This window comes from Hirundo rustica, chromosome 10 (assembly GCF_015227805.2).
Source record: "Hirundo rustica isolate bHirRus1 chromosome 10, bHirRus1.pri.v3, whole genome shotgun sequence".
NCBI classification, from domain to species: domain Eukaryota; kingdom Metazoa; phylum Chordata; class Aves; order Passeriformes; family Hirundinidae; genus Hirundo; species Hirundo rustica.
The window spans coordinates 24,064,379-24,203,125 of NC_053459.1; the positions used below are offsets into that span (position 1 = coordinate 24,064,379).

General features: G+C 46.2%; 8 protein-coding genes and 1 non-coding gene across 17 annotated transcripts in view; 7 read left to right on the plus strand and 2 right to left on the minus strand.

The window, feature by feature from the left end:
- Positions 1–801, plus strand: part of PPM1L (protein phosphatase, Mg2+/Mn2+ dependent 1L) — a 61,408-nt gene extending 60,607 nt beyond the window's left edge. Inside the window, exon 3 of the mRNA XM_040074430.2 lies at positions 794–801. Coding sequence (XP_039930364.1) covers positions 794–801 — 8 coding nt within the window. The remainder of the gene's footprint in view (positions 1–793) is intronic.
- A 74-nt stretch (positions 802–875) lies between these two features.
- Positions 876–5,492, minus strand: B3GALNT1 (beta-1,3-N-acetylgalactosaminyltransferase 1 (globoside blood group)). The gene is made up of 2 exons (XM_040074192.1): positions 5,384–5,492; positions 876–2,748 (listed from the first exon to the last, which is right to left on the minus strand). The coding sequence occupies exon 2, from the start codon at positions 2,686–2,688 to the stop codon at positions 1,702–1,704; it is 987 nt and encodes a 328-aa protein (XP_039930126.1). The 5' UTR covers positions 2,689–2,748; positions 5,384–5,492; the 3' UTR covers positions 876–1,701.
- Positions 5,493–7,862: 2,370 nt separating this feature from the next.
- ARL14 (ADP ribosylation factor like GTPase 14) lies at positions 7,863–8,681 on the plus strand. Its single transcript, XM_040074531.2, has one exon. It carries the CDS (start codon positions 8,064–8,066, stop codon positions 8,673–8,675), a length of 612 nt encoding a protein of 203 aa, XP_039930465.1. The 5' UTR covers positions 7,863–8,063; the 3' UTR covers positions 8,676–8,681.
- A 12,086-nt stretch (positions 8,682–20,767) lies between these two features.
- Positions 20,768–41,769, plus strand: KPNA4 (karyopherin subunit alpha 4). The gene is made up of 17 exons (XM_040073990.2): positions 20,768–20,914; positions 27,709–27,753; positions 28,419–28,508; positions 28,597–28,626; positions 28,707–28,759; positions 29,526–29,621; positions 29,725–29,810; positions 30,787–30,873; positions 31,995–32,164; positions 32,255–32,299; positions 33,216–33,347; positions 33,804–33,932; positions 35,228–35,332; positions 37,178–37,249; positions 37,803–37,965; positions 38,765–38,859; positions 39,720–41,769. The coding sequence occupies exons 1-17, from the start codon at positions 20,846–20,848 to the stop codon at positions 39,816–39,818; spliced, it is 1,566 nt and encodes a 521-aa protein (XP_039929924.1). The 5' UTR covers positions 20,768–20,845; the 3' UTR covers positions 39,819–41,769.
- On the plus strand, positions 34,302–34,506 carry LOC120757534 (small Cajal body-specific RNA 7). Its single transcript, XR_005702577.1, has one exon. It is a non-coding gene; the product is annotated as a small Cajal body-specific RNA 7 (non-coding RNA).
- Positions 41,770–45,545: 3,776 nt separating the features above from the next.
- On the plus strand, positions 45,546–49,313 carry LOC120757269 (uncharacterized). Of its 3 annotated transcripts, none has more exons than XR_005702440.2 (5): positions 45,546–45,813; positions 46,151–46,207; positions 46,354–46,524; positions 47,335–48,143; positions 49,207–49,313. XR_005702440.2 is itself a non-coding variant. In XM_040074492.2 (5 exons), the coding sequence occupies exons 1-4, from the start codon at positions 45,733–45,735 to the stop codon at positions 48,108–48,110; spliced, it is 447 nt and encodes a 148-aa protein (XP_039930426.1). In that variant the 5' UTR covers positions 45,546–45,732; the 3' UTR covers positions 48,111–48,143; positions 49,207–49,313. The 3 variants fall into 3 exon arrangements, 1 of the variants encoding a protein (XP_039930426.1); XM_040074492.2 differs by lacking the exon at positions 46,354–46,524 and having other exon boundaries at positions 47,335–47,632; positions 48,100–48,143; XR_005702439.2 differs by lacking the exon at positions 46,354–46,524.
- SMC4 (structural maintenance of chromosomes 4) lies at positions 48,379–75,759 on the minus strand. Of its 4 annotated transcripts, none has more exons than XM_040074486.2 (24): positions 75,619–75,759; positions 73,228–73,423; positions 71,939–72,117; positions 71,218–71,409; positions 69,466–69,642; positions 59,542–59,706; positions 59,038–59,165; positions 58,679–58,819; positions 57,830–57,980; positions 57,359–57,523; positions 56,408–56,641; positions 55,665–55,850; positions 55,098–55,259; positions 54,726–54,951; positions 54,549–54,628; positions 53,756–53,908; positions 53,533–53,659; positions 52,524–52,713; positions 51,890–52,034; positions 51,150–51,323; positions 50,545–50,727; positions 49,674–49,906; positions 49,063–49,246; positions 48,379–48,705 (listed from the first exon to the last, which is right to left on the minus strand). In XM_040074486.2, the coding sequence occupies exons 2-24, from the start codon at positions 73,382–73,384 to the stop codon at positions 48,517–48,519; spliced, it is 3,921 nt and encodes a 1,306-aa protein (XP_039930420.1). In that variant the 5' UTR covers positions 73,385–73,423; positions 75,619–75,759; the 3' UTR covers positions 48,379–48,516. The 4 variants fall into 4 exon arrangements, with proteins under 4 accessions (XP_039930420.1, XP_039930423.1, XP_039930422.1 ...); XM_040074489.2 differs by having other exon boundaries at positions 48,472–48,705; positions 71,939–72,114; XM_040074488.1 differs by having other exon boundaries at positions 48,472–48,705; positions 73,228–73,418; positions 75,619–75,716.
- A 94-nt stretch (positions 75,760–75,853) lies between these two features.
- Positions 75,854–108,239, plus strand: IFT80 (intraflagellar transport 80). 4 transcript variants are annotated; one of them, XM_058421952.1, is made up of 21 exons: positions 75,854–75,971; positions 77,541–77,613; positions 78,164–78,389; positions 80,895–81,005; positions 82,800–82,868; positions 86,437–86,546; positions 86,836–86,925; positions 89,677–89,814; positions 94,647–94,826; positions 96,092–96,210; positions 96,673–96,747; positions 97,187–97,350; positions 97,913–97,977; positions 98,384–98,519; positions 98,910–99,057; positions 99,423–99,594; positions 100,985–101,002; positions 102,140–102,229; positions 102,318–102,490; positions 103,562–103,685; positions 105,951–108,237. In XM_058421952.1, exons 2-21 carry the CDS (start codon positions 77,581–77,583, stop codon positions 106,062–106,064), a joined length of 2,355 nt encoding a protein of 784 aa, XP_058277935.1. In that variant the 5' UTR covers positions 75,854–75,971; positions 77,541–77,580; the 3' UTR covers positions 106,065–108,237. The 4 variants fall into 4 exon arrangements, with proteins under 4 accessions (XP_058277935.1, XP_058277934.1, XP_058277937.1 ...); XM_058421951.1 differs by lacking the exon at positions 75,854–75,971 and adding an exon at positions 76,302–76,446; XM_058421954.1 differs by lacking the exons at positions 75,854–75,971; positions 89,677–89,814 and adding an exon at positions 76,302–76,446 and having other exon boundaries at positions 105,951–108,239.
- Positions 108,240–122,753: 14,514 nt separating this feature from the next.
- Positions 122,754–133,699, plus strand: CARD8 (caspase recruitment domain family member 8). Its single transcript, XM_040074799.1, has 16 exons — positions 122,754–122,832; positions 124,774–124,805; positions 125,247–125,318; positions 125,825–125,875; positions 126,332–126,361; positions 127,103–127,150; positions 127,241–127,284; positions 127,400–127,449; positions 128,071–128,291; positions 128,369–128,619; positions 129,641–129,775; positions 130,009–130,147; positions 130,811–130,864; positions 130,953–131,036; positions 131,652–131,921; positions 132,749–133,699. Exons 1-16 carry the CDS (start codon positions 122,804–122,806, stop codon positions 132,766–132,768), a joined length of 1,530 nt encoding a protein of 509 aa, XP_039930733.1. The 5' UTR covers positions 122,754–122,803; the 3' UTR covers positions 132,769–133,699.
- The last annotated feature ends 5,048 nt before the right edge of the window (positions 133,700–138,747 follow it).

A 138,747-nucleotide genomic window follows, 5' to 3' on the forward strand; every position in this document is an offset into this window, starting at 1 on the left:
GACTCTCATTCCTCCCTCACCACGAGCACTCTCTGCTTCATCCATTTTCTGAAGGCAGCAGAGTCATAATTACTTTTCTTTTTTTTTTTTTTTTTTTTTTTTTTTTTTTTTTTTTTTTTTTTTTTTTTTTTTTTTGGAAAAAGCAATACAAGCTGTGCTGTAGTACCGGTGTTCTTGTGGTAAATAATTTATTTCTAAGCATTTCACATGGCGGGCTTAGAGGAAAACGGAGCGGGTTGGGGTTTCAGATGTGTAAACAATCCCAGAACAAGGCAGTTCTCCCAGCACCTGCTCAGAGAACAATCAAATCCCAGCTCCTAAACCCACGGCACAGCTGCAATTTCACCTGGATCTAGGAACACAAGCCCATCGTTCCCTCAGTTATGCAATACTCTATGAAAAAAAACCTAAAAAAAAAAAAGCCTTTATTTTTTAAAAGCTTCGACCTCACCATCAGAACGCTGACATCTGAGATGCCTGTCTGGAGAGTGTTGTCCCCAAGACCTTTTTATCCCTAAAAATAAAGAAACCCCACAAGCCCATCCTCAGATTCCAGCCCGGCCGCAGGCGCGGTTGCGGAGCAGAGCCGAGCCCGGCGTGCCGGAGGCAGTGCTGAGCCCTCGGCCTGCTCCTGGAGGTGTGGGCAGCGCCTGGGCTTCGTGGGGCAGTGCCAGCCCGAGGGGAACCCCCGGGAGCGCGGCCAGGACGCCTCCGTCGCCTCTCCCCCGCCTCGTGGGCGTGTCCGGGTCAATTCCGTTCACGCAATTGCGAACTCTGTACCGTTGTCCATTAGAAGTGTAAACTACTGAAAACTGGGCCTTGCTGATATGAATAAAGTGATTAAAAACCGGTCTTTACACACAGGGCAGAGCTGGTTCTTCTTTAAAATATCAACAGAGGAATTTTTTCCTTTTTGCGTTTTGAAATCGGAACAACAACAAAAAAAACCCTCATTTAGAAACAAGACGTAAATCACAACAGAAATGATTTTTCACCTTCCCCGCAGGGTTTGGAAACTCTGGGATACATCACACACAGAGGGGTGGGGGGATTGATGATCCCAATGTTTTTAGGATGCCCAGATTGCTCGTGGGCTCCACTTCATCTCCCTGGTCTGGGAACACCAAAAGCAGAGACACCAAAGCCATTCTGTTTAGGATGGACACGCAAAGTGCAGCACACTGCCAGCATTTCTCACCAGCTCCTGCAGATCCCACAGGATCCCCAGGCTGGGAGCGCTCCTGGAAGCCTTGTGGAGGTGACACATTCAAATACCAAGGTGTGACACTCTCAGGAGGGTTCCACAGGAAAAAAAAGGGTTGGGTTGGGTTAAATTTCGTGCTGGGCAGAGAACAAATAATGGGAAGTGGCAATAAAACAATAAAAAAACCAATCCAGGCAGGAATTTGGGAAGCGTCCTCAAAGCTGCTTTCTTGGCGTAAACATCTTTCCATTTTGGACATTCCAGAAGATTCCCGGGGGGAAATCCCGGGGCTGCTCTGAGCACACGGAGAGACAGCAGAGGCAGACAGGACAGAGGATTCCCACTCTGGCTTTGGGACACACACATGGAAAAGTGCCATGTGAATCCCTGCTTTTATTGGAGCGTTGGGATGCCCTAGAGAAACGCTGCCCCAGCAGTCGGAGTCGTCTCTAGAGGCCACTCTTACACCAGACTGAAATTTCTCCGTAAAGCCACAATCAAAGGCAAGATTTGGAAGTGTCGGATGACAAATCCTGCCAAAACTGGACCAGTTCACTTGGTGTTAGGCCATGAACCGCAATCAGATGTCTGTACTTACAGACATCGAAGTCGATTTTATAGAGAAAGAATTGTTCTGCATCTTCTGGGACGGTGATGTTGACTTTGAGTATGTTCAAGCAAATGCCCACGTAAACGTCCTCAAATTTCAGAGGTTTGACGTGGCCCATCAGCTCGTAAGTCCTGAGAGCCAGTTTTCCATCCAGCACGTATCCCAGCCCGCTGCAGTAGGGAGGATACAGCCTGAAGGGATATTCCTCGTAGGAGATGAATCTTTTCCTGTCCAAGCCTCGGAAGGCGATGTTATCGATGAGGGGATAGCCGGTGAAAACGTTCTCCGAGGAATTCAGCTGCAGCAGGAACTTCACCAGGTTGGGAGTGTTGATGAACACGTCGACGTCGGTCTTCATGAAGAACCTGGCGTTGGAGCAGAACTCGGAGAGCCACTGGAACGCCATGATGGTCTTCAGGGTGAGGTTGTCGTAAGTGTCCACAAAATCCTGGCGGATGATGTCCCCGTAGAGGATGCTCTCGTCCTCCACCGACAGCGCTGCCGCCCCGTCCTCCCTCTGCGCGTCCCGCCCCAGCAGGAACAGCGTCAGGATGCGCTGGCCCCACCAGGAGTCCCGGGAGCCCCACGTGATCCTGATGGCCTGCCTGGCTCTCACGTCCCCGGGTCTGGAAGCCACCAGGATGACCAGGAAGGGGCGGAGGTCGGCGCACCTGGGGCGCTCGCGCAGCGTGAACGGGCGCTGCTGCCGGTACACGGGCTCGTACTCGTAGAAGTAGAGCAGGTTCACGTTCTCCAGGCCAGCGTCGGAGGACAAGGTGATGTACCACATGGTTACCAGGGAAAACACCAGCAGCAACAGGAAAATCCATTTCAAGGGTCTCACGTACAGGGCGCTGACCGGAGCCGGTGTCATGGTCGGGATCTGCTGGTGCCCCTCAGAATCTGTTCCACGAGTCCTGGAGCGTCATTCTTGCTGGAAGAGAAAAGGGAAAGTGGCATTCGGGGTGCTGTTGGTCAGACATTACCTTTTCCTTGTGCTGGCTGAAGTGCCAGCTGGAATTGTGCTGTGCTCTCAGCCAATCCAAGCATTCCCCACGCAGCTGTCACGCCCCTCGTGCCACGGACGGCGGCAGGACACGGAGCCAGCGCCCAACAGGGTTTGCAGGCTTTGCTGAGCGGGGTTTGCACCGACAGCTCGTGGGTTCCAGCCTGGAAACGCCCCCTGCACAGACCTGACCCCCTCCCCAGGATCCTGCTCCAAGCGCTGTGATCCCAGGGATCGCCACGCCGCGTCTCTGATTCAACTGCGCCTCAGGGACTGTGCACAAAATGCAGCAAAAGCTCCGGGAAATGGATGCTCAGAGGCCTCAGAATTTTGTCGTTTCTGGTAAAGACAGGAAGTCTGATTGATTGGCATGAGCCGGAGCACGTGGGACAAGAAAGCAGAAGTACGAGCAAATATTTCATCTTCAATCAGCACCCGAGCAGCTGTTTATTCTTAGGGGTAAGGTAAAAATCAACTTCCCTAAATCGAGCGATGTGCTGAAGCCATTTTTGACCAAAACCGTGACCGGTTTTACCAATCAGCCGGGTAATTTTTGGATTTGAGGCACACAGGTCCACAGCAGGGCCTCCCAAACCCCTGTGGAATCCGTGCTGAAGCTGCTGTTCCGATGGCAGGATTAGAGATTCCAGTGGATAAATCTTGACAAAACTCAGTTTAAAACCAGACCCCCAGGCCTGTACCCTCCAATGTTTGCTTTCACTGTATTTCAGTAAAACCACACGTGCTCCATCATATATTTTAGACATCTTTAAGCCAAAATAATTCCAGTGCCTAGCTGTGGGAATTCTGAATGGTTTCTGATGTTTGCAGTAATAATATTTATCCTGCACGAACACACACAAAGCCACAGTCAGGATGATTGAAGGTTTGACTTTACAGCACAGTTAATTACTCTTTATCTTCAAAAATATCACCACAGGGCTCATAAATGTTTTACATTTGACAAATAAATCCAGCCCCCAGAACAGCACTCTGGAATCCAGAGGAATTTGATTTTCCAGAGCCCACCTGCCTCATGTTTCTCTGTAGGATCTGATTTTAAATGAATCATCCTTTAAAGGAAGCATTTGGAGAACATTTCACCTACAATGGCCTTAAAATGGATTTTAAAAAATTTTACATAAAGCATTTAAATAGAAGAATTTTGGACTGATTCCTCTCAAAATCAGTAATTAACTCATAGGAATCTTCTCTCTTTATGCATCAACCTGACTTTTTCAGTGGACAGCAGGAAAACACATACTGGAAGAAAATAACCTCAGTTATGTACCAGTGGTTATTATTTTAGATCAGTAACATTAATTTTGATGATCAACTTTAAAGCATATCAGCGAAAACCGATTCGTTTGATCAGTTCTTGGCCATCTAATGGAAAAAATATTACAAATGCTTTGATCCTTTAAAGGAAGAAAAGCCTGATTTCATGACGCTGTCAAGGATAAAATTGGAGACAAACCCTGAACTGCTACATAAGGAAAAATCTGGGAAAATACACAGATTCAGGCCCTTCGGAAGCCCCAGCCACACAGGGAAATAAATCCCCACCCTCTCCTCTTAAAGCAGAGCGGGGAACTTGAGGCAGCGAGGTCTGAGCGCTTGTGCTGGGTCATGGTGCAGGCTCCAGACCTTTTGCTGGCGGCTTTTCCCTTCCAGTTGTGCACGGCAGCTCCTTCCAGGGCATTACTTTCATTTTCCTCCAAGGTGAGATTGTGCCAGCAGATAAAGCTGCCGAACTTTGAGATAAATGTGAGGCAGCACAAGGCTCAGAGTGCTCCACGGGGATTTAGATCCATCTCCCACGCAGGCAGGGGATCGTGGAGTTCATTTTCATTGAAGATTACTAATTACAATAACCAACAGTCCAAGGTAATGATTTTAAAATACCATCATGACAGGTGTATAGGAAAATAAATCCTTTTTAAAGCTAGAAATAATTTGGAAATCTATTATTTAAAGCTGGCTTTAAGGCCGGCTTGCTCGGGGCCTGGAGCAGCCAGCTCTGTGAGCGGTGTTCCTGCACACGGGATAACATTTAATGTCCCTCCAGCCCAAACCTGCCACCGGTTGGACGTTTTTAACCTTAAAACCAGTCGAAACTAGAGGCAAATTTTGCACGATGCCGGGGCGCGATGCTCCAGCACAACAAAACTTGAAGCTATTTTATTTCAAAATAGCTTACCGGCGGCTCGCTCTGACCCGAGCCTGCCCCAGAAAGGTGCCGGGCACCTTTTCCCGTCGCGGGGCAGAGCTGGGAGGCGGCAGCCGAGCGGGAAGGGATGGCTGCGAGGGGATGTGCCGAGGGCAGGGAGCCGCTCCCGGCCATTTCTCGCGTTCCTGTTCCAAGCCCGCAGCCCAGCGGCGCTCGGGGCTGGCTCAGCTTCCCCCCGCACGCAGCTCGCTGCGCCCTGGGGCCGCGCCCCGGCTCTCCGCTCCCCGTGCCCATCCCATTCCCCGCGCCCATCCCCGTGCCCATTACCGTCCCCATCCCCGTTCCCATTACCGTGCCCATCCCCGTTCCCATTCCCATCCCCGTGCCCATTACCGTGGCCCCGGACCGGGCGCAGCGGGAAGGAGCCGCCTCCTCTTCCGCCTCGCCGAGCGCCCGCAGCGAGCGGCCCCGGCTGCTCCGCCGGCTCCTCGGCTTCCCTGCGGCGGCGAGCGGGAGCAAAGGCCGGGCACGGGCGGAGGAACCTCCTCCCCTTCCTGCCTCGGCCGCCGCCAGGGCTCCCAGTGGGGATTCGCTGCCTAATTAGCGCATCCATCGCAGCCCGTGACTGGAATATCCCGCCCGGACGGCTCGGGAGCCAGCGGGGCTCGCCTTCAGCTGCCCGGTTTACGGAGGGCTCGCAGTGCGGAGCTGGAGCTCGGGTTAGTTAGTGGGTGTGAAATCGGCTCTCCCGGGTTCGTGGCCGTGGTTGTGCAGGTGAGCCGAAAGGCGAAGTGGACGCGGACAGCGGGAGCCTGGCAGAGCAAAGAGCTCTGGACGAGGAGAGCTGGAGATTCCGTCCGTGCCAGCCCTCAGGTGCAGTGTGGGGTCACAACACACCGGGAGGGGCAGCGGGAACGGTCCTGAGGTGTGGGATCACCGGGAGCGCTGCGGGGAATCCTCAGTGGGAGCAGCTCCGGAATCCTCAGTGGGAGCAGCTCTGGAATCCCCACTGGAAGCAGCTCTGGGATCCTCAGTGGGAGCAGCTCTGGAATCCTCACTGGAAGCAGCTCTGGAATCCTCACTGGAAGCAGCTCTGGAATCCTCACTGGGAGCAGCTCTGGGATCCTCAGTGGGAGCAGCTCTGGGATCCTCACCAGGAACAGCTCCAGGAATCCCCACTGGGAGCAGCTCTGGAATCCTCACCAGGAACAGCTCTGGATCCTCACTGGGAGCAGCTCTGGGAATCCTCACTAGGAACAGCTCCAGGAATCCCCACTGGGAGCAGCTCTGGAATCCTCAGTGGGAGCAGCTCTGGATCCTCTCTGGGAGCAGCTCTGAATCACAAGATCTGGCCCTGGACTGTCGCAGTCAGAAACCTGCACTGGCTCACACGAATTGTCTCTGCTACAAAGTGAGGCTCTGCTGGATCCCTGCCTTGAAGTGACAGCTGATGGAGGAAGTTACAGCTGTGATCATGAACATCCCGTACACGTGGAGCACACACAGAGCAGAGGGAACTGTGAGAGAACTTCAAATCACACCTGGGGACAGATCATCCGACCCTGCCTTGGCCAGGACGTCCGTATTTTATTGGAATTGCAGGGAGTTCTGACCCATTTGATGTATTATCCCTGTGTTATGCAGTTTGCTGCCTGCCCATCTTTCAATTCAGTCCTGCCCATTTATTTATAAAGAAATGCAAACACTTTCTTCCCTGGTTTAACACATCCTGACCTGCTCCTGAAAAAACCCTACACATAATCCATCCGTGTTATTAACTACAAAAACTTCCAGCAGGGAGTGCGTCACTGCCATCTCTTGTTGCCCCCAATTAGTCCTGGCCTAACCCTTTTAGCCTCAAGTGAAATCAGATTATAACTTGTCTGTCAGGGCTGAGGTGGATTTTACACAACCAGTGTCATAATTATCAAAATGATTGCTCTATCAGTCGACAGCTTGTTTGACCACAAGACCTTTGCATCTTTTTTGCTGATTCTGGGCTTTCTGAAGCAAAGAGAAATGGTTTCCTGGGTGTAAGGGCAACTCCCGCAGCGCTCAGGATGTGTCAGAGCTGCCCAGCCTGCGTCCACTATCAGAAAAATGAGCAGTCGATAGGAATTCATTAATAGCTGACTGCATTTTCTATCTCCTCTTGCTTTATTCTGCTACATGGAATGGTGGCCAAAAAAAAAAAAAAAAAAAAAAAAAAAAAAAAAAAAAAAAAAAATCAAGTCTTGGTTATTTCCTCACTTCTTGACCCTTTCTTGAAGGAAATCTTCATTGGGCAACCACAGAGTAGGGCAAAGAGAAGATAACAGGAATTTCTAATTGGAGGAAGCGGGATCTCAATGATGACCAGACCATAAGGTCTGTATTTAGCCTCCACCCTGCGGGGTGCAGTTAAACTGGTTCACAAACAACCTAAACAAACTCCCTGAGTTTACAGCCCTGGCAGGAGTGCCTGAGGCAGCTGCTTACAGCAGAGCCCAGTTTTAGTGGAGCTCTCTGAGGGCTTGATTGAGTCCATGGGCTGGAACTCACGTTAGAGACCACCTAAGATCAGTTTGAGATGAGATGCACCAATAAATCAGCTACCTGGTCATTTTGTGGCTTGCTAAGTTTGGACAGACCTTAAATCTTAAATCTTAAATCTTATATCTCCCCTCCTCACTGCTTGTGTTCATATCTCAGTTTTTTTCCCCGGATGGCTGCGGATGCTCAGGGGGATTCTCTCAGCTCAGGGAATCCATGGATCAGGCTGCAGGTGCCGGGACTGTGGCTGTTCAAACACGCTGGCAGCCCGTAACCTTTGTGCCTGTGCCACCGGGGCCGTTGTTACTCATCCCAGTCCCACCCAGAGGCTTGGCACGGAGCTCCGCGCCTCCCGAAGCCTCCCGCTCCTTATCGCGGCGATAAAAGCCGCGTGTGTTTGCACAGAGGTTTGAGCGCTCCGGAGCTCACCGCTGCCTCTTCTCCCTCACTGGCTGTGCTTCACGGCAGGAGGGGGGAAACCAGCCACACAAACTGTGGGAAGAGGGGGAATATCCCCGGAAGAGAGAAGTCCCCGGGATAGATGGGCCTCCAGAACGCCAAGTCAGTGAAGAGAGCCAACATCGTGATGCTGGGGCTGGACTCTGCGGGGAAATCCACGCTGCTCTACAAGTTCAGGTATAAAGACGCTTTCCTAACGGTGCCGACGATTGGCTTTAATGTGGATATGATTGAAGCGGGGAAAGATTTCACGCTGACACTTTGGGATGTTGGAGGACAGAAGAAAATGAGGGAGCTCTGGAGCAATTTCCTGGAAGACACCGACGGGCTGCTGTACGTGGTGGACAGCTCTGACAAGCGCCGGCTGGAGGAATCCAGGAGGGAATTGGAGCTCATTTTAAAGAATAAATCGATAAAGAACGTGCCGGTGGTCGTGCTGGCGAACAAGCAGGATCTGCCTGGAGCTCTGAACGCCGAGGAGATCACCAGGAGGTTCAAGATGAAGAAGTACTGCAGCGACAGGAACTGGTACGTGCAGCCCTGCTGTGCCACCACGGGAGAAGGGCTGGCAGAGGCTCTCCAGAGAGTGGCCACGTTTGCCAGGCAGTACAGCAAGTCAAAGGAGACTTTCACCACCCTGAAGGAGCTCAACACCTGTCAAGGATTGCTGTCATCCGCTTCTGGTGACTCTTGACGTATTTTGTTGGTCAGATTACATCTGGAAATACTGGATTCCGAAGAACTTTTATACAGAAAATCCATTCAAGGATTTCTGTCATCTGCTTCTGGTGACTCTTGACATATTTTGTTGGTCAGATTAAATCTGGGACTATTGGATTCTGAAGAACTTTTATACATAAATATTTATAAAGGACTTTGACAATATTAAATTCTACTCTTATACCTGCAGATACTTGATATACCTGACGGGACGTCTCATACCTGAGATAGGACTCTGTAGCATTTTATTACTATTTTTTTATTTACTTGGGGTTATTCAAGTTGAATGATGAGAAAGGGGACAGCCGAGCACGCGGAAATAAAGTAGGTGAGCAGTGTCTGAGTGGCTTAAACCAAATGAAGATTCAAATCTATTTTTTTCAAGACGCAAACCAGCCACGTCATTTGGTCAGCGGCGATCAAATGCTGTTTTGTAACAGATGCTCCATGGATGCGTTCCTCATTTGAAAACGGAGTGGGGTGAGGGCTTCAACTCTCGCTTACGTACGAGAGAACCCGGCTGGTCCTGCACTCTGGAAACAATTCCCGTGCCGAGCAGGATGAGCTCCTCAGCCAGCCCCAGCCAGAGGCGGGCTCCAGCGCTGTCTGCGAGGTGCAGCCGTGACGTTCCGCTGTCCCAGATCCGCGCGTGCTGCTCCCCTCGTTCCTGCGCTGCTGGCCCGCCCTGCTCGCAGGGTCTGTCACGGGACAGCTCAACCCCACCGCTTTCGTGGTGACTTCCCAGTCCTGGGACCTGGGAATGTTGTGGCAGGGCTCCTCTTGTGGGTTTGGTTTTTTTTTTTGTTTCAGGATTCCAGCAAGGAAGCAGGTGGGAAATAGGAAGTTTACGTTTCATTCTTACTAATAAACAGACAGGAATGTCAAGTTATAAAAGGGTGAAGCAGCAGTAAAATCACCCAGACATACCCTGTTGTCTCATGCACGGGTTATTCAAAGACAAAAAAAAATCATCGGGTGGGTTTGATGAAATAGTAAATAAAGGGAAGTTTCTCAATAGAAGCTGTTATTAATGCTGAGACTAATTAATTACCAGGGGCTAAATCCTGACTCATGCTGAGACTCTTGCTAAAAGCAGAGCAAGTGTCTGGATTTCTCATTGCCTGCTCTGATGATTTGGGCTCAATAGAAATTACTGCTGCCCCTAAAAATATCTTTAAAAGTCATTAACGTTGGTTTTCCAAGCCGAACACAATTCAATGTTTAAAAATGTGATATTTGATATCAACGCGTTTATAAACGTTTGCATGTGCCGGCTATAGGGTGAATTCTCTTAATCTAATCACGTGTCTGTTATAAAGCAGAATTTAATTCTGTGGCCTCAGGACTTCCTCAGGGAGAAACACTCCTGAGAGATTTAATGAGGGTGCACCAGGGTCTCTAATTAGCCAAGAAGCAAGTTCTGAAGGGAGAAATAAAGTTGTAAAATAGACCGGCTCATACAGCTAAAAATGACAATAAGCTCTCAGGCACACAGGCCCTTCTGCAGGTTATCAAATTACACTAAATGACACATCAGCTTGAAGAAGTGTTTTGCAATTGTGCTTCAAAGGAAAGGAATAAACTCAATTCCATTCATTTTATAGAATATCAAGTATTTAAAAATTGCATTTTCTACCAGCTTGATTTCCCAGAGAAGTGAAGGCGGGCCTGTTACATCCGCCTAAGGAGACCCCAACCTTTTGGAATCATTTTAAAGGATTAAAATAAATATCAGTCACGCTGGCTCGGAGGCGCAGGAGGAATTCTCGGAGGAATTAGATGCCTGAGAGTTTCATTAAAAAACTCAGTGAGACAGAGAAAAGTGACCACACGGGTGCCCCCTTAGAGGCGAGGCTGCTGAGGTACAAAAGTCTGATCCCCACCGAGATAAATGTTCCATGGAGCCCACAAGGAGCATCAATCCAGAGCCAGGGCTTAAGGAGATCCCCTGCTCCGGGAGCTGCCGGGGCTTTTCCATCGTGCTTGGATCAGCAGAGCACTTGGGAGCTTCCTCAGGATGAGGCAGAGATGGAATGCTCGGCTGCAAAACCGCCGGGAGCCAGGAGCACTCGGCAGGTTTGGGGAGGGTGTTTGGGAAGTTGCGTGGGCAGGGAGGCGCACAGGGAGGGAGCTGTGGCTCAGCCCTGAGCACAGGCTCACCCCAGGGCGCTGCGTGCTCCCAGGGCAGCCCTGGGGATTGTTGGATATCTGAGCCCATCACCTGTTCCCTGGTGAAATCAATACCCAGGGAGTTCCAAAGGTGTTTTCCAGCTCCGTCCCGCTTGGAGAGTTCAAAGTGCTTGGCTGAACACCATGAGCTGAGTCGTCCTGGTGTTTCAGGAATTCTACCGGTGCTAAAATCCTAAAATCCAACCCACAGCACCGGGATAATTTATTTCTGGATAAATTTGGCTTATTTTATTATTTAGAATTTTTACAGGCTACTCACTAAAAAACTTTTAGGATTTTTGAAGGTTTTGGGATGCTTTGAGATGGTGAGAAAGCAGAATCTGAAGAGCCCTGAGGCAGTGGAGCTGAAGTCTGGGAGCTGAAAGCTTTCCTTGGGATGAAAGGCCTTGAAGAGTTGGGGTCAGATGTTCGTTGGGGTCAGCTGTTAATTTTGCTTCAAACCTGGGGATTTTTTCCCTCAGCTCACCCTGCTGTTTTGCATGTTTTTATTGCTGCATTCTGGCAGTCTTGTGCAGAAGCACTGCAGGTGTTTTGTAGCTGAAGGGCTCAAATCCTTCAGTGTTTGCCCATATTCCTTAAAGAGTTTGCTGTCCCTGTTCCTTTGTGCTGACAGAAGAGTCAGCACGAGTGGGGCACAAAAAGAGAAGGATCTGAACCCCAAGGCCTGCAGGACCCTCTCAAGGATGTTTGGATGGGGCCATTTAAAAGCTGACAGAGCCAGAGCACGGGCACCTGTCCTTGGCCATTCCTTGATAAGATCCCTGTGGTTTAAAGTCACATTGAGGGCTCTGAGTTGAGGAATAACTCAGGGAGCTCATTGAACACGGGCGCAGTGGGGTGAAATGGGGATGAAATGCCATTTTAAAGGAAGGTGCAGTGCAGCAGCAGAAACCACTGCAAATCTGGATAGCAGCACGCCCTCCTGCTTCGCCTGGGAGACAACTGTCCAATAATGTAGAACCCAGGAGAAGTGGAGTGTCTAAGGAATGCAGGACAAGGCTTTTCCAGTATCAGGTAACCGGTGTCACCCAAAATGCCTCTGTGCCTTCTCATTTTGGACAAGGAAAGACTTTCCTGTGTCAGACAAGTTCTAAGCACTGCAAAGGAGACAGCACCACTTTGAAGTGCTGTGTGCACATTAAACAGGGTTTTTTCCCCAAGTTAACGGGCCCTGCTGGGTTCTGTGCTGCTACAGTCAGGCTCCCTCCACTTTCATGAGCTCTAGGATCCTGTCTGGGTTCTGGACATCCATCTCCTCACATCCCACGGCCTGGATTTGCCAACCCGCCGTCATTTGGGCTGTAAATTCCGGAGGGTTGGGGCCCTCAGCACACACCACAGCGCAGGGACCATCTGCAGATGGCAATTCACGGACAGTGAGGAGTGCAGGCAGGGAGGGGAGGGGATCTGAGCGGGATTTTCGGGGGTTTGAGCGAGCTGAGCGTTCCTGGCGTTTCAGTTCCTCCAGCATCGTGTTCCACAGCTGCGCTCGGTGCTCCTGCGCTGCTCCTGCTCGTCCCCGCTGTGTTGGTGGCTCTTGGACCGAGACACGTCCCCTCAGCCCTGGCACCTGCGTGTCCCCTCCCTGTCTCCACCCAGCAGAGCTGTCCCCTGTCCTGGTCCTTCCCCACGAGTCCCGGGGGCAGTGCCAGCTCCCCCGCTCTCGTCGCCAGGTTTCCCCAGGGCTTTTGGGTTTGCTCTCAGCCACTCCTCAGGCTTGGAGTGACCTCAAGACGTTTACAGCCCCATTTCATTGTTTTCTCTCAGGTCCTTCCTCAAAGCTCTCCTTTCCCCGTGATGTATGCAAACCTCCTGACAATGCTTTATGAGCCATGGCTTTTGATGAATATTTTTTATTATTTCCTTGTTCTCCCCGTGTTTGTCATCCGCTCCCTTTTAGTCTCACAAGGCGCTTTCATTGGTGCCAAGATCATCTTTTTGTTCTGGGTTTTTCCTTTTTTTTTTTTTTTTTTTTTTTAATCTTGTGCTGACTCGTTTTTACTTTGTTTTTATTTATTCCTTTTTATTTGCCTGGCCCATTAGAAGTTTCTAGGCCTCGTATTACCCCGATTCTGGCAAAATAATCTGCAAAAAGAACTACTTTCGTGAGTTTAATAAACCGCCTGGCTCTGAAACCCGAGCCAGGCACATTGTTTGGTTTCAGCAATTATAGCTGGGAACAGCAGCAACGATTTTATCGATCCAGACAAAGGCCAATCTCCTGTGAAATTCTGCTTGGCTGTTAAAGGGTAACTGCGCCCTGGTCAATAGTTTTCAGTTACTTTATCTAAAGCACACACGTTTATCGCTGAAGAATGTGAGTCTCTCAAGCTGCCCCCAAGAAGTCAGTTTTATTTCTTCCAGGGCCGCCCCAGATTGCTGTGAACATCCCTGGTATCGTTTGGAGGTAACACAAAACATAAAGGCATTCTGCAAGCAGCTTAATTAACAGATAATAAATTAACGTCTGGCTCCTCCTGGGGTGGCTCAGGGCTGGATGCCTTTCCCAGCACAAGGGAGTAATTTTGGACTGAAGTCACACGGATTTTCCTTTGTTGAGGATTAACAATAAAGGTTTAATTTACCTAAAATGTCTATAGGAGGTCGTACAATTTTTATGTGCCCATCACAGCTTGAATTCTCTGAAAAGGTAAAAAAAAAAAAAAAAAAAGGAGTTTAAGGAGTTGATCGGGAGGGGCAGTGGGGGAAGATAAATGACAGCAAACGAAAGCAACAACCGTGAAAGAGAGAAGAAAAAAAAAAAAAAAAAGTGGGAAAACTCTCTGGCCAAAGTACTGAGTGTTGTAGATACACAAAGCAATAGAAAGCAAAAAAAGAAAAATAAAAAAAATCCCTTCCCAGCCATTAACTTTGCACTCTGGTGCAAAAGCTGGAGCTGCTCTTTTAAAATCAACATTTCTGTGTGCAAACCCTCCCGGAACTTCCCTGTGCTCTCCCTGAAGGCAGCGGTTTCACAGATGAAGTCATATCAGCCCCCCAAAATGACACAACTTTGGAGAAAATGCTCTGCAAAGAACTGTCCCCTCACAGCAGCTCTAAACAGGATTAATCCTGAGTACGAAGAGTTCAAAATATTTAACATATTAAAGTCAAACGTTGCAGAAATTAATTATAGTTTCAAAGAACTCTTCCATTTAACCTACAGGGGAAAATTTAAAACTTCTTAGCTGTCACCTACGTCGAGCCTTTCCTTTTTGAAGCTTAAGGTTTTCCACTGAGTCATTTGGATCATTGATTATTTAAAATACCCATTTATTGCCCACGCTAACGGGTAAATTTGTACAAGCTTTTATATTTTTTTCTTTTTTTTTTGCTTCTCGGCGTGCTGCTGAAAAGCCCCTGTCAAGCGCTAAGGAAAACCCGAGGCAAACACCAGAAAATTGAGTAGCGTTATTAAAACACACTTGTGCAAAATGTGTTTCCTCGCTGAGACATCTTGTGGTGTGTGAGGCTTCCTGCAGCTCCTCAAAACGAAACTCTCGGGTCGCAAATTCAAACCGGGACCAGAGGAGCCCGAGAACTCGCAGAGAGGCTTAAACCACCCAGCTAAAAATCGCTTTTCCTTTTTTTTTTTTTAAACAAAAGCTGCCTCGTTACAGCACTGATGGGCTTATTTTCAGAGATTATTTTCCATTTATTAAATATAAATAGATATAACGATAACAATAACGATAACGATAACGATAACTATAACTATAACTATAACTATAACTATAACTATAACTATAACTATAACTATAACTACAACTATAACTAAATATATAGATAGATATAGATGATGATAGATATAGATATAGATATAGATATAGATATAGATATAGATATAGATATAGATATAGATATAGATATAAATTGCTGCTCTTTAGGCAAAGCCCCCATTCATTTTCAGCATGCATTAAGATGAAGTTTCACTTTGTGGCACTGATAATTCCTAACAACGAGTGGTGTCCAAACTGCCCAAACAAGCAGGTTCCTAAACTGGAATTCCTGTTTTTCCCATGTTCAGTTGGTTGTGGTTTAGAAGGGCCCTGGCCAGCAGTCCATATCTAAAGTGAGATTTGAATATAAAGAGGAATAATGAGGATTCAAAGAAAGGGTCGATCTCAGTGATCTGACAGAGGCACAGATTCCTGAAGCTGCTGAAATGCTGCGAAATTCAGGAAAATGGTGTGCCCGTAATTCCCCCTCGGACGAAAAGCTGAACAGAAATATTAGCATTTATCAGACATGAGGAAATCAAGGAAAGCTCAGTCCTGAGCCTGGGGAGAATGGGCCTCGTTAGTGCCGCTGCTCAGAGCGCTCATTTTCTCCATTACAGCGGGACAAAGAGAGAGGCAAACTTGGAGTATTTTCATTTCTCTGCTCGATACCAAGCCCTGAGCCTTTCAAAATTCCTTGTTCAGTCACGTATTCGAGCTTCCTTTCAAAATGAGCCTGAGACACAGCGCTGACAATAGCAATCTGCATCTGGACATTTACATTTTTGTTGCGTCTTGGGTTTGATGCTGTTCTACGAGCTAAACTCTGCTCCCTCTAAGTGTTAACAGCCAGAAATAAGAGTTTAAATCTGAGATGCTCCCAAAAATGTCTCTGTTTTCATGATGCTGGCAGGATTTCTGTGTACAGCACGAAACACGTCACCTAACACCTCACACCATTTAATCATCTGAGCATGCTGTGTAAATTTAAATTTAAATTTAATTTAAATTAAATTTTCAAATGCAGCTCCAAAGATCAGCCTTCCATTTGGAAAGCTGAGGAAGTAAGGATGGAAAAGCATCTTCCCTTCCTGCCATCAAGTGGAACAGGATCCAGAATGCTGGAGTTCCCAGACCTGGGAGGAAAAGTTTTCCTTTCCTTTTAGGAATGTTACTGAACTCACCCCAAACCGGCAGGGACAGAAGCATTTTTTGTCACTGTCCCACCATCAGCAGTGCCACAAGGATTTGTTCTAACACGGAAAAACCATCTCCTTGGATCTCCCAGGGCACATTGACATGGCTCATTTCAATGGCCATTGCTTCGCTTTTTATCTCAAAAAAATTTTTTCCCTTTCCTTTAATAGGAAATTGTGCTGGAAAGGCAAAGCAGCTGGGACTCCAGCAGGGAAGTGCAGCTCCACAATCTGCTGATTGAGGATTGATTCCTCTTCTACTTGGGCTATTTTGCAGCTGATGGATTTTTGGGATCTGCTCCAGCTCCGGTACCAAGGAACATTTTTGCCAATGGTCACGTCATGACCTATAAATTTGTCTGCAAAAGCTCTGATTTTTTTGCATTAAAACCCAAACATTTACAGGCTGAATTTTCGCAAACGTAGCAATGTAAATTGAAGGCAACCCCCCATTCGAATGTTGTGCAAAATAAGAAGTGATTTAAAGCGGAGTGGCTGAGATCAGAGCAGGCTGTGCCTTTGCAGAGGCAGCTCTGGAGCTCTGCTCGCGCATTTGAAGCTGCCTGGCTCCGGCTCGGTGTCATGTGCGAGCCCTGGGCTGATTCCCTGATGGCAGGAGCAGATGTTGGGCTGATGTGGATCATCCAAGGGCCACTGGAGCCAGGGGAGCTCCCCGAGTCTGCAGCCTCTGGGAGCTGTGCTGCAGCCTCTCCTCTGGAAGGCACGGAATATCGGGAGCGATGGCAGAGCTAATCCCACGGCAGCTTCCAAAACAAGGAGAATAAAAACATCTAGAGGCCTTTAGCTTGGAAAGAAGCGCTCATGAGAGGGTGTTACACATTCAGAGAGGCCTTGGGGGAGAGTTCAGGCTGGGAGGGACTCAGCAGAGCGCAGGGACAGAGGGAACGGGGGAGAAATCCCAAACCAAACCAGTGCCATCAGCCGGCCCTCGGCTGTCGTAACATCTGAGAGGGCTCCCAGTGTCCCACACAGCTGGGCTAAAGGGTCAGAAATGGAAAAAAATGGAACAAAATTGGGAACATCTGAAGCTGATTTTCCTGTTCAAGCCTGTGCAGCCCATCTCTTCAAGAAACTGATTTTGAAAAGTGAGTTTTTAAAAGTACCACCCTGATTGAAGAGTATTTTTCTCAGAGTGTAAAGACTTCTTTTTTCCTAAATAGGAAAAAAAAAACCAAAAAACCCACACAGTGTAACCAGTGATTTTAAATGAACAAACCCAAAGGGAAACATGCACAGGATCTCTACAGCTTTTGAATAAAAAAGCTGCACAAGGGAGGGAACCCTGAGTGAGTGTGAGCACAGCCCCGAGACAGCAGAGCCGCTCAAGTGTCCGTGGGCCAAATCTCTGATTCCTGCTCCCATCCAAAGCACTTCAGCCAACTCCCAACAAAAATCCCCTTCAAACGTGTCCCTTGCAAAAGTCTGGGTGTGCACACCAGCTGAAAGATTAATATAAAATATCCTTCCAGCAGTGGGCTGCTTCCTAGTTAATACCAGCTATTCCATTTGTAAAAACCCCGGGATTAATGGGTGTTTTTCTGTGTGCAACACAAATCTTTGCAGCTTTACATTTTGGGTTCTTGTAGGAGGGAGATAGGGTTATGAAAAGCAGGAGTTTCTTCCACCTAAGTGTACATTCAGTAAATATATTTTATAAGTCTTTTACTAATATATTAGAAAAAGCATTCAGATCAATTCACATTATTACTCAGAATAGGTGTCTAAGATAAGCTGCAAATTAAGCATTTTCTAATTGCATAATGAGGTGCAAAATTCACAAATTGTGACTTTTAAACAAAATGTAAACCCTTTGTAAAACAAATCTATCTGTTGCTTGAAGGATAGGAAGGTGAACAGAGCCTAATTCCCACCTTTATATTTGCATTATTATTTCCCAAGCTAAAAAATTTGCAAAAAATATCAAAGAAGCAGAGCTTTGTTCTGTAGCATCACATGAAGCCTGAACAGCATCATACCATGAGAATTTGTGGTTTATGCATAATTTATTATGTTGTAGACACCTACATTTAGTAAAAAAAAACCTCATTCAGAATCTAAATATCCAATTTTTTGGGTTGGTTTTTGTTTTTTTTTAAAGACAGCCCAGTGACACTGGATCAAGGATTCGGAGGGGAACTGGTCTATCCTTCAAAACTGGTCTTCTGAGTGTTTTTGCACTGTGGACCTGAGGCAAAATCAAACAAAAAAATAATGTGGTAATTGTTCCTCTGAGAGCCAAGCAGCTTAATTAGATTACAGCGGCACAAGATGCACTTGCTTCATCTCTGATTATGCCTACAATGAAGTCGCAATACAAATTATTCTTTGGGTGATACCAGATGAAGAGACCACCGAAGGATTGTCTTCCTTCATAATTTAGCAAGAGCAAAGCGTGTTTTGGATATTATTATGTGGAGTTAAACAGAAAGGAAATGGGGTGTTAGACCCGGTGGTGCGGGAGTGTGATTTTCAGACAGGTCTGGGTTTGGAGGAAGATTCTCCAGGGTGATTCTCAGTTATTTTCAAGTGGTTACTCACAAAGGAGCAGGGCTGTCGCTCAGCCCTTTGACTCGGTCAGTCTTTTTCCAAGAGCACAGAGGGAAGGGCAGCAGAGGGGTGATTTCCCTGCGAGGTCACTGGCACTGCTTTGGGCGCTGAGTCAGGCCAGGACGTGCTGCCGTTCCAATTCCATCCTTCCCAGAGCACACCGAGGTGACACCGGGAGGTGGTAGAGGTGGGATGAGCACGTCCTGGGTAACAAAGATGTGGAAAAGGCCATGAGAAGGGCAGTGATGGAATAAAAGGGTTTTCTTTCATGAAATTCCTGGCTGGGTCTTACACACCAGGCATTTTTTACCACTGTATTCTGACTAGCTCTGAACACTGGGCAGGGATGGAATACAAAGTACCAGAGTCCAATTTCATTATTCATCGTAGAATTTCTGCCTAATATCTAATCTAAACCTACACCCTTTCAGTTTAAAGCCATGCCCTGTGTCCTGTCCCTCCATCCCTTGTCCAAAGTCCCTCTCCAGCTCTCCTGAAGCCCCTTTAGGCACTGACAGGGGCTCTGAGCTCTCCCTGGAGCCTTCTCTTCTCCAGGCTGAACAATCTTAACTCTCTCAGCCTGTAAATGAAACAGAGCACTAACTAAATATATTGTTTATTTATTTATTTATTTTTAATTTTATCTCCATGTAGTCTTCTACAACATCACTACATGGAAAATCTGCATTACATTTTAAAAATTAAATAGCTGTATCAAGAAAATGTCATTTTTTGTCCATGCAGACAGGGATGTGACAGGGCTGCCGTCCCTACAGCAGGTTTGGACAAATACTGTTAGACAACCCATGCTGATGTGGAATACCACCAGCACTAATTAACCCCAACTAATTTACTGTCTTCATATCGCCTTGACATCGCTGCTACATTTATGCAACAGCTGGGGCTGTGGTGACTCAGCTCCTGTCACTTTTAGGGGTTTTTTGGGGTTGTTTTTTTTTTTTTAGAGAACTATCTAGAGCCAAGCCTCATCCTCTGGAAAGCGTCCAGAGGTAAAACATTGTCTTTGCATTTTCCCAAGGAGTTAAACCAAGTTCTCTTTCCTGATACTCCTTGGTCTCTGAGGGACTCGGTGACTTCATTTTCACCCTTGGGAAGCTGCATCTCCTGTCAGAACTTCAACTTTTCTCCACAAGTATAATGGAAAACTGCAATGAGCTCTATCAACATGGAAGACTTTACGGAGCTTGTTTCCAATCATTAAAAATGAGTAGACTACATGCAGGATCAGGGCAGTACATATATATATATATATACACATACATATAAATATATGTATGTGTATATATATACTCACACACACACCCCCTAGAGAATTCTTCTAGTTGTGGGCCAAAGGTGTTAACTTCTAGGTAAAATTTCAGAAGTAGGAACAAAATAACCATCCCCTCTGCTCTGCAAGTGTATCTCTCTTTGCTTTCAATACTGTTTAGCTAATTTCAATGAAAATTTAAAAGTTTCTGTAGCGGCTTTTTTTTTTTTTTTTTTTTCTCCCTCTAAAAGTCTGGAAGACTGGAGGGAATGGGGATTATCCTTAGCGAATGCAAAGTGCAGTGAGGGGAAAGACTGAAGTGTTAATTTTCGGCTCCACGGTGCAAACAATTGCAAAGTGTAATGAGGGGAAGGATTAAATTTGATTTTTGACGCCACGATGGAGACAAATGCAAGCCTTAGTGAGGGGAAGGGTAAACTGTTAACTTTCGGCTCCATGAGGGGACTGAACGTAAAGCGCAGTGGGGAGAGTGATTAAATGTTAACTTCCGGCCCCATGACGGGAGCGAATGCCAAGCGTAACAAGCGGAAGGATTAAACTGTTAACTGTCGGCTCCATAAGGGGAGCGAAGGAAAAGTCTAATGGAGGGAAGGATTAAAATGTTAACTTTCGCTTCCGAAGCCGAGCACGGAACGGATTAAACCGTCCCTTCCCCGGCGGGCCGGGAGCAGCGCAGGCGCGGGGAGCGCCCGTCCCGCCTCCCGCGCCCTCAGCCCCCAACACCCAAGATGGCGGCGGCGCTGAGGCGGCCCCTCCTTCCTCCCCCTTCCCGCGCTGCGTCACCGCTCCCGCCCTCTCCCTCCCGGCCGCCATTGGCCGCGGGGCGCGCGCGGCGCAGCCAATGGGCGGCGGCGCCCAGAGCGAGGCTGCCCCTGTTTCCCCCTCCCTCCCTCCCTCGCTCGCCCCGTCCCTTCCCTTCCCCCGCTCGGCGGCACCGGCGCGTTCGGGCCGCCGGGACCGGCCCGGCCCCGCTCCGAACCGCCCCGCTCCGGGCCTCGCTCCCGCTCGCCTCGCCTCGCCCGGCCCCGCTCCGGGCCCCGCCACCCGGCCCCGCGGCGGTTCCCCCTTCGCCCCGGCCCTTCCCGGCTCGCCGAGGCCGAGAGCGGGCCCGCCGGGCCCCCGGCGCGCTCGGGCCCGGGCGGAGGCGGAGGGGCCGCGCTCCTCCCTGGCCGCCCCCGCCATGGCCGACAACGAGAAGCTGGACAACCAGCGCCTCAAGAACTTCAAGAACAAAGGCCGCGACCTGGAGGTGAGCGCGGCGGGGCCCGGCCGCGCCGCCCGCCCGCCCTGGGCCGCGGGGAGGCGGGAGCGGCGCTGCCGGGAGGGGAGGGAGGGCAGGCCGGGGAAGGAGGGAGGAAGGAGCCGCCGAGGCCGCGCTGAGGGCCGGGCGCGGCCGGGCCCGCGGGCGCCCGGCGAGGGGCAGCGGCCGCGCCCGCCCGGCGCCGCTCCGGGGGCTCCGCGGCCCCTCGGGCCCGGCGGCGGCCGCGGCTCCTCCCGGGCGGCTGCGCCCTCAGGGGCTCGGCCCGGCCCGGCCCTGCCCCGGCGGCCCCGCTTCGGGGTGGGTTCGCCGGAATTCCTGCGGGGAACAATCTCTCCGAGCAGCCCCGAAAAGCCTGAGTCAGGATTAGGGCCCGGTTTGGGTGTTGTGCTGCGTGTGTCCAGGAGAGCTAATTAAATAAATAACGCGCTAACCTTCAGAGCGAGATTATTTAAAAAAAAAAAAAACTCTTTTCTCTCTCTCTCTCTTTTTAATTTTTTTATTTTTTTATATATTTCTGTTTTCTGCTCCGATAGTTGAAAAGGAGTTCTGGCTTGTAGCACGGAGCCCCCGAACTTTTTGGTGACTCAGTTACTTGAGCTGTGAAAGTGCTTCCTAAACGCAGCAGGATACATAATTTATTTGGGGTTTCCTTAGGAAATGGGCAAATTTTAAAACTAAGTATCAATCGTCACCTTTAAATACTCGGCCAGGAGTGCTGGTTGGGGCTTAAAAGCAATTGTCTGTACGAGGTTCTGGACGAGAATTTTGGCATTCTCATGGCTGTTTTTTTACTGTGTCCATTGTGTTTTCCATAATATTCCAGTCTTTTACATTGAGACATTGCAACGTTTCAAAAGTAGAAACTCCTTTATGTCGCCTGTATTAATTAAAGCATCAGCCAACTTTCCTAGAAGTCTGTAAAATCTGGGTTTTTAACCTGTCCAATCAGATTAATAAAACGTTTTTTCTTATTCAGTTCTGTCCAAACTTTTGGCAAAGAACATTGTGGGAATAATGAATTGCTCTGTTTGCTGACAGGGTTGTGAGGTTGGTTGGTAACCCCTTGCCTTAGATATTAATTTGTTCCTATACAAATCTTGTTAGCACTGAAGACACAATTATAGGAGAGCATCTTTAGGAATGCACATAGAATGTGCTGTTACAGTGAAAAATGGGATTTGTGAGAAGACAGAGGTTGGAATTCATGTGCTTTGGTGCAGAATTTTAAGGGAAGAGGGCTGAAGTAGGGAGGGTTCAAGATGGACACACGCAGGTAACACCACGTGTGAGCATGTCAGGAGGCAGGGAAGCCTCTTCAATCATTTTTTTTTTTATTTGCTGCAGCACTTAAACGCCTTTTCCACAGTCCAAACCCACTGCTGGGCCGTGTTAAATTTTAGAGAGTGACATTTATCCAGCAAATCCCGGAGCACACGCCTGCTCCCTAAAATAACCACGGTGCAGGGCTATTTTTCATACAATAGCTCAGGCTTCTGGCTGTCCTTGCTGCTCATTAACTGCTTACACATCACACTGGGCATCAGGCTGAGGGAATTGCTGCTGCCCACTCTCAGCCAAGCTCCTGGGGCAGGACATCTCCAAAATCCAGCTTGCAGGGCTGTTTGGGCAGAAAGTTGTGTGTTTATTTCGCAGAGGAAGCCAACGTTCGATCTTTATCTCCTTCACTCCTCCCCCCTTCTTATCTCCCCTGAAATTCTGGTTGGCCCCTGGGTTGTTTTTTACAAAAACACAATTTAAAAAAAAAAGTTTTCGCTGACTGTTCACCCCTAGAGAAATAAGAAATCTCCCCTAATTTTGGTGAATGCCAAATGAAGAGATTTCTGGAGCTTATGAAAAGTTGCCATGTCGTGAATTGCAAACTTCCTAAAAATGTTATCTCTTAATTCCATGTGCTCAGATCAGTCCATTGACAATTACAGTGCCAGCAGTTCCTGTCACATTGTCCTTGCCTTCCAGGTTTTACATATTCACAGGAAGTTCATGTATTTCTCACCAAAATTACGTGATTTCCTACATTTTCTCCCTTAAAGTACCAAACGTTCATTCACCCTTTTGGATAAGCTAAAGTCGGACTTGGATTTTTATTTTTTCCCCTCAGTGTTCTTCTAAAAAGACAAGAAAAAGTAAAAAGAAAGCAAACCCCAGCACAAGGTGCTTTACATAAGGTGTTTTAACAAAATTCCTTCGTATGCTGAAGTCCTGGGTAAACATTTCCTGCACGGGCACGTTGTAAATAATCTGTATTTGGGGATGACAGATTGGTGGTGACACTGGGAATAGAGGGATTCACTGGGACCAGAAATCTCCAGGAATTCCTTGTCCTTTCCCTGATTTCTGCTCCTGCTCAAAGGAATACACGGTGTAATAAAGTTTTTAATAGCGGGAGAGTTGGTGCTGGGGGAGCAGTAATTTGGAGCTGAGGCAGCATCTCAGGCGGGCATTGAAGATTTCTGGTCAGTGCTTGCAACATTTTTTTTTTTTTAGGGTCTTCAAGATTTTAGTGCTGTGGGGGAGAAATAGAATTGGTTCAGCACAAAGAGGAGCCTTAAAAAGTGCAGAAGTGGCCACGGTTTTTCTCTTTAACCTCCAACCCCAAAATCTGACTTGAGGAAGGGCTTATCTGGACTCTGATATTAAATTATGCAAATACTTATCCATTAGGGAGCGGGGTAAAGTGACTTTTTTCATCTTGTGTCTTCAGTGAGGAACAGGTTTTACTTGGGTTGGGTTTTTTTTCCCCCTTGGATGAAGAAGGTTGAGCTGTTTTTTAGTGTTTATTGTGGGCATGGCTGTGCTGACACCCATCCAACCTTTATTTTTAATGGTAACACCACAGATCTTGGGATTAAACACCAGATCTTTACTGCACAAAGGCCAGATAAGTGCAGATTGATTGTTGTGTCTGTGCTGGAGTTTTATGGACAATTGGAGTTTAAATAATGCCTTTTCAGTTCTGTATTTAGGGGTCTTGATTTGGGAAGGTTTGCAGAGCTTTGGGGTGTTTTATTTGCTTCATTTTCTTTCATCTGGTGATTCAACATTTCATTTTCTCTTGGTGATTGTTGCCTGCTGCAGCATTGTAATCTGACTGACATTAAAGGGCCTTTTTTTAAATGAAATAAAAAATGCTTCCTGCATTTGATTTCTCTGGAAATCCTGGAAGAATCTGCTGAATCTTTTCTCCCCATCCTCACCTGTGTTGCTGGGCAGGAGATTAAGGATTGCTTGAACAGTGCCAGCACAGGAGAGGTGTTAAACAGAGATTTCTGCTCTGCAATTGAGAGATGCATGAAGGGAAATGATGATAGTTCCGTAATGCAGAGCACTTCAAAACTAATTTTGGAGCAGCCATTGCATCAAGATGCTCGAACATCAGTAATGTCAGGATTTTAAAGAGTTGCCAGCATCATTCACTGGACTTTAAAAATACCAATATATTTGAGAACACCAAGGAAGCTCCAGGGGAGTGAAGGAAAGGTAGTGGTGTGAAATATATTGAATATTGGAGGTACTTTGAAGCTTTTCAACCCTTTCTGTATCCCACACAAAATAGTCTGCTTGGGATTAAATTTGGAAGAACTGAAAGAGAGCAGGAATTTCACTCACTGGGATAAAAATAGGTTCCTTTAAGCTGACTTGGAGTTCTGTGGTGAAGCTCATCCATCTTGTCGCTTTCAAATGATACCGAGATATTTGTTTAAGGCATTTTCTCTGCCATGCACGGCTTCTCCAGGAGAAATGGGGCTGGTGGCACCTGTAATGTCATATTGATTTTTATTTTTTCATCTGGAACTCAGACTCCCATTTTCATTCTGAAGGGGGAAGAGCTGCTGAGAGGTGATTTCTGGAGGTATCTTGGGTTGGCTTTCTGATCCCAAAGCATTTTTAGCAGTGATCCTGAGAGCAGGTCTCATTGCTCCAGTTTGGAGTTGAGGTGGGATTTGTATAGGAGGGGAATGGTGGATGGAGTAGGGCCTGAATAACGGGCTATAACTGAGGAAAACCAGTCTGTTTTCACGTGTCTGTACCCTGTGGGGTGTTCTTTGTTTTTATTTGGAATCCCAGACCACACTGGTGCTGGTAGCAACTTCCTGGTAGGAAGGAAGGAAGGATGGCACAACCAACTCATTTTTTATTTACAGTAACCGTTGGCTTTGCAGTTCCCCAACAGAAACAATGTGCCTTTGGAAACCATTCCCTGGCATGAGAGGAGCAGCCAGAGTTCTCCAGTTACTCCTGTGCTGTCACAGCTTCCTGGTGGAGGTGTATAAATGGAGGAGAATGTTTTATAACAGCAAAAAAAAAAAAATCCCACTTTACCCAGGAGTGACCACAGGCTGAGCTCGTGGTCCCTTCAGGGAAGGAACAAGGCAGGATCCCATTCCAGGTGTATTTAGGAAAGGCTGGTGGATCCCAGCTGCTTGGAATGTTCCTCATGTTGTGAAAACCCCCAGAACGTCTCAGGATCCTGCAGGCATCAGTAGCACGAGATTTTAATGATAAGCTGCAGGGCTCAGTCATGACTAACAGTCAGAAATAGCCCTTATGATAAATCTGAAGCTAAATATAATTGAAAAAAAGGAGGATGGAGGGGTGGCCATCACAGGCCGACAGAAATAGATCGGATCATTTGATTTTTTGATGTAGCAAATGACAAACAGGATCCAGGGACTGAGAGAGCCACGTGAACTCCTGACAGTGGCGCGTGTTTTTCAACTGGAGCCTTTCCCAGGGCCATTCCCAACTCTGCTTTAAAACCCTGTCTGGACAGAGCAGTTCCCTGCTCGCAGCTGTGTGGTGTGAGCTGGGAGCTGATTCACAGAGCTCAGGGCTCCCCCAGAACAGAAGGAATCGTTCCCCACGTGCCAAGACTCCACCATCCCTCGTCTCTGCCCTTTGAGCTGTTCTCCAAAAGGCAGCACAAGTTGGTCTGGACTCTGCTGGGCGTTTTGCTGTCTCCAGACTGGGATGATGCTGGGAAATCCCGTGGCAGAGCTGACCTCAGTTCTCATCTCTTGAGCTTTTCCTCCTCCTCAGAGGATGAGCGGTGCCAGCTTGACCTGTGACTGTTCTGTCAACAGGCTCTGTTTGCGCAGAGAGTGATTTTAGTGGAGCCAGGTTTTGGTAAATGGTGCTTAAGAGCGACTTCACTGGTGGCTTGTCCTTCACGTGAAGGTTTTTGTGATTCCAAGGTGTGCAAGCAGGAATTCAGGCAAGGACCTGTCAGCTTGTGGCAGGAGAGAGAACATTCTTCTTGTCCCAGCAGAGGATCTTTCAAAGTCTGACCAACTGCAGTTAGGATTTTTCAAGTAAAGAATTTTCCAAATGACACATCTGAGGCTTTTTGTTGTTGTGATTTTTGTTTTGGTCCCACTCAGTTGTCCCTGTGTCAGCAGCAGCTTTGCTGTGACCAGCAGCATCATCCCTGGGGTCTGGGAAGAGCCGTCCCTCTCCCAGGGCAGCTTTTGGGTGGGAATGCTGATTTGTCTTGTGCTTTGGGAAGGTGTTAAAAGTCCTGTGAGATCATCAGGGGTGTGGTACAGTTCTGATTATCAGAGCCTTTCCTCCCATTATTTCCATCCTGGACACGCCAGATTAGAGGAGTTTGGAGAAACTCCACTGAGATTTGGGAGCAGCAGCCTGGAGTACCTCAAGCAGGTGTAAAGCTGCAGCATCTTTGCAAAGCCTGGAAGTGCCGGGTGGGATCCAGCGGTGGATCCCTGGAGCCCAGAGAAATATCCCTGGAGTGATTGCTGCCTTCGCTCTGCTCTTCAGAGCTGCGTCCATTCCGGGGGAATGCCGGGCTGTGGGATGCTGCCCTGCTCGTGGAGTGCCCTGGGAGGAATTTTGGTGGGCACTTCGCCTTTTCCAGAGCAGGGAGCTGTCTTTGGGGGAATGTGGATTTTCCCCTCAGACCATGCCAAGTTCTGTCCCCAAAGCAGCAGGGAACTCTCCCTTCCTTTCCTCTTTTTTCCTCTCCCAAACATTTTTCTTGTAGCTCCTTCCTTTGAGGAGCTGCAGTGCTCAGCTGAAATTTGATCTGATGAACTGCACGTTCTTTTTGATAAAAATAATGATGCTTTGAAAGGGAGCTTTGAATGCTTATCTTCAGATCTCCGTGCTGTTCAGGAGGTTCCTTCTCCTTCTGGCCTGCGCTCAGGGTCTCCCAGCTTTCCCTGTCACCATAAAAATGGAATTGTTTGCAATTTTGTTGCTCTCATTCACTGTAGAGTTCAAAGTGTGGAATAAAATCACTCCAGACTGATTTATTTCTCTGTTTTCACTGCAGTAGGACAAGCAGCAATAAACCAATTTATGTATATTTACAATTGATTTTTTTTTTCCTGAATGCTGTCAATGGCAGCTGTAGAGAAAATGACATTAAAAATTTGCTCTTAGAATGTCAAAGGTTTTAATTTATAAATAATAATTCTGGAACTCAGCTTTACCTGCAGGGTCTCTTAATTTGAGCTTGTTTATAAAGTCACTTTACTGTTAGACTGCCGTGGTGTTTTTAATGCTTTTGGTGCTGTTTTATGCACAACTCCTTTCCATTTTAAAAGACATGAGTGTTTTACTCTGAAATAACAGAAATATTGTAATTATTTCCATTTCCTGTAGGATCTCTACTTTTACAATGAAAATTAAACCCCGTGTGTAGAAGTTCTGTTTAAAGTGCATGAACTGGAATAGTTGTACAAGAACTTTTTAAATTGGTCTGAGTTCTGCTGATGAAGTTTATTGATCTTGATTCTTTCCAGACTATGAGAAGACAAAGAAATGAAGTTGTTGTGGAGTTGAGAAAGGTGAGATGACCCAGCATTATTATTGATTTTTATATTATCATTCTTACCAAGTGGGATTTGACTTTGTCATTACTCCAGTAAAATAGGAGTTTTTAGAGACTCAAAAAATTCTAAAATGATGGGAGTTCCATAACTTTTGTCCTGAAAACCAGGAGTTTATTTGTTACCTAATTAAAAGAAATAATCCTTGCACTTCCAGAGGTTTTTTTAAAGATTTATAAAAAGCTTGGTTTGAAAATCAGCTGTTCCTGCCCATCTGCAGGCAGAAAGTTATTTCCTTACAAGTGTGGAAGAGTGTGAAGGTGTAAAACTGGAATTATTGGGGAAAAGGAATCACAACTGGAATGATTTTTCTCCTGAGCCAAACAGAAAACCTCTGGGAATTGCTGCGTCCCGTTAGAAATGATGACAAATAAACTGGAATATCGATGGATTTGTGCATTGTGCACATCAGACTTCCAGCACAAGCTGGATGCTGGATTTTTTTGGAAGAATTCCCAAAATGTGCTTCTCTGCGCAGTCCTTCCCAACTTTTTTTGGAAAATTTGAGTGTCAGTGATGGTGATTTATGATTGTTTGAAACAGAAGCTTCCTCTTCCCTTCTTAACACCCCCACCCCCCCCAAATCCAAGTTTTGAAGGTATTCCATCGTTTTTGTCTTTAAGAACAAAAGAGATGAGCATCTCCTAAAGAGAAGGAATGTTCCCCATGAAGATATCTGTGAAGATTCCGATATAGATGGGGACTTCAGAGTGGTAAGAATTAACTCACAATAATTTCTTCTCTTTGCATACTCAAAGGACATTTGGAATTTTCTAACTGCTTTTTGTCTCTGTTTTCTAGCAAAACACTTCTTTGGAGGCAATAGTACAGGTAAAAACAATTAAATTGTTTGAATGTTCTTCGTGGCACGATGACAGATGTGTGAAAAATCTTAATTTTTCTTATTTTAGAACGCTTCAAGTGACAACCAGGGTATTCAGTTAAGTGCTGTGCAGGCAGCAAGGTAAGAACACACTTTGCTCAAATATCCTGATTTTGTTCTTATTTTATCGTGCTCTTAAGGTCAGAAAATGTGTTCTAGCTTAACTGAAATTGTATTAATTGATTTTTAAAAGGAAAATAGAACCTTAGAGAAATCAGAACACACAGACCTTTTAAGCAGATTCATTTACATGTGGATCTTTAAGTGGATTTTCTTTACGTGTAAATACCTGGAGTTGTTTGGTGCAAACTTGGTGCTTCTCACAGAGTAAAATACACACTTTAAAGGATTGGAAAAGCTTTAAGAGCAGAAAGAGCTGAGTGTCTCCTTTGCTGGGTGGAGAAGGAGGAAGCTGTAGGAACTGAACTGAATAACTCTGATCTTGTATTTTCCTGACTGTGATAAACTTCCCAAGGGGAGAAAACATGGAATGCACTGGTCAATGGATGTAATGGCTTTGCTTTTCCAGTGGCTCAGTAATTTGATAAATTGAAAGAACGAATCCATTTTGAGGGATTATTTTCACTTAAAGAGGAGGAAAGAAATAAATCCTGTGGGTCTTTGGGAGGAGGAGAGGAGGGAAGGAATTCCCAGCCCAGCAGGAGCAGTTTGGTTGTTGGGGCTCCGTTGGAGATTCCCAAACTCCACCACAGGAATCCTTTACTGACCTGCTCCAGTGTCAGCACTGATCCCTTTTGGAGGGGAAGGTTGGATTAAACAACTCCCTGCTCCTTTGCAGGCAGGATTTGTCTGTAATTTGGGTTTTATGTCCCATTTCCCTGCACAGGAAGCTGCTGTCCAGTGACCGCAATCCACCCATCGATGACCTAATAAAATCAGGAATATTACCTATCTTAGTGCACTGTCTTGAAAGAGATGACAAGTGAGTATTGCCAAAACTCAACGTGTTCCACCAATCCTTGCTGATGTGATCTGAACAATAAGTATAATAATAATAATTATTGTGGTTTTTCTCTTCTCTGCAGTCCTTCCCTACAGTTTGAAGCTGCGTGGGCTTTGACGAACATCGCCTCTGGAACCTCGGAACAAACCCAGGCTGTAGTTCAATCCAGTGAGTGCTGCAGGGCGCATTTGGTTCCATCCACATCTGGGATTTAGTTGGGATCAGGTTGTGAGTCCTGAAGGAGCTGCTGCCGGGTTTTGGCTTCATCTTCTCAGGGTTTAAACTCACTGGGGTTTCCTGATGGTGAGCAACAGCTGGAAACTCAAAATACCTTAGTAGAGTTGTTATCTGCTGGTTTCCCGTTTTCAAACTTAAAAAAAACCTCACCAGAAGTCACCAAAAAACTTGAAATAGAACCAAACAACCCCTCTGAAATATTAATATTCTTCCCTCTTCCCCTGGTGTGAAGAGGGAATAATACTCATGCCTTGACACTGGATTCTTCCAAAATCTAGTTGAATTTAAAACCTTGTCCTTCCTATTTTGAGGCGTCTGAAACATGGGAAGGGATTGTTGTTGGAATCTGAGCTGCCAGGCAAAGCAAACTTTGTTCTGGACTCCAATCATGTCCTGAAGCAGAGCTTTTTTGGGCAGGGTTTTTAATTGAGTGAACAAACCAGAGCTTCAAAGATATTCTGAAATGAGTTTTTACTAAAATTTAAGGAAAAAAAAGACACCCACAAAACTTACACTGGCTGCAGGATCAGTTTCTTGTACTTTTGCAAAGTCAGTGTTAAGAACCTGTGAACTTTGATATAATTTGGTTTTCACCCTTCTAGGATGTACCTGAATTCAGTAAATTGAACTAAATTTGGATCCTGACAAGCCTCAGTAAACTTGAGACTTGCAAACAAATTAAATGTCAGGGGTTTAATATTCTCGAGTGCAGGCTTTGTAAGAATATGCAGCCAAGGAAGAATTACTGCAGTGTTTTATTTTAGCACCACCTGGGAAATTAGTGAAGCTTTGACCACTTCTTAACAGGAGAAAAATGTCTCACGTGAGAGTTAATCCTGTGGATTATTTGCTCTTTTGAGGTGCATTTTTTTTCACCATTTCCCTGGGTTGTTTTTGTGCCTTGCAGATGCTGTGCCGCTTTTCCTGAGACTGCTGCATTCACCTCATCAAAATGTTTGTGAGCAAGCGGTGTGGGCTTTAGGAAATATCATAGGTGGGTGTTCCTCCTGCCTCCACCGACCCCTGGGGATGTTTTGTTGTTATTATTGTTACTCCTACCTCCACCACTTTCTGGGGATGCTCTGTTATTGTTTGGAAAATTTGTCAAGGAATCTTCAGGAGTTTGTTGGGCTCTCGCTGTTCTCAGTGATCGGGTGTTGTCTGCCACCCCTTTCCCTTACCCACCCCCAGAAATCTCTGAATGCTGGGCTGTGTTCTGGTGGAATCTGGGAATGCTGGGCTGTGTTCTGGTGGAATCTCTGAGTGTTGGGCTGTGTTCTGGTGAAATCTGGGAATGCTGGGCTGTGTTCTGGTGGAATCTGGGAATGCTGGGCTGTGTTCTGGTGGAATCTGGGAATGCTGGGCTGTGTTCTGGTGGAATCTCTGAATGCTGGGCTGTGTTCTGGTGAAATCTGGGAATGCTGGGCTGTGTTCTGGTGAAATCTGGGAATGCTGGGCTGTGTTCTGGTGAAATCTGGGAATGTTGGGCTGTGTTCTGGTGGAATCTGGGAATGTTGGGCTGTGTTCTGGTGAAATCTGGGAATGCTGGGCTGTGTTCTGGGGAAATCTGGGAATGTTGGGCTGTGTTCTGGTGGAATCTCTGAGTGTTGGGCTGTGTTCTGGTGAAATCTGGGAATGCTGGGCTGTGTTCTGGTGGAATCTGGGAATGCTGGGCTGTGTTCTGGTGGAATCTGGGAATGCTGGGCTGTGTTCTGGTGGAATCTCTGAATGCTGGGCTGTGTCCTGGTGGAATCTGGGAATGTTGGGCTGTGTTCTGGTGGAATCTCTCAATGCTGGGCTGTGTTCTGGTGAAATCTGGGAATGTTGGGCTGTGTTCTGGTGAAATCTGGGAATGTTGGGCTGTGTTCTGGTGGAATCTGGGAATGTTGGGCTGTGTTCTGGTGAAATCTGGGAATGCTGGGCTGTGTTCTGGGGAAATCTGGGAATGTTGGGCTGTGTTCTGGTGGAATCTGGGAATGTTGGGCTGTGTTCTGGTGAAATCTGGGAATGCTGGGCTGTGTTCTGGGGAAATCTGGGAATGTTGGGCTGTGTTCTGGTGGAATCTCTGAATGCTGGGCTGTGTTCTATTCAATCCCCTCTGACTGTCTCCCCCAGGTGATGGACCACAGTGCAGGGATTATGTCATTAGCCTGGGCGTGGTGAAGCCGCTGCTGTCCTTCATCAGCCCCTCCATCCCCATCACCTTCCTCAGGAACGTCACCTGGGTCATGGTCAACCTGTGCCGCCACAAAGACCCCCCTCCACCCATGGAGACCATCCAGGAGGTGATGGCCTTGCTCTGGGGTGGGATTGGGCTCCAGCTGGGGCTTTGGCTGCTTTAAAAATGACGCTCAGGTGTTTTGTTCCCCGCTCAGATCCTGCCGGCGCTCTGCGTTCTGATCCACCACACGGATGTAAATGTGAGTGAGCCCTCTGAAAGCCCCCTGCAGCTTCTGCTGTGGTTTTGTAGCTGAAATATAAAATCAGTTTGGAATCTGTAACGTTCCCTTCCACTAGAACGAGCTTCTTTGGTTATCTGTTAACTGCCCATTTCAAAATATGGGTGTTGTTTTTAAATAGTGATTTTTTTTTTCCCCTGGTATTTCTGTCTTTGCAAGTGTTTATTTGCATGTGCTTTCCCTGCACTTACAGCTGAAACTGCATTTTATTTTTATTTCTGTGAGCATTCATTCATTCACAGAGAAATACAGGAATTTTTTTTGCCTAGCACTTAAATTTGTAACGAAAATCAGAGTGAACGGAAGAAAAATCAGTGTCTGCTGCATGTGTCACATGTCAGGGTTAGCTGTAACTTCTGAGGTGTCAAATATGGACAATTAAATAGTTAAATATTGTTACGTAAAAGCAAAGTAAATGAGCAAAACTTTATTGAAATTATGGATTAAGGCAGCTTTTTGTCTGAACAAAAATCAGAATTTCAGATTAATTCTTTGCTTCCTAAAGAAGTTGTAGCTGAGTTAATGGCAACAGTGCTGTGCAAAAAATACATCTATATTAATTTTACTATTGCTGTAGTAATTATGATTTAATTTTTGTCTCTGAGGAGGGGAAACTCAGTTTATTTGAATTTCTGAAACGCCTGTATTGGTGAGCCAGTCAAGAGCTGTCAGCTGAAACAACACTCACTCAATACTTTTGCAAGCTGTCGGCTGAAATCTCACATTTCCTGCTGTTTAAACCGGCGTTTCTGCCTGTGGACTCAGGCACACATTAATTCAGATTAACTGCAAACCTGACAAACGTTGCACCCCTGGATGTGCATTATTTGGGGGCCGTTCCTGTGCTGCTGACAGAGCTGTTGTTCGCTCCTCGCAGATTTTGGTAGATACAGTCTGGGCGCTCTCCTATCTCACGGACGCTGGCAATGAGCAGATCCAGATGGTGATAGACTCTGGAATCGTCCCTCACTTGGTTCCTCTCCTCAGCCACCAGGAAGTCAAAGTCCAGGTGAGTTGGGATCTCCAGGTGACTTTTTGACCCCTCTAAAACCTACTACAGAAAATACTTTCTTTTATGCATTTTTTTTTTTAATTTAAAAACGACCCCTCTAAAATCTACTACAGAAAATACTTTCTTATATGCATTTTTTTTTTAAATTTAAAAACAACCCCTCTAAAATCTACTACAGAAAATACATTCTTTTATTCTTTTTTTTTTTTAATTTAAAAATGACCCCTCTAAAATCTACTACAGAAAATACTTTCTTTTATTCTTTTTTTTTTTTTTTTAATTTAAAAACAACCCATCTAAAATCTACTACAGAAAATACTTTATTCAATTTTTTTTTTAATTTAAAAACCCATTTTTTTTTCCCCTGCGTGCTGCAGCATTTGCATAAACCCTTTTCTTGTGCTCAGCTCTGCTGGCAGAGCTCTGTTCTGAGAGGAGATATTTTGTTTTCAGACGGCTGCACTGAGAGCTGTGGGGAACATCGTCACTGGCACCGATGAGCAGACACAGGTAGTCCTCAACTGTGAAGCTCTCTCGCATTTCCCAGCACTTCTGACACATCCCAAAGAAAAAATTAATAAGGTGAGCAACACCAGGGATTTCACCTGATGGACAGCTTTTCTATTTGGGTCCTAAAGACGGGAATAATTGACCCCTTCCACCAGTTTGGGGCAAATTCCAGCAAATACTGATTTTTTTTTTTTCTGGAAATCAATATCCACAGGGAAGTCTCTTAGGAGCTGCAGAGCTGTGCTTGACAGCAGTGTCAGTGTCTGTAGGAAATCAAAGCTTTCTCTTGTAAATCTGCCTGTTGGAGCTCTGAGTGCGTGCAGTGTCACCGCGGTTAACTGCCCCTCTTGGAGGTGATGACGCGGAGACGGCTGGGCGTGCGTGGATGGAGCGTGTGTGTGAGAGGGGGGATCGAGCCCGAGCTGGGCTGGGGGCTGGGGGGTGTGTGTGGGGTGTGTGTGCGGTGTGAGGGGCTCTCCTGGGGGCACTGATGGCAGTGCTGAGCCAGGAGTGCATCTGAGGCGTGTTGGGCGCCTCGGGGGCCCCTCTGCAACACCGCCCGTGATTAAAGCCCCAGAAAAGCTCCCCAGGAGAGCCCCGGGCAGCCCAGAGCTCTCCCAGGGTCACCTGTGACCCTGTGATCTGATCCCAGAGGCTCAGGGACTGAAGGGTGAACACTGCTGAAGCTGTTCTTGGGATTCTCAGCTCTCAGGGAGGTCGAGGAGGGAATTGAATGATGGAGAATTTATTTCTAGGAGGGGAGAAATCAGCTGCAGGATTTCAAAAGGTTGCTACCTTGAATATACTTAAAATTATATTTAAAACTTCTTGATTTAAGTTTAGATTCCTAGTCTAAAAGTGAGGTGAGGGCTCTGAATTTAATTCAGTTGCTGGGGATGAGATCTGTTCTTGCTTCCTGGGCTGGTGGACAGAATTAGCACGAACTTCAGAGTGTTGTTAAAAATCGAGTGTTTCATTAATAGTGCTGCGTTTTCCTGAAGCTAAGAAGAGACATCAGGAAGGAGGTAAAGAGCTGTGTCTGCAGTAAAGGATTCTCAGGCATTTTGGCCACCAGCTGGAACCTGCTTTTTATTGGCACTGCTCATTTGGCATTTCCTGTCTCCAAATAATTTTTCCTTTTAATTTGAAGTATTTGGTTGAAGCTGGTAACAGTGAAAGGCTGAGGAGTCTTGTGGAGTCTCCCAAGGTGAGATTGTCCCTTTGGTTTGTGCAAGAATTCAGCTCTGCACAATCAAGCTGATGGAGTGCTTGCTTGCGTTTAAGGTTGGCCAGATATAAAAATAAAGAGTGGACATAAATGAGACAGAATCCTTCTGTGAATTAATTCCTGATCTTTTATTTTGCAGGAAGCAGTGTGGTTCCTATCTAACATCACTGCAGGAAACCAGCAGCAAGTCCAGGCAGTAATAGATGCAAACCTTGTTCCAATGATAATCCATCTTCTAGATAAGGTCAGATCCCAAGGATTGGTGTTGGGGCTCCAAATCCTCTGTTCCTTTCCCGCTGCTGGGTGTTTGTTGTAAAAAGTGACTTCCAAGGATCTGCTATGGCAGAAGGAAGGAACAGCTAAAAGCCCGTGGGAATTATTGAAGGGAAAAGACAACTAACAGCTGTGAATTGCCAATTTATTGATCTGTGAGGGAAGATTGGAGAGTTTTGCACTGAATTCCAGCCCTGAGCTCGGTGGAACAGCCCCAGGAGCAGCGGGTGCAGAGCGTTCACAGCTCACCCTGTGGGGTGGGACAGCTCTTGGAGCTGTGATGGAAACAAAGCTCCCTTCCCCTGGAGGAGCAGCTGCAATCCCTGCTCCTGGGGCAGGGATGGACACAGACTGAAACAGGACAGGACCTGGGGCAGGGATGGACACAGACTGAACCAGGACCTGGGGCAGGGATGGACACAGACTGAACCAGGACCTGGGGCAGGGATGGACACAGACTGAACCAGGACAGGACCTGGGGCAGGGATGGACACAGACTGAACCAGGACCTGGGGCAGGGATGGACACAGACTGAACCAGGACAGGACCTGGGGCAGGGATGGACACAGACTGAAACAGGGCAGGACCTGGGGAAGGGATGGACACAGACTGAACCAGGACCTGGGGCAGGGATGGACACAGACTGAACCAGGACCTGGGGCAGGGATGGACACAGACTGAACCAGGACCTGGGGCAGGGATGGACACAGACTGAAACAGGGCAGGACCTGGGGATGGACACAGACTGAACCAGGACCTGGGGCAGGGATGGACACAGACTGAACCAGGACCTGGGGCAGGGATGGACACAGACTGAAACAGGACAGGACCTGGGGCAGGGATGGACACAGACTGAACCAGGACCTGGGGCAGGGATGGACACAGACTGAACCAGGACCTGGGGCAGGGATGGACACAGACTGAACCAGGACCTGGGGCAGGGATGGACACAGACTGAACCAGGACCTGGGGCAGGGATGGACACAGACTGAACCAGGACCTGGGGCAGGGATGGACACAGACTGAACCAGGACAGGACCTGGGGCAGGGATGGACACAGACTGAAACAGGGCAGGACCTGGGGCAGGGATGGACACAGACTGAACCAGGACCTGGGGCAGGGATGGACACAGACTGAACCAGGACCTGGGGCAGGGATGGACACAGACTGAAACAGGGCAGGACCTGGGGCAGGGATGGACACAGACTGAACCAGGACCTGGGGCAGGGATGGACACAGACTGAAACAGGACCTGGGGCAGGGATGGACACAGACTGAAACAGGGCAGGACCTGGGGATGGACACAGACTGAAACAGGACCTGGGGCAGGGATGGACACAGACTGAAACAGGACAGGACCTGGGGCAGGGATGGACACAGACTGAAACAGGACCTGGGGCAGGGATGGACACAGACTGAAACAGGACAGGACCTGGGGCAGGGATGGACACAGACTGAAACAGGACAGGACCTGGGGAGGGGATGGACACAGACTGAAACAGGACCTGGGGAAGGGATGGACACAGACTGAACCAGGACCTGGGGCAGGGATGGACACAGACTGAACCAGGACCTGGGGCAGGGATGGACACAGACTGAACCAGGACCTGGGGCAGGGATGGACACAGACTGAAACAGGACAGGACCTGGGGCAGGGATGGACACAGACTCAACCAGGACAAGATTGATTTGTTACTCACACAAAGCTGCCTCAGTGACGCCGTGCAGAGGGGACTGTTACAAATGCAGCTTTTGTGGGAATCCTGCCTGCCATAAAGCCTGCAGTGACCCCTCTGTCTCTGGTTGTGCTTTCAGGGGGATTTTGGGACTCAGAAAGAAGCTGCTTGGGCAATAAGCAACTTAACAATCAGCGGGAGAAAAGACCAGGTGAGTCCAGCTTGGAGAAAACTTCCATTTCCTGTCTGGGCCAGTGCTGGGGTTACAAATGCCTCTGTTCCTCCAGTGTTCTGTACCTGCTCCCTCCTCACACGGGGTTGGAGGGTGACCTTCCCTGGTTCCTGGAGCCAGCTGAGATCAGGAGCATCCCTGGGGGTTTGGTTGGAAGCTCAGTTGGGATGAGTGACTTCTGCTCTGGATCATTCCACGTTTCTTTTTACCTTCTTTCCCGAGCCACGAGGATGTGATCATTAAGAGGACAGTAACCAAGGAGTAGAAGCACACAAGTCTCTTGTAAGCCCAGAGCCTGAGATCTGTGGCAGGGATGAGGCTGAAACTCCTCATCTGCCACTGAAAAATTGACAGTATTTGCTCCTTGGGTGCTGTAACTCTCAAATCTGTTTGTACTTTAATCCCCAAATGTTACCTGTGCGTGCTCCAAGAGGGGATTCCTGAAGGTTCCACTGCAGGATGCTGTGAGCTCCTGGGCTGGCTGGGATGTGTTTGCCTGTGCTGCTGTAACTCTTGCCTTTTCCCCCCTCAGGTGGCTTACTTGATTCAACAAAATGTAATTCCTCCCTTTTGCAACTTGCTGACAGTAAAAGATGCACAAGTTGTGCAAGTGGTTCTGGATGGACTAAGTAATATATTAAAAATGGCTGAAGAGGAAGCAGAAACCATAGCCAACCTTATAGAAGAGTGTGGAGGTAGGAGGAGCAAGATTTGAATACCTTTTGCCAGGGATTGCTGCTTTGGCATCCTGCTCGTGTTGGGTTTACTGTTGGCACAGATATTTTAAGCAGACCCTTTTTAAAGCACCCTTTTTGTGCCTGTCAGGTGAATATCCACAGCTTTTCCCAAGTTCACGGTCAAATAAAGTGTGGAGGAGCAGGATAATGGCAGGAAAGTTCATTGGGTGCTGATTTTGTAACATATTAGACAAATTAGTCTAATGAGCAGAAATTAAGTTAGTCAGTGTGGGGTTGATGTGCTTACCTTCAACATGCACAAAGTCATGTCCAGGTGAACTTGGAGAAAACAATTTTCCATCCAATGGTTGTAAAAATGTGACAGCTTTAATTTCCTCATGGCTTTGAGGCTTTCTCCCTGTTGGCTGTGGTTTGAGTGAAACGTTGCAGGGATGAAAGAACAGTGACAGTAAGTTTAGGCACAGGTAAAAAACTGTGGGATTTGTTAACATGGAGTAGAATAACCTTTAAAATGCCAAATCTGGAGGGAGGGCAGAAAGATCAAGTGGTGGCTGGGAGGAGAAGAGAGATGTTTGTGCCAAAACTCTGCTTGTCAGAGCCTCAGGAGGATTCCTGTGTACTGAACGTCTCTGTTTCCATGTATAAAATAGATATAAATATGCCAGGTGGGTTTAGGAGCATTCTGTTCATAACCAGATCATTCAGAACTTTACTCCCAGACGCATTTTTAATTTCTTTGCTGGAAGTTGTTTGGCCCGAGTTTGGTGTTCTGAGATCTCTTGTGTGTCCGTCGCAGGCCTGGAGAAAATTGAACAGCTACAAAACCATGAAAATGAAGACATCTACAAACTGGCTTATGAGATCATTGACCAGTTCTTCTCCTCAGATGATGTGAGTGTGCGGTTTCCTGCATTTTTAAATCTGCCCCAGGCTGCTCTGTGGCACTGGTGGGAACCCCTTGCATCTCCTGCCATTGCTCATGGTGAAGCATCTAAAGAAGATCTGATGCCTAATTTAAGCCTCATCTCTTCTAGGGATTAAAATCCCAGGCTGGGAATAGTTCCTTTAACCCTCAGACCCTGCCTGAGCTTGACATTTCCCTTTGATAAGCTCCCTGCTGACTCCAGGGCTGAGGCTGCTGCTTGAGAAACAAAGCAGTTGGGAGGTTTGAATAATTCCAGGGGTGGGATGTGCTGGTGAGGAAGCCGTTTCCATTTCGAAGGGGGAGCAGCAGCCAGAGGCAGGGTTGGTTTGTGTGCACCTCCAGGCACAGGGTGCCGCCTGGCAGGGTTGAGGAGCTGCACAAGTGGTGGAGTTCAGCTGCACTCACGGCCTCTTTTCACCTGGAAGTTTATTTTGTGCTGGAGTTCCACTTTGACGCGAACGATAAGATCCAGGTCTCGTTTAGCAACTCAGCTTTGGCACTCACAGCTGGAGTTGGAATTTAACCCAGCGTCACTTTGGGAAGCACGGTTTGGGCTTAGTCCTTCCTTGGCTCAGTGGGGCTGCTCTTCTCCTAAGAGCTGAGACAGTCCTGAGACGGCCAGGAGAGAGAAAGGTGTGAACGAGAGGGTTCGGGGTGCCCCGGAGCGTTCCCTGGCCCGCGCGAGCTGAAGCATTTGGGGTTAAATCCCACCGGATCGGGAGCGGGGTGGCAGGAGGGGAGCGGGGAGCTGCTCTGGGCGTTGGCCCGCTCCCGTGGAGGGAGGTTTTGGCGCGCCCCCGCTCACCGTGTTCCCGTCACTTCGCAGATTGATGAAGACCCGAGCCTCGTTCCGGAAGCGATCCAAGGCGGAACGTTTGGTTTCAATTCATCTGCCAACGTACCAGCGGAAGGGTTCCAGTTCTAGAGCGGGATTTTGGAGGTTTAGGTACAATGCAGCACCGAATAAAAAAAATCAAAACAAAAAAAGGTTCGATCCATCAATCTTGGCTCATGGGATCCGCTGCTGCATTAAATCGGGAAAGCGAATGTGAAGATTTCATTTGGAATCACGGCGAAGCCCAAATGAAGTCGACGACGGCGAGTGGGTGCGAGTGAGAATGAGTGGCAAAAACGCAACGACAAAACTTCACACCGAATGCTTCTTTAGATTGTTCAAAGAAAAAAATATATATATATATTAAAAAAAAGGGCTACAGGTCACAGATCTCGAGTGCCTGAGAAGGAACACCGCCCTCCCAGAGCACCGGGGGGAACGCAGTACTCTCATCATCGGCCTCACGAGAGCGGGCTGCCCGCGAGCGCGGCCGCGGGAGCCGGCCTTGCTCCGCAGCGCCCTGCGCGTGGCGTGTGCCGCCGCGCCGCCGCGCCAGGGCCGTGCCAGCGAGAGAGAGAGAGAGAGAGAGAGTGCCTGTGATGTGTCTGTGAGCGTGAGAGCTTGAGTCGCCTCCAGGGGCTGGGAAACCGAAAATCATCCGACGACTTCACAAGTGTTGGCTTACACTGGACACACCGAGACCGGTTTAGCAGCAGACTCTGGTTTACTCCTGCAGCCTGTGTTTTTCTCTTCTTTTTTTTTTTTTTGTTTTGTTTTGTTCCCTTTATTTTTTTTTTCCCCCCCTCTTCTTTTTTTCTTTTCCTTTCAGTCCTTTATAAAATTTCTTTTCCTGTTACGGCTTCTTAGTTGTTTGTAAAAGTCAGAATTTCCAGGAAGGCTTCCCTGTGCATTTGCACCAGATGAATGTTTGATGTTATGAAAAGCTTTTCCATATCATCAAAACTAATTTGTAGATTTTTTTGCATGGAAAAAAAAAAAAAGCAAACAAACAAACAAAAGAACCCCATCCATTTCCCTTCAAACGAGACTGTGTTGCAGTACACAAATTGCCATAATAGTAGAAAGCAGTAAAATGTGGTAATAAAAGCTCATCCTTTTCATTTTCAAAGATAACATGAAGACCTTTGCATGTGGTGATCCCCAGCATAGTTCATTTTTAGATTTCGTTGAGTCCTGTAACCAAAATGTTTCTGTTGTGGTAGGATACCGTGCTGTGTTTCAATGTTACTTGTTTTCAAACTTTGTTTTCTATGAAAATGATATGGAAACGTCTAAAAATGAAATTTGGTGCATATGTACTGCTGAATAAAGAGCGGAGAAAAAAAAAAAAGAGGTGTGAATAGATGTACAAATCAAGTCATGGTTTGAACACCTTTAATATGCCTAACCCAATTGTTTTAGACTCTTTTTATCTTAGATGTAGGCAGCCATGAACAATCTATTTTGAGCCACTTTAGAGAGAAAAACAAACAAACAACCACAAAAAAAAAAAAACACAAAAAAAAAAAACCTTTGTATTTTTTAAAACTTGCACAAAAAGAGGGTTGCAAGTGTTTTTATAATTGGAGGAATGCCTCGGTTTCGAGGCGGCGCACACGCTAAATTCCAGGTGACGTTACAGATTTGTACCAAGCGAACTCTTGATAAGGTGGCTCATTGTAGGAAATGCTGTGCCTTCCCCTCTGAGCACAAGTGTTGCATGAACAACAGTTTGCTATAACAAAAACATCCCAGGTTTTAGCCACCATTAGCATCTCTATCTACCTTGTGGTTTTGGTTTTTTTTTTTTCAAATCAGCTGGTAATTCTGAAACACTGTAGAATGGATAAAAAAAAAAGATTATTTTGTGATCATAACTCTTTGTTGGACTCTAGAGTATTTTTGCAGCATTCCTTGTCTCATCAGAAAACATGGTTTAAAGAAGTTTAAAACTAGAAGCAGCGGAAAAACTAGCTTGTGAATTTATCCAAGTAGAGTGCAGGCTAGGCTGTCTTGGGGAAATAAACATTAAAACTTGCAACTCTGCTGCTCTCGGCTGTTTCTTTGTGGAATATTCTCATTTTCTCAGCATAAAACACAGAGGTGCTTTGGGGAAAGTGACTTTTAAAGGCTCTGGGTTGAGGTTTTTTACCTGGTCGAGGTTTGTGTGTTGCAGGCTGAAGGCACGGAGTTGTTTTGCTGTAAATGGTAAGAAAAAGAACAATTTTATTTCCATTTCACTGAATTTATCTCTGTGTATTCACTCAATACAAATTCACGGATCTGGGGCATCCACGGAGGAGGGGGACGAAATCTTTTTTTTGTTCTAAGGAAAATTCTGACGGGTAAATTACAATTTTCACAGCTTTGGGAGGGGCATTCCACGGAAAACTGCCGTTTCACAAACCTTTCTTGTGGGGCCAAGAGGAGAACAGGTACTTGTGGCAACTTCTCTTTTTCTGAAAACAAAGTAGCACCAAAACTCGGCACTTAATGCTGAAAAAAATTATGTATTTAATGCTGAAAAATGCCTTTTTGGGCACTTCCTGAGTATGATAGAACTCCAAAAAAATCCCTTCAGCTGCTGCTGTTCCAGGATTTTTTCCCTTTTTTTTTTTTTGGTGGATTTGGGAAAATTTCTTTATTTGGGGAATTTCTCTTCTGCTTTCCAGCAGATGCTGTCAGTTATTTCCCCAGAAAGTGGGAATGTGAAATATTCCAGCCTCCACCGGGTGGCACCACTGGAGCTCTCCGGGAGATCCGGAATCCTCTGTGCCCTTTTTTCCCCAAATTTGCATTTTTGAGGTGATGCCCTTGGTTACGTTGCTGGGGAAAGGGGGGATTCGTGTGGGAATCTTGGGATACAAACAGGAAAAAAAAATTGGGAATTGTCTCTGGGAATGCTGATTACTGAGTTTGGATGTTGTATCCATATTTATATGCTATATATATGTTAAAATATCCTGTATTTTGGAGTAGAAAATTATCTTTTCGTCTGAGTTTAGGACAGCAATTAGAAAAAGATGTCAAATTCTAAAAGGACAAAAAATAATCCACAAATCAGCTGTGCCAGTGGGAATTTTTATCTTCAAGGAGAAAAAAAAAAATAGCTAGCCTGAAATTTTAGAAGAAGAATAAGCAGAGTGGAAAGGGGTTTCTGCAGAGAAGCTGATCCTTTCTCTGCTGGGAGTGGAATTATCCCATCTTCCTTCCCAGGCATCCCCAGCAAGTTGTGGATTTCTGCTTTGGGAGTGGGACAGGCTGGTAAAAAAATCCTAATTTCTGCCCAGAACAGTCAAATAATGAACAATTTCAAAGCGTTTCGAGGAAAATGAAACCCCGGCAGAGCCACTTCGTAACTTTAGGATGTCTCCAGATTAAAACTCGGCGGCTTTTTGCCACTTTTAACTATAAATGTTTCCTCAGCTCTGCGTGTCCCCGGATTCCTGGCGGGAAAGCCGCTCCTGAGGCTGGAAGCAATTAGAGAATTCTGCAGCTGGAGCAAATCTTGGCCAGAGGAAACTTAGTAGCTGCAAACGTGTCAAGTTTACAAACTCGCTCGGGGTAAGTGGCAGCTACTGCTCCAGTGCAACTCGGGGGACACACAGAAATCGCTGGGAAAATTTAATATTGCTGCGTTATCCACGGGGAATAACATTCCATCACGTAATTCCCATTTTTGCCAGTCAGTCCATTATAGACCCTGTGTTCATCCCGCCGGTTTGGTGTGCCCTAAAGCTGAGGGAGACTTTTCCTTAAGTTGTCATTAAAACGTCGATATTTTCAACTCTAAATTTCCATGAAGCACTAAAGGCTGCTCTTACTAGAAAAGGGCCAATCTGGGGAAATCTGAAATGCCAGCTGTTGGGAAATGCGTTCCAGAAGTTTTGCAATTCGATGGAAAGGGAGATGAGGGTCAGACTTCCTATCAGCAATACAGATCGTGGGTTTAATCACAGAGTTAATTCCTGCCGTGGCAATTTGCACTCGAAATGCTGCTCCATGCTGAATTCTTAATTTAAGTACATAAAGCAGATGAAAGCCAACATATGTTCTTACTCTCAGTATCGTGAATTATTGTCAGAAGCTCCCTTAGTTTCTGCTCCTGTAGTTTTCCCCTTAGGATTTTCCTGATGTGCTGGGAAATCTGTGATTAGAGCTTGAGGGGTTTTATTATTTGAAATTTAATTCTAGCTGTTTCCCAGGCCAGAAATATTTCCCAGAAATATTTGTATAATATTTCTACGCAGTAGTTTTAAGACACGTTCAGTTGTGAATGATGGTGCATTACGATTTACATCACAACATTAAACGAGTTTCATGTCTCTTTCAAATTCACTTCGTAACAGCTGAGAGTAACTTCAGTGGAGTGTAAATTAACAGAGAATGATGTGGAACGTGAGGAAAGCCTTCCCTGGGCGCTCCCCTGGGCCTGCCCACCTTCCCAAATTGCTCCCCCAATCCCACCCAGCCCTGCCCTTGGCACCGGGGTTGGCACCGGGAGCTGCCCCCTGTGCCAGGGCACGGCTCAAACCCCTCCCAGCGGTTTCGGGCAGCCAGGCGCGCTTCCGACAGAAGGGGAGATGGTTTCGATTGCCGCGCTCAGCGGGCGCCACGAGGCTCGCTGCTGTTTCCCAAGCAGCCAGGAGGGTCCGTGTCTCCGTTTTCCACCTCAGGGTGAATTTTCCGCGGTTTTTGGGCAGGCGTGGGCTCGGGTCGCTGGATGCGGGGCGCGGCTCCGGCTCCTTCCTGCGCACCTCCGCTGCCCCATCCCGAGCCTGCAGCCATTCCCTGCCGCTGGCAGCGAGCGGCGCTCCCCGGGGAGCCCCTTCTTTTCCTTCTTTCCTTCCGTCCCGGGGAGCCCCTTCCTCCCTCCCTTTCCTTCTTTCCTTCCGTCCCGGGGAGCCCGTCCTCCCTCCCTTTCCTTCCTTCCTTCCCGGGGAGCCCCTTCCTCCCTCCCTTTCCTTCCTTCCTTCCCGGGGAGCCCGTCCTCCCTCCCTTTCCTTCTTTCCTTCCCGGGGAGCCCCTTCCTCACTCCCTTTCCTTCTTTCCTTCCGTCCCGGGGAGCCCCTTCCTCCCTCCCTTTCCTTCTTTCCTTCCCGGGGAGCCCCTTCCTCACTCCCTTTCCTTCTTTCCTTCCTTCCCGGGGAGCCCCTTCCTCCCTCCCTTTCCTTCTTTCCTTCCCGGGGAGCTCCTCCAGCGGCTCCGCCACCCCAGCGCCACACACCCCGCTGCTGCCGGCCGGAGGAGGAACCCTGCGGGGGCGCGGCCCCGGCCCTTCCCTCAGCTCCATCCCTTCCCTCAGTTCCTCGCTGCTCTCCTCCCTCAGCTCCATCTCTTCCCTCAGTTCCCTCGCTGCTCTCCTCCCTCGGCTCCATCTCTTCCCTCAGTTCCCTCGCTGCTCTCCTCCCTCAGCTCCATCTCTTCCCTCAGTTCCTCGCTGCTCTGCTCCCTCGGCTCCATCCCTTCCCTCAGTTCCTCGCTGCTCTCCCTCCCATGGCTCCATCCGCCCCTCAGCTCCGCCTCTTCCCGCTCCCGCCATTGGCATTCGAACTCTGCGGCCGTTAGCGGGCGGGGCCCCGGAGAGCGGCTCCACCGCCGAGCGGAGCTCCACCGCCGAGCGGAGCTCCACCGCCGAGCGGAGCTCCACCGCCGAGCGGAGCTCCACCGCCGAGCGGAGCTCCACCGCCGAGCGGAGCTCCACCGCCGAGCGGAGCTCCACCGCCGAGCGGAGCTCCACCGCCGAGCGGAGCTCCACCGCCGAGCGGAGCTCCACCGCCGAGCGGAGCTCCACCGGGAGCCCAGGCAGATGCTGAGGGGTCCGTGAGGGCCCGGCCCGGTGAGCGCCGCCCTCCCGGGACACCGCGGGGTTCGGGGCAGCTTTTACCGTGTTTCAGCTCGTTCCTGCCGCCGTGGCTCGGCAGGTTTCGGGTGTGGATCCCTTCTCCCGGCAGGTTTCGGGTGTGGATCCCTTCTCCCGGCTGTCCGTGCAGGGACGGCGCCCATGGATCCGCGGTGTCTGGGAGCGGCAGGGATCGTTCAAGGTGTGCTCCTCCCTCTGGCCCCACTGCCCGCTAAAGAACAGGTAAATAAATGCTCGTGACCAGAAGCTTTGACAGTCAGAATGGATGGAGTCAGTCGTGGCAATGGAATCGGAAGATAGAGGGGGATACAGAATCATAAAATACCCTGCGGTATTGGAAGGGACCCACAAGCATCACCTAACTCGCGGCCCTGGGTTCTACTGCTTTCTTGAAGTTTGGGGTTAAAATTATCAGCATAAGTTCCTATTGTGAGCATCTTAATTGAAGTGATGCTTGAACCGGTCTTGAAAAATCTCTGAGTGAGGCAGAGTGTGGAAGTTGAGGGCATTCCTGACACAGCCAAGAGACATTTTGTAAAGGTTTTCCTTTGCTTTTCAGCAAAACATCTCCTTGGCAGTTAGATTTGTTTCCTCTCACCATTTTTCCATTGCTCAGGTAAGGTGGATGTGTATTCTTTGGGAAGCCCTGGGTGCTGATCCCGAGCTTTTCCTCTTTCCTTCCTTTCCTTCAAAGCTGGAACTCCTGCTGCCATAGATAAAACATCACCGTTGATCATTTGGCCTCATTTCACTCAATTTCAGCGCAGGAGCAGAGGCAGCAGCCCAGGCTGCCCTCGCTGACCAACGCCAGCCTGGCTAAGCCAGCCAGATAAGCCAGGCTTATTTCTGTGCCAGCAGCTGACTGAACTCCCGAGGAGCAGAGTCTGTCCAGCTCCTGCCTTCCCTCAGCCCGAGCACAGCTGCGGATCTCAGGTGCGACCCTGCACTGCTGGGCTCTCATCCTCAATGCTCTGACAATTCCTTCCTGCCGTGTAGCAAAGTCCACAGAGCTGCCTGGACCTGATGAACGGGGTGGGAAAGCGTGGCACGGAGAGGAGGAAATTTGGAACCGATTTCCCCATTTTTTAGCAGAAAGCAAACCGGGATTATAATTTATTAGGAAAGCAGGCTTTGGTGTTACTGTTACTTGGGATTTTGCAGTGTGATTTCACTCAGCTGGGAAATAGAATGAAGCAGCGTTGCAGAGAATGGAAAGTGAAAGTTAATTTTTTACTTTTTGTGCTTCAGGTAACCCAGGAGTAACTCCTGGTGTGGCGTTGTCTGTGAGGGCTGCTCGGTTGGAGTTTCTGTGCCAGAGCCTTGCGAGAGCTTCTAAATGTGACTCTTTAATGCACTTATGACTATTTTATGTTACAAAAGTAACATTTGAAACCAGTGGGGGAGAGAGAAAAAAAAAAATCTCTATTTCAGTTCCCATTGGAAATGTTACTCCTGGCAGGAGAAAATTTCCATAGCTCTGAGGTCATTTGGAAATTCTAGTTCTGGCTTTTACCACTCTGCTTCTGTTTCCCACTGTACCCAGTATCCAGCGGCAGATTGCTGCACTTTTAAGGGCTGGATATGGATGACACGGAGCTGGGTGATTGCTCTGAGCGCAGCTTGGGATTTGCTGAGCTCTTCGATCCCTTCCTCACTTCCATTCATTTTCCCCGCTCTGAGCGGTGAGGATTTGCGCCGTGCTGACCGCGGGCTCTTTGTTTGTTTGTTCGTTCATGTTTGCAGGCCGTGGAGCGGCTGGAGGAGGAGCTGAGCCGTTCCTCTGCTGCGGGATCCCCGCGGAACGGCTGCTGCGGGAGCTCCGGGATCCATCCGCTCCCCGAGGCCGCGGCAGCGCGGGGCCCGGGGCCGGAGCGCGCCGCAGAGCCACAGGGAAGCTGTGCTGCGGTGTTTAAGGAACTCGGTGGTGCCTTGGAGCGTCGGAAGGAAGCTCTGCTGAGCGCGCTGGATGAGCTGGAGAGCCGCGGTTCGGAGAAAGACGAGCCCCTCACCGAGGAGGTGGAAAAGCTGGAGTTAGGAGCGGGTGAGTTACAGGAGCTGCACTCAGCTGTTCCGAGGGAGGAGTCCCGCTGCTCTCAGACACAACTCAGAGGTTCATCCGAGGATGGAGGAGGTGCTGCAGCACGTGTGGCCCGAGGCCGAGAGCGGGCGGGCGCACAAGATCCGCGCTGCAAAGCTGTGCCTGGCTCCCGGGAGCCCTGCAGAGCCCGGAGCAGCTCCGTGCTGACCCTGCTCGTACTCGTGTCGCTGGCACTCGGGGACATCTCACGGGTACCGTCCCTGCTCCTCCTGGAGCTCTGGGAACACCTGCAGCCAGAGCCGTGCCACACCTCTGGAGCCGTGCAGGAGAGTTCTTCCTGACTGCTTCCAGTAGATTGCAAACACCCAGTGCAGCGATCCAGCATTGTTTCCAATTTGTACTTAAAAGCCGGGCTGTTGACGCCCTACACTTGGTGTGTTTCTGTATCCTTCCTTCTCTGTATTGCACAGATCTCCGCTGAACTAAAGTTCTGACCCACTGAAGGTGAGGAGAGGTGAGTGTTGCTTGATCCACAGCTTTGGAATTCGGTCCTTAACATCCTCCTGGGAATCTCTGCCGAAGATCAGGTGCATTGCTGAGCTTCTGCTGTAACTCTTGGCAGTTTTGCATTGTAGTAAATTACACTGATTCCTTCGACTGGGGTCTGTGTCTTTGGTGCAACTCTCTTTTTCATCACTTTACACCTCCCCTTCCTCAATTTTTACAGGACATTCAAAAAGTGGATTTTACTGAGGCTGGGTTTATATTAACAAGGTTAAATTTTTACAAAATTTATTCAAAATTTACAAAACAAAATGAAGTTTACAATACAAAATGAGATTCGACAAAAATAAACAGCAGCCACGAGGCTGGAAGTTGCTTCCTCCCTATTTTTGGGCTACACTGCACGCAGGGAGGCCAAGTTCCTCCAGTCCTTTCACAGCCAGGATTTTGGGGTTGGTGGCCACACTTTTGGTGGTGTTCTGGGTTTTATAAATCCCAATTAATCTGTCTGCAATCTCAAACATGTTGTTCCGCAGGGAGATGATGATGAACTGGGCGTTTTTGGTTTGTTCCTGAAACAGAAGTGATCTGTGTTAGTCCCTAACATTCCCCAAATTCCCTCTGCCCTGGTGTGGCACACAAAGCCGAGTTTAAAACTGCAGCTGCAGGCAGGGAACTTCCAAGTGTGGTTCCCCAATCTGAAGTAGCTGCTCTTGATCTTTGCCACCCGTTTCCGAAACTGCAGTTAATAATAACTCTGAATATTCCATTTTATTCAAGTTTAATCGCCTGAACTGGAGCTGTGTAAGTGGTTTGATTAAATATGGTGAGGGCAAAAATTTTAAAGGCATGAAAAAAATTATTTACTGCTAATTAAGGGGCCCCTTTGTCCCTTCTGGAGGAGGAAGGTGAGGCCAGGAGGAACTTACATAGATGTAAAATGCCACGATGGAGACGTTTTTGAAGTCGAGGGCGGCGTCGATCTCGTCCATGAAATAGAGCGGGGTGGGTTTGTAGTGGTGGAGGGCGAACACCAGGGCCAGGGAGCTCAGGGTCTTCTCTCCTCCCGACAGGTTGAAGATTTTCTTCCAGCTTTTCTTGGGAGGCCGGACACTGGAACAGAGCAAGGGTTGGGTCTGTCAGGAATTCTGATCTTGGCCTGGGCTCAGGGGAACACGGGGCTGCTCTGCAGGAAGTGCAGCACCTCAGCCCCCTGCACGCTCTGCCTTCCCCAGCTGAACTCCCCGTTCGTGAATTTATCCTGGGAGCACTTCTGACAACACTGCCATCGTTCCCTGGGCAGGGTAAGTGACCTGGGAATCGAAAGTGCTAGGAAATGAGTTCAAAGCTTGCTTCCTCCTGATTTCTCCAGGAGAAAGAAATAAATCTGAGAGCCAAAAAGTTGTGCTTCCTGTCACTGTTTGCCCACACTGAGCCTGTCTCGGTTTCACTGATCATCAGTGAACATTCAGTTTAAAAACAGCTTGAAAAAAGGACTATGATGATTAAAAGATAATAGAATATAAAGTGTTTTGAAAACCTGAACATGATTCCCTCGGAGAAGGGATCCAGACTGTCCACAAGCTCCAGCTCAGCATCCCCTCCCAGCGTGAGCATCTGGTAGTTCTCCTTCAGCTTGTTGGTGATGACATTGAAGCCTGCCATGAATTCATTCAGCCTCTGCTTCCTGAGCTCTTCAAAGGCCTCTCTGAATTTGTCCCTCTCGCTGGTGATGTTGTCCAGCTCTCCCACGTGCTTCAGGTACAGCTCTTCCTGCAGGGGAAAGCATCCAAACCCAAGGGCACTCACAGCAGCTGCCTCCTCAGTTTAGAGTTAAAACCGCTTTTCCCACCATTTGAACATTCCTTTGCCCCAGCTTGGCTAACAGCCCTGAAACAAAACCCCCAACTTGTCTCTCTTTTTCCATCTCTGCTACTGAGGGAAAACAAAAAACCAAACCCGTGTCACAATAAAAAAATATTTCATCTGTTGAATGGCTCATTCTTACTGAAGCGAGGAGGGAAAAATCCCAGTGCAGTGTGGCTGTCTTGGCTGTGAAGACTTGACTCTATTAAACATTCCCAGGAGAATAAGAATATAGATACAGATATAAGTAAGAATTAATAAATATCTGAGCCCGAACATGACCACTGTCTCTAGAGCATTTAATCCCAGCTCTAACTGAAAGGAAGATAACCCACAAATCATGGAATTATCTAGGTTGGAAAAGACTTCAAGATGGCCCAGGAACTTGTCGTCAGCTGCCAGTGGCACTACGGGAGCTGGCAGGAACGCCTCTCCCCTTGGCCAGGAGCTGGCAGCACCGGGCCTGGTGGGAACGGCAGGCTCCCAGCGGGCAGGAGGAGGGCCGGGCCCCGCGGTGCCGCCCCCAGGGCCGGCTGCAGCCTCACCTTGCTCCTGTACTCGGCGATGGCCGCCAGGTTGGGGCGCAGCTGGTGCCGCTGCGCCTCCAGCAGCGCGATTCTCTTGCTCAGCACGTCGGGCTCCTGCAGCGCCTCCAGCTCCTCCTCGCTCAGCGCCCGCAGCTCCTCGGGGGCCTGGCCCTCGATGGGGTGCAGGGACAGCTTGGAGATCTGCAATGCCAAACGCGTGGAGATGTTTCTAAAGCCGCGTTTTGCCGGGTTAGCACAGGGGAGTTTCTGATCTCCAAACGCTCTCCCTCGAAAATGGGATGTGAAACTGAGAATAAATATCCCTAGATCCTGTTATCCTGTTCCTGCATATACAGCAATAAGCTGTGATCTGAGGAGGAATTTTCTCCCAAATCCTCTGTTTTCTAGGGGGGATGTTGATGAATTCATCCTGAGAGATCCACAGAGAAGCTGCGGCTGCCCCTGGATCCCTGGAAGTGCCCAAGGCCAGGCCAGGGCTCGGAGCAACCTGGGACAGTGGAAAATGTCCCTGAGGGTGGATCTGGATGAGCTTTAAGGCCCCTCCCCAGCCACACCATTCCACAATTCCCTGATTTATATTTTAGGAACAAACCCTTTCCTACCTCTTTTTGCCAGTATTTAATCTTTCCCTGGTGGGTGGAAATGTGGCTGTCAATTTGTTCAATTTTCAGCTTGATGCTCAGAGCTTCACTTTGAAGGGCGTGTTCAGCATCCCGAATAGTTTTCACCTCCTGCTGTAAATTCCTCTGCTCCTCCTGCACTGCTGGCAGAGCTTCCTGAATAGAAAAATGGTAAATTCCCCCCAAAAGGGTATTAATCAATCACCTACAAAAACGCTGCCCCTGTTTTCGGTGAAAAGTCTGTTTTCACTTAATTTACTCCCGACTATTGATGGAAACAAATAAATATTCTTGGATTTATAACTGATGCCTGAATTCTGGAATGACTGAGAAAATGCTGCAGTTTGTATTTTCATTCCAATCTGGATCAAACAGGTCCTACACTCGTTTTTAGCTAATTAGAGAAAGACATCAAATCTTAGATTTATCTGAAAGCATTTCAGCCGTCCTGGTTTTCCCTCTCTCACAGAAATCTAGATGGGAAACTAAAATCCCACAGAACTGGAAAAACTTTATGTTTAAGCAACTTTTCAACCCAGCAATTTCTTAGGGGAGACCCCTGGTGTTGATTTTTTCCTAAGGTGGGTCAGGATAAATTTCCAGGTGGGTCAAAAATCAAACCACACCACTGCCACAGAGAGAATGGGACGTCAGGGGGATACAGGGAGGGTTCAGCTCCTCTCCCTGATTTCCCGGGAGCCCAGAGCAGGCCCAGGACTCACCTCAGCCTTCCTGCACTCGTTCATCACCTCGGTGGCTTTGTCCTCCAGCGCTGTCAGCTCTGCTGTCAAGTTCTTCATTTCCTTCTCGTTCTCTTCCATCTCCTTCTCCGTGCGCTTCAGAGCCTCCTCGGATTTCTTCAGGTTCCTGGGCAGGGACAGGGATCTCTGTGCACCTCACACCAGGCAAACACACAGAAAACAAGCCAGGAGCACAATCTCACTGACAACAAGGAGGAAGTGCTGCTTTAGGCACCAACTCCACACGCCAGAGGGATCCAAGGAAAACAAAGTTGTCCTCCTCAGCAGCCAGACCTCACTAAATGACTTCATTCCTTCTTTCAGAGTTTGGAATCTCTGTGGATTGGTGAGCTCCCATAAAAAATAGATCTCATTTTGTTTCCTGACAGACCTCCTAATAAAATCAGTCCCTCCAGATCTGAACTGCTCCAGCACATCCAATCGAGTGCTATTTTGGACTTTATCCTGAATATTGCAGTATTAGAGAAATAATTCAAGCAAGCACTCGAGAAACTATTAGAAAGTACAAAATTTGGCTTCCCTTTCCCTCCCTGAGCCCCACTCAGCACAGACCCTGAGTGAGTGCAGCTCCAGCCTGGAGCTCCCTGTGCTGTACCTTTCTGCAGTCCTGGCTGCCACCTGGGCCTTGGTGATGGCTGAGGAGCATTCGTCCATCTCCTTGTCGATCTGATCAATTTTGTCCTGCTGAGCCTTCAGCTTCTGGTTGTTGGTGTCCATGATGAGCTGGTGCAGTCGTTTCACTTCCTCCTCCATCTTCCTGGCCTTCTCAGCCATGCACTCATGATCTGGGCACAGGAAAGGGGAGTTAAGGGCACTGCCAGCCCTGGGGACGGCAGCACTGAAGGGATTGAGATGATTTCGTGGAAGCTCTGCTCTGTTCCTCGAGCAGCAAGTGCACAGATTCTCTGTGCTCTGACATATGAGGAGTTTAACTGTGACAAACATCAAAACCCACCCACTTCTTTCTGCCACTGCTCTGCCAAAGCTGTCCTGCCATAAAAACCACCCAGCGTGGATTGATGTACACAGAGTACTTAAATACATGAGGTGGTGCATTAGAAGGTACTCCAAGCTCATTCTTTGCATTTAATTAATGGGGAGATGCTCAAAAGTTAAATTTTAAGAACTGGTCACCAGCATTTCCCAGGAGCTGGTGTGACTGTGTAGCTCCTGCCCCTGCTGAACAGCATCACTGCACAAAAGGGATGTGTTCCCAAAAATACAGGGATTTATTCTAGGCTCATGGCAGAGCCGGGTTAGAGCCTGGCAAAACCCTTCATTTGACTTTCATATCATTACTCTTCATTAACAATTCTTACCCCTAATTAAACTAAGTTCTCCTATGAATGTGTGATACAACCACAAAAATCTAAGCAAAGAACCAAAATACTGAAATTCAAGTTTACTTTAGCTTGACTGAAACATGAACTTGAGCAATTACAAAGAAAAGGGATTTTACTCTCTGACCTCTAGAACCACCTTAGAAAAACGAGGTCCCAAACCAAGACAGGGAACCGAAGCACAAACCCAAACCCATTCCTTCCTCTACTGCTTAAAGAGATTACTACAGCTTTTATCTCTAATCTCCTCTCCACAAAATGTACCTTTTTTATAACCATCAAGGACTTTCTCCAACTCCTTCTGTTTGGTTTTGTCTGGAGCAGCTGCAGCGACGCTGGCTTCGAGTTCCTTGATTTGGTTTTTGAGATCGATTTCTTGTTCAGTAAATCCCTGCAGAGAACACAAAACTGGGCTGGAATCCTGTCCTTGGAAACTCCCTGACACCAGCCAGGGGAGTGGGGCTGGGAAGTGCTCAGGAACCCTCACCTGGATACTGGCTGTGTATTTCTCCGAGGTGTTCCTCATTTCCCGAACGTCCTGCTGCAGTTTCCTTATGGCTTCCTCAAGCTGGGATTTCTCCTCCTCGCACTGCACGGCTCTTTTGGAATCCCTCTGCAGCTGGGATTCCATTTTGCTGATCTACACAGAATGAGAGGATTATTTACTGGTGTCAGCACAACAAAACCGAGCCAGGGCTCATCCCTGTGCCCAACAGCTCTTAAAACACAGGGGAAAGTGGAGTAAAAACTTCAGCTTGGGGAGTCTGAGGGCTGGGAACATCAGCTCTGCCAGTGAGAAACAAGAGGAGCAGCTCCAGATCTAAACCTAAATGGAATTCAGTAGGAAAAGCAGTATTCTGCTCTGCCAAAAGGTATCCAAGCTATCAAAGGGAGCACTGTGAATTCAGGAATGGGCTGGGCCCTGAACAAACACAATCCCAGAATCCCTGAGGCTGGAAAAGCTCTCCAGGACCATGGAGGTCTGTGCCTGGTCACCACCTTGTCCCCAGCCCAGAGCACTGAGTGCCACCTCCAGGGATGGGGACTCCAAAGCTCCCTGGGCAGCCCCTGCCAGTGACAGCCCTTTAATCCCTGATGCACTTCAAAGCATTGTAACCTCTGCTAACACTGGCAATTTGGGCTTTGTAACCCTTTGTAATCATCTTCCATTCCAGACATCCCAGATTGCTCCTGCTCACGCTGCTTTGAAAGGCACGTGGGTGTCAGAGCTGCCCAGAGGCAGGAATTCTGCTGCAATTCCGTTTCCATGATGTACTCACCTCCTCTTCTGAGATATCCATCATGACTGAGGAGCCCATTCTGCCCTTCATGACTTTTCCTCCCCCGCCAGTCATGGTTCCTACAGAAAAAGGGGTGGGAAGAGGTCAGAGAATTCCTTGGGCTTTGGCATCGCCCACAAAGTGCATCCAGGGGGGCTCCAGCTGGGGCTGCAGTACCTGACACCTCGATGATTTGTCCTTGCAGGGTTACCACCCTCCACCTTTTCTCCTTTTGGAATGCTATTCTGGTGGCTTCTTCCAGGTTTTTGGCCACCAGAGTGTCCCTGAGAGCGAAGTAGAAGGCCAGGCGAACCTTGGGGTCCTCCACCTTCACCAGGTCGAAGAGCCGCGGGGCGTTCTCAGGAGTTGGGATTTTCTGCGTTTTCTTCTCCCACACGCCCATCTACACCCACAAAGGAAATCAAAGAATCTTGGGGATAAACGTCGAGGTCATTCCGTTATTCTACGGGATGTTAAGGCTTTAAAACAAGTGTAATTAGACTGCAATTAACAGTAAAATGATTTGTTTTTCCCAAGGGTGGGCCTCACCTTGTCCAGGGCTATAAAGGTGGCGACTCCAATCCCCCCAGCCTTCAGGAAGTTCACACAGGCCTGGGCAGTGTCAATGGTGTCCACGACAATGTGATCCAAGGCTCCGCACGACGAGGAAACGGCCACGTCGTACTTGTCATCGATGGCCCCCAGGTCTCCCTGAGGATTGAGGGGCGAGAGGCAAACACTCAGCAGCTGGCACCTGAGCTGCTCTTTGAGTTCTGTCCCAGGAAATCCAGGAATGCACTTTTTAAAATCTGAATAAACTCATTTTTCTGAAGCAGAGATAGTTCTCCTTGGACAAAAAACTGCAGAATACAAACCCAGCACTTTTACAATTACACTGCTGTGCAACAGGAATGGAAAACTCCACTCTGAATTTTCAGAACTTTAAAAGAAAGAACTGAAAAATGTTTGATTTTACAGCAAGCCCACCAGATTTACAGCCCTGCTCTCCAAATTCCTAATGCCAGGGAAGTGAAGTATCCCACACTTCATTGCAGGAACAACACTCAGCTCCTCTAAAGTTCAACACTAAAATTGTAACAGCCTTCCAAAACTTACCAGCCTTCCATAGAGCCCAGGAATATTCCCACATTTCTTCTGCTGGAGCAGAGCCTCGAGCACTTTTCCTCGGCTGCGACTTTGTGCTAAAGAACTTTTGGCTTCTTCTACTTTTTGGCGCAGGTTTCGCACGAGGTCCTTGGCCCCGGATTCTTCCCTTACCAGCTTCTCCAGAGCCTTCTCTTTCTGGGGGTTCAAAGACATTGGCTCAGCCTCCCGAAATCTACTGGATTCAGGGAGTCTTCAAAGCATGGCTTTGTTCTTTGGGGGATGATTGAGGAGCAAGAAATGAAATCTGAAGAATGGGTTGGGTTGGGTTGGGAGGGCCATTTTAAAGCTCCCCCGGTGCCACCCCAGCCGTGGCAGGGACACCTGCCACTGCCCCAGGCTGCTCCCAGCCCCAGTGTCCAACCTGGGCACTGCCAGGGATCCAGGGGCAGCCACAGCTGCTCTGGCAAACCGTGCCAGGGCCTCAGCACCCTGAAGAATGCAGCCACATCTCAGTGTGAAATTAAATCTATTCCCTTGCAGGGATGTGTAGGATTTAAGTCGACAATGGCTTAACAAAGTGAGTTTGAAATCCAGTATTTGCTCCAGCAGCAAAGTGAGTATTAGAAAAGAGCTTTTCCATGTTGTTTTAGGAGATGGCTCACGGTTTATGTTCATCATGATTACTGCCAAAGAGAAGAGCGGGCCTTTGGTTTGTGTGTGACCCAAAACAAAGCGGGGAAGTCAAGGCTCACCTCCCTGAGCTGCTGCTCAGCCTGGGGCAGTTTCCCAGTGATGTCTTTGATGGCAGCTTTCCTTTCCTTCAGGGTGTTGGAGGTGCTCCTCAGGGCCTCCTGAGCCTGGCTGAGCCGAGCCACAGCAGAGTTGTACCTGCTCAGGTAGAGCTCCAGCTCCGACTGCGCGATCTCCATCTTGGAGCGGGCCTCGGTCACCTCCTTGCTGAACTCCATCAGCTCCTTCTCCTTGCCCTGCAGAGACACCCAGGACAGCTCAGCCCCTCAGCTGGGCAAAGGGAAGAGGAAATAGGATGTGCTTTTCCAGCCCTGGCAGCAGGAAACCCTTCTGTTCTCTGGGGGAAGCAGCATTTCTTCATTAATGAACCTTAATGGCGTAACAAGGCTCTTCCTAATTATAAAGAACTTCAGGGAGTTATCACAGAGCATTTCCAAACGAGCTTTGTGTTGTTTTCTCAGAGGTGGGAGGAGCCCTACACACTGAGCTAAACTACAGCTCAAATCCATGGAGAATCCACGTTTTTAAGGACAGAAAATCACAGAGTGACAGGATAAATTTCCAGCCTCCAGGTACTGAACACCAATAACCAAATGTTAAAGTAGCTGTCCATTAATTCAGACAGTGTGGGAAAGGCTGGGAACAGATCATTCCACAATACATTTATTTATTTAGGCAACACCATCAGCTTAAATGTTTTGGTGGCAGAAAATCAGAGTGTATTATTTATATTAAATCTACAAACAAGCTACTTGATGATGCTTGAGCACTCGAAAAGCAGCCAAGGGTTGAGCTGCAATTATTAATTTCAGATTAATTTCCCACCGAGGCTCCTCTGAACTACCACGAGGAGCAGCGGCATTGTCAATAAATGGCATTTCCCAAGTGCCTGCTGCTGGTTTCCTTGAGAGGAGTGAAGTTATGGCAGGTGGGGAATTCCTGCCTGTCCAAACCTCTTTTTCCTTCTGAATTCCCTTGGTCTCCTCCTGCAGGCTGGCCAGGACCTGCCTGAGCTTGGCCTCCTCCTTGTCCTTGGCCTTTGCCAGCAGCTCCCTCTTGGCTGTGGCCTCCTCGACAGCCTCGGTGCTCGTGGAGGGGACGTTCTGCAGCTCCTCCACCTGCAGCAGGAAAGGACTTTGAGCCTCCTCTCCCGCTGGGACAGCGATTCCCGAACCCCTGCTCCAGCCAAAGGCTCCCAACAGCTCCCAGTGAGCCAGCGGCTGACCCAGCTCCATGAATCAGCTCCATTCACGGAGTCATCGCTGCAGTGAGCGACAGGCAAACAAAACCTCTCACTTAAAATGACTTCATGACTTCAAATATCTGATTAAAACCAGTTCAACCCCGTTTTTCCACTTTCTTTGTGCCCTTCCCATGTTCTCCCACAATTAATTGCGCTTTTCCAAGCCAATCCATCCCCCTACCTTTTCCTTGTCCTTTTGAAGCTGCTTCTCCAGTTTTTTAGCTTTGCTCTTGGCATGTTTGAGGTTCTCCCTCACTTTCACATCCTGCAAATCCAACTGAGTGAATTTTTCTTTGTTTTCCTCTATGGACTTTGTAATTTTATTAAATTTCCTGAAGGAAGAAAGAAAAAAAGAATTATTTCATACAGTACAAAAACAAGGCTTTTGAAGCTTGGTTTAATAAGTCAACGTGAAGAATTTAAACTAACGTTACTCAGGTTTTGTGATAAACAACATCTAATATTCACTATATTCCCAGTATTTTCCCTGGGAAAATGATGCTCCATCAGAAAAAGATCAACTACCCAAGCAACATTAAACCTATTTTCAGAAATTTTCTTTTTTTTTTTTTTTTCTTGATAGAATTGATCTCCTCCCAGTAATTCCCTGAAGATGAGCAGGTCAATATTGCAGCTGGATTGGGGATCAGCAATTTTAAAAACACAATTTATGCACAAATCATTCATGAGGAAAACCAGGGAAAAATTCCCAAATCCATGTCCATAAGCATTAGGGTTGTAAATCTAAAAATCATTTACTAATTCTTTTTCTGTATAGTCAATATAAAGAAATACTTAAAATCCATTAAAAAGATCAGACATTTTCTTATTGCAATTGCGAATCTTACCCAGAATTGAATCAAACTAATGTGAATTTTCTATATTTTTGTGCATTTAATTTATTTCTGTGCATTAATTTAAATGCTTCTTTGTGTATTTAGACGTTCCAGAAGCAACTCTGCTCATGAGATAATTTAATTTTTTGGTGGGAACATAAAACACAGTACTAACACATCCCTAAAGTACTCACTTCTCAAGTTCTTTCAAAGCTTTATTCTTGGTTTTTGTTTCCTCTGCAAGTTTACTGCTTTTCTCATTAATACCTTTAGTTTCTTCATTAATTTTCTCTTTCTGCATTTCCAGGTCATTTATTCGTTTCTTTAGGTCATGGCTAAGAAAAGAAAACAACAATAACCCCTCACTTTTCTCCACCTTCACAATGAATCACGAGTTCCAATTCTCAGTGTAACAACAGGATTATGTAAAGCATCAAAAAATAACAATAATTTGGAGTTAGAAATGAAAATATTTCTAATTAGAGATACTGAAGCAAAGTTTAACAGCAGCCCCACCACATTAAAGCAAATCCAAAGCTTCAGAATTACTTACATGTAATATTGGCAGATCTGATTCTTTTCCTTAAATATTTGGTTTTCCAAGCAAAGGAACTCAATGGCTTTATTCTTGTCCTCTTCCAAGGCATCCTTTTCTTTCTCCACTATTTTAACTCGATTTAACTGGGGAAAACAGAGGGGCAGAGCTGAGGCAGGGCCAGCACCACAGGAGAAAACCCCGAGGAGAAAATTCCAAACCCTCTGTAGGACGTGAACCTCTGGGAAAACGGCATCAGGAATTACCTCCGCAAGGCAATTTTACAGTTCATTTTCCTTTCCCTCCTCCTTCTGACCGGCCATTTTTCATTTAGCTCCTACAGGGATGGAACGAAAGGCGCCGTTCACCTTTACGAGCGCGCCACGGGATTTAGCAGGGACGCGTCGAGGAAGAGGGATTTGGATTTTGTGGAGCAGTGTGACCAAGCGGGCTGGGCAGCAGTAACCGTGTGTGTGGGGGCGTGTTTGGAGCCCCGGGGCGCCCCAGGAGCCGCAGCCTCACCATCTCACCGCGGCGCTCGTTGAGCAGCTCCACGCGGCGGCACAGGGTCAGGATGGGCTCCTTGAGCCGGGCCGAGCCGATCAGATCCTCCAGATACTCCAGCATGCCCTCGTCGTGCTCCGTCTGCCCCTTGGGCTTCATCATGGCAATCTGCTCCACCTCCCCCTTGGGAAACAAAAGTTGGGTGGTTCTTGTCTTAATTTTTAATTTTATTTTTTTTTAGGATGGGGAAAAGTGGTCTGAAAAGAAAAATCTATGGAATGAGAATGAGATGTTATAGAAAAAGAATAAGGCAGCAGTCAAAATGATTTCAACTGGATTATCAGGGAAGCATCAAGGTTGGAAAAGATCTCCAAGTCCAACCTTCACATTTATTTGGGATAACAAAGATCAGGGTGAAGAGAAATTTCCTCTCCAAGGTGGTGTGGAGCCACTCTTCAGGTCTGACTGTTCCTTCATTCTCTAAAGATTCAAAATGTGTTTCCCTAACCTAAAAAAAGGAGAACAGAATAAAGCAGGCCCTTGGCAAGAGAGTTTAATCAAGATTGAAGTCCCTGAAAGGTCTCTTTAGAAACAGAAAGTCCATAAAATCCTGGCTGATGGATGAACTGGAATTGTAATTCATTTAATTGAGGCTTCCTTGGTGGAGAAAGGAAAGGAATCTTTAGGTATGAGGGTTCCTTTGTGTAATTTCCCTTTATGCACCGCATTAATTTTAAGTGATTTAGGTGGTATTAAAAATAATTTGAATTTTCAAAACTAAGATTTAGAAAGGATTAAACAGAGCCAGTGACAATTGCAGTGTGTGTTACTGCTGCAGGTCTGACAAGACAAAAAAAAAAACCCCAACACAACTCTTATTTTTATTTCTTGCACATCTCAAAAAGCAAAACAATCACTTTGTGAGTAACTGCCGCTGGATTGTCTAAAACCCAGGTTCTGTCCCCAAAACTGCCTGTCAGCTCTTGGGGGAGGAAACTGTGCAAGCTCCTCGGTTATTCTGGGCTGGTCAGGAGATTTCTCCTCCTTGCATTGAAGCATTTCCTCTGTTTACATCCACGAGAAAACAATCACAGGAAAGATTTAACTCACTGCTGCTCAGGACTCAGAGGTTTCTGCACTGGGGTTACAGCTCAGTGCTGTAAATCACAAACCCACCTTGGGTTTTACAGGGATAAATGGCAATTATGGACAAGCAAGGAAGGAATCCAGTTTTTAGTATTTGGCTAAATATAAATAACCACCTCTAAGAAAGATGAGGATGCAGTTGTGGGGTTTCTCTGTAGCTTACTAATGTGAGTTCTTGAATTATTTTCTTACTGAGGATAAAAATAAGTATTTTTATAAATTATTAATTAAACAATATTAAGTATTATTTAATATTATTTATTAATATATAAAGAAATCTATCTAGTTCAGGCCAGATTTAAGAAATATAAGGTTTCTAGAAAAAAAAATTTTTTTCCAGAAAAGAAATGAAAGGTTTCCTTTAATTGCTAAAGTAGAGTGAAAATGTTGTACCTGTTCTTGACAATTAACAGAGCAAACGGATTTTACAAATTGCTAAAACTCAATTTAAGTGTTTCCTAATTAATTACCAGTGCTCATCACTTGATCCATTATTTGAATGATGAATTTAAAAGCCCCAACCCTCTTTGCTCTTTATGAGTTTTGCAACACCCGACACTGTGAAAGTGAAACCAAGGCGGGGCAGGCAGACATTTGTTGAGCAATGAGGAGGAGCTCGGGCAGCTCCTCAGAGCTGGCACCACCAGCTGTGCCAAGGCTGCCACCAGAACCCCTGGAATTCTGGAATTCCTTCCCTCACTTGTCTTCCTGCGCCTTGGGGATCCAGGACAGGGAGCAACGTGTAAATAGAAAAGGAAATGGAGGCTCTGCTCAGACAATCAAAATGGAGTCAACACCCAGCCATGGGCGATGCCAACGAGGAACCAAGGAACCACAAAAGGAAGAAATTCCTGGAAAAGCCAGCCTTGGATCTGCCCTGGAGAAGCTCCAGGGTGACTGAACTGTGCCCTGGCAGTGCCTGAAGGAGCTACAGGAAAGATGAAGAGACTGTTTCCAAGGGCTGAAGGGACACGACACACGGAATGGTTCCCAGTGCCAGGGGCATTTTGGGATGGGATTTTGGGCAGGAATTGTCCCTGGCGGGGTGGGCAGGCCCTGGATCCCTGGCAGTGCCCAAGGCCAGGTTGGACAGGGATTGGAGCAGCCTGGGATAGCAGGTGGGTTGGGCTGGAGGGGATTTCAGGTCCCTTCTCACCCAAACCATCCAGGGATTCCATGATTCCATACCCACCAAGCCCTCTGGGAAGGTGCTACACTCAGCTCTAAATGGAATTCCAAACAATTGCAGCTCCTGCAGCGTGTGGAGCCTTCCACATCCCTGGGGGGGCACTGGGATGCAGATACAGCACGAGCTCCAGCTCTGTACCTGGCACACAAAGCCCAGCAGCAGTTCCCAGAGAATTCCTCAGGGAACAAACACTGGGAATCCTACACCACCACCTCACCTGGGGAAACATTTCCAAGCCATCAGCTGAGCCTGGGGCAAAGCAGGACAAAGCTGCTGGGAGACCAGGCTGTGAAATAAGGGAAGAGCCCTTCTCAGCTGCAAGGGGCTCCTCTGGTGAAAAGCAGGAGGAATAAACTCCTGCAGTTTGGAACCTGTGTTTCTTTGCACAGCTGGGAGAAGTTTAAGATACCTCCTCAATTTCATTTTCTCTTGTACCTAAGTAAAGAGGAAAAGTTTGAAAGGAGTTTCAGGACTGGCAAGCCCAGCAGCACGTTCCAGCACTGGTTTAAAATTCTGAATTTGCCCACAACCACTGTTTCCTCTAAAAGCAGGAGAACAGCTGATCCTCTCAGCACAGCTCTAACCTGAGTTTATCCAAGGTTTTCTGGCACACATGGATTGGGACTTTAAACAAGGTTGTCTAACTGCCTGATAAAGGGAAGGTTTGACCTGCTCCTGACGCCTCTCCTGCAACTGTGATCTAGAAACAAGATCCTACAGAAGGAACTCCCATTGGCTGTGCTGTGTTCCAGAACCTTCCTCTTTCCCTTTGAGCCTGGGTCTCGTTTCCCACAGCTGTGCAGTGTGAAGTGCCGATCCCAGCAGGGACAGGACCCAGCCCCAGTGGGGTAAAACTGGGACTGTGGGGCAGTTTGGGGATCCAGCCACCACACTCCATCCTAAAATTCTGCTGTGGGAGACACGGGGATGGGAAAAAGCCTCTGGCAGTGAAAAATTACTGACAGCAACCTGAGAACTCTTCAGGAAGAACAAAAAACACTTTTTTGGGTTGGAAAAAACCCTTTTTGTCCCTTTTGCCTTACGGGGCACTTTTCACTATCCCAGGGTGCCTCGGACACCGCCAGGGATCCGGGGACAGCCACAGCTTCTCTGGGAATTCCAGCCCAGCTCCTCCCCAACATCCCTTGGGCAGGGTGAGTTGTTTCTGGAGAACCTAGGAAGGTTTTTATTAATTACTGTTCCCTCTTTTCATCCCTGAACAGTTGGGCTAAAGCTTTGGGAAGGCAGCACCTTGAACACCCTGAGTTTTGTCTAAACTGGCACTGCAGCGTTCCCAGAGCTCTTTGGCAATGTCCCACAGAGTAATTACAGTTTTCCAGGATTTTGGATTCTCAGTTTCTGCTGTCTTAAGCTCAGCTTTAAAAAGCTGAGAACCTCGGGGCAGCTTAGAATTCAGTAAACTGGGAATGCACCGTGCTCAGGGAGGTTTGGCTGGTTTTGGAGGGGAATTTTGTCGTGGTGTTTTTTTGTTTTTTAGGGGAGCTCTCCACCACTAATCAGAGGTGGAGAAATGTGACATCTGACTGAAGTGAAAATCACAGTTGTGCTCAGGAGAAACTGCTTTACAGAAAATATTTCCTGGAAAACACAACACTATGGATAGGAAAACCTTCCCTAGTTAGGGACAGGTCAAAATGCAGAAATTTGTTTCAAAATCCCATTAAACCACCAGAAGATTTAATGTATGACAACTGTGACTATCATACTTGGGATTTTAAAGAATATTTCCTATTTTTAAGACAATTTTTTAAAATTCAGAATAATATTTTAGTGGTTTCACTGTAGCAGCAGTCTTTTATAATAGAAAAGGTTTAAAGGCTTTTTCAACCCCCATAAAAGGCAGTTTTCTTATTGAGATCAAAATCTCTTTTGAGTCTCAGCAAACTTTACTGCAACCCAAACATAACACCTGCCCCAGCACAATTCCAATTGTACCGTAACTTAATATTTAGCAATAATAATACCTTAATATTGGAACTTCTCAATATGTACAATTTGCATTCTAAATCGAGCGATTACATAAGTTATTTTGCAATGTTATGGTATTACATAAATGAAATGGAATTGGTATCTGAATGCAGTGATTAGGACAATTTAATTTATCAAACATCACAAGATTAAGGGATATTTGTGATGAAATAGTACTGTAAATGCATGGGTAATTAGAATTTAATGTAAGCAGTGCTTGCAGTTGTAAAAACCACCTGAAGTCACACTTCTGTGGAGGATTAGAGCAGCCAGGGCTAAAATCTGCTATTTGTTTGTCCAAATGTAAAAAACCCATCAAATTACACCCCAATTTCAATTATTTTCTTAACTTTTTACCACGGAATTCGAGACAGAAGTGACTGAGCACGGGGCAAATTCCTCTTAATAGAAGTCAAGTTATATTTTACTCTCTTTTCCAGAGCACAGCAATGTTTCAGTTCTCTCAAACACTGAAGCAAAAGGAAATGAAGAGATTTTGCAAGAGCTTCTCCAGGAGCTGAAAACTCCTCAGCATCACGAGGAGCAAAGCCAGAGTGACACAGGATTTGCTCGAAGGAAAAATCCCATTAAAACATCTGGAATGTTTATTAGAAAGCTGTTTTTCTAGAGACTGAAAAGAGCAAATCCAAGCTTAATTCCTGCTTTTCCTTTGGTTCTTTACCCCACTCCTGCACACAGAGCACAACCTGAACCTCCACAAAGTCACTGGGCTCAGCTTTTGGCTCATTCAGCTCCAATTCCACCTCTGACACAACCTGAACCTGCAGCAAAAGCCAAGGGGGAGGAAAATTTAGAGGAAAAGTAGCCTGGAAGTCGTGGAATTTTGTTTTCTCACTACATTTTTTATTTCCTGGCTGTTTTGTGCCATCAATTTCTTGATAACGAGGCACCAAAAGTGAATTTTTCTCTTTAAAAAGCCTTTAGGCAGCAAAATGAGACAAGAGTCTCCCTTTCCCTGTCCACTGATTCCACCCTCTCTCCCAGATTTCAAATTTTAAACTTTTCTTTTATGTGCTCACTCTTGGCTTTGGGGTTTTTTCCCTTCCACTTTACCACAATGGTAATTCTCATTTTTAAGCAGGATCACAGTAAAGAATGGCAAAAATAACTCCTAAATTTCTGTATCTTCATTTCTTTATTTTATCCCATCTCACGAAGCTTTGCCCATGAATTCCAAATCTGCATCGATGGATGCTGCAATATGTATGGAGAGAGCAAATATTCCCATAACTTCATTACTGTTCTGCCGTAAACAGAGCTTTTGGGATTTTTTTTCCTGGAATTCCAGGTTATTGTTGCTATTATTTAATGCTTGCAATCCTCTCCCGTTTTTACCTTTCCATTTTACCACATGGTGAATATAAAGGAAGGGGAAAAAAAAAAACCACCAAAAACTCTTCCTCTGCAGGAAAACTCAGTGGGGAAAAAAAAAGCAAATAAAAAATACATACATATAAAAATCTACAATGTCACCACTGGCCAGAGATGAGGGAAATCTCAGATGGAGCCTTTATACAACTTTCAGTTGTTTGCACAAAACTACAATTCTGCATTCTGGAAATAAGTTTATAAGTTTTAAGGACAATCCTGTGTTTAATATAAGAGCACAAAGCGAGTGCAAACCCAGAGTCACTTTGGAATTTAAGTCAGGAACTGGCAAAGCCAACCTGCAATGTTTGACTTTTTAATTGCTCTGGTCTAAAGAACTGATTCAATTAGCACTCATTTTCTCCTCCCATTTTTCCACGTTTTCCTGCAGAATTTCCTACAGGAACAGGCCTCTCTTCACCCCCAATGCTGACAGCACAGATTTCTTTAAATTCCATTTATAATCCCATTTAAAACTTCAGTTCCAATGTCCCATCAGGACCACAGGCCTCAACAATTGGGAATTTCTGGTTTATCTCAAAGGAGAAGAAAATCTCTCCTTCATTTCCTCCCCACTCCCCTGGAAGTGACTCCCACGTTGTTTCCACACAGGAGCAGGTGAAAAACCTGACAGAATTTCCTTCCTGGCAACCTCATCTCACCGCAGGACAAACCTGAGCTCCAATCGGCTACAAAATACACCAAACAAAATAAAATCCCTGCACTTGTTTAGACCTAAGATTACAGGAGAATATTTTAATTAAATCAAATACATTCAAACGAAACACCACTGTAATTAGAACAAATCTGACTTCGATCAGTTCTAATTTGTTTGTAAGATTCTGAAATAGATGAAAATCAATTTAGAAGTCGAATGCAGAACGAATTCTGCAATATTTATGTGCGAAGGGGCAGCCTGGGGGTCACCTGGGCAGCCCCACTTGGCTTTTCCACCCTTTTTGGTGACTCTGCTCCTCACCCTGCCCATCCCACCAGAGAGCCCAAATATTCCCCCCTGCACCTCCAAACCTGACACTCCTCCAGTGCCCCCATTTCCTTCAGCATTCCTGAGAGGAACCAAGTTTTTTACCCTTTCAGAGGAGTCACTGCCGAGGACACACAAATACTTACTCTGAGTTTGTCAGCCTGGGCAGAGCAGGGTTCCAAGGCTTTCAGTGAAAGCTACATTATTTTATTTGTTGTTCTTTACACCTCTCCAAGTTCCTGGAAGGTGTGGAAAACCGAAAAGCAGCAGCAAGGTGCCAGATTTCCCCCCAAACTCTTTTTTTTTAAGTGACAAGATGCACTTTTTCCTGTTGCAGTTTCAGGCTGTGGCAAGCTGATTCAAAATGCAACATTATTTGTGATAATTTTAACTAGTAATGATTATAACAATGCAAAATAATTGTCTGTTCCTGAAGCACTAAAAGCACAGGGCAATTTATTAAAAACATGCACTATGGAGTGCTGGAGTTAAGGATCCCAGAAGTGACAAACTCCTCCTGTTCTGTGCTGGCAAAATCCCATTGGAACCAGAAGAATTTTGAAAGCAGATTTATTTTAATTTGCAAGTTCAGGCACAGAATTTGTAATTTTTTCTAGAATTACTCAATTACTCTCACATTTTCTGTTTTCCCACAGGTGGGGGGTTTTTTGTGATGTTATTCACAGAAGTCAGCAGCAGTTTGATTTGACTGTTTTCAGTTTGGCATCAGCAGAAATACCTAGATCAAAACTCAGCTTTCAAATTTTACCCTCAAAAGCACCAAAATCAGCAGAAAACCATCAGCAAAATAGGGGGTGAAAGGCCAAAAAAAAACCTAAAGCAGTCTTCTAAAAAGCAAATATTTTCCATTGAGTAATGGCAATTATGTGAGCAAGATAAAAATCAAAGCTCTAAAGGTGTTGTTACTACATGTAGGACATATTCTCCTACAACATTTTCTTTAGTACTGACAGCAAATGTTCTGTCACCCACCCAAACCAGCATTTGATAATCTTTAATTAATATTTCTCCCCAAAATCTAGAGTACAAATGAAATGTTTTAATTACACCCTACTGGTATAGTCAAAAATCAGAGATTTTAAACTGATTTTAAATGAGAAACCCTTGGTTAAACTTAGTTTAATTAAACTCTTAGTTTTGCTGTTAAAAATGAGTCAAAGCCAAATAAATCTGTTATTTATCCCTTCAATTTTAAGTAATTTGGAAAACACTGGTGGGGGGGTGGGGATTGCAATCCTTGTGAGAACAATCCACAGCCTTAGATGGTTTTATTTCCTTCTAACTATAAATTTTAGGATTTGGGGGTTGAAGTTCTGCTGTTATTCTGTGGAAAATATTGCTACATTTCCCAAGTGGAAATACCGAATTTTGGACAGTCAGATGAGTGGATTTCACTTTAAAAAGGCAAAGAGAAAGGCCCTGCCCTCAGTGAGAAAGACTGAAAAAAAGCAGAAAATCTCAGGGCAGTTACTGAGACAAAGCCTGGTAGGATGAAATATAAAAATTATGGTGGGAAAATTCTGGCTTAGGGTTAATATTTGCTCTATTTTCCCTTATTTCCCTTTGTAGGGTGGAAAGTCTGAAATTCCAGCTTTTAGGAAAAAAGGGATGCTCCCCTCACTGAAATAATTAGTGGGAGAAGAAAACAAATCCCATTTGGGGGGGGGGGAAACATAAAATAAATTAAGCTGTCAATATTCTTTTCCAAATGTTCCCCTCCCCTGCTCCCAGTGTTCTCTGACTCTGAGCTTTGGGTATCTCTGCCCCAGCATTCCCACCCTGCTTCATCTTTCACTTTACATTTCTCCCTTCTGGAAATTTTGGCAAAATGAGATTTCGGAACAACAGCATTTAAAAAAAAAAAAAAGGAAAAAAAAAGAAAGATGTATTTACTCCAAGTTGTTTTCTTTAGGTGCTTCTCGCTCCACGTTGAAGCAGAAAATTCAGGAATAAAATGTTGGAGGAAATAATTAATTGGCATGGAGACTTGCAAACAGAGATATCCTCTTTTTGTGGGTGTAGCTGTAAAAAAGGACTGCACAGAAAGTCTGGAGGAAGTGAAGCAAGCACAGCCACCCAGCTACAAGTTTTTTAAATATTTGGGTTTTTCAGAGGGGAACTGGAAGCTCCTTTGACAGAAGCAGGCCTAAAATAAACTCTGTTAAAACATTTCAGACCTTGGGAAGCTCCCACTGATCACTGATTTCTAGGCCAGAGTAGATTTGGGAGTTATTAGTAATTACAGGTAATGAATGGCAGAAATAGTTATTTAATGGAATTAATATTTAAATACTTGTGGCTTAATTTAGATTTTAATTGGCTGGCACATAGCAAAATTCTCATTTTTTAAAATCAAGAAAAAAAATTAATGTTGTTCCCTTCAGCCTGATTTTAAAAGAGCAAACAGACACAGGCAAGCCTCACACTTTGAAGGTCAAATATGAATATAAATGACATTATATTAATAAATTGTGATTTTTTTTACAGTATGGGCTGTAAACTGTAATTGGTTATAAACGTGCTATTTCTGGAGCTGGTAAAACAATCAACACAATTCAGGAGGATTTTTCTTGCACTTATTTATAAAATAAGTGCACACTTGGTTTTTCCACACTCATTTCTCAGTAAAACCATGCCTGTGTGAGAGCTGCAGACAACAGCAGATTAAACAATGAAACAATTCAAACTGAGATGAATTTTGATGGAGTTCAGATAAAAGCAGCCCCAGTTGCTGAGTCTCTGCCACGCTGAAGCAGCACAATAATATTGGGGTTGAAGATTTCTTTTACACACCAATATTTACGTGCTGCTAGGGCGGGACGAGCACAACTCCTGCAGCCAGGGACACAATTCCCTCCTGGAAAAAGGGACAGGAGCACGAGTCCTGCAGCCAGGGACACAATTCCCTCCTGGAAAAAGGGACAGGAGCACGGGTCCTGCAGCCAGGGACACAATTCCCTCCTGGAAAAAGGGACAGGAGCACGAGTCCTGCAGCCAGGGACACAATTCCCTCCTGGAAAAAGGGACAGCAGGATCCCCAACTGCTTCTGGGCCTTCAATTCCTACAGCAGCAAATAATGATTCGCACCTTGAGCAGAGCATGCAAACCATGATGTGCTGCTACAGCACTTGAAGGCCTCCAAGGCAACACTTCAGACCTGCATTTTTTTAACAGTTTTAACTGGAAATACAACTTTCAAATGGGTTTTATTCACACACCAACCTGTAAAATTAAGAACCTGTTATGATCCAGATCAATCCCGTGGCTTCGGAGGAGCATCCCAACGTCTCTGAAGGTCTTTTTCTTGCCATTGATGTAGTAGGTGGAAGAATTGTCTCTACAGGCAGTTCTAGAGACACAGAATTTGCTGTCAGGAATGACTTCGTAATCATCTCCTTCCTTTGAGGAAACACAAAGCCAGAGGAACAATTACTGGAGCTGTGGATTTACCTCCTATTTCACAATTAAGCAGATAAGTTTCATCATGAGATGTTTTTATCACAAACTCTGAGTCGTAGAAGTGGGAGCTGCCTTAAAATTGCATCTCTCAGAAAATAAAAGAGAAAAACACCAACAAAAAAATAATCCTTTGAGAAGTGGACAAAAAATAGCCAGGAGTGTCCTCATGTGAAGCCTTTCCCACCTCTACCAGCAGGCAGTGCTTGGAGAAATGCTGCATTAACTCCCCTGCAATGGCCCAGCCTGCTGGGGCTCTGGGAAGCCCTGGGGATGCAGAGCTCTGAGCATTTCCAGCTCCTCCAGAGCTGCTCTCAGCTCACAGCTCCAGAGAGAAACTGCACGAGATTTAAAAAAAGCCAAACATTAGAGATGTGACAAATGTGACATCAGCAGCTTCAAAAGAGAGCTTCCATCTACCTCCAGAGCAGCAGCCAAAATAAAGCTGGTGCCAGGCTTGAAGAAGTTAAAACTCACCCAGATTAACCCCCAGGAGCTCTCAAATTGCTCACTGCTTTTAAATCAAACTCAGCTTCTGGGTGTTCACACAAAGTAAAACAAAAAAAATTTTAAAAAATTTGATAGATTAATTTTTTAAACCTGGTTATTATAAATATAAAAAGAAAAAAAATTGAATTTATTTTCAAACAGTTTCTAAAAAAGGCTGTAAATTCTGCCACTTTATGAACACCATTTTTGCAATTTCAATGTACACTTCCCCCTTTTTTGGTTGACTGTAAATTTAAAAGTCTGAATGTGTGCACAAAAAAGAAATTTAAATTAAGAGAAATAAATTCTTTGTACTGCAATTGCAATAAATTAACAAAAAAGCACTAAATTTTTTATCAATACAAAAGCAGCAGGCAAAATATTTTTTTTTTTTAATTTGCCATCTCTTTCTATTTCATTCAAACAAAATATCAGCTTCAAAAAAATGTTAGTGGTAAAATGTGGGGTCCAGAATTTTTGCTGAAAAATCCATTACGAAATTTCAGGCATGTTTACAGTACTTGAAGTGTAAATAGGTTTCAGATTCATTATATATTTTTCTAAATTTAGATAACCTAAAATATTTTCTAATTGGTTTGAAAAGTTTTGCTTAAATATGTTTTATTTCTTAATACATTTGTTTGCGTTATACATATGAAAATATCTAATATGTCCAAACATAGGCTTATAAATTTTTATTAAATTCTTTTAATTGCAGAAATAAATTTACATGAGGTAAACGAGATAAATTAAAACGAGTTCTTTTTAAAACGATGATTAAAAATTTCTAAATTGTTTCCAAACACAAATCTACCACGTATTAGTCCTGCAGCAAATAAAAGAATCCTCACTAAGATTTTAAGAGCTGCACTACTCAACAGAGGATTTTTAAAGTTAATTAACGCTGATGGTTTATATCCCAAAGGTAAACTAATCACGCTACGAAGTTTTCCCCAGCTCCAACAAAAATAAGCAAATATTAGAAGTTTTTCAGCTCCTCGAAGGAAGAAAGCCTGGAATCATACCTACCTTGTCAATGATCTTTTGGAAGTGAACCTCCACAGAGCAGCTCTGGATGTCCCTGTGCTCGTCAGAGTTATGGATCAGCACCGAGAGCTTTTTGGACCGGATTTTTTGGGCTCGATAGCCAAACACAAAAAGCAGGGAATCAATGATATTGGATTTGCCACTGCCATTTGGCCCGATAATACACGAAAAACGCTGCATGGAGAAGGGGGAAAAAAGTGATCTTCAAAGGGAAAGAAATCCTGCCCAGCGTCCACCACCCATTTCAAGCACAATTATTCCTGGGCTCCGAGAGCTCAGCTTTTGTTGCCAAAGGTAAAAGTGAATAAAAGCCCCACACCTCAGCTCAGCTTTCCCAGCTGCACCGGTTAACCCAGAGCCCTGCACAAGCAAAGTTTCATGCTCAGCCACGTAAGTCTCTTGTGGGCACTAAAAAATATTCTCTTTCTTCAAACACAGCACTAAAAGTTCTCCAGCAAACGAAATCAAGAGGAAAGAGAGCTTTTCTAAGCTGTGCTGACAAATTAAAATTGCACAGCACTGGAAAGTTGCACTTAACTGTTTTCCCTGCTTAATTTAGAATATGACTATCAAAATATTTCTAAACCTTAAATATTTTTTTTTCAGTTATTTTGAGGTCAGCTTAGATAAAAATGCAGGAAGGAATAATATCACCCAGTGAAGCCTTACCAGTTCAAAAGTACTCAAGAAAAAAGAAAGATACCTTGTGAAAAGGTCCCAGAGTTTGCTCCCCTGCATAGGATTTGAAGTTCTGGTTTACAATGTGAGTGATCATGAGCCGAGGAGCACCAGGTTCACTGGTCATTGCTGGAGGTGGGGGAGGAGGGATGCTACCCAAAATCTCTTCTAAACTTCGATTATCCACCACCTCATCTGAGGCTGCTAATATCCATCCAAATAAATGGAAAGATAAAAAAAAAAAAAACAAAAAAAGACACAAAACAAAAAAAAAATCTGTAAGCTCTCAATGATTTGACACCTTTTAAAATGTTGAACCATAAAAGCAAACATCACTTCTGTCTGAACCAAACTACATTTCGGCCTGCAATCATTAATGTGAGCTCAGTGGAATTAAAATTCCTCTTTCCACAAACAAAATGTTTTTTAAGAGCTACTTAAGATGTCCCATCGCTGGGTTTGTTCTTTCATTATGTAACTCTTATTCCAACACACTTTAACAGGCCCCCTGCAATTCCAACAGCTCCAACCATCACAATAAATCTGCAAATCTGAGGCAGGCAAAGCCTTTCTAATGAGTGAGTGCAAAGCCACATTTCAGAGTCACTCTGCAAGGTTTGGGGATCTCTGCACGAGGCTCTGAGAGCTGCAGTGACAGCACGGCTGCCCTGCAAAGACAGGAAGTTTGTTACGAAAACAAACTGGCCCCCCTGGATATCAGCAGAGCAGCTTTTCCCCAGGCACCAGCAACTCCTTCTTCCAACGGGCAGCAATTTTTGTCACCGATTTCCACGTATTCATCTGTCTGTCAAATACCTGCCTTTAACAACTGCACATCTGGCTGCCTAAAAAGTCACACAGCTGCTGGTTTTGCAGATTTTTTTCTGCGAAAGCTCAGCTCAAGGAACTCAAGAAAATACACTGCTTCATGAAAAAGAAAGTCAAATCATTTTAAGAGTTAAGTAAATAAACTTGACATTTATTCCATTCCAAGAAATCCCATACCATTGGCTGCCTATAAATTTGAAAAATCCTGCTGTTGTACCACAATTTAAAGTGCAATGTTCCAGGTCAGAGCTCCGAAATCGGCTTTATTAGGAGAAAGTCTACAAATTGTTTTTGCACTTGCACTGGGCCAAACCCTTTAACTCTTCGCAAGCCCTTCTGACCACTTTAAAAGCAGTTTTACATTGCCAGGGCTTTCAGCGTTGCTTTGTACAAGGGAAAAGAGCAAATCCCATCTGGAAGAGCTGGGAAATTCAAGTTGCTGCTAAAGGAGGCTCGATCAGCACCAAACAGCCAGCCCAGACCTACCTTGGGGAGGTTCTTTGTCAGGCTCCCTGGTGCCTTCGTTTTCCACTTCCACGTCCATGGGGGACTCCTCCGAGGGCTCCCTGCCCTTCCCACGGGCTGCAGTGGAGGTTTTGGTGCTCTTGCCTGGCACGGTCCCTTTGGGCTGCTCCCCTTCCATTCCAAGCAATCAAACAACTGAAGCGCACTATCTCCTTTGCTAACACAAACAAGAGAACCCCGTGATCTCGGCACCGAGCTACAACCCCGCAAGGAATTCACCTACACCGCTGCCCAGATGCTGGACTCATTTAGAAACTTAAGGTTGGAGGATTTTAGAAGACAAAAATCCAAATTCGAAAGAAAATACCGAGGTTGTCTTCATAATGATATGTTTTAAGATACATCACCCCCAAAAGGAGGGGCTGAGCCGAATCTGTGTTAACAGCACGGATCTACCTGCTGCCAACTCGTGGGGACACGTTCAGGGCACTGACTTTGCTCCCTGAAAGCCACCGAGGTGCTGGGGGCAAAAGAGTTAAAGGCACATTGAATAACAAGCCCAGGAGCCACATGTCTCTCCTAGAAGAACTCGTTATATTTCAGACCTGACACTCGTTTTACTTTCAGTAATCCGTGCTAAACAGTTGTACGGATATAGAGAGATTGATAAACAGAGAAACAAAAGCCCTGCGTGATTACTATAGCTAAGACCTGACTCCTAAATAATTTCAATCAACACGCTCTGCTCACAAAATAACAACGCAACCCCTCCTGCCAGCATTCAGCATTTCACAGAGAAAGCAAAAACGAAATACCTTCATCTAGCTGGAACGTTAAAGTGATCCGAGCAAGGACGAGCATTACAAGAGCCATCAGCTGGCACTTGAGCGCAGCTCCCCAAACGGGTGAAGAGAAAGCACCCGATGAGAAGAAAAGACGAGCGAGGAGCGAAACTCTCCCCCCCCGAAGAGTTGAAATCGCAGCAAGTGGCGAAGTGAGTTCGCAGAAAAACAGACATGAGAAAGTTTACTTCTCACAAGATAAAAAACTGACGTGGTTAGAAAGTCATCTTACAATTGGTGCCAATCATTTGACGTTTTCAGACCTACCCCCAACCCACACTCTCATGAGAGTCCTTCGTTCGGGACAATGGGGGAGGGGGGAAATGAGACACAGAACTCATTTTCAGGCAATTTGAGTCCATGCCCCTGTTCAGGACTGTTCCGCAATGGCTGTCGCGGACAATTACAGCTTCTCAAAGCACATTTATTTTTTTTTTTTTTTCCCCCAAAACTGCTCCACTCCAACAGAATTGTGCAATATAGACCTATTTACCTTCCCAACCCTTCCCTCCCCTCGGATACTTCACCAGAACGAACAAGCCGAACTACTTGACCTCAGCTTTCAAATCGCGATAAATCAGCTGCCACATAGCCTCTAACAAATTTAACAAATTCGTGCCCAGCCCCTCCCCCGAGCCAGCTCGAAGGTGTTTGGTAAAAGCATCTCTCCTGCCAAGCGCCGTTTTCCTTACGGGAACGGCGAAAAAAGAGCCGGAGACGGACAGAAAAGCTTCCTTATTAACAGCCGATTAAATCTGATAGCGACAAGCCCTGTCAGTGACAAATCTGGGGCTTTTTTAAAGCCTAACGAGCCGGATTGAGCCCTTGACACGCTCTTTCCAAGTCGCAGAATCCCAGAATATTCCGAGTTGATAAGGACCCACGGCGATCATCGAGACCAGCTCTTTTAAGCGAATAAGCAAACATTAAGGGCTTTCTTAGGATTTTTTCTCTCATCCCTCAAACATCAAAGCAGCAGGCAGAGCCGGGGCTAGAAGGGTGCCTGCTCTAAGCAGATTAAAATCCGGTCTCTCCGCTACCCAAACGCGTCCTTGAACTTCCCCGTGCTCCGAGCCGCGGTCCCCGCGGGTCTCTAAGGGCACAGCGGGAGCCCTCGGGCTGCACAGCCCCCTCTGGGACCCGCTCCATGCCGACAGCAGCCGGGACGGACCCGCCGTGCCCGGAGCCCTCAGCGGGGCAGCCCGGCCCGGGGAGAGGCGCTGCCGCCGCTTTTGCTCCCTCCGGACGAGGAGGGAAGTGGGGAGAGAAGGCGCGGGGCAGAACCCGCCGTTCCCTCAGCACCCCCCGCCTTCCCCTCAGCACCCCCCGCCTTTCTCCTCGGCGCCTTCCCTTCAACAACCCTTGTCTCTCCCTAGCACCTTCTCCTCAAACGCGATCACCTCCACTTCAGCATCCCTTGTCTCCCCTCAACTGTCCCAGCATCTCTTTTTTCCCCCCTCAGCACCCCCTGCCCGGGGCAGCCCCCTGAGGGCACCTCCTCCGCCGCGAAGCCCCCCCACCCCACGGCCCTGAGGCGAACCGCCATCGCTTCCTCCCGCCGAGCTCGTACCTGCTCGTCCCGGCGGCTCCGTGCCCCGGCGAGGCGGCGGCAGCGCGGGCAGCTCCGGCTGCTGTAAAAGCTCGGCCGCTTCCACACTCGAAAATGGCGCCGAAACGGCGAACTCGAACCGAAATTCGTTAGAAAAGCGCGGGGCAGGCTGGGACGGGAGGGGCCGGGCCCGCGGGTTTGAACGGCACCGCCGCCCCCGCCCGCCATCTTGTGTTCGTTACAGCAGAGAGGGGAAAGCGCCCAGAAACCCGCAGGGAGCGGCTTTTTCTGGGGAGAGACGGAGGGATGGCAGACATTAGGGGGTGAGGGCGACGCGGTAACACGGCCTCGCGGCCTTGCCGGCGGAGAAAGGGGTTCGTTTTAGTTTTAGAAGTAGGTCAGTGGGCGGGCGCTTGGTTGCTGGGCGACGCGCGCTGGTTTAAAAATAATTAAAAAAAAATTATATAAAAACAATTCGGGCCTGAAAAAAAATTTTTAAAATGGTGACAGCGCGGCGATTTCGAAGCGGGTTTAATTAATTAACGGGCGGCGCCGTGGCACCTTGGGGGGGCCGGGGGGGACCCGTGAGGTGGCGGAGGAGGAGGACGAAGAGGATGCGGTCTCGCGAGAAGTCGCCATAGAGACGGCGGCGCTTGGCGGCGGGGGGCGCGGGCGCCGCCGCTGCTGCTGAGGCGACGGGAGCGGGAGAGGGAGGCGGGATCGTCCCGGGATCCGCCGGGAGCGGGCTCATTCCGGGATCCCCCGGGAGCTGGCAGCGGGATCGTCCCGGGTTCCGCCGGGAACGGGCTCCGGCCGCCGCTCTGCGCGCTCCCTCCGCTGCCCGCGCAGGTAAAGGCGCGCTGGGGAGGCGGCGGCCGCCGTCCCCCTCCCCTCGGCTGAGTCACCCCGCGGTGGGCGACAGGGTCGGGAGCCGTGACCCCCGGCTGGGCGTGGGACGGGCGGATGGAGGGGAGGGAGAGCTCCGGGGGACAGCTGAGGGCAGGGCGGGGAGCCCCGACCCCCGGCTGCTGGCGGCCCTCAGCGGGGGTTGGATAATCTGTTTCTTGGAAAGCTGGAAACCGAGGGAAAGGCGGGAGTTGGCGCGGGCGGTGGTGGCCGAAGCTGCCCCCGTGGGTTTGGTGTCTCCTCCGTGCCCCCGTTCCGCCCGTTGCTTTTCCTTCTCAGCATTCTCCCTGTCCAGCTGTGGCATTCCTCCCCGGTGCCCCCATCCTGCCGCTGTTTCCCTTTCCAGCTCTGCCCCCATCCCGCCTTCGGCATTCCCTGCTCCCCCAGCCCGCTGCTGCTCCATCTCCTCCTCCGTCCCTGATCCTCATCTCCAGGCCAGCAGCTCCGGATGGGAGAGGGAGGAGGCGGGAGGCGCTTTGGCTTCCCCGAGTCGGAATAATTCCTGGTTTTAATTCCTGGTTATTGCCACATCTCTCCTAAAACTCCAGCGGAGCCGCTGCCGGATTCTTTGGGATGTAGGGAATACGTGGGAGTGATGGATGTACCTGTGGATGGCCTTTTAGTGGCACGTACAGAGCGATTAAAATGTATTAAAAATTATAATAAAGTTCTGGGCTTTGAAAGGAGGCTATCAGGTTTTCCCTTCCTGGCTGTGTGTCAGCACAAGGGATCTCCAGTGCTCCAACTTCTGACGTTTCAGGCTTCATCTTAAAGGTCTTTTCCAGCCTTAATTATCCAAGAATTCACTATTCACAGCATCATTTTTCCTTCAAGTTGTCCATATTTAGTTAGGTGAAAACAGAATTCTCTTTAAATTCAGGTATTTCTTGGCTTATTTTTCCTCAGTAGTGATGTAATACCACTTCAGAACCTTTAATTTCAGTGTCAGTGTCTTCCTTTTTAATTTTGGCTGCTTATGTATGCACATATAATATGTTAATGATACATATTGATGTATTTGTTTTCTTTTCTTACAGTTATAACACATGGTTTTAATGCTCCATCTGAACAACTGAGATGAGACTGAAGACTTCCCTTTTAAAGGAGCCAAAACATATCCTTTGTCCCAGAAAAAAAGTCATGGAACATCATGTTCATTCTGAATAGACTCTTTCAGAATTTTTTTCTTTTTAAATTGTTGAAGTTACAGTAAAATATTAGTAAATTGCAGATGTCTTTTTTCCTGTTCTTCCTTTGTTCCCCTTGTCATTGAGTGCAGCGTTTAAGGGCAATGTTTTAAGAGATATTGAACACTTTTGTATGATGTGGTATCAATAAACCAACGCTTCTGAATGATAATTGGACATTTTGCACTTGTATTTTGCACTAAGACCCTTCATTAACCCAACGTTTTACCCGTGTTTCAATAACCTCACATCAGCATAAGAATCTTATTTCTACATGAAAATTTGCTTTATTTTTGGCTGAATTTTTACCAGCTCTTCTTGGCACATAAGAGAAATAAAAAAAAAAAAAGGTGATTATTTTTTTCTTTAAACACAAAAACATTCCGCTCAACCCGATCAGAACAATGGTAATGCCGAGACGGGGCACTGGATTGTTTGGAATAGCTCAGCTTTTCAGATTCCTTAACTGCATGAAACATAAGGACTTGGTGAGCTGCGTGGGCTGGACGACAGCTGACGAGCTCTACTCGTGCGGCGATGACCACCAGCTCATGAGATGGAACCCTGTGACCAGCGAGGCCGCGCGAGTGGTGAAGCTTCCAGATGATGTTTATCCCATCGATCTGCACTGGTTTCCCAGAGGGATTGGTGGGAAGAAGCAATCCCAGGCTGAGAGCTTTGTTCTGACCAGTTCTGATGGTAAGGCAATGTAAAAAGTTGAAGTGAATTTAAAATATTTCTCGTTTCGTCAGTCAAATGCGAGGCGTCGTTTGGGGAGCAGGAACCTTTGAGGATTGCTTGGGATGTTGTTTGTTTTTTTTTTTTTTCCCCTTCTCCCCAAAAAGATTTTGCAGCCAGCCAGATTTTTCTTCCTGCATGAATTTTCCTGCACCAGCTTATTCCTGCGATTTTCCTGCACCAGCAAACTCCCCTCTGTGATAAGGACTCCTGGAAACTTGCTGAATCTGATGGAAAAGGAGCATAATGTCTTTACAGGGTTGCATTAATTCCTGGTTGAACTGCAGATGTTTGAAATCAGAGCAAATGTAAATTTAGTCCCCTTGGGTTTTCTTCTGAAATGCATCTCTTGGGGGATATTGTTCTTTTATTTCCACTGACATGGGTCTTGTTGCTATTTTTTAACAAAAATGAAAAATATGTTTGGCTTTAACCTCCAAATTATGCACAGTTCATTAGTGATTAGAGCTTTTTTTTTAATTTAATGATAATTTTATATTAGGTCAGCATTTAAGAGTCTGTGGAAGTTAATGAACAAAACATACATCTTTTATGTTCTGTGTTTGGATAGGCTGGGAATCTCTCACTGGAAATTCCTTCAAAACTGGGGATTCATTTTCAGGTTGAGAACAGCTCTGGCTTCAGTACTTAATAAAAGTGAAGTACCAGAGATTAAGTTGAATCACTTCTACCTACTGCAGGCATTTGGCTAAAATTTCTCTTTTTTTGTGCAGTAATTTGTAATTTGAAAGTCTCAGTTCCCTCAGCTGAAGAACAGAAATCCATGGAAATGGAGAAACCTCCCTGTGGGAATGCCATGGAAAAAACATTTGACTGTCAGCAATTGTAAATTCCCTGTTGGAAAAGCAAAGAAGTTGCAGAAGTAAAGCTGATATCCATGAAAACTTGATCTCCCCTGTTCTGCAGAAGGATTATGATACAGTTTTAAGTGATGATCACATTTTTTCCAGGGAAGTTCTGGAAAGTTGATCCTGCTTTTACATGTAACCATGTTCTTCCCTGTTCAGCTACAATTTCCTCTGTTTCCCTCCTTGGAAGGGGCCTTGTGAGAGAAGTAGGAGCTTGTGGAGTGGGAGAGGATGCAAAAGATTGGGAAAATAATAGAGTTTTCCCTGGATAACAGGGTTTTATCTGATACTTTGACATTGCCCATTTTCCTGATGTTTTGACTTCGCCAAAGCCTTCGGTTCCTTCCCAGCTGCTTGTGCTTCCCCTGGAATTTCATTTGTCTCTTATGAGTTGAGGAATTGCATACAGAAGTATTCAGGGATTCTGGATTAGATCAGTGGAAGCTGTCCCAGTGTATAAAATCCCATGGAATTCTTTATATCCTGAAAAAAGTGATGGCTCCGAAGAGCTCAGACGCTTCATGCTGAGTCCTGTAGGTGATGGTATGGGAATATTCCTGGTCCTGGGAGATCTGGTTTGAGGATTCTCCTATGGAAAAGGTCTTGGATGCAGATGGAACAAAGACAAAGCATGGAAAAAGGTGCAGAAAAGAAAAGATTTATTTATCAGGAAACAGAAGTTGCTTCTAATGTAAAAGCAGAAAAAGCCATTTTGGCAATTGAATTGGAGAAAATAACATTGAATTCCTTTAAATCCAATTATTCCTTACACATGAAAATCTCAGACCTGAGAGATGAGTGATGCATTAATGAGATAAATTCTATTTTGTAGTTATAAATTAATGGAATGCATTAAATTAACACCTTGGAAGTGTTGGAGGGGGCTTGGAGCAACCTGGTCTGTGAAAGGTGTCCCTGCCCATTGGGGTCTAAGGTCCCTTCCAACCCAAACCAGTCTGGGATTCCATGATATTTTAAATGATCTGTTCAAGTGAACTGATTTATCCAAACCGTAGGTTTTTTATCAGTGTTAAAAGTCTTTTCCTTGGAAATCTTGCATTGGCAGAGATTTGGCTGGATGGTTGTGCCAAAAGTTCTGGTCACTCGGGAGCTTCCTTGCAGTGGTTCGGTCTGGCAGTTTAAATCAAAGAATACTAAAAATAATTCGATTTTAAAGTAGTTCATTTCAATTACTGGACTGCTCATTTTTCCAAGCTCTCCATTGTCTGCTCTTTGCTCCAGTTTAAATTTGATCTTCCTGGATTTAAGCAGCATCCCTTATTTGGGAAGAAAAACTTCCTGATGCTTCTGTTGAAATCATTACAAACGTTGGGCTTGGCTGCTGTGGAATTCCATCCCAGCTCCAGCATGGAAGCAGGAATAGTTCTGATTTCAGCTGTGAAAAACAATTGGATGTTTTCTTTGTATTGTTGATTTCTTGGTTTGTGTCTGTGTTTTCCACAGAAGGTACCAGCACTGCTATAATATAAGGTAATTAATAGTGCAGTATAATTAATAATTTACACCATCATTAATTATCCATAATTATGTAAACTATATACACTGTATATATATATATGTTTGGGGTTTTTTTTAGGGAAATTCCACTTGATTTCCAAGCTAGGAAGAGTGGAGAAAAGTGTGGAAGCACACGGTGGAGCTGTCCTTGCAGGAAGGTGGAATTATGAGGGAACAGCCCTGGTTACAGGTGAGCATTCCTATCTTAATAAAGTGCTTTGAAACCTAAAATAATAATCTGCTCTTTTTTTGGCCTTAATTATCACAGAGCTTGTTATCACCTTGTTTATTAGGAGTGGATTTTGTACTGTTCAATTAATGTTATTTTAGTTGAGTGTTGTTCATTTTAACGAATAGACCTAGTAAAAGTATTTCTCTTTTTTTCATTTAAGTCATCCAATCTACTTGAAAGCAAATGTTTTAATATCGGGTGCTTAGATGGTTTTGTGGCTGTTCTGAACTTCAGAAAGGAGAATATTTTATTTCTTTTTTTTTTCTATCCGTTACAAGAAAAACTTGCTAAGTTGGTACATTTAAATCCCTGCACATTTGGGGTTTTTTAGCCAAAAAGGCTCATTGATCTTGAATATTCCTGTGCTTTATACCTTAATCATCAGTAATTATCACCTCCAACCTGTTTATATCAATACTAGGAGAATGAACCCACAATTTCTTCATTTCCACACCATTTTTTTTGTCCCAAATCTTTTGTTACTTAGTTGCTTTTGGTGTTTTTTGTCCCAAATTCTATCTGGGTGTTAAGGGGAGCTGCTGAAATTGCCTGTGCTGGGCTCTCTGGTGGTGTCAGCCTCCTGCTGATGGAGCACAGCTGATTCCTCTGGACAAGTTCCAGCTCAGGCCACAAGAACTGAAGATAATTTTGGATCTGCTCGTTTCCAGACTCCGAAATGCTGCTTCAAGGAACTCTGTCTGGCCTGTTCCTCTGAAATCCCAGAGGGACGGAAATATTGTTCCTTTTAAAGACAGCTTTGCTTCAGGAACTTCTCCAAAGACAAAGTCAAAATTGTCTTTTGAATCCCTTTTTTTTAAATTTTTTTTTTATGAGGCTGCATGACACTGACACTTTTTTGGGAGTGTGGGAATTCATCACCACTTCCAATTTGTTCTGAGGAGATCAACTCCTCTTATACCACAGCTGTACTTGGAGGAAGGGTAAATAAATCATTGCTACTGCACCACTTAAAATATTTTTATGGTCATATTTCAACTGCACCAAATATGCACAAATAAGATTTTTAATTTTGAGGGGGTTTTTTTTAACAATTTTTTAAACATCTAAAACGACATTGGCCAGCTATAAAAACCTGAGATGTGGTAAATAAATTATATTTGAATGGAAGAATCCATTAATTTCACCTTTTTCCTCACTAATTGGATCTGGGAAGCCTAAATTGAAGGCCCAGAGCATTTTAAAAATGACACCACATCAGGAATTCTGTGCTGTTGACACAGCCCTATCTGTGCTGTGTAGTGTTTAGCAATTAATTCTTCAATAAATAAACTGTGTTATTTGGTAACACGCAGTTATGGTAGAAAATTGAAGCCATCCAAACAGAGTTATCTTCGCTTTCACCATTTATTAGCTGTGAAATCTCCAGTTTGATCCATCAAATCTGCTCCTGCTCCCCTGGGGCTCCTTTGAGCAGCTTCTGGGCCACTGAAGGAATCAAAAATACAGAATTTGGGATAGTTCAATAATCATGGGATTTCCCTTCCTAGGAGCAGCTTCAGAAAAGAATTCAGAGATTTTCAGGAGAGGAAAACCTGTTAATCATAACAAAAGAACCATCTTAAATATTATTCCTTCACTTTCTTCCTATTGCATGTTTGGAAGACTAAACGAAAGGAATTTACCTGTAACAAAAGCTGGATTTATTTGAACTCAGGGGTTTCCTGAGTAAATACAGATACTGATTAACCTGATTCCTGCATGGCATTTGCTGATTTCTGTGCTCGTTTGCAGCTGGGGAAGATGGCCAAGTGAAAATCTGGTCCAAAAGTGGAATGCTGAGATCCACTTTGGCTCAGCAAGGTGAGTTCGTGTGCTCAAAGCTCCAGCAGGACCCGTTCATTTGGGTTATTCTGAAATATATTTAAACAGCAGCCCCTAAGTACAGCAGTGATGGTTTGTTCAAGGGTGCTGAGGCCTTAATTAAAATTAAATGTGAATCAGAGTTGCATTTTGGTAAGATTTATTTTTTTTTGATGTTTCCTTTTTCAAATTGAAAGCGTTGTGATATTTTTGGGCAGCAGTCTCAGTCCCACCCTAAGGATTTGGTGCCGTTTCAGTGAGGATCCTCAGCTAAATTTTGTTTTTCAGACTTCATAGATGGAGCCCATGTGACCTTCTGACATTTTTGAAGAAACCACACACACCTGGGCTTGGGTTAAATGTCAGGCCCTTATCTCTGTCTGAAACAAATGATCTGAGTTCTTTCAACCTGGGGAAGGCATTTTAACCACAGCAGTGAGTGTAAAATGCATTTCAGTGCTTTTAAGGAAGTTCACATGCAGTGTTTGACAGGTGGAAAGATAAACCAACTGAACTAGAATTTTAAAAAAAAATATTCAAATTGAAGCACATACTCTTCAGTATTTCTCAGTTGATGTTGTCAAATTTTTTGTGCATTATTTTGCTTATTTGAGGTTTGAAAAAGCATATACATTAATTCTGTGCTGTAGTTTGAAATTCGAATTTTCATATTTTCCTGGTTTCTGCATGTTTCTGGTGCAGCACAAAAGCACAGTTGAGTCCCCATGGGATAACTGTCACCTCATATTTGTGTTTTCAACTTAAAATCTTGAAATTCAGAGTCAGAATCCCACAGTCCCCGTTGTAAGCGTGGCCGTGCCTGGGATCAGGACAGGATTCTGGGTGTTTCAGGGAGGTGCATCGTGTTCAACCAGTTTTTCCCTTCCTTTATTATAAAAAGAACTGAAAAAATGCCCATTGCCAACATTCCTTTGCCTCATTCCACTCTTTGTGTTGGAAATAACTTTTCAGGCTCATATTTTGGGATGATGATCCACGTCCCTGTTCTGGCTTTGGCCATTTTTCCTCCTTGAGCTCCCTTAAAATTCTTCTTTTTGTTCCACCTTCTTATGCTGAAATGTTGTATTTGGGATCCATTTTGATGAGGGAGCTTTTTTCCATGGATTTCTTAGATAATGAGTTGGGAACCCACAAGATTATCATGGAATCCTGTGGAATCCTGGAATGGGTTGGGTTGGGTTGGAAGGACCTTGAAGCTCATCCCCTCCACGGCAGGGACACCTCCTGCTATCCCAAACCTGGCCTTGGACATTTCCTGGGATCCAGGAGCAGCCCCAGCAAACGTGGGAATTCCATCCCAGCCTTCCCCACCCTCCCAGGGAGGAATTTATTCTTTTGGAGACACCCTCACACGAATTAAAATGATTTCAGTCCATGCTTCTCCTCCTGTGACAATCCAAAATCGCGCACGAGCTCTTGGGATTCCCAAGTCCGCTGTGGGATAAAGTGGATTTTCCTTCCTCAAATCCCGATTTTCTGCCTTTTTCCCTCCTTTTCTCCCAGAATATTCCTGTTAATCCCTGCACTGTGCCTGTTCCTCTGGGTTTTCCAGGGTGTTGGCAGCGTTTTCCCAACCCAGCCCTTGTTAAGTGCAGAAGGAAATGAGTTAACTCAGCTCCTGCTGTTAAGCCCTGGAAATTGTGGTTAAAGTCCTCAACCATCATAAAAAAAAAAAAGGGAAACATTTGGTTTAAATAGAAAACTCTTCTGATTGTTAGATCAGCATTAAGACAGGACAGGAAAAAAAAAAAAGAGTTTATTTAGAATTTCTGCTCCAGCTGGTGACAGAATTTATGGCATTTTCACCAGGAATTGCCAGGAGGAAAACAGCCAGAGCCACATTGCTTTAATATATGTTGTGTTTCTGGGATTTGTCTGCTCTGGTGGTTTGACAAGTGAGAAAAAAAATCTGCCATAATTCTGTATTTTTGAGGAATAAAATCCCCTACCAGCAAATCTCTGAAATACAGAAATCTCCCAGGGGCGACGACGCCGGGTCTCAGTTTAGGGGGTGAATATTTGGGAGCTCAGATGGAGTTTAACCATAACAAAAATCAGCTTTTTGCACGGAGAGAAGAGAGGAGATACTGCGTGATTTTAGGGCGGTCGTAGCAGTTCTGTCGCTTCATTATCTAAATCTCATCAAAATATTCCCATACAAAATTACTCCCGAGTCATTCTCGGAAACAGAATTTAGGATGCCAAAATTGTCACTGAGAATTTTACCCTCTAAGAGCATTTTTAAGCCTTTGGGGGTTTTTTTATTACCGTTAAAAAAATGGGGTTTTGAACAATTTGAATTCAATTGCTCAGTTTAATACTTGGAGATGCTTTTTACTTAACTTCCTTAGTTTTATTTCAAGGAATCAAGTAGCAAAGTCCTTTGATTTTTCTTCAGAGGAGACAAATCCTGTCAAATAATACGGAAAATATTTGCATAGTTGGCAAGTCTGACTTTTTAAAATTCTTCTTTATTTCCTTGGATGTTTTTCCATCTAATTTTTGCTTTATTCTGTGTTCAAAAAATCCAATTTGAAAACTGGAACGTGATTTTAAAACGGAACAGTCAGGTTTTTTTTCCAGATACAAAATTCTGGGGGCTTCAGTCAAAGAAAGTTTCAGTTAATTGGGAAAAATCCGTCAGGTCTGTGGGCCGGTTTTATTTATTGTCGTTTATTTTGGAAGTTTTTTGTGAATGGGATGTTTGTGCAGCAAAACAAAAAATCTCTGTTAATTGCGGTGCCCAAAAATCTAAAAAAGAATCATTTAGGTGCAACACAAAGCTTTTTCCTCCTACGTTTGTGTTCAGCCTCATAATTTGGGGTGAAAAAAATTCATTTTCTGATGTCTCTTGGTGAGTGTTATTTTGATTTTCTGTATGTCTGGGGTGGCAGTTGGGACTTAACTTGTATCAGTGGATAAAATCTGAATATAAATATAAAATGCAGCCATTTCCTGTTGCTTTTCTGGACTTGAAACAGTTTATTTGTAAAAGTTTTCAAAACTGATAATGGGGTAAATTGCAATAGATAAAGAGACTTGAGAAACGTGTAATGTATATTCATATAATACTGCATTACCTACATTGCTATTTATGTACTACAACTCTAATATATTTAATGAAATAATTATGTATTGGATTTTATGTACTTAAATATACTTCTATATATTATACATAGTTACATATTGAACTTATTATGCACTGTTGTATCTTATCCATATTATTATTTAGATATTAAAATAATATATGTTGCTGCTATAATTATGATATATACTAAAATACAGTATATTTTAGTAGACACATTAAGAGGACAGGTGCCTTGCTGTAGGAATTCCTGCAGGGTTTGTTCAGCTGAACCCCAGGAGTGTTTTCCATGGTTTTTTCCATATTTTTTCCATATTTTTTCCCATTTTTTTCCTAGTTTTTCCCAGTTTTTTCCATGTTTTTTCCCAGTTTTTTCCCTGTTTTTTCCCTGTTTTTCCGACATTTTTTCCGTGTTTTTTCCCATGTTTTTGCCATGTTTTTCCCTGTTTTCCACGCCCACAGGAGCAGCAGTGTACTCAGTGGCCTGGGCACCGGACTCTGACAAAGTTCTCTACACCTCAGGGAAGCAGCTGATTATCAAACCCCTCCAGCCAAATGCTAAAGTTCTGCAGGTACCACTAATGATCTGATTAATTAATAAGATTTACTGGCATAAATAAAGGTCCAAAGCCTTTCCTCTTGTGAAGGAGCAGCTGTTGTAAACAAGATTTCAGTGCAGCTTTCTGTGCTTTGATTCTGCCTCGTTCAGGCTTTATTTAATTTATTTCTCTGCTAAATCATAAAATTGTTAAGGTTGGTAAGAAACCTTCAAGATCATCAAGTGCAACGGGTGAGAAATATTAAAAATAGGAGTTGGCAGAATTGCTGCATCCGTTGAATTGATTTTTTTTTCCGTTTCAGTGGAAAGCCCACGACGGCCTGATTTTAAAAACTGACTGGAATTCAGTGAACGACGTGATTCTTTCTGCAGGGGAGGATTGCAGATACAAGGTGAGCTCTGGTTCCGGTTTTAACTACACGACCAAAAACATTGATCAGGTATCCTGAAATTCTGAATTTTTATCATGGAGGCCCAAAATGAAATGAGAAATATTAGGCTTTTCAAGAAAAAAAATATTGCATTATTTATAAATACACCTCGCTCTGTGTAATAACCAAAAGTAACAAATGTTTTTTAAATATAATAGGAAAAAAACGGGTAAAATGGGAGTGAAACAAAAATAAAAATATGTACAAATAAAAAAGGGGTTATCTGAATTAATATAAGCTGACATATCAAAATAGAGGAGATAAAGCTGCTCTTTTCTACTACAGAAACATCAGCGAATCCCTCAGTAAACTTTAAAATATGTTAATGCATATTTGGATGTAGGAAATATATTAATATAATCTGCATCCAAAATGCAAAGCGCATTTTATGTATCTTCCCTTAAATAAAAACTGATTTTTAAATGTGTCAGGTGTTGGTTCTGGCATTTAATTGTGTAGCTGCTGTGATAGAATATAGACAATTAAGCAATTTTAAAAATCCAACAAATTATAAAATTGTTTTGTGGATTGGCTTCCTGGTATTCTGTTGATTTCCATTTAAAAAATCTCTTTTTTTTTTTAAATATAATTTGCAGAGGGGTCTCATGATTGCAAGCTGAATAAACCTCGTGGTTCTTTTATAGATTTGGGATAATTTGCAGAAAATAAAACCCAGCGGTGCAAAATATTTTATACAGAATATTTTATCCAGAATGAGGTGGCGTTTTTTGCCATGGCAAAAAGCAAAGTCTGTTGCGTTAAATAACAATTCTAATTAAATAATAATAATTTTATATATATATAAAATGATACGATTACACTTAATTAACTTGGTTAATTATTTCTACAATTTCTATGTCATGAGGGAAAATTATACCTCTGGAATAGTAAAAGTAGGATGAGTGTATATATAAAATAAAAATGAGTTATAATATAGGTGATTTTTCCAGTTACCCTTAATCATGAGGGAAAATGATGGTTCTGAAATGATAAAAATACAAAAAAAAATAGATGTAAACTAAAAGTGAACTGTAATATAGGTGATTTTTCTAGTTACACTAAAATATGAGGGAAAATTATACTTCTTGAATAATAAAAATGAAAAAAAAAATTAAAAGTGAGCTATAATACAGGTGATTTTTCAAGCTGTACTGAAAACATGAGAAGAAATTCTACTTCTGGAGTAACAAAAATACAAAAAAATATATATATAAACCGAAAGTGAACTGTAACAATGGTGATTTTTGCAATGACACTGAAACATAAGGGGAAATTAATCTTCAGGAATAATAAAAATGCAACATATATTAAAAGCAAGCTATAATACAGGTGAATTTTCAAGTTATACTGAAAACATGAGAGGAAATTCTACTTCTGGAGTAACAAAAATACAAAAAAAAAATACATAAACAGAAAGTGAACTGTAACAATGGTGATTTTTGCAATGACACTAAAACATGAGGGGAAATTCTAATTCTGGAATAATAAAAATGCAACATATATTAAAAGCGAGCTATCATACAGGTGATTTTTCAAGTTATACTGAAAACATGAGAGGAAATTTTACTTCTGGAGTAACAAAAATACACATAAAAAATATATATATAAACCAGAAGTGAACTGTAACAATGATGATTTTTGCAATGACACTAAAACAGAAGGGGAAATTAATCTTCAGGAATGATAAAAATGCAAAATATATTAAAATGAGCTATAATACAGGTGATTTTTCAAGTTATACTGAAAACATGAGAGGAAATTCCACTTCTGGAGTAACAAAAATACAAATAAAATATATATATAAACTGAAAGTGAATCGTAACAATGGTGATTTTTGCAATGACACTGAAACAGAAGGGGAAATTAATCTTCAGGAATAATAAAAATGCAAAATATGTTAAAAATGAGCTGTAATACAGGTGATTTTTCAAGTTATACTGAAAACATGAGAGGAAATTCTACTTGTGGAGTAACAAAAATACAAAAAAAAAAAAAAAAAAAAAAAACCTAAAGTGAACTGTAACAATGGTGATTTTTGCAATGACACTAAAACATGAGGGGAAATTCTAATTCTGGAATAATAAAAATGCAACATATATTAAAAGTGAGCTATAATACAGGTGAATTTTCAAGTTATACTGAAAACATGAGAGGAAATTCCACTTCTGGGGTAACAAAAATACACATAAAATATATATATAAACCAAAAGTGAATCGTAACAATGGCGATTTTTGCAATGACACTGAAACAGAAGGGGAAATTAATCTTCAGGAATAATAAAAATGCAAAATATGTAAAAAATGAGCTGTAATACAGGTGATTTTTCAAGTTATACTGAAAATATGAGAGGAAATTTTACTTCTGGAGTAACAAAAATACAAAAAAATATATATATAAACCAAAAGTGAACTGTAACAATGGTGATTTTTGCAATGACACTAAAACATAAGAGGAAATTAATCTTCAGGAATAATAAAAATGCAAAATATATTAAAAGCGAGCTATAATACAGGTGAATTTTCAAGTTATGCTGAAAACATGAGAAGAAATTCTACTTCTGGAGTAACAAAAATACAAATAAAATATATATATAAACCAGAAGTGAACCGTAACAATGGTGATTTTTGCAATGACACTGAAACATCCTTCTGGAACAATAAAAAGGCACCCGAAGCGAGCTGGCAGGGCTGGAAATCTGAATTTTGCCGCAGGTTTGGGACAGTTTTGGCCGTGCCCTGTACAATTCCCAGCCCCACGAATATCCCATCACCTCCATTGCCTGGGCTCTGGATGGAGAATTATTTGCCGTGGGATCTTTCAACACTTTACGTCTCTGTGATAAAACTGGGGTGAGTAAAACTCTGCAAGTTTGTTCTATATGTATAAAAACATTATGTAAAATTTAATAAAAAATAAAATACATATATAAAATTTCGGCGTCAAACTCCAAATTTGCGCGAATACAGCGAATATTCCTCAGGATATCGGCATACAGGTGGGTATTTTGTTAGCAAAAAACTGCTTGTGGTCGTCAGCACCTCTTTTTGCTGACCAGAACATTTTATTTTTAATGATATTTTGCCTTTTGGGACGTGAAATTCTTCACCTGAAAGCCGCAGAGTTCACAAGCACCTCCCGTGATCAGAACTCGTCATAAATTGCAATTTGTAACTGTTAAAAAGAGCGTGTAACAATAAGCTGATAGAAAAGGAAGTGGAAGGGCCATATCCTGCACTTTTATTATTTAATCTTTTTATTTCCCTTGATGGTTTACTCCTGAGTCCTTGTTTTTATAGGATTTTTTTTGCGTTTGGTCTCCGATTTAAATGAATTTAATGCACCTTCACTGGTGCTCTGAGTTAGCACGGATTGAGCTCATTGTCTTGCGGGTTTCCTGTGGTTCTGCACAGTTTTTGCTCAGATTTTTTGCACCAAACCTTGATTATTTGGGACTTTTATTGTCCCTTTTTTCTTGTGTTTCTTGCTCTTTTTGGGGAAGAAGAATCGCCGTGGTGTTTTGGGTGTGTTCAGTCAATGACGGTTCATCTCCCCATGGATTTGGAGTGTGTATTTCAAATATTTTCAATTCATGAAGAGGAACCTTTAAAGATTATTTGGGAAGAGGCATAAGGATAAAATCTGAATTTTCCTATTTCACTTTCTGGAGTGATTCTGATTCCACTGATTTTCACTGACAGTGCGTAAATAGAATTTAATTGCAAGTTTGTAAGTAAAATTTAATTACAATTATCTTGAAGGAAAAGTACTCAAATGCAGTTTTCTGCTGCAAAGTGTCAATTTGGTGATTTTAAAATGTTTTATTTTAGTACCTACAGATCTGTAATTTAATTTACTGGAAGTCTGACTCAGCTAAAAAGCAATGTTTTAAGCAGTATTAAATGCTGATTGTTGGGAATTTTAACGCAGACAGGTTTATTTCTTGTATAAAATTAAGATTATTTTACCTGCTTTATTACTCAACTCTCATGCAAGAATTTATCATTAACTCTTCTCCAGCACGTGTGTTCACTTTGCGGCGTAATTAAATTCAATTCTTGCAATAATGCTCTTTTTTCTCTTTTTTCTTACCTCCCTATGATGTTCAAGCAGCTTCATGGTAAAGACCAAAGTTAAAAATTTAATAATAACGTTTTAAATTGTATTTCTCTGATTAAAAATCATGACAAGAAACAATGTATTTATATATAAAGTAAATTATTACAGCTGGCCTACAGGCAAGGTCTGTTCCCTGGGCCTTTTTTATCAGTGATAAAAAGCATTAAAAGTGAAACACTGGTCAAATAAATCAAATAGGAGCATTCAATTTATATTTAAATAATGCTGAATATATTTATGTATCTTCTGTTTAAGACTTACTTACCCTGAATGGGATTGATCCGTTTAATTTGATGGTTTTGTTTATTTTCCAAACTGTTTGTTACATTTCTTTCCTGGTGATGTTTATTGATATATTGCTGTTTATTTGACTGTTAAATCCTGCCCTTTGCTTTGCTCCTGTCTTCAACACTCTGCTGAGAAAATTATGTATAAAAAAAAGCAATTATTTCCATTGATCCATAATTATTAAAATTATTTTGTGCATTTTTCAAACTTTTCCCTGTATTACACAGTGATTTTTGGCCATTTTCCTACACTGGCAGTTTGCAGGTTTGACTGATCCTCTTATATTTTTATATTCTATCAGTTTTTTCTGGAAGTTCTATTTAAAATGTGGAATATTGCCTGATACCTTTGGAAAATAGAGGAAGGCATTCTGCAAACTTTTACTCTGCTGTGCAGTCAGGAAAGGGAAACTCGAGTTGCTGCTTTTCTGGATTCATTTAATAAAATGAAACTTTGAGAACTCCTGGGTTTGTTCTTGAGAGAATTCAGTGAAAAATGAATTAAGGCACAGGAAAAGTAGAACCCCAAATATTGCATGGAATCACAGTCAGACTTTTCCTAAAAAAAAATAAAAAATAAATAAATCCTTGTATTTAGGAATTCCACAGCAGCTGTTCCAGTTTTGAAATTGTTTCTATTTAAAAATGAAGCGCTAAAATGATATTTCTGATAAGATTTTATGGCCGTGATAAATGCCCCAGACATCTGCAGGGAGCATGAATCACTGGAGTGCTCTGAGTTACGCAGAGCCTTCGAAACAGCTGGGAAAAAAAAAGCTTGGAAATGGCTTTTTCTGGTTTTTTGGATTGTTTTTTTTAATGTAGGTTACAATCTGGAAATATTTGAGTGATTTTTCAGTGGCCTGAAGGAAAAAAAAAAAAAAAATCATTAAAAAAAAGGAATTTTTGGGAATGGATCCTGTCAGAGCTGCAGTGTCTCTGCTTTCCATGGAAAAGGAGCTCCAAAAAAAAAAACCATTCCTGGAGCTCCTTGGAGTGGTTTTTAATGATGGTTTGATGGCCTTTGGGTCCTTCTGGGTGGATCCCAGCTCCTTCAAAGTGTTCCCACCCAGATTCCAGCTGGGAAAAACATCTGGGATGCAGGTTCCAGGGCTGCAGTCAGCCTTTAATTACTGGGGTTAATTACTGGGGAGTGTTTGGGGCTGAATTCATCCTGGGCAGGCGGAGGAGCAGTGATGGACTGGTCAAAAATGGGAATTTCCTTCCTTGGGATTCAGAAACGGGGATTTCCTTCCTTGGGATTCAGAAACGGGAATTTCCTTCCTTGGATTCAGAAATGGGAATTTCCTTCCTTGGATTCAGAAATGGGAATTGCCTTCCTTGGGATTCAGAAACGGGGATTTCCTTCCTTGGGATTCAGAAACGGGAATTTCCTTCCTTGGGATTCAGAAATGGGAATTTCCTTCCTTGGATTCAGAAATGGGAATTTCCTTCCTTGGATTCAGAAATGGGAATTTCCTTCCTTGGGATTCAGAAATGGGAATTTCCTTCCCCTGATTCAAAAATGGGAATTTCCTTCCTTGGGATTCAGAAATGGGGATTTCCTTCAGTGGAATTCAAAAATGGGAATTTCCTTCCTTGGGATTCAGAAATGGGGATTTCCTTCAGTGGAATTCAAAAATAGGAATTTCCTTCCTTGGATTCAAAAATGGGAATTTCCTTCCTTGGGATTCAAAAATGAGAATTTTCTTCCTTGGGTTCAGAAATGGGGATTTCCTTCCTTGGGATTCAGAAATGGGGATTTCCTTCAGTGGAATTCAAAAATGGGAATTTCCTTCCTTGGGATTCAGAAATGGGGATTTCCTTCAGTGGAATTCAAAAATAGGAATTTCCTTCCTTGGATTCAAAAATGGGAATTTCCTTCCTTGGGATTCAAAAATGAGAATTTTCTTCCTTGGGTTCAGAAATGGGGATTTCCTTCCTTGGGATTCAGAAATGGGGATTTCCTTCCTTGGATTCAGAAATGGGAATTTCCTTCCCTGGATTCAAAAATGGGAATTTCCTTCCTTGGGATTCAAAAATGGGAATTTCCTTCCTTGGATTCAGAAACGGGGATTTCCGTCAGTGGAATTCAAAAATGGGAATTTCCTTCCTTGGATTCAGAAACGGGGATTTCCGTCAGTGGAATTCAAAAATGGGAATTTCCTTCCCCAGTGCAGCTCGCACAGACAGGGGGTGATGGGGAAGGTGAAGCCCTAAAATCAGGGCTTGAAACTGGAAATTCAGGCAGTGGCAGCATCACCTTTTACTCACCCTGGGGTGGAAAAAAAGAGATTTCACTCCACTCGGGATTCCCAAACCAGGAGCACCACTGGGGCTGGATTTCACCCGATGGAATTCCCTGCCCACTGAACCTTTTAAGTCCAACACCTTTATTTTACTGAAATTTTTGGGATTTCCTTCCTCCTAAATCATGCAAAGACTTGGAGTTTTGGGATTTCCTTCCACCAGTGCACTTTTTGGGATCATTTCATGTATCCAGAAGTCAATCCAATGTTTTAACATTTATCTTCAATCACAGGATTTTTATTATTCATTTGCTTTTTAAGACTTCAAATATATTTGAATATTCAGGTAGTTCTTCAATTAGTATATTTGTTAAAAATATTCTATTACCTAAAGAGGAAATAATAGAGATTTGCTCCTTGGTTTAAAATCTGCTTTAATATCATCCTAAAATTCCCTAAAAAGGTTATTTAATTTTTATTTGTCATCCATTTTCAGGGAAACTTCTTCGGAGATTCAGGATGATTCGTGGTTTTCATACGCAGGAAATTGGGAAAAGTGTCTTGGTCTGAAAATTCTAATTCTTGGCAAGAACGTATTAATAAGGATTTAAACTTCATAGGAGTCTCATGGATAAGGCTGAGGGAATGAGGAATTAAGATCTTTGCTGGAGGAAATTTTTAATTAATCCTTCACTTGGACAGTAACAGAGTGGAGGAAATGTAATTATTTCTTAAGCACCTTTATTTTATGTAGTGATTGCCTGGATTAATGAATGAGGATACACCTGGAATAAATTATGAGTAGAAAACCGTGACTTTTTAATTTCTGCTTTACCTGATGCTTTTCCTCTTTTTTTTTTTTTCTTCCCAGAGTCCTCAACATCCAATCCCAATGCAACAAAAACTTCATTTATTTTCGCTCCTTGAAGAACCCCAACCCTGCCAAACATACTGATGACAATAAATGACTTCTAAAAAAATCCGGAATAATTAAAATTACTATTTTCTCTCTTTTTTTTTTTTTCCCAGTGGTCTTACGCCCTGGAGAAGCCCAACACTGGCAGCATTTTTGCCATCTCGTGGTCCAGCGATGGCACCCAGCTGGCCGGAGCGTGTGGGAACGGCCAGGTCATCTTTGCCCACGTGGTGGAACAGCGCTGGGAGTGGAAGAACTTGGAAATCACCTTGATTAAGAGAAGAACCATGAAGGTGAAATCACCTCCGAGCTGGGCAGCCTGACCACAAAGCTCCTTTGAAAGCGGAATGGGATTTGTGTTCCCAGACGTTGACTCCCAGCCGTTGGTTCTCTGGGATAACGGAGATTTCCGTCCTTCCACCTTTTCCAAATTACGCGTTTGGGCTCAAGCATCGAGTTCCTAAATTCCTAATTAGGCCCTTAAATGGGGGTTTTTAATCTTTTCCTGTTGGGTTTGGAATTGGGAGGAGCTGGAGCAGCAGCAGGGCTGGATTTGGGCTTGGGGCTGTGGGTGGGATGTTGTGAGTCAGCGTCTGGGAACACGCAGCACAAATCAGCTCAAAATTCCCAAATTTTCCCCTCATTCCCAGACATCGACTCGTACCAGATGGAGTTGGGAATGATCTCCATGGGCTTTCAGTTCTCTTTTGGAATGTGCGAAAAGTGAGGAACTCTAGCTGACCCCGACCCATTTTTAATTTTCGTTGTTTTACAGCGATTTTATTCTTATATAGGAAAATCCTACAAAATCCTACAAAAAAACTCGAAGATGGATTTTTTCCCCTGAGTATTACAGTGGCAAATTTAATTAGCGATGCTGTGGTGGGCGCTGCGATTAACATTTCCTTAAATTAACATATCCTAGAAATGGTTTCTAGGCTCTTGGAATAATTGAGCCCTTGTTTTGCAATTGATGCATGAAGGAGAACATCAGAAGGAAGTTAGCACCCTCAGACCAGTGACATCTCCAAAAAAAACCCCAAACCCCACAGAAAAGCAGGATACATTTTTGTTTGAGGTCCCCCCTTGGTGTTTTAGCTCCCTAAAATCTCCGAGCTGAGACATCTGTGTTGATTGGAGGCAAATTCTGATTTTCTTGAGCAAGTTTTAAGCAGAGTAACAAAACCACAAGCTGCTCAGCCCAGCCCATCTCCTGAACTTCCTGTGCTTCCATCATTCAGATTCCAGAGCTCTGCAACATCTTCATCCCCATCCTGGATATTGCTGGATTGTTTAGATGAAGTGTTGATTTCAATAACACTGACATTTATTTAAATAACAGTGAAATAAACATTTCAAAGATTTCAGAATATTCAAATTTGTCAAATTTCAATTTTCAAATATTTCGAATATTCAGATAATCCGCAGCTGAACCATCTGAAAATGGGAATTTTCAATCCTCCTCCATCTCGAGTTATTTTCTCAGCAGGAATATTTCTTGAATTAATTTTAATTTGGGCTCTGTTGTTGAATTCTGTGACCATTTCCCTTTGCTCAGGTGCACAACGTCGCCAACGATGCCGTGGATTTGTTGGAATTCCGGGACAGGGTGATTAAAGCCTCCCTGAACTATGGATATTTGGTGGTTTCCACTTCCCTGCAGTGTTACGTGTTCTCGTGAGTAAATGAAATTCCTCTTCCTCACGTTGTTTGGAAAAGAGTGGCAGAAATTCGATGGGAAGCGCAATAATTTAATTTCTTCTTAATCAGTTGAAATATTCGGTGCGGTATCTGCTCAGTGAACATTAGTGCAGATCACCATAAGAGTCAGAAATATTTTTAAAATCTTTTTAAAATAAAATAATCAATATAAATATCATTTTGCTGGGTTTTAGGAGTCCTGGGGCAGCTGCTGCTGGTGCGAAGGGGTGAAACAATGAAGGCAAAAGTGTTACTCCATCATATTTTGTGCTTATCAGGGTTCCTTGGTTTCCTAAGTGCTGTTTGAGGTTGGAAAATCTCCCTTTTAGGAATATTTGAAGATGAAAAATGTGTGTTTTGCTAGCTGACTCCAACTTTGTGTTTGAAATATGTGGAAATTAGTGATTTTAATGCTGATTTTTTTTTTTACGTTTGCAGGACAAAGAACTGGAACACTCCATTGATTTTTGACCTGAAGGAAGGAACTGTGAGTTTGATCCTCCAAGCAGAAAGGTACCTGACTTCTTAAAATGCTCACTCTGAATATAATAGAACTAGTAAATAAATAATTACATTAAATAATTTATTATGTATATTATAAATAAATATATTTTTTGTATTTATAATAAATTTATTTATAATGTGCACTTATGTAACGAACCAAATAAGCTCAAATTGAAATACCAGAAATAAACAAAAAAATTACCCAGATAAAATCATCAATATTTCACATAACAAATATTCCTCCTGGAAGAAGATAATACTTTAAACCCAAACTTTTCCATGCAGAACTTCCAGGATATCTTGAAAATTTAAAGCTCAGGAGTGATGGAAACTGGAAGAACAGTTGAAGGATATTGAACAATGACTTTCCCATTGCTGAAAATACCATTTTTATATTATTTAGTAATTTACTTCTTTGTCGTTGGGGTTATTTTTTCCTTTTTTTTAGGCATTTTCTTCTTGTGGATGGTGGAGGACTTTATTTATATTCCTATGAAGGCAGATTAATTTCCTCTCCAAAATATCCAGGCATGAGAACAGACATTTTAAACTCCAAGACAGTGTCCCTGAGCAATGACACCCTGGCAGTGAAGGACAAAGCTGATGAGAAGGGTAAATTCTGCTTTATTTAGGATAAAAATACATACATTTATTATAAAAATGAATTCAAGTTATGGGACTTGCTTAAAATTAATTTTAAAAAATTTCAAGAGAATGGTTTGGTGCAGAATTTCCAGTTGATCCATGGAACATTTACAGAAAACACTTGAATTCAATTCTTACTCCCTGATGGGATTTTTCAATTTTCTCTCTTTCTGAACATTCCCATTCGTTAAATTGTGGGTTAAGACTGAGTCCATCTGATATTGGAAATGTGGATTTAATTCAATTTCTGGGTGCAGACTTTTATCACAATTTGGTGTCATTCCTGTAAAGCCCCATTTGAGGTGGGAAATGAGAAACAGGGATGAGAAGTGAAAACTCAGTTTTTTATAAGATTTTTATAAGATTTTATAAGATTTCTTTTTCCCCACCGCGTGACAATCACTGCTAAAGCTCACACAGAGTATTTTATCCACTTGCACTAAATTACACTCAGAAAAGAATGGAATCGCTGGAAAAATCCATTAAGAGCTGCTTTTAATTAATAAATGCTATCATTATTTTTCTTCAGTTATCTACATATTTGAAGCTTTATCTGGGAAGCCGCTGGGTGATGGAAAACCTCTGACCCACAAGGTAAAGTCAATCTCTTTCTTTTACTCAGAAATTAACAATCACTAATGGTTTTCCTCAATAATGGGACTAAAAAAGCATTAGAGGTTTTAAATTCTTAATAGAAATCAGCTTTTTAGCTGACTTTTAATGCTTTGTGTTGTCTTCAGAATTGTTTTAATCTTCATGAAATTCAGTTTATAAAATCACAGAATCGTGGGATGGGTTGGGTTGGAAAGGATTTTAAAATAATCTTCATTCTGAGATATATAATGATTTATTCCGCTGAGAAATCACACACAAAATGTTTTTCCAGCCTAGTTTATCAAAGAATTTTGTGCCTTGTTTTTAGGAAAAAAAAAAATCTATTTGATTCCCCAAATCTAAAATCTCCAAAATAAAAATTAGATATTTTCTTTTATCTTTTCAGACAGAAATTGTGGAGATTGCTTTGGACCAGAAAGGACTGACAAGTGAGAGGAAAATTGCTTTTATTGATAAGAACAGAGATCTTTTCATCACCTCAGTGAAAAGGTTTGGGAAAGAGCAGAAGATTGTCAAAATAGGTGAGAAAAATTCAGATTGATGTTTGGGAACATACTGGGGGGGGGGGGGGAAATAAATTTTTATTTAATACAAGAGAGAACATTTTGCTTAATTAATAGTGAAATTGAATTAAAAAAAAAAAAGAAACAAACTGTGGCTTTTATATGATAGAGGTGGAAACAATTTTAGTAAATTTTATCTAAATTCTGATAATTCTTTTATCAGGTCCATACAAAGCAGCTTTTAAAATGTTACAAACTTGGGGTTAAAACCTTAGAAAAGCACCAAAAAACGCTGAATAACCACCCAGTTAAAACTCCCTTTATTTCGAAGTTTCTCCCGGAAATGTCTGGTTTGTTCCTTTATCTCCCAATTCATTAATTATCATTATTTATTGCCTGTAAACGAAGGGACAATGGTGCAAAGTCTAGCCTGGAACGACGCCTCCAACATCCTCTGTGGGATTCAGGATTCCAGGTTCACCGTCTGGTATTACCCCAACACGGTCTATGTGGATAAAGACCTTCTCCCAAAAACCCTCTATGAAAGAGATGCCAGGTAAGAAAACCTGGTTTTTTAACCCAAATAGGATTTATTTTAACGATTTTAATGATTTCAGGAGAAGGAAAAGCTGGCCTTGCGATGTTGAAAATTCTCCTTTTTCTTGATCGCGAAATGAGGAAAAAGGGTTTTATAAGGAAAATAATGAATGATGAGGAAAATTATAAATGATGAGGGGGAGTTTCAAAGTCGAGCAGCATCCGGAGTTCTTCCTCCTAAAACATCACCTCAGCTTTTGTAAAAAAGCCGAGCAGTAAAGTTCCAAACTAAAAGCAGCGAAACACCGGGTGACGACAAACCGCTCCTCAAGCCTTGGGCGCCCCGCCGAAGGCGCGCTAAGGCGTCCCTCTCGGTGCCCGCAGCGAGTTCAGCAGGAGCCCGCAGATCGTGAGCTTCGTGGGCAGCCGCGTGACGGTGAGGAGGGCCGAGGGCTCCCTGGTGCACCTGCGCATCTCGCCCTACCCCGGCATCCTGCACGGCCACGCCGGCGCCTCCGCCTGGGAGCACGGCGTCCGGCTCTGCCGCTTCGTCAAGGTAAAGCTGCTCGGGGGGGTTCCGCCTGCCCTCCGTGGGGTGGTGGCACCCTGGCTTTTCTCTCGGGTTCTGTTCCGAGGCCCTGAGCCAGGCGCAGCAAAGAGACGGGGTTTTCGGGTTCTGATTTTTCAAGGTGGCGCGCTTTGTTTGTTGTTTCTTATCTTAAAAATTTCTCAGTGCCTAACTAAGATCTGTGCAGCTGCTCGGGCATCTGGTGACTCCCCCCACACTGGGCTGCGGCGTTATCTTTTATACTAATTGTTACGTGTTCTTTATTTATCATTATTTGCCAATACCTATCACTTATACTAAACAGATCATCCCTACTCTGACCCAATCTCTTTAAACTACTTTGTGCCACCGTCACTGCAGAAATGGAGTGAGGGAAGAAGAAAGAAGAAGCAGGAGACAACGCCCCAAATCCTCCATCTTGCCCCCATCCACTTCCATACTAAAAACCCAAACCTACTGTTTTCTCACCCTGTGATGAGCTAAACTCCAATCTTTCACACTCTTGTGCCCTGCAATCCCTCCCGCAGTGCAGGAAGCCTTTCCCACGGACTGGGATCAAATCCAGTGTCCCTCTGGGCCAGGGTCCCAGACCCCCCTGTCCAGGTCCCTGACCCTCCAGGGCAGCCAAAGGAATGCCCTGGGCTCCAACATTTTTTAAAGCCTTTTGATTGTTCATAAGATGGAGTCGGTCTTTTTTAGCTTCTGTCCGATATTAGGAGCAGTTTTTGCCTTTTCTCACACGTGTCACATAAACAAACCCTTTGTTTTTCGTTCCCTGTCCTTTGTTTGCACATTTCTAACCTGAAAACAACTGTAACTGACAGCTGCTCTGGCCATTGGGCTGGGAGGTGAAAACTCCAGAAGCCAATCCACAGCCAGACCCGCAAATGGATAAAAAGTAAGAAATAAACAGGCAGAGGGCTCTCGGCTCAGCCTTGGGCTCTCGCTGAGGAACATCTCTGCCCTGCAAATCTCCGCTCTCCGTGTGGTTGCTCTGTGTGCTGTGACCCCAGGTACTGATGGTTTTCAGTGTTCTTTAATAGCGAGCTCTCCCTGTCAGGTACAGTTCAATTCCCTGCTTTATCTCTCGGGTTTTTTGGTTGCTCGTGGAAAGTGATGTGGTTCTCTTAATTCCTTAACGTAATAATTCCGTAAATTCCGTGATAAATGATAATTCTAATCTTGAGTCGCGCCAGAATCCAGCTGGATTGAGCAGAGTTGCTCCCAGAATTCAGTTCTAAACTAAAGTTTTCAGGTCTGGGCCTTAATATAACCAATTAAAAGTGACATTTCCCCAATTACTTGTTACTTTCCATATTTTATTTCACTTCTTTTTATTTTTTTTCCTTTTCCATTGCTTTCTTTTGTATTTATTTAGGCAACAGCAACAGATGAGGTGAGTGTGGTAGTTTTTAAAACAACAAAGTCCCTTCAAACCTTCCTTCCCATTTATTCCTAGAAAAGTTTAGCACTTTTGTCGTGACCTTAAATGTGTATTTCAGATATTTGTGTCACCAACTGATGCACATCCAGATAATTTGGGTTGCATAATTAAAATTAATTGTAACAGAATCTTTATTTTCAGCGTCCCACATCCCCTGTTTTAAGCATCCAAGTCAGGATATTTTGATTTTGGCAGGCCAGGGAGAGAGTAAAAAGTATTTCCGATCAGGAATAACAAAATGGGTCTTATTTCTGAAGGAAAAAAAAACAGCAAGAAACAATTGGGAACCATCAAGTTGCAACTCCAGGAGATTTCATCTCCTGGATAATTTCAGGCTGAACTTTCAGCATTTTCTCACCTGATTTTCTAAATAAAAGGGGATTGGGAAGCGAACATGACAAAGATTTTAGGAGCATTTGTTCTCTGCACAATCTGAATTTTCCCAAATTCTGGGCTTCCTGCAGGAGGGTTTGTCCTGAGTGATGGAAAAGGCAGTTGGGAAATACAGGAATGTGTTCAGAACATCCTCAGGGCAGCTGTTAATTCTGATTTCAGTCAAGAGCGATCCTTCTAAAAACCTTCATGTGTTTCCAGATTTCTTATTGAACACACTCAACAAAAACATTAAAACCACCTTCATTCCTGGGCTAGCAAGTCCAAAATGACATTTTTCCTGTCTGAATAGAGTTTTAGATGTGGTAGTTTAAACTGTATTAAAGTATGGTTTGTTAGTGTGCCTTTGTCATAATGTTGTCACTTGAAAATCCATCAAAATGTCATTTAGGATCTTCCTAGGTTCTGAGTTCACGGGCTTGTGCAAAATACCCAAAATAACCAAAAAACCCCTCAAAGGAACAATGAACGTAATTAAAAAAATAATAATGAGGGGTAATATTATTATTACCATTAAGGTTTTCTAATTCCTAGTTCTGAGAAATCATAAATAATTTCCTAATAAGAGATTTAGACCACAGAGAAATGCAATATTACACATCATTTCCAAGCCTCGTGTAGCTGCTTCGAGGAGCCATTTGCAGCATGATAATAAACATTTGAGGGTTGACAAGTTGTTTTCATTCTGGATTTCAGGATCAGACCCTTTGGGCTTGTTTGGCTGCCATGGCGGTGGCCAACAAGGACATGACCACAGCTGAAATCGCCTACGCAGCGATCGGCGAGGTAAGGAAACGCAATTAAGGGAAAACGCAATTAAATCCCAATTAAACAGTTACAGAATGAATTTCCTTGCTGTCCTGCTCCTGAGCAGATTGACAAAGTGCAGTACATCAATTCCATCAAGGATCTGCCGTCCAAGGAGTCCAGGCTGGCTCACATGCTGCTCTTCAGTGGGAACACGCAGGAGGCTGAAACGCTCCTGCTTCAGTCGGGCCTGGTTTACCAAGCTATCCAAGTCAACATTAATCTCTACAACTGGGAAAGGTAGGGGGTTTTTTTACCATTAAAATAAGTTTTCCTGATTATTTCCATCAGTTTTTTTATTGCTGACTCATTTTTGGTTTTTTTAATCTTTTAATCAGCCACAGTTTCAAATAAACAAATTAAATCGTAGCCTGGCAATAACCAGACCAAAAAAATCACAGCGTTTTGGTGTCGTATTTAGAAAGTACAAATATTTGGTGATAAAAGCCCGAAATATTCCTGGAAGCGTTTTGAAATAACATTTTGCTTTCTCATGAGTGCTAGCACAGAGGAGCCCTCAGTGATGGCCCAGACTGGCTGGGGAATTTGGGCTGCTTTAAAATGTCTTGTTGCTAAAAATAAAACTGTGGCTACTCAGACTCCCAGCATTGTGTAGGTGGAGAAGATGTGAATTGAGGCTGAGAAAACAAAGGAGGAATTTCTCCTTTGAACAAAACCCCCACGTTTTCTGACAGAATCCTCGGAGTTGTTTGCTCCTGGTTTCTCTGCTGTTACATTCATATATTCAGGCAGAAGGTTGATTTTCCCCCACAAATCTGTAATTTTGTTTTATAAGGAGGCTGTGCCAGGGGAGGTTTAAGCTGGATATTAGGAAAAGAATATTCTTTTATTCTGTCATCTGAAAATTCTCTGTATATCAAATATCAATGTTCTTAAGCCATTGAGAAGAAACCAATTGTGAGTGATGAATTAAATTAATCCAATGTCTGATCTTTTCCACCTATACAGTATTATAAATAATATATAGAATATATTATAAATGTGTGTTATGGGTGTTCAGAACCCATTTCTGACTAGAAAAAAGCTACCAAACATTGTTATACTTGTACTAAACTCTGAAATATTCTCCCATTTCCTTGCAATAAAAAGCCTGGAGTCAAATGAATGATGTAATGAGTTATCAGTGGGAATAACTGTTGGGTATTTTTCATCACTGGCTACTTTTAACCTCCTGATCCTAACGTGGAATTGGATTTGGGATCTCTGCCCTCACCCTCAGAGTTTCTGCAAAACCTCGCTGATGGTGGTGGTGCCAGAGCATTTCCTCAACCCGTTCCTGCTTCATTCCAGAGCCCTGGATCTGGCAGTGAAGCACAGGACGCACGTGGACACGGTCCTGGCTTACAGACAGAAATTCTTGGAAGATTTTGGGAAAAAAGAGACCAACCAAAGGTTTTTGCAATACGCAGAAGGTGTAAGTGTCCCTCAGGGTTGTTCCTGCAGCTTCACACCGTGGCAGATCTGGGAGGGTGGGATGGGTTTGCGCCTCTGTTGTCCTTCTGCGGTTCGATTGTGAACATAAACGTGGAATTTTTACAGCTTTTGGCCTAATATTGGGCTGCTTGGCCAGGAGTAGCTGGGCATTTGGGGTTTTATTCGAAGATTCACAATATATATATTTAATACCTGGTAAAGATCACACAAGTGAAGGCACAGTTGTTCTCTATAAACCAGGGAGCTGAACTTCACCGTGTTTCAATGGGTCTCTCAATTATTTCCAACAGTTTTGTGGCATTTTATGGATAGAAACAGTAGCAAACCTTGAAGGAATCTGGCTATTTATGAACTGCAAACTGTTCTGATAAATAGGATAAACAGTTCAAGATGCATTTATTGGAAACCCTCTGCATCATCAGTAAATTGATTTATTAGTATTTCACAGATGCTGAGGGCACATCCTGAAGTTCAGAAGCTGGATCTTGGATTCCACTGGAACATTTCCACACATTTCCCTCAGGAGAGGCACAATTCCCACTGAGCAGCCCTTGAGCCCTTCCTGCTTTTCCCCTCCTTATTCCTCAGCATTCTGAGAGAGAAATGATCCAAAAAACCCCTTTCCTTTGTGTGAAATCCTTTTATCCCCTGCAGCTGACGGATCAGGGAACACCTCAGCTGGGAATCCACATCCTTTCATTGGACACTTGAATAAAGCTGGATTTCTAATGGAAGTCGTTAGCTTTTAGCACTTTGAAGGATTCTCATTTCCTAAAGGAAGCTCAGCCCCTAATGAACCATCCCACAGTAATTTACCTGGAAAATACAGAAAAATAAAGCACTGATTCCAAGCATCTTTATCCTGCAGCTTTTCCAGCTGCTGTGCAGGAAGCGTGTGTTCTGTAAAATCCATTATAGAGCAAAAATCACATAAATTCCCTGGAGATAATCCTGATTTTCTTAAAATCCTGGAGAAAGCTGTGGATTCCATAAGGATTCCTAAGGAATTCCACCTTGGCCGTGACAAGGTGTGGGCAGGATGATTTTTCAGCTTACTCAGTCTTGAAATTTGGGTCTCACTCAGGAGATTTCTGGAAGGAAAAAGTCCTTTTCCTCATCCAGGTGCTGGAGGTCTTTGCTGGAGCTGAGAGTAGGGAGGATTCACATAACGTGAATTTTCAGCCTTAATTAAATTCTTCATACGACCTGTCAGGCTCATAAAGCAAAATCAGAAATTGGTAAGAAAAGCGAGATTTTGTGCTGCTGTTCCTTCTCAGGGACCAGAAAGGGTCTCAGTTTCCTTCTCACAACCTAAAGCCTCTTCAGGCTTAAATAAGGAGTTTTTTCCTCTCTTTTCTGCAGCCAGGCAGGATCTAAAATTGTGCTCATTTTACATACCAGGTTCTTAATACCTTACACATACCCTGAGAGTATCCAACACCCAGTCAGTGCCTCTAGAACTGAGGTATTATTATTACATTTTCACCTGAGAACGTAGGGATTTAATTTCACTTTCCCTCCTAGAGAACCTCCCCTGTTATTCCATGACTTAATTACAACAGAAAATTCCCTGTGCAGCCCTTGAAATTCTTCTCCCATCCCACCTTTGACAGTGTTAATTCCCCAGCAATAAACTGAGCTGCTCAGTGACATTTTTGGACGTGCTTTTACTGCCATCAAGCGCACCATGATCCATTTTTTTTTCCTTGTCAAGCGTTTTTTTGGGGGGAAGAAACAACTTTTCTCCCCACATTTGTGCTGTGTGCATTGCCTGAGGTTTCACTGCCGCGGAACGCAGCCAGAAAATGCCGATTCTCTGCAGCTGGGGAAATGCCAAGATTAAAAGTGAAACATTTCTTGGTGCAGCGGGGCGGTTCCAAGCAGGAATCTGATTTCTGTCGCAGCAGAGAACTGGTTCAGTGTCCCCTCAGCTTCCTTGGAGGAGACATCACTCCTAAATTAATGATGCAGGGCTGCACTTTCAGTAACGGGACACTGATGTCAGGACACTGAATTAGAAGCAGGTTCTTTTTCTGTTTTATTGCCAGGCACAATGAGATTTATTAAAATATCTCAGGCTTGGTTTGTTTTAAAGGTGGAAGCTCAGTCAGAGCTCAGCTGTGTGCCTTCACATCTTTCCTGAATTTGGGTACTGGACACTTTATAACTGTGGGTTTAGATGGAATAACTGACCTGTCCCTCTCTGATGTTGAGCTCTGCATGTTGAATTTTTCTCTTCTTACAGCTGGAAGTGGATTGGGATAAAATCAAAGCCAAAATAGAGATGGAAATTGCTAAAGAAAGAGAACGAGCGGCAGCCAGTCCTGCAGCGAGGACCAGCGTGACTGTGCAGCAATAATCCACTTTTTGGGCTCCTTCAAAGCGCTCCTTCAATATTTGGTACTGGCTTGTGGTAAAAAAGAAAAAGTAAATTGCACAGCAAACATTTTGTGGGCCACAGGAGGGAGAATTTCTGTAGATTTGAATCCTTGGGTGACACAGGATGAGTTATTTCATTTTGAGCTGGGTTTATATTCCGGTGCCAGTGATGGCTACTTGTATGAGAAAAAAAGGGGAATTAACTGTTCCTCCCTCAGTGATTTTAAATTTTCATTGCCATGAATATTCTTTAAGCGGGGTCGCCTCTACTGAAATCACAGTTTTAACCCCAAGTGAAGCAGTCTGGTTATTTCTGCAACCTCAGGGAACTCTCCAGACTTGTTTAAATTGCCCCAAAAACAAATTCAGCAAACTGGAAGTGCTGAAAATGCAACAAAAAAGGGAACTTGAGCCTCTAAAGTACAAATACTTCCCTCACACTTGTGGGAATATGTATTTGTTAGGATGTACCAGGAGTTCTTTAATAGATAATTTCAGTAACTCAGGTTTGTCCCTGAGCAAAACATTCAGCAGTAAAAGGAATTTTTTTAAAATTTTTATATACTTTGGAGCGTGCTTTCAGGGTTGTTGGAAATAAACAGCATTTGTAGGATCTGATGTGTAAAATTGACCAGAATATTTAACATAAGAGAATATTTCATGTATTTTTTTCTGCCCAAAGCACTTGATTTGTAAATACTTTTTTAAAATTTATACTATTTCGTGGAGATAACATTTTTCTTTGTTTCACACCCCAAACTGGCTGAATTCTCTCCGTGTTATAAATATATTAGCAGCTTGTTCATCATCGACAAGGTTCTGTTATGTATCTTTCAAATGTTACCAGCAAAATGTTAAATATCTGTACATACAGCGAATTTGTAAATCGTTGTGGGACCCTTTCTTGCACAGTTCATAAATTTCTCAATAAATCCAAATAAAAGTGGAGGTTTTTAATGGATCTGAGAGCTAGGAAAAAAAAGAATATTTAGGGTGTTTGAATTACATTTGGAGGGGATGGGAGAGGTGTTAAATTCCATTTTTTTATCACACACAACCAGTCGTGAGCATCCTGGTGTTAAATAGAAAACAAAGCAAAATGTTTTGGAAAAGCACTTTTATTCCTTGTTTTCACCAGCTTCTAAAAATGATTCTGAAAGGTATGAAATGTAAATTTCGGGAGAAAACCTTCCTATATGGCTTTTCTAGCATTGTGGCAGGGATTTTAGGGATTGTAATTCCAGGGGAAGTGCCATCCATCCACGCCAAGGGAATTTTGAGCTGTTTTTTCTTGGGGTTTCCAAAGTTTTGCGTTGTTTTTTCACCTGTTTTCAGTTCTTTTCAGTATTAAGTAAAAATAAATAGCAGAATGATACAGATGTTTCAGGTACATTTTGGTTACATTATTGCCCAGAACAAGAAATCAATTTAAAACCCTCTTTCAGAAAGAAATACCTTTTATTTAATTACTGACTGCTTGAGTTAAACCATCATAAACCAATTTAAGAAACAGATTAATTAACAGGATTAAAATTCAGTTGTTTGGGTGCTGCTGCTATGGACAAATGACCAAAAATAACCCAAATTTTGCCATTGCAGGGTGAGAGTTGAGTTCATTCACTTCATTTAACCTTGGCCACAGTAAAACCTCTCTGATTGTAAAAAGAGAGGTTGAAAAATCCATCTTTAGGTGAAAAATAAAGTCCTCGAGTGAAGTAAAATTAAAAGCTCAGGTGGGTGTTTAAAAACCTACTGCATATTTGTAATAGTTCAGAGGGAAAATTAAAAATATCTTTTGTTTTCTGGCTTTTAAGGCAATAAAACTTTGAGATCTGGATTTGTCCGTGGGATTTTACCCTTTGGGACTGGAACAGGAGGAAGGTTTGAATCATCTGACATGAAAATTTGATTTTACAGATTATGTGGAACCATTTCCTGCAGAACAGCCGTGGTGGTTGTTGCCTTATTCACTTCAGAATAGTCAAAATTATAAATGAGCAATAATTGAAAAGCTTGAAGCCTCCTAAAATTTAATTCTGAAATTTTAATAGATATTTATAGAAATACAAAGGTTGTATCACCTACAGATGGGGGGAAGTCGGAGAGAAGCAATTTACTATATTTTATATTATATATACGCTTTTAATATCATTTTTACATGTTTTTTATTAAACATAGAAATGTTAAGACCTCCATTTCTTTATTTTCATGATAACAGAGATGAGATTTTACTCTGCAGGGGATGGGGAAGAGCCAAGGAGAAAAAAGCTTTTTATGAATCGATCAAATGTGAGAATCTCTATTTCCAGAGTTTATTTTTGTTGATCCCAATCAGTCAGGGCTAAATTTCCACGAGTGGAATTTAAACTTTTTAATTTTAATTCAGGTGCTTTTGCCCTCCTGTAAAAGTTTGGGACAATAGGATGGGTTGGTACTTTCAGGGAAAGAGAGGGATGGGTCTGCACAGAGCTTGGTTGTACAAACCCCAAAATATTTCGTAATTTCTGTGTTTTCCATGAAGGGTCTGCAGGAATTATTCTATATATAAAGAAATGCCTGGGATAGTTGTAAGCCTGCAGTTTTGGAAAGCTCTGATGTGTATTTTAAATCAACCTGCAGGTTTTCTATGCCATTAGAGAAAAGAGAAAGAAAGAGAAAGGAGAGTGCTCGTGGCTGCTGCTCCTGCACTGACCACATCCTCAGTTCCGAGGGCTGAAGGCAAGCTGGGAAAGGAAAATAAACCAAAAGGTATTTAATGAAAGCTTCGGGCACCGAGCAGCTCCATTGCCAGGAGAGCTGGAGGGAGAGCTGGGCACCAAGTGAGGCGCTCGCAGCTCCTTCAGGGCTGCTGGCACTGCGGGAGGATTCTGCCTTTAGCCGGCGTTTGGGGTTGGTTTTGTTCACGGAGAATTTCCCAGCCGTGGGCAGGAGCTGTGATGTTTCTTTCCCTTCGAGCAGGAGGGGTCCCAGGTGCCCTCAGTGAGCAGGATTTTATTTGCAGGTTTTGGAGAGTTCCCTCCTTCCCCTCTGCCCGGCCCGGGGGGGCACAGCCTGGTCTGGCTGTCCCAAAACCTCCCTCTGCCACCCCTGGGGGTGAGGATCACCCAGCGGTGTCCATGCAGCCGAGAATCCCGGGATTCCCGAGGAACGCGGGCCCAGGTGGGGGGAATGCACCCAGCTGCAGCCGGCTCTTCCATCTCTCCACGGCCTTGCGCTGGAGGCGATGTCCCCGAGTCCCCTTGCTCGTGGAACTCCTGCCAGGGCTGTGCCGCGTCCCTGTGAGGCTGTGCCAGCGGGTCCTGGCAGCGCGTCCCATCCTGCCAGCGTCCTCAGGAATCCCCCGGCAGGTCCCTTGGGAGCCGGGAGTCCCTCAGGTCACCCTGCGGTGTGCAGCATTCCCGGGAATTCCCGGTGTCCCTGGCAGGGACAGAGTGTACAGCATTCCCGGGAATTCCCGGTGTCCCTGGCAGGGACAGAGTGTACAGCATTCCCGGGAATTCCCGGTGTCCCCGGCAGGTCCCTTTGGAGCCGGGAGTCCCGCAGGTCACCCTGCGGTGTGCAGCGTTCCCGGGAATTCCCGGTGTCCCCGGCAGGTCCCTTTGGAGCCGGGAGTCCCGCATGTCACCCTGCGGTGTGCAGCGTTCCCGGGAATTCCCGGTGTCCCCGGCAGGTCCCTTTGGGGCCGGGAGTCCCGCATGTCACCCTGCGGTGTGCAGCGTTCCCGGGAATCCCCAATATCCCACCAGAGAACGCTGCTGCTTCCTGCAGTCGCATCCCTCCTGGCACCCCTGTGGCTGTCCGCTGTCTCTCCCGAGGGTCCCGATGATGATGGCGATGATGATGATGGTGATGATGATGGTGAGGGTCAGTGACGCCATCCCTCAGCGCGGTGTCCCTCAGCGCGGTGTCCCTCAGCGCGGTGTCCCTCAGCGCGGTGCCCGCGGGTGCGCAGCGGGCCGTGCCGGGGGTCTCAGCCCCTCACCCGCGCCCCGTTCCGCGGGCGGGCAGCGCTGCGCCTCCTCGTAGCTGGGCAGGTGCTTCACCTCCTCGTAGCTGGGCAGGTGCGGCAGCTCCCCGCCCGTCCGCGGCCCCGCGGTTCCCCCGCAGGCCGGGGCTGCGGGCGGGGCTCTGCGGGCCGGGGGCCGCGGCCGGCGGGGCCCGGGGCAGGCCCGGCGGCGGAGCGCGCAGCCCGCGGCCACCAGCGCCAGCAGCACCAGCAGCGCCGCCAGCCTCCGCGCCAGCCACCGCGCCCGCGGCACCCACGGGGGACCCTCCGCGGCCCCCGCACCCGGCGAGAGCCCCGGTGAGAGCCCCGGGCCGAGGCAGCCGGCCCTGCCGCACGGCCCCGGCCCGCGGCCGCCCGCCATCCCCGCCGCGCCCCTCGCCGCCCGCCGCGCCGCGATTTATCCGCGCCCGCCGGGCTTCGAGCTGCCTGAAATATTGATGGGGCCATTTGGCGGCCGTTCGGGGCCTTAATGGGGCCGGGGCAGGCGGCCAGGGGTCAGCGGAGGGACGGCCCCGGGCTGAGCGCTGAGACCTGCCGGGGAGAATCCGTGTGTGGGGACGCGGCGGGCAGCGGGAGAGGGGAGAAACCCGGGGTGCAGGGACGAGCAGGAGTGAGGAGATGGGGACGACTGGTACCCGAGGATGGGAGAGTGAGCCTGAGGATGTGAGGATGAGCAGGAGCCAAGGACACGGGGATGTGTGGCACCTGAGGATGCAGGGATGAGCAGGAGCCAAGGATGTGAGGATGTGTGGTACCTGAGGATGCGGGGATGAGCACTATCTGAGCAGATGGGATAAAGCCAAGGGAGCAGGGATGAGCAGTACCCAAGGACATCAGGGTGTGTGATACCTGAGCCCTGAGCTCAGCTTTATACCCTCACCTCTGAACTCAAGGTGCAGAGCCCAGCACTGATTTTGCAGCTTAGAAAGGGGACAACAGCAGTGTCAGAGCAGGCACTGACAGAGTGGGGCCCTGGTACCTCTGCAGGCACAGTGAGACCTTCTTTCTTCTTTTTTTTGGTGGGTTTTGTTCCAGCCATTAAGGTTTCACAGGTCCCTGTGCCACCCTGGGGTGTCCCAACCTGCCCCTCATCTCTGTGGTTTGCTGATTGCCTTCAGCTTCATTGCAAAACTCCAGTGAAAGGGAGAGCAGAGGGAGCTCTCATCATGGAAAAACTAACATCAAACACGGCAAAAGCTGACCAGACCTCTTCTGCTTGGTTTCCTCTTGGGTGACCCTGCCAGATCTGATAGGCAGCTGCTGACCCACCTACGTGAGCGCCACGTGGGGTAAATTTGTTTCCTTTGTCCTGTTTACTGGCCTGGTGATGATTTCACTGCTGATAGCTGCAAGCCATCCTCCTGCTGTCAGCCCCAGTTTTGGGTTTATGACACATTTTGGAGTGCTCGGGGACAAAAATGAGGGGGAAAATTCTCAGCTGTGCTACAGAGTTTGAGGAAGGAGGTGGTGCTGGGCTTCTGGCAAACAAGGAGAGGCTGCTCTTTCTTTCTGAATGTCAGGGGTTTATTCTGCATCTGTTCCCTCATTTTGGGGACATTTCTCCCTGCAGAAGGAGGCAGGGGCAGGGAGAGGAGGGCAGGAGGTGCCAGCAGTGGGTGCAGCCCCAGCTGCTTTAGGAGCAGCCCCGTCACACAGGGGGTGACTTTGGGGACCCTTTGCTTTGGGGGCTCCTCCCTGCCCACGGCCAGCAGGATTTGGGATGCTCTGCACCAGCTCCAGCAGCGGCTCCAGGGGCCTCATTCCCTCCAGAGCTGACAATAACCGCTGTGCTGTTCTGGAGGCAAAACTTGGAGTAACCAGCAGGCGCCTGGTGAAAGCTGCCGGGCCGTTAATAGAGCTCAGCCTTTTAACAGCATTTCTGATCAGCTGGGACTCCCTCAGAGCTCCATGAAATATTAAAGCCTCTTGATAATTCATCAAAGCCAATGTTTTGGCTGTGCTTTGGTGCTCAGCCTGCAGCAGTGGCTCGGGAGCGGCTCCCTGTCCCATCAGACAAGGAAAATCGTGGCTGGAGTGAGCAGGGCACGAGAAGGAATGAGAATTCCAATCCTGGCGTGCAGCTGTGCTCTGCAGCAGCCCCAGCTCCCTCAGCCCCATGCCTGGCATGGAAAAATGCAGGAATACAGGCTCCGGAGGAATCCTGGCCAGAGGATTCATCCTGGGGTGGCTGTGGTTGTAGGGGCTGCATCCTCTGTGGCTTTGGGGGATTTGGGGAGGTGCAGCTGGCTCAGCTGCCGCATTTTGGGAACCTATGGAGAGTAGGAGTGTGGTGGCAGGCAGGGATCTTTGATTGCAGCAGGATTCCGCGGGCAGGATCACCTTGCACTAGAGCAGGTTGCTCCCAGCTCCACCCAGCAGGACCAGCAGCTGCTCAGCAGGAATAAACTCAGCAGCAGCAGCAGCAGCAGCCACATCCTGCCTCCCCCATCCCAAAACCTGCAGGAAACTCACTTTGAGGCTCCCCGGAGTCAGGTGAAATCCGGAGCCGCCGCGCTCTTTCTGGGAAGGAGCTTTCAAGTTGATTTTCTCCAGTTTTGCAGGGGATGGACAACTATTGATCCTGCAAATGACCCCTGCAGAAATCCATCGATCCCTTTGGAGCAGCAGATCATTAAGGCTCGACTTCCAGACCTTCCAGGTGGTGCCAAAGCGCTGACACAGCAGAATAACCATTGCACCGTGTCGCTGTCCCTCGGACCTTTGGGCATTTGGGCAGCTCCAAACTCTTCCCCACGGGAACCTGCTCCATAAAACGCTCTTTGCACAGTGATGTTTCATACCTGAGTTTCCTTTGATCTGTTTTTCCCCTCAAATGTGGGAAAACTACTCAAGGAAAAACCACCATGATGGCCTGAGGTTTGTTTTTTGAGAAGACTCTGAAAGTCCCCCGTGTTTGGTAGCTGGAAAAATCCCGTGCATTGATGGAGGGAAGCACAGCTTTGGATGTAGATAGGAACAAGTTCAGCCCTCTCAGCTTTAGTGGTGTTTTTAATATCTGATAGGTCCAAACCTTGTGATAATTGAGGCTTTTATAGGAATCAGGGAGCACTGGAGGTTTGACAGAAAATCTGTGGCTGCCCCTGGATCCCTGGAAGTGTCCAAGGCCAGGCTGGAACACCCTGGGATAGTGGGAGGTGTCCCTGCCCATGGCAGGGTGGAATGGGATGAGCTTTAAGGTCCCTTCCCACCCAAACCATTCCAGGATTCCATAATAATCAAACACAGCCTGGTGGGAACCTCCTCCAAAGCCAAAACAATTCTTAAATCCTTCTTAACAGAACAAAAAAGTTCTTGTTATTCTTGTGAAAACACGCAGAGAAGCTCCTAAGGAAGCGCATCCACCAGCAGGGAGCTCGGAGCAGGGCTCAGGGAGAGCTCTGAAGTGCTGGAATTAAAGCCCAAAGCTGAGCCCAGTGCCTCCCCTTTCCCGAGCACATCTGTAACTGCAACGAGGCCCAAAACCCGAGGAGATGACTCTGCAAATGTAAAAAAACTCCACCAGCCATTACCTCACAGCTCAGAAATCTCCTCTGCCAGCAAATATTTGCTGTTGGACTGTTTAAAACTCAGGGACAGTGAGAGAGGGAGGCTGAAACCCTCCTGGACAACTCTGATTCCTTCCCAGGCTGTTAACAAGTTGGGGTGTCCTCCAGAAATGAAATGTGTTTTCTGTAATAAATCAGTCAAATCGAATAAATAAATCAAATTTATTAATTGACATCAATTCTATATTTATTTCTGTATTTTACATATAAAATATTTATTTATTTAGCACAATTTTCTTTTCTCCAATAAATAAAAGGTGGAAACATCAGGGCAATGATATTGGTATCAATGAGTTTTCAGGCTTCCAGCTTGCATGTGACACTTAAAATATTCTTCTTTATTCCTTCTGCTACACAGAAGCGTTAGAAAGATTGGCTTGGACTGGTTTTCCCTTTGCAGTAATTCCTCATAATTAGGATTTCAACCCCTTGACTCCATGGAAAGTCTCCCAGTCGTGCAATGACTTTGGCTGAGGCTTTTAGAGTTACAGGTGATGAGCACCTCTTCCTTTCGGGGATGATTCGCTGTTCTTCCTTTGAACCAAATGATCTTAACTCCTAAAAGAGATTCCAGGATGAAGCCTCCATCCCACACCGTCCGTATGGAATCCCTCTGGGATCCAGGCAGGAGCTGGACACAGAAACACTGAAATATCCTAAGAGGCACTGGAGGACAATTCATCACAGCTGGAAGGAGCCCTGTGTCGGTCTGGAATGACCAAAACCTTTTTCATTTTGAAATTCTTCGTGTCTTCCAGGGAGCAACATTTTTCCTGGTTAGTCATGCCGGTTCTCCAGAGGCTGCCACGATCCAGGCGTGGATTTCTGCCGTGATTTCATCCCGCTGCTATTTACAACTAACTCGCCCCCAAAAAGCTTAACCTCTTCCTATTATTAAATATAGCAGCGGATTCTTTCCCAACCCTGCCACTCTCCCACACGAATGGCGTGAGTCAGGAACAGCAATTCCCAGTGGGATGATCCCGCCCCGGCTGCCCTGGAGCATCCCGAGGTGAAAGGATTTGTGTGACGCGGCCCGCGGTGCTCTGCAGCTCCGGGAGTTCCAGGTAAGCACACTTTTCCTGGCTGTTCTCTGCCATTCCACCAGGAATTCCAGGTAATCACAGTTTTTGTGGGGGTCAGGGGAGCGGGGCAATGCCCCAGGGCAGGGAGTGAGCACCAAATCCTTTCCCATTTCCCTCTCGTTCTCCCTTTCCTTCTGAAGAGATTTTATTTGTACCAAATTAAACATTTCCCACCCCAGTTTGTCCACAGGAGCCTGAGTTCCCTGGATTCCCTGTGCAGCCAGAGAGTTCTCCTAGGGGAAAATCCAACACCCCCAACTCAGGCTGCTCAGGGCATCGCCCAGGCAGGAGGCTGTTAAAAAATGAGGTGGAAAAGGGAGAAAATGAAAAAAAAAAAAGGGGGGAGAACCCCCTTCCAGCTGTTTTCCCAGGAGTGAGGCAGGCCCTGGGCTGTGTGTTCCACAGGGAAGCATCCTCAGGGAAAGATGCAGATGTGAGGAGGGATGATGAGGATGCTGAGGGGGCAGGAGAGGTTTGACCCTGCTATTTTTACTCTCCTTAAAAACCCGTGTCAGCCTTGGAGGCGGCGTGGAAAACAGGGAAAAGCTCTGGAATGGCCCCTCCTGGCTCCATCCCAGGCCTTGGGGGTCCTTTAGGGCAGCACAAACTGGTGGGATGGCTGGAGAAGGACAAATGTTCCCTGCTGGAAAATGAGGTGGGTGGCTCCTGTCAAACCCCAAGAGCGGATTTGCCGTGTCCAGCCCCGGCTCCCTGCTCAGGCTGGGGTTGTTGCTTCACTCGGTGACATTTAAATCCTGAGATCGGGAGGGAGCTCGGGGAAGTGCTTGCTGGTGCAATGCTCTGCACTGAGGGGGTGGCTCTGAGGTTCAGGGTGGATCAGGGGCTGCAGAGCTGGGCTGGGGCTGGGTGATGCCTCACACCCTCCTGTTCCACACAAATCAACCAAAACACACACACAAAAAAATCAAATAATAAATAATCTGCAGTGACTCTGAGCCCAGGAGTCTGAGCTGTGATCCACCAGAGCATCCCTCTCCCTCCCTGTGCCGCTCCATGAGTTGCAACAAAATATTTGGTGGCTCCTGGGATCCCTGTCACCTTTTGGGGCTCCAGGATGACACAGCCTGCAGCAGAATGGGGTAAAAGCAGGGAATATCCAGCAAAAATGACATGGCATGGTCACCAGAGGCAGGCTGCCCCCCTTTTCTGTGCAGCAGGAGCTGCAGTGACACAATTTCATCTCCTCCAGCCCAAAGGGGATGTTGGATGTTTGGAATTATTCCTCTGAGTGACAACACAGCGTCCCCAGTGCCAGACAAAAATCCTGGCTGCAGAGGAGTTGGTGGAAACCAACCCCAGCTGAAGCTCACTCTGGCCAGGCCTGGGCACAATCATGGGATCAGGAATGCTGCAGGATGTGGATGGAGGCGTTGGGATGTGTCCCTGGAGATCAGGCTTGTGTTTCTGCAGCTAAAATCAGGGATATTTGGTGTGGCTGGGATGTATCCCCTCCCTTGGCGGTCCCTGGATGTCATTTTGAGGGGAAACTTTGATTTTCTGACCATCAATTTTGCAACCCACATGGTAGGATCAATGTATATATATAGTAACATAGGTATTTAGCATGATATCTATGAATTATTTAGAGTAAAATCTGTCTTTTACTGAGCAGCCTAACGAGTATCTGAGGCTAAAACTCCATTTCTCCTTTCATTTTCACTTCCCCCCTCCGTGCTCTTGACCCGCCGTACCCCCAAACACCAGAAATAGCAACAAAATTCGTATCTTCTCTGGGCAGCCTCTGCCAGGGGCTCCTGACCCTCACAGGGAGGAATTTCTTCCCAATATCCCATCCTACCCTGTCCTCTGGCAGTTTAAAACTGCTGTCACAGGAAAAGAAATAGTTGGGAATGAAATAAACACTGCATTTGCAGCAGGCACCTCTTCCTGCGTTATCCCATCCCGTGCTGGGCCGTGCCCGAGGGATGGATGAAGCAGGAGATCAGAGGGGGTTCCCGAGCCCACTGGGAATTTTGGGTGCGATTACAAACAATTTTCCAGATTTACAGGCATTCCAAATTTACAGGCACCAACTCCTCCATGGTCAAACAACCCATTAATCACCTCTTTTTTTTTTTTTTTCTTTTTCAATCTCTGATTCTATTTTTTTTTTTATTTATTCTTATAACAACACTTCTTTATTTGATATTACTCTTCGTTATTTTGCTTTCTGACGGCGACATAATATTATTATGAATAATATTATCAATTACTGCATCCGAGGAGCCGGAACGGGCCGGGAGCGATCCCGGGAGAGCAGCGCGGGGCTGGGGAGCTGTTGCCATCTGCAGGCGGCTCTGGAATAAATCCCTGTGTGCTGCAACCCTGGGCACTGAGAATTTCAGGATTTCTGTTCTAAAAAACACTGAGCCTCAAGCGAGCACGGCATTTCACCTGAGGCCGGGGAACAGGCGCCCAAAACTGAGCGATGGCACTGGGGCTGTGGGTGTGGAATTTGAATAGTGTTGGGTGTGATGGCACAGGGTGCAAAACTTAGAGTTCAAGGGTTTAGTGTATAATAATATACATGGGGCAAGATGGAGGATTTGGGGCACTGGCTATGTTCTTCTTGCATCTTCTTCTCCATGGTTTTGGGTGGTTTTCTGTAATTGGGTGAAAAGGTCTGCATTGTGGGACTTGGATGGTCATTATTGGGTTAAAAGTATAAGTAATAGAGGTGTCATCTCGTTTTTAGGTAATTATCTCTTAAAAGACCTTGGAAAGAGTTAGAGAGGGATCCATTTTCTACCCTGTTAGCTGGGACTCACAGCTGGTGAGACTGTGCTGGAGGTAGGCATTAATAAACATCTGAGTCTGAATGCAAAACGACATCCTGTGCATTAATCCTGGCTCTAACAGAAGAAGACAAGAAACCAATTTTCCTGTGGATACTGGTGAGGGAGGATCACCCCATACTGGTGTGACTGGGAATGAGTGGCTGACCAAGGGCTTTGGGATCCAGGAGTCCCCAGGAAAGCATCCCCACAGTTTAACCCCGTTACCCCAAATCCAGGGCAGGGATTGTCCCTGTGCTGGAGCTCCTCCAGCCCTGGGGCAGCTTTGGGATCCTCACAAGGACACTGAGGGTGTCCAGGGAAGGGAGTGGGGTTGGGAAAGGGGCTGGAGCAGCTGAGGGAGCTGGGAAGGGGCTCAGCCTGGAGAAAAGGGGGATCAGGTGAGGTTTTGTCAGCCTCCAGCCACTTTCTGCCCTCATCCCGCCCAAAATTCTCCATACAAACCTGCTGGAGAAGAGCCAGAAGACCTTGGGGCTCTGCACATCTCCCTGACAGGGGGGAACAGCCGAGGGGGATTTGGGATTTTATTCCAGGGAACAGGGACGGGAGGAGAGGGAGTGACCTCGAGTTGCACCAAGGAAAGTTTAGGTTGGATATTGTGAAAATTCCTACCTGGAAAGGGGTGTCCAGCCCTGGCAGGAGTGAAGCCCCATCCCTGGAGGGGTTTGACAGCCCTGTGGAGGTGGCACCTGAGGACACGGGCAGTGGTGGCCTTGGCAGAGCTGGGCATGGTTGGACTGGATGGTCTGAAAAGGCTTTTCCAGCCTAAGGCACGCAGCGATTTTCTGATTCCGTGATGAATGACTCCATGGTTCCCTTTCAGGGAGGACAGGAGCATTAATGCCATGCTCCAGCTGGGTGCAAAGGGCTCACATGGGAAGTCTGGCATTCAGTTGTGCCTGAAATGAAGAATCTCCATTTCCTGACAAAAGGGGTTTGTTGGATTATCCTTTTTTTGACTCAGAGATGGGGCTCTGAGAGGCGTTTTAAAGACTTTTATTCTATTTTCAGCCTCATGGGGAGGATGAGACAGTACAGATATTAAAATTCACACCATCGCAATCAGAAGCTAAACTATTTATTAATTCCAACACATTATAATTGTTTTTTGGCCTATCAGCTTTTGCCACACAATGCTACTAATGCTTCTAAGCCCATCATCTAAAATTACCCCTCATGGGTGCTACTAAAATACATCTTTCACAGTTCTCTTCCTCCAGAATATCTGTGTGTGATGTTTCTGGCTTCTTTTTCTCTGCCAAGGTCAGGATTAACACACAGGAGTTGCAGTTTGAGTTTGGACTTGAATGTTTATTAATTCTTATCTATTTACAGACTCACCAGCCATGAGCTCTAACTAACAAGTTAAAAAACAGAGCTAAAAAAGAGCACCTCTAGCTCATTCCAAGGTTATTGAAGCTCTAATTACCCAATAACGAGATGACACCTCGATGATTTATATTTCTGACCCAATAATGACCACCCAAGTCTGGCAATGCGGACCTTTTTCACCCAGTTACAGAAAACCACACAAAACCGAGAAGAAGAAAGTGAAGAAGGTGAAGAAGGTGAAGAAGGTGAAGAAGAAGGACCCAGACAACGTCCCAAATCCCCCATCTTGCTTTCTATATATTACTATATACTAAACCCTTAAACTCTAAGTTTTGTACCCTGTGAGATCACACAATACCATCCAAACCACAACCCCCGTGCCATCACTCAATTTTGGGAGCCTGTTCCACGGCCTCAGGTGAAATGTGGTGCTCCCTTGAGGCTCAGTGTTTTTTTAGAACAGAAATCCTGGAATTCTCAGCCTCCAGGGCTCCCAACAATCTGGTCTTTTTGCAAGGTCATCAATTGAAAATGGTTTCTACAGCTGCATTTCCTGACAAAAGGGTTTCAGTGCACGGCGCAGCTCCCTGTGCCGAGCAGACAATCCCGGCCCTCATTCCCAGCCTGGCGCAGGAATTCCTGCAGGGCTCTGTCAGTAGCTGCTCTTTCAATGCATCCCCACAGCTCCCCTTGCCCTGCTCGCATTCCCTGATCCCTGAACGCTCCCCTCCCGTGCCGGGATGCTGCAGCACAGCTGCACCCACAAAGTGCAACAGGCGTTCACCAAGCTTTCATGCAAAAATGGGAACCCCTGGAAGGGCTGGAGAATCCATCCGGGCTCTGCAAACCCTTCTCACCCTTGTGAAAAAAGAGAAAAAAATAGCTGGGACCAGAAAAGTGGGAGATTCTGGGAGCTGACAACAAAATTTTTGGTGTGTCTTTCTTATTCTCCTTTGGGTGGTCTGGTAAATGCGTTAATTGCTCAAATAGTACCCAAAAAGTGAATGGATAGCCTGCTGTAAGTAATATTATTATTATTAGTAGTAGTAGTAGTAATAATAGTAAAAATGTTAAAATAGTAATAATAATAGAAGAAAGGGAACAAGATTAACAGGAGAAGGAGGAAAAGAAGAAGGACAAGAAGAAAAGGAAGAAAAGAAGATTCAAAGAAAAAGAGGAAGAAGGGGGAGGAGGAAAAGAGGAAGAAGAGGAAGGAGGAAGAAGAGGAAGAAAAGAAGGAGGAAAAGAAAAAGAAGTGTCATGAACTTCTGTGCTGGAAAACCTCTGGAAAACCCAGATCCAATCTGCCAGGGAAGAAGGAAGAGATGTCTCTTCTCACCTCCTTGGATATTCCTGCTACCCTGCACATATTTGCTTCACACTCTGGATTTCTCTGATTTATCCCCATTTTTAAAGCTGGGATGCATGTGAGACTCAGAGGATGGACTTGGAAAAAAACAGAGGAGTTGTGGGAAGCTGAAATTTCTCTGGGTGCCTCCAGAGCCTTGTTTTTGTGTGGCAAATGTCTGGCACTCCGAGGCCTCTGCACCCCAGCCCCTGCAGGGCTTGGCCAGGTCCTGGCAGCAGGAATTCCCCTGGGAGCTGCCTGCAAGGACCTGTCCCGGGGTGCCACCAGCAGCTGCACTCTCCTTTTCCACACAAAGGCCCGGTTTATTCAGCGCCAGCAAAGCTGTGTCTTTAATCTGTCCCTGTCATTAGGAATACAGAAAAAAGAAAAAGTTGATTTATGCTCTGAGAAACTGAATCCCAGCACCACGAGACTCCCAGTTAAACTGGGAAGGGCTGTTGATGTAAACTGGGCCAGTGTTTGGCTGGGGGTGAATCAGCCCCTCAGAGGAAAACTCGAAATGGGAGAGGTTTGGGCTGAGCTGCTGCGGCTCCACGAGCAGCGGGGCTGGGGCTGTGCCCGGGGAGTTTGTGACACTCCACGGGATATTTATGATGTTTATGGTATTTATTGCATCATCCTCGGGCCTGGGGACCTCGGGAAAAGCTGGGAAATGCTGGCTCAGCCACGCTTGGGAAGCTCCGAGCGGCATGCCAGGGATGGAGCTGGGAAAGACAAAACCCCTCTGCATCACCCCCACCTTCCCCTCCTCCTTTCCCTTCCTGGCTCCGCTTTCCTTTCTTTATTTACTCTCCATTGTGGGGGGTTATTTACACTCTCAACTGTCATTGTGCCCTGAACTTTTCCCACTTCCTTCAGTTTGTTCCAGGCTGGATTTGCCTAGACGAGTTTTTTACAGGGGATTTCCTTCTCTGGCACTTCATCTCTGCCCAATCCGACACCTAAAGTCACTTTTCCAGGGTCTCCCGTTTAAAGTTGGTTTGTTTTGTCGGGTTTCCATCAGTTTTACATCCCCCCTTTGCACGTGACAGCCCGTTCCTGTGAGCTCTGTGCTTGGAGCTCCCTGGGAATATGGATTTTCCAGAATTGTTTGGTGTCCGGGGGCAGCAGAGGGCCGGGATTTGGGGCGAGGGGCGCTCCCAGAATATTTCCAGGAGCACCTGAAAGGCGCCTGGAGCAGCATTCTGAGCCCGTGTTTGCTCAAGTACTTATGTTTGTTTATGGAGATTATTTTCATTTCTGCTCTGGGCCCTGGGCAGACACACAAAAAGAGTGACCCAGAGCTGCTCTGGGGTGGGGGACGATGCTGAGAGACGGATTGGGGCTGCATCAGCTCTTGGAATGAGAGAAATACCCTTAAACCGCACATCTGAACCCCCCTTTTTCCAAGGGGCACAAACCCAGGTGATTCTGGATGTTTCCAGCCTGGGGGGAGTGGGGACGGGTGTGAGGGGTTTTCCTTGTCCGGAGCTCTGGAATTCCCCTCTCCCAGGGTTTGTACAGGGGTGGGGGCAGGAGGGCGCTGGGGCTCCGGGATTTATTACATTGCTGAGATGCTGCAGGAGCATCAAAACGCTTCCGCTTAAGAGGCTTTTATTCCCTTTTTATTTCTTTTTTTATTATATTTTTAATAAATAAAAATATCTGAATGTGCTGCAGGTTTGGGCTGGGGTTTTTTTTGTTGTTGTTTGGTTAGTTGGTTTGGTTTTTGGTTTTGGGGTTTTTTTCTTTCTTTCTTTTAACTTTGTCTTTTCTTTTCTTTTTCCCTCTAAGCTGCTCTGCCAGCAGGAAGGAGGCAGATCCTGACGTGTCCAAGGCCAGGTTGGAGAGGGCTTGGAGCGACCCAATCCATGGAAATTGTCCCTGCCCGTGGCAGCAACCAGATGAGCTTCAAGGTCCCTCCCCACCCAAACCATTCTGGGACTTTAGAATTATCTAATATGTGCATAGAACACAAATATTCTAATAGTGAACACCTGCCGAGCCCAGAGTATTAATATTATCTCTATATTTATGAATTATTCCGGCTATATCCGCACCGACACCGAGGTGATGGACACACACAGAGCACCCGAGTTCTGAGGGGGGCGAGAACGAGGGGGGGCGATCAGGACCTCCGGGGGGTGTTTGGGGGTGTCCTGAGGGTGTTTGGGGGTCTCTGAGGGTGTTTGGAGGTAACAGAGGGTGTTCGGGGATGTTTGGGGGTGTCCGAAAGTGTCTGAGGGTTTCTGAGGGTGTCTGAGGGTGTTCGGGAATGTTCGGAGGTGTTCGGGGATATTCGGGGGTGTCAGGGGGTGTTCGGGGATGTCCGGGGACACTCGGGAGTGTTCGGGGGTCTTCGGGTGTGTCCGGGGGTGTCTGAGGGTGTCCGGGTGTGTCCGAGGGTGTTCGGGGGTGTCAGGGAGTGTTCGGGGATGTCCGGGAGTGTTCGGGGGTGTCCGGCGTTGTTTGGGGCGTGTCCTGGGCGTGTCCCCCGGCGGCCCCGCCCCCCACGCGCGGAGGACGCGGCCGTTCCCGCGCGGTGCCGCCGAGCGGAGCCTCCGCGATGTCCGGCCCGGCCCAGGAGCCCGACAGGTGAGCGGGGATCGGGTCCCTGCGGTGCCCTTGTCCCCCTCCATCCGCCCGCAGCCTCCCCGCCTCGCCCCGGGGCTGCGCGGCGTCCGCCGCCACCCTCCGCCCTCGCCGCTGTTGTCTCCTCCCGCTGTCCCCCTGCACCCTCCCGCTGTCCCCCTGCACCCTCCCGCTGTCCCCGCCGTCCCCAGCCCGTCCCGCTGTCCCCCCGCGCTCCCAGCCCCGCCCCTCGCATCCTCCCATCCCCCACCCCCCCCTGCATCCTCCCGCTGCTCCATCCCCTCCCGGCTCCCCCCCCATGCTGGGCACCGAGCCCGGAGGGTCCCTCCCGTCCCCAGACCCCCCTTCCCCGGTCACGCTGGGTGCCCGAGCCGGGGCCGTGCACCTGCAGCGGGGGCTCGGAGCGCCGCCGGCCTCGCCGCGCATCCGCCGCTGCTGCAGACAAAGCGCCGCTCCCTCCGCCCCGCCCGCAGCCCCGGGCTCCCCTCCGCAGCCCCGGGCTCCCCTCCGCACCCGCGGAGCCCCCCGAGCCCCCGGGACTGCCCTGACCCCGGGCAAGGCTCGTGTTTATCTTCCCCCGCCTTTATCGCGCCCCTTTCCCCGCGCGGCTCCTCCCCGCCGCAATTAATGGTTACAGTTATTAATGCACGACGCCCCGGGGCTCCTCGGGGGGGGGTGTTTCTCTTTTTCCTCTCTCCCCTCCCCGTTTCTGCGCTCTTTGCCAGCGCCGGAGGAGGGAAATGCAGCTGCAGGAGCTAGAGGGAAGCGATCTCAATTTAGCAAGCCAGCACTTGGTGGAAGGGTTGAAGGGTTGCACAAACATCGCTTGGCTCAGGTGCCGGCCCTGGAGAGCATCCAGGCTTCGTCCAAACCCTCCAGATAAATACTTTTTTTTTTTTACTTCTTTTTTTTTTTTTTCCAAAGATACAGTTTGGAAGAGCAAACTGTTGTGTAATTTTTTGTGTGTGGGGGGGAAAAGCTTTCCTCAAGAGCTTCTTCCTGCCCTTGACCCAGAAACTCTTGCAGCCCCTTGCGCTGCGCTTTGCCCGTTCCCCCCGGCTGGCGTCGCTTCCCCGAGCTCCTCAGGAATCCTCGCTCGTTTTGGATGTCCCTGCCTCTGCCGTTCCCATCCTTTCGTTTCTTTTTTCGATGTGGCCGAGGCTCCGAGGCTCCAAGGCTCTGGCCCCCGAGGTGATGTCCCCTCATCCCAGGATGGCCAAACCCAGCCCCCTGCGCTGAGCAGCTCCCACAGCTCAGCTCCACCGTCCCCCCTGAGCGTCTCTGGGACTGCACTGGCACAGAAAAAGGGCTGGATGCTTTTTTCCCTGCCTGCTCTTCCAGCTGCCCCTTGGCAGGGCGGAGGCTCTGGAATATTCCCCGGTGCCACCGCGCTGCTGGATGTCACCTGCTGCTTTATGGTGGCTGCACCCAGGGCCATCCCCTTCCTCAGGGCAGCTTTGCTTCGCTGCATCTGCCTGACAGGTGTCGTGGAGCTCCTGGAAAAGGTTTCCAAACAGGATTTTTTATCGGTGAACGATGCACGCGGCGCTTTTCCCCTTTCCAGGAGTGGCTGGAGGTCGGTGTGGATTTGCCACAAACGGCTCTGCTGGAGTGCAGAGTTTATCCGAGTTCCCTGCCTGCCTGGAGATTGGTTGGATTGCTTCCAAATCCAACGGGCTCCTGGCACGGGATCCTGGTGCTTGGCAAGAGGAGCCAGGAGTTGGTGCCAGTGGGAATTGTGTCCAGCAGAGCCAGGTGTCCCCAAAAGGGTCAGGAGAGAGCCGGGACAGGGGTGGTGCTGCAGGAGATGAATGTTTAATCCCCAGCTCCCAGATTCCCGAGGCTGGGAGCGATGCCAGCGGGGGGGAGCTGGGAATGCTGCCCCTGTGCGAGTGTGGGAAAGCGCTGGCAGAGGCTTCACGTGTGTCTGCTTTTGCCTTCCAGCGGAGCTGAGTCCCTCTCCTCGGATGAAAAAGGTACAGGGATTTTGGGAAATGCTCTTCCCTGGGAATGGGAATTCTAAAATTGGCTTTAAAAGCCAGCTGAAAAGGTGCAGGGAATTTGGGAAATGCCCATCTTTGGAATTGGAGTTCTAAATCTGGCTTTAAAAGCCAGCTGAAAAGGTGCAGGGATTTTGGGAAATGCCCACCTTTTGGAATGGGAATTCTATAGCTGGCTTTAAAAACCGGCTGAAAAGGTGCAGGGATTTTGGGAAATGCCCACCTTTTGGAAGGGGAATTCTATAGCTGGCTTTAAAAGCTTTGGTGTAAACCCTTCTTTTATGGATTATTTGGGTCTTTATGCTGGTTTTTAAAATCCCTGTTCTCTTGTTATTTATTCCCTTTCTCTGGGTACAAAATTGGCAAGAGAAGAATTAAATCCTGCTCAGACTTTTATTCCCTGCTTTTCTCTTGCAGAGGTGACACCCAACGGCATGGAGGGATCGGGATCAGGATCGGGATCAGGATCGGCCGAGGAGCGCCCGGAGGGTGAGCGCTCCATGGCTGAGGGATTTCCTCTCTCCTGGCACAGTGGGGCTGGTCCTGCATCCCGAATTTCCCCCCAGCCACCTCCCAGAGCACATCCCTGCCTTTCCAGTGCTGGTTTCCCTTCTAATGACGTTTGTAAGAACAATTAATTGGAGCCACATTTGGTGAATCCACACGAGTCACGTCTGGTGGGACACAGCTCCCACCAAGGCTGCTCCCACCTGCCATGGAAACCGTGATTTAACTGGGATGTGCCATGGGTGAAGCTCCAAAACTGTCCCAGGTTGTATAAAACATGAAAATTAAATATTCTGAACACCCTTCATGAGGGCCTGGGTGGCCCCAAACTCTCCCTGGTGCTGGGATTTGATGCTCTGATGTTTTTCTCTGCCTCAGTATTTCTTTTTTTTCTTCCTGCTCCGTTATCTAACCTGCTGCCTGGCCTGATGGATCCAAACCTCTGGATGGATCCCTGGACTCACATTCCACCTGTGCCTCTTTTTAAGGGGAAGCCAGTTCCGAAGGCAGCTCCAGCAGCAGCTCAGAAGAGGAGTCAGGTGAGCAGAACATTGTGATTTATTTATCTGTTTGCTTTTTTAAAGCTGATGTTCAGTTTAAACCAGCTGCTTCTCCTGGGAAAAGCCTCACAGTTATTAGGGAACGCTAACTCTGATTGCTTTCCCAATAAAAATTTTGGGAGCCAGTGATTCCCGGTCCATGATCAAAGGGCAGCAGCTCGTGCTGCTTTCACCTCGCAGACACAACACCCCAGACACAATACCCACGGGTATTTTTACACCACAGCACTTGGCCAAACACAATTTACGGCCTCTTGGCCATAAATTTCCTCAAAAGTTGGCAACAGAACTGGCCAAACAGGATGGACAGGAAAAGAATGAAAGGAAGTGTTTGCTGTCGGTGGGTTTGCGCTTCTGTGGGTTTTGCTGGCAGCAGTTTATTCTGGTTTTGTGTAACGCTGCTCATTGAACAGCTCCAGTGTTTTTTCCCTGCAGATGCAGAGGAGTGGGATGGAGGAAGGCCGGGTGAGTGTGGTTTTATTTTCCCTGATATCCCTTGCTCAGCAGGAGGAAGGCAGCCGGGACAAACAATGCCCGAGGGGTGATGTGGGATGGCAGGAAGGTTTTCCAGCCATCAGCTCCATCTCCTTTGGGAAAAGGAGCTGCTGGAGAGCATCCCTAGGAAATGAGGGGTGGAGGCCACGAGTTTCCACGTGCAGGGAGTGTTCCTGGGGCTGTTCCAGTAGGCTTTTTCCTGGGAGGGAAGCAGCTGATCCTGGCAGCTCTGCCACTCCCCTGCTCCCAAATCACCCCTCGGTTCACAACCTTTGGCCTGAGGTGCCAGCCCTGCTGGAATTCCGTCCTGTTGGACGCAGCCAGCTTTAAAATAATTTTTAAATTATTTAAATGGCACTTTTCAATCATTTCAGGGACAAACACGCTGCAGACAATGTGGTGGTTGCTACTTGGGAAAGCTGTTCCCAGTTTCCATGCCTTGGCACCACGAGGCTCATCCCAGGATAAATCTTTTTGTTAACCTTTGTGAAAATTTCCAGGAGTTTGGGCAATTCAGGAGCTTTTGGCAAATTTGTTTCCTGATGTTCAGCTTCACTCCCAAGCTGTGCAAAGCCTGCAGAGGCTCTCAAGAACGTTCTCCTTAGGATTTGATGGATTTAAGCAAATGAAATGGTGGGACTGTCCTGGGTGAATGTGGGAGCAGAAACTCTCTGGACATTGAGATATTTACTCCAAACTTCTTTTTCCTAGATGAAGAGCGGGAGGAGAAGGAATCCCCAGCTTACTGCAATGAGTTAGGTAGGAACAGATCTCCTGAGGGGTTTTTTTTATTCCAGGCTGTTTAATTACTTGGCTTTTCATGAGCTCATCTTCCTCTTTTCCCACTAGGAGGGAGCTGCTTGGCACCCTGCGAGCACTGCAGGAATGAAGATGTAGGTTTGTGAGGAAAAATCCACCCACTTATTTTGCATGAGATCATTTGCAAACTGTCATTCTACTCTCTCCTCACCTATTTAAAGATTATTATTTTTTTTAATCTATTTCCAGGACCAGAAGGAGCAGGTGACCCCCAGGAGACTCGCTGGAGGACAATTCATGTATGAATTTCTTTAATGTAATGGGTTTGAGTTTACACTGTTCTCACCAAGGTGCTTCAGTCTTCGGTTGGAGCGGGCAAACAGCTCATTTGCTGCACAAATGCATTTGGATTTATACTGGAAGGTGCACCCAAATCCTTAAAAATCACAGCTCAGAGCCTGTGCTGCCTCCGGATCCTGGTCCGGGACAACTCTTGGCAGGGTTTTTTCAGGACGCTGCCCCAGTGAGCCCATTTCTCTGTGCTTATTTCAGCCTGGGTGCACACGAGGCCTCTCCCCTGCCTCACCCTCCCCCTGGATGCAGCTGAGTTGTCCCTCTCTGTGCCTTGCAGTGGGCACTGTGGGCTGTCCCTCGCTGTTCTCCGCGCCGGCGAACGTTGACGCTGGGCCCTTCGCGCCACGGCAGCTCCTGGCGCAGGAAGCTTGGTGCAAAACGCTCCTTTTCCAGCCGTTCTGCACGGGCTGGGCGGGCCCTCAGCGGTTTCTAACAGCCCGGTGCCAGCTCAAAGCCGGCCTGGAGCCCGTCGTGGCCGCTGTGCCGTCGAGATAAAGCGGGAGGGAGTCTCTCCGTTGTCGCCGGTGCTTTTGGCCGAGCGTGACGTTTTCGGGCGTCTCTCGCAGGGTGCAGTTGGACGCAGAGGGCTCCTACCGGTGCAGCGTCACGGGGCTGATTTTCGAGGTGACAGGCGCCGCCAGGATCACGTATTCCCTGTTATCCTGGAGCAAATACGCCCGGCTGGTGGAAAAGCCCTGGATCGTGGGCGGGCCCCTGTTCGACGTGCGCTGCTCGGCGCCCGCCGCGCTCGGCTCCATCCAGTTCCCTCACTGCCTGTGCCTGGGGGGTGAGCCCGGGGCCGGGGGGCGGGAGGGAGCCGTGGGGACGCTCCGGGAGCGCTGAGCCCCCGCCGTGTCCCCGCAGACGGCGGCGCCGGCGTGGCCTTCAAGGTGCTGCACGTCAAGGGCGGCGGCGCGGCCATCGAGCCCTCGGCCGAGTTCTCGGCGTCGCACGTCAAGTGGGTGGTGAGCTCCCTGTCCCCCGTGGGACCCCTGATCCACAGCCCCGAGCCCCTGCAGTACCACGGGGCTGTCATCCTCTACAAAGCCGTCGACGAGCACCCCTCGCTGTCCTTCTGGGTCTACCTGGCCACCAACAACGACTCCTTCATCAGGGTACGGCCCCGGCCGGGAGCTGGGCCTGGGGAGGGTGGGCCTGAGGAGTCCTGGCGTGGTTTGGGTGGGAAGGGAGCTGAAATTCCTTCTCGTTTCATCCCTGCTGTGGGCAGGGACTCCTTCCTGTCCTAAGCTTCCAACACTGTCCCAGGGTGCTCCAATCCCCGGTGTCCAACCTGGCCATGGGGACTGCCAGGCACCCAGGGGCAGCCACGGCTTCCTTGGAAATTCCATCCCAGCTCCTCCCCACCCTCCCAGTGAAAGATTCCATCCCCAAATCCCATCTAAACCTACAATTTTTGAATTTGAAGCTGCTCCCCCTTTTTTTCAGTCGCTCCATCCCTTGTAAATTGTCTCTCTCGAAGCTTTTCCATTTCCGTCCTTTATCCACATCGCTTCCACCAAGGAAAAAGCCTCAGGTTGTGCCAGAGGAGGTTTGGATGGGATATTAGGGAAAATTCCTTCAGGAAAAGGGTGGTCAAGCATGGGAACAGGGCAGTGGTGGAGTCCCCAGTGAAGATTTGGGGATTTGGGAAAGCAGCTGACAGGGAATTCAGCCACGTGCCCCCAACTTCCCTGCTGCCAGGGCTCACGTCAGAAATGACCTCTGCGGAGAGCAGAGCGTGTCTGCAGAGAAAAGAGAGGCCGTGGAACCAACCCTGGGTGAAATCCCAGCTTTGGGAAATGCCTTGCACTGCCCTGCACTGGGTCATAATTAGGAAATTGGGTTTGTGGGGTCATTCAGGAGCTCTGGCAGGAGCAGGACTTGAATTTACCCTATTCCAGTGAGGACAGGGACAAAAAAGCTTCCTTTTATTCAGGTTGCAAGCTCTCTTAGCTCATTTCACCCCCGTGGCAGAACAGCTGGAGAGGTTTAGTGATGCTTTTTGAGCCTGGTGGTTATTCTGTAAAGCTGGGGCCAGAGAACAGCCCGAGGAGCCACAGGTTTTAGATGTTAATTCCTTTACTGAAGTTAGTAACGTTGAAATATTGAGCTTGAAATGGCGTTTTTAAATTTTAGGATATCTCAAAGACGGTCAAGCACTCGAAAAGGAAATTCGTTCAAATCGAAAAGCCCCCTGTATGCCAGAAATTACTGCAGGAAGGAAAGAAGTACAGGCTGATCTGTGAGCCAGAAGCTGAAATTACTCCTGAGGTGAGCCCCTCACAAACCCTCACTTCCTGCACTGCAGCTTCCCTGGAAATATGGCACAAAAAGGAACCATTTGCCTCTTAGAGCCCTAAAATTTGGGGATGAAATCCCCAAAAATCAACAGCAAAACTCTGGGGAAATTGGATTTGGTTCAGCTCTCTCCCAGCAGCCAGTTGCCTTCTATTTGGTTTATTTTAGGTAAATATTTATATTTGTTTTGTATTTCTGTTGCTTAGGAGATTGAGTTTGTTGATGGATCACTCTTGAAACTGAAGAGTTACTTTGAGGTGTATCTGGAGAAGCCTGATGACTTCACCTTGTCCCTGGTGGAGCAGGACTCGGACGAGACCGTCTGGAAAGCCAGACTGCGAGAGAGTGAGTCCTTGGAATTGTATAAATATAGAATTGCATGTTATTATAGTGTTATTCCATGAATAATGTATTATTCCATGGAATTGTATAACATAATACAAAATCGCATGTTAGTATGTTACTATTCCATGTTATAATATATTATTCCATATATTATCCGTGGAGTTGTATAATATAATATAAAATTGCATGTTATTATATTATTATTCCATGTATAATGTATTATTCCATGTTATAATATATTATTCCATAGATTATCTGTGGAATTGTATAACATAATATAAAATTGCATGTTATTATATTTTTATTCCATGCATAATGTATTTTTTCCATGTTATAATATATTATTCCATAGATTATCCATGGAATTGTATAATATAATATAAAATTGCATGTTATTATGTTACTATTCCATGTTGTAATATATTATTCCATATATTATCTATGGAATTGTATAATACAATACAGAATTGCGTGTTGCTGCATTATAACTTGCAGTCTCTCTTGCCTCTTTGGGCCTGCTGCAGCACGTTGGATAAAAGGGATAAAGCCCCCATCCTCTCAAACCGGAGGGGTTGGAATCCACCCAGCAGCTTTGCTTGGTGCCTGGGAATCCCCGGAGCTGGGAATCCCTCCCTCACGTTTCCCTGCTCTGACCTTTCCCAGGGGATTGGATGCACTATGACCAGAACAAGAACGAGCAGAGGAGGAGCACGGCCAGTGAGTGGTGGCTCGCGGCGGCCGCGCGTCCCTGGTCCCCTCCCTGGCTCTGGGGACAGCGGTGGCAGCGCCTCTGCTCCCTCCCCAGGTGTGAAGAGGAGGAAGCCGGCCCTCGGCGTCCTGGAGGAAGAGGGGCTCCACAGCAAAAAGCAGAAAACCGGCGGCACGGCAGGTGGGGCCTGGCTGGGGTGGAGCCGGCCTGGGGCTGCTTTTGTGTCCTGTGCTCGAAAATGAGCTCTTTCAAGGATTTTTTTTTTCCCTGTGGAATGGTCCAGGCTTGGGGAGGAGCAGGTGGAAAGGTGTCTGGTGGGAAAGGAGCTGGGGGTGAGGGTGGGACGTGAGCCAGGGGTGGCCGAGGAGGTCCCAGCAGTGCCATGGGCCCGGGGCAGGGATTGTCCCTGTGCTGGGGCTCCTCCAGCCCTGGGGCAGCTTTGGGATCCTCACAAGAACACTGAGGGTGTCCAGGGAAGGGAATGGGGTTGGGAAAGGGGCTGGAGCAGCTGAGGGAGCTGGGAAGGGGCTCAGCCTGGAGAAAAGGGGGATCAGGTGAGGTTTTGTCAGCCTCCAGCCACTTTCTGTCCTCATTCCACCCAAAATTCTCCATACAAACCTGCTGGAGAAGAGCCAGAAGACCTTGGGGCTCTGCACAACTCCCTGACAGGGGGGAACAGCCGGGGGGAATTTGGGATCCTGTCCCAGGGAACAGGGACAGCAGGAGAGGGAACGGCCTCAGGCTGGGCCAGGGGAGGCTCAGAGTGGATCTGGGGGAAAATCCAATGGTTTTCAGATGGAGTGGGAGCAAAAAGCTTAACAGACCAGCAGCTGCTGGCCATCGCCAAGCTGCTGGACCGGCGCTGGAGGGAAATCGCCATCGAGTGTCTGCAGATGGAGATGAAGGACATCGAGGACATCCGGGCCATGGAGGAGGAGGTGAACATGCAGAAATTCCTGGTGCTGAGGAAGTGGAGAGACAGGGAGCAGGGCAATGGAACTGCAGAGGCGCTGCAGAGCAGCCTCGGGGAAAAAGCCACCTACGAGATCCTGCAGAAGCTGCAAGGTACCAGCTCCTGGCTTCCAGCTGGGATTGGGATTCCGTCAGGGAATTCACCAGATCCCCAGTGCGTGGTTTATTGGGGAGGTCAGAACTGTCTCCCTTCCGCTCTCCCGGTGACTTTGTGTTTTGTGGTGTTTCTATCCTTCCCTCCAGGGGCTGATACAGAATGAGGAATGTTTGTGAGTGTGGGGAGCACTCCCAGCATGAGCCGGGTGTCCAAACCGGTTCTTGGCATTCCCTGGAAGTCCTAAGAGGAGCTGTTTGGGTCTTTATTTCAGGGATGGTTAATTAATGGTTAATTAACAGCTTCCCTGATGGATGACTTGGTGGTTCCATCCCACGTGGGGACGGATTTCCCAAGGGAGCTGCCTCTCCTTTCCATGGAGTCCTTAGGTTCAGTTCACCTCCTGCAAATCCAAGCTGAGAATGGAATTCCCATGGCAGGGGTTGGAATTAAATGACCTTGAAGGTCCTTTCCAACCCAGACCATTCCATAATTTTATGAACTCAGCCACCCAAGGGGAATTGTCCTCAAAAATTAAATGGATCTTTTTTTTGTTTTTGTCCAAGAGCAAAACTGGGGGAATGGTTGGAGTGGATGATCTTAGAGCCCTTTTCTAATTCCATGATTAATTCCCCCTGGGAAAAGCCCGGCTGGAAAAGGTGGAGAGCTCTCCCTGACTCTGTGCCACGGCCTTGTGCCGCCTCGTGGGGAGTTTAATGCATTTATTTTTCAACTTTGAGAATTTGAATTTAAAAATATTTCACTTTGAGTCTCGCAGGACCTTCCAGAGATCCCATCATCCAGGTGTGTTTTTCCGTTCCCTCAGATTTCTTGGCTCAGAGCTGAGCCAGCTGGAAGGAGGAGGAGGAAGAGGAGGTGGGAGCTTCCCCATCCAACCATTCCGCTCCCCTGGGATCCTGCTGGCGTTCAGGAATGTTCGTGGCATCACCACTGGCCGGGAAGTTGGGGCAGGATCCTCCAGAGAAACGTGAACGGAATTTTGTGTGGGTAGAAGCCACTTCCCAGACTTTCAGGAGAGGCGGATCCTGGAATTCCAGGCTTCACCCACAGGGAAGAGCCACTCCGGAAAGACACAAACACTGGAAGAAACCACTTTTATCTTTTTCATCACCTGGAAAAGATTTTTAATTTCCATCAGGGAAAAACAGGGAGAAGAATTCCCCTGGAAACTTTCACCCCCTTCCAAAAACCCCTGAACTGCCAGAATCGTGAGGTGCATTGGATTTCTCATGGATCAGGGAAGAATAATCCTAAACCTGCACCAGATTCCTTTCCATAATCACTGTATAGATGGAATTATTGTATAGATCCTGTACATCCAGTCCTTGTTAAGCTGTGGTTCTGCTTCCTGAAATTCCCCAAGATGGGAACACCACTACGAACTCCAGGCAGCTCGGAATTTCCCCTTGGAATTTCTTCTCCCCTCTTTTCTGTATAGTTTGTCTCCACTTTTTTACCTTGTTTAATACTTTTTTTGTACAAGAAACTTTTTTATACTTCTTTTTTTTTTACTTGTTTTATTCGAACTCGAATAGAATTTAGGTGCTTAAAATGTGAGGAGCCGAAATCCCTTGTGCTGCAGGATTGGAAAAAAAATTGGGAAAAATGGAATTTGTAGAAGAGAGGAGTGACCAGATCCAGGATTGTCTTGTTTTTTAAGGCTGTGGGATACTTGGGATCATCTTCCTCTGTGTATGTTTGGGAAAGGAGAACATACTTTTAAAAAATAAGGATTAAACAGGAAAAATTTTCATGACTTCCATCTGAATTTTGATGTTTGTTTTAGTTGGATGAAGTGTTGGGAAGTTGTTGATGTCCTGGGAAGAGGAGGAGGAGGATGGAAGTTGTTCCTCAGCCTCTGGAAAAGCTGGAGGTGCCACCCAAGGCATCCAAGGGGTTTTTTGGGATGGAAATCCCAAAATATCCCATTCCAACCCCTGCCAGGGGTGGGGACACCTTCCCTAGCCCAGGTTTTTCCAAGAGGGAAGTTTGGATTTTAAACCACACCAATACCAGGCAGGTGCCTTCCCATGCCAAAAATATCCAGAGTATTTCTAAGGGTTCATGTCAGATCCCAAGGGACAAAAAAACCTCCGTGATTTTGCAGGAAACTTTGATTTTATTAGGCAATAAATAGAATAAATAATAGGGAATAAATAGCATAAATAAATTACGGACCAGAGTGGAATCAGGGAATAGAATGGAATGTCATCATCAGTAAATCAGGGAACAGAACAGAGCATCTTCCCTAAATAAATCATGGAATGATTTACATTATTAGGAACAATTCTAATTATTAGGAATCATATAGGAATATTTAAAAATAGGAATAATTTAAAATTATTTTTTAAATTAAGAAATAATTTAATAGGAATAACTAAAAATTAGGAAATCATCATTATTAAGAATATCATCCTAAATAAATCATAGGGTAGAATACCCTGAGTTGGAAGGGATCCCCAGGAACAGGGATTATCCTAAACAGCTCCCAATTCCTGAGAAATCAGCAGGCTCAATAAATCAAGAGTTAGGAACGTTCTGGTGCTGGGATGCAGCCGAAATTCCAAAATCCCGGGAGCTGGACACGATTTAAAAGGCGCAGCTCCCTAAAAACCAAGCAGCGGGAATCGCGCGGCACGCTCGCTGGGCGCCGATCCCGCCGCTCCCCTCCCGGCTGGAATGGGCATTCCCGGGATTCACAGGGAGCTGAGGAAGCTCAGCATCCTGCTGATGGTGACGCTGCGGACGCGGAAAGCCAGCAGGGCACCGCAGAGCCGCAGCCGCGCCGGGAACGGCGTCGATCCCAGGGAGCCCGGGGAGCCCGGTGACCCCGATGATCCTGGTGATCCCAATGATCCTGGTGATCCTGGTGATCCCAATGATCCTGGTGATCCCGATGATCCCGATGATCCCAATGATCCCGATGACCCTGATGATCCCAATGACCTCGGTGATCCTGATGATCCCGATGACCCTGATGATCCCAATGATCCCGATGATCCCAGGGATCCCAATGACCCCGGTGACCCCGATGACCCCGATGACCCTGATGACCCCGATGATCCCGATGATCCCAATGACCCCGATGATCCCGATGACCCCGATGATCCCGATGATCCCAATGACCCCGATGATCCCGATGACCCCGACGATCCCAACGATCCCAACGGCGCCTCCGGAACCTTCCCGGCGCAGCTGCCCAGGGCCTGCGCGGCGTTAGGAAATGTCAGGAAATGGCTTAAACCAAAAAAATTCCTTGGATTTTCTTCCCCTCAGGGCTGAACGGCAAGGCTGGGCAGTAAGGACGGGTCAAGGGAAACATTTGGGATGTTTGATCTACGGTGGATAGGGTGAGGGAAGAATTTGGGATGTTTAATTTATCGTTAACAGAGTGAGGGGAAAATCTGGGATATTTAATTTATCATTAATAGAGTAAGGGAAAAATTGGTGATATTTAATTTGTCATTAATAGAGTAAGGGAAAAATTGGCGATATTTAATTTGTTGTGAATAGAGTGAGGGGAAAATTTGGGATGTTTATACAGTTAAAAGACTGAGGGAAGTATTTGGGATATTTAATTTATCATTAATAGACTGAGGGGAAAAATTGGGAGTATTTAATTTCTCATGGATGGAGTGAGGAAAGAATTCGGGATATTTCATTTAGCATGAATAGAGTGAGGGAAAAATTGAGTTTTTTTCTTCCCTATTTCCTGAATTTTGGAGGAATTGGGGGCAGGAATCCTCACCTCCATCAGCTCATCCAGAGCCACCAGCAGCTGGGGATCCTCGAGGTTCCTCAGGTGTGGCCTGTAGGCTCTCAGATCCTCAGAGATGCCCTGCAGGCATTTTCCCTGGGGAAAAAAAAATGGAAAAAAAATAGGGAATTGTCAGGAAATGTGGGAATCTGCTGCTGGTTTAAACACACAAGGAGAAAAATAAAAAGTTTTCTGGAAAATTTCCACTTACCTCATCAAAAGTTGATCTCTCCAGGACCGGGCAATTTCCAGGCTGCAAATTAAACAAGAAATCAGATTTGCGATTTAATGGGGGAGTGTGGGGTTTATATATTCCATGAAACTATGAGGTGAAATTTAAATTTTCGCTCTGATTTCTCTCTGCTTTACCCCTGGATCCTCAGCTGTGCAGGCTGTGATGGTGTTGATTTGGTTCTCGGTGATGTTCTCCAGATCCACCTCCTCAAAGGTGCAGTTAAATCTCAGGATGTCATGTTCCTGTGGCAAAAAGGGAATAAAAAAGGGTCCTTGACATCTTCACGATGCGATTTATATATTTTTATACATTTCTCTGCAAATACACACAATAATTTCATGTAACCCCGCTGCCTGTGCTTAGATGAATCCCTGGCATGAGGCTCTGTGAGGACTGTGGTGAAATGTGAAATACAGGGAAGAGATTGGGAATAATCCCAGGTTTTGCAGAGATTTGTTTTAGATTTTACTGGGAACTCCTCTGCCTTCACGGCTTTAAATTACTGTCAGACGTGGAAGGAGAGTTTCAAATGGAAATGATCTCTTGGAAAGAGAAGAACAGAAAATGGGGCGTGGGGAACAGCACCTGTTCGCTGCTGGGGCTTTTGGGGTTCTCTGCGATGGAGGGTGCTTTAAAAAATAGCGGGGAAATTTAGCCAAAAAAAGGGGAAAATAAAGAGACCTGAGCAAAGCCATGTCCTGAGGGGGTGGTCAGGGCAGGAGGAGAGCAGAGAGCGGCGGTGGAGGTGCAAAGGCAGCGTCCGCCCTCCTGCGGCCCTCAGCACCCCCTGGGGACACCGCTGGCACCCTGGGGGTCAAATTGTCATCCTGGGGACATTACTGATATCCTGGGGATCAAACTGTCATCCTGGGGACATTACTGATATCCTGGGGATCAAATTGTCATCCTGGGGACATTACTGATATCCTGGGGATCAAATTGTCATCCTGGGGACACCCCTGGCACCCTGGGTGCCCCCCTGCCCCGTCCCCGCTCCCTCACGCCCTCCCGGGCCCGTCCCGTTCCCCTCAGACCTTCAGGCGGTGCAGGGAAGTATTGGCGGCCTCCAGCAGGGCCCAGGAGCGGTTGAGGCACCGGGACAGGTTGTGGGACGGGCCGGGCAGTGCCCGGGCGGGGTTGGGCAGTGTCCGGGCGGGGCTGGGCAGTGCCCGGGCCGGGCTGGGCAGTGTCCGGGCGGGGTTGGGCAGTGCCCGGGCCGGGTTGGGCAGTGCCCGGGCCGGGGGCAGCAGCAGCGCGGGCAGCAGCAGCGCCAGGCACAGCAATGCCCGACCGGCCCCGCCAGGCGGCGCTGCCCGCCCGCTCCCAGTGCCGTTCCCGGTGGTGTTCCCGACGTTCCTGGAGCCGCTCCCGGTGCCGTTCCCGGTGCCGATCCCGATGTTCCTGGAGCCGCTCCCGGTGCCGTTCCCGGTGCCGATCCCGATGTTCCTGGAGCCGCTCCCGGTGCCGTTCCCGCTGCCGTTCCCGCTGCCGATCCCGATGTTATTCCCAGTGCCGCTCCCGATGTTCCTGGAGCCGCTGCCGGTGCTGTTCCCGGTGCTATTCCCCGTGTTTCTGCAGCCGGTGCCGGTGCCATTCCCGGTGCCGCTCCCGGTGCCGCTCCCGGTGCTGCCGGTGCCGTTCCCGGTGCTGCTGCTCCGCTCCATCTCGCTGCCGTCGCTCCAAGCCGGGACAGCTCTTATAGAGCCGCGGGCCGAGCGGGATTTCCCCCCGGGCTTCTCCGCCTCCCCCCGGGCCGGCCGCGCTCATCCCGAGAGCGGCGGGGCCGGGAATCCCGGCCGGGGATGCTGCGGGCTGGGCACAGCTGGAGCCCCTTCCCTTCCCTTCCCTTCCCTTCCCTTCTCTTCCCTTCCCTTCCCTTCCCTTCCCTTCCCTTCCCTTCCCTTCCCTTCCCTTCCCTTCCCTTCCCTTCCCTTCCCTTCCCTTCCCTTCCCTTCCCTTCCCTTCCCTTCCCTTCCCTAGTGGATAAACTTCCATGGAATTGCGGAGTCGTGGAATGGTTTGGGTTGGAAGGGACCTTAAAGTTCCTCTCATTCCAGTGGCAGGGACACCTTCCACTGTGCCAGCCTGGCCTTGGACAGTGCCAGGGGCAGCCACAGCTTCTCTGGGCACTCACCTCCCTCACAGCCAGGAATTCCATCCCAATATCCCAACATCCCACCCAAACCTCCTCCTCCCTCAGTCTGAAGCCGTCCCCTCTCTGTTCTGTCACTCCATCCCCTGTAAATCGTCTCTCTCCAGCTTTCCCATTTCCATTCTTTATCCCGCTTTCTTCTCAAGGAAAAAGTGACAGGAAAAGAGGGAACAGCCTCAGGTTTCACCAGAGGAGGTTCATGGTGGGTATTTGGGAAAATTCCTTCATGGAAAGGGTTGGAAGGGGCTGCCCATGGGTGGAGTCCCCGTCCCTGGGGGGATTCAAAGCCCTGTGGAGGTGGCACCTGGGGACAGGGCTCAGGGGTGGCCTGGCAGTGCTGGGGACGCTTGGGCTGAATGAACTTTTGAGATCTTTTCCATCCCAAACCGTTCCATGATCCTCTGGTTCTGCGACGGCAGAAATCCCCCTAATGAACATCAGTGAAAATCCGCCCGAATGTTTGATTTTGCCGAGATATTTGGAATAATCCACAAACATTTCAAATATCGGCTCCTATTTCTCGTGGCCGTTCTCAGCTGCACCGAAAGGCTGCAGAAAAGTTTTCTGTGCATTGGGACTGCCGTGAAGTCACTGGGATTTTTGCTGTCAAATTGCAAAGGAGCAGGATGAATCAAGAGTTTTATATTGCATTTTCAGGTT

Coding starts and splice junctions, on each gene's coding strand:
- IFT80 (XM_058421952.1), top strand. CDS start 77,581: ATGAGACTGAAGACTTCCCTTTTAAAGGAGCCA. Junction 97,978..98,383: donor GAAAACCTCTGACCCACAAG/GTAAAGTCAATC, acceptor TTATCTTTTCAG/ACAGAAATTGTGGAGATTGC. Junction 102,491..103,561: donor AATCTCTACAACTGGGAAAG/GTAGGGGGTTTT, acceptor GCTTCATTCCAG/AGCCCTGGATCTGGCAGTGA.
- KPNA4 (XM_040073990.2), top strand. CDS start 20,846: ATGGCCGACAACGAGAAGCTGGACAACCAGCGCCTCAAGAACTTCAAG. Junction 27,754..28,418: donor TTGTTGTGGAGTTGAGAAAG/GTGAGATGACCC, acceptor TTTGTCTTTAAG/AACAAAAGAGATGAGCATCT. Junction 32,300..33,215: donor TCCACCACACGGATGTAAAT/GTGAGTGAGCCC, acceptor CGCTCCTCGCAG/ATTTTGGTAGATACAGTCTG.
- SMC4 (XM_040074486.2), bottom strand. CDS start 73,384: ATGGAAGGGGAGCAGCCCAAAGGGACCGTGCCAGGCAAGAGCACCAAA. Junction 52,035..52,523: donor GCAGCCAGGACTGCAGAAAG/GTACAGCACAGG, acceptor GTCCCTGCCCAG/GAACCTGAAGAAATCCGAGG. Junction 50,728..51,149: donor TTAAATACTGGCAAAAAGAG/GTAGGAAAGGGT, acceptor TTGGCATTGCAG/ATCTCCAAGCTGTCCCTGCA.
- B3GALNT1 (XM_040074192.1), bottom strand. CDS start 2,688: ATGACACCGGCTCCGGTCAGCGCCCTGTACGTGAGACCCTTGAAATGG.
- CARD8 (XM_040074799.1), top strand. CDS start 122,804: ATGTCCGGCCCGGCCCAGGAGCCCGACAG. Junction 125,876..126,331: donor CAGCTCAGAAGAGGAGTCAG/GTGAGCAGAACA, acceptor TTTTCCCTGCAG/ATGCAGAGGAGTGGGATGGA. Junction 127,285..127,399: donor AGCACTGCAGGAATGAAGAT/GTAGGTTTGTGA, acceptor ATCTATTTCCAG/GACCAGAAGGAGCAGGTGAC.
- LOC120757269 (XM_040074492.2), top strand. CDS start 45,733: ATGGATCCGCGGTGTCTGGGAGCGGCAGGGATCGTTCAAGGTGTGCTC. Junction 45,814..46,150: donor CACTGCCCGCTAAAGAACAG/GTAAATAAATGC, acceptor TTTGCTTTTCAG/CAAAACATCTCCTTGGCAGT. Junction 46,208..47,334: donor ACCATTTTTCCATTGCTCAG/GTAAGGTGGATG, acceptor TCATGTTTGCAG/GCCGTGGAGCGGCTGGAGGA.
- ARL14 (XM_040074531.2), top strand. CDS start 8,064: ATGGGCCTCCAGAACGCCAAGTCAGTGAAGAGAGCCAACATCGTGATG.